This window comes from Mytilus trossulus, chromosome 5 (genome assembly GCF_036588685.1).
Source record: "Mytilus trossulus isolate FHL-02 chromosome 5, PNRI_Mtr1.1.1.hap1, whole genome shotgun sequence".
In the NCBI taxonomy this organism is placed as follows: domain Eukaryota; kingdom Metazoa; phylum Mollusca; class Bivalvia; order Mytilida; family Mytilidae; genus Mytilus; species Mytilus trossulus.
Window position 1 is genome coordinate 14,025,143 of NC_086377.1, and position 136,650 is coordinate 14,161,792.

The 136,650-nt window shown below is 32.3% G+C and overlaps 3 protein-coding genes across 3 annotated transcripts; 1 reads left to right on the forward strand and 2 right to left on the reverse strand.

Annotated features, from left to right (window-relative positions):
• Positions 1-12,505: 12,505 nt before the first annotated feature.
• On the forward strand, positions 12,506-28,083 carry LOC134718556 (uncharacterized). The gene is made up of 5 exons (XM_063581158.1): positions 12,506-12,639; positions 19,233-19,288; positions 20,495-20,691; positions 21,464-21,541; positions 25,369-28,083. Exons 2-5 carry the CDS (start codon positions 19,279-19,281, stop codon positions 26,215-26,217), a joined length of 1,134 nt encoding a protein of 377 aa, XP_063437228.1. The 5' UTR covers positions 12,506-12,639; positions 19,233-19,278; the 3' UTR covers positions 26,218-28,083.
• Positions 28,084-38,256: 10,173 nt separating this feature from the next.
• Positions 38,257-72,157, reverse strand: LOC134717633 (uncharacterized). The gene is made up of 5 exons (XM_063580127.1): positions 72,101-72,157; positions 68,051-68,560; positions 66,923-67,082; positions 51,650-51,723; positions 38,257-38,390 (listed from the first exon to the last, which is right to left on the reverse strand). Exons 1-5 carry the CDS (start codon positions 72,153-72,155, stop codon positions 38,257-38,259), a joined length of 933 nt encoding a protein of 310 aa, XP_063436197.1. The 5' UTR covers positions 72,156-72,157.
• Positions 72,158-88,616: 16,459 nt separating this feature from the next.
• Positions 88,617-127,358, reverse strand: LOC134717634 (ficolin-2-like). The gene is made up of 6 exons (XM_063580128.1): positions 127,186-127,358; positions 124,505-124,647; positions 94,898-95,022; positions 92,098-92,194; positions 90,886-91,050; positions 88,617-88,864 (listed from the first exon to the last, which is right to left on the reverse strand). The coding sequence occupies exons 1-6, from the start codon at positions 127,356-127,358 to the stop codon at positions 88,617-88,619; spliced, it is 951 nt and encodes a 316-aa protein (XP_063436198.1).
• Between the last annotated feature and the right edge of the window lie 9,292 nt (positions 127,359-136,650).

Genomic DNA, 136,650 nt, shown 5'->3' on the forward strand with positions numbered 1-136,650 from the left:
TTACCAAGGAGACAACTATCCACAAAAGACCAAAATGACACAAATATTAACAATTATAGGTCATCGTACGGCCTTCAACTATGAGCAAAGCCCATACCGCATAGTCAGATATAAAAGGCCCCGATAAGACAATGTAAAACAATTCAAACGAGAAAACTAACGGCCTTATTTATGTTCAAAAATGAACGAAAAACAAATATGTAACACATAAACAAACGACAACCACTGAATCACAGGCTCCTGACTTGGGACAGGCACATACATAAATAATGTGGTGGGGTTAAACATGTTAGCGGGATCCCAACACTCCCCTAACTTTGGACAATGGTATAACAGTACAACATAACAACGAACTATAAAAATCAGTTAAAAAAATCTTAACTCGTGGCCGGGTACTTATACATCCCGACACAAAAAGACACAATTAACAGATCTGAGAGTACTCGCAGTTATCTGACAGCTAGTTCAAAACCACTAACAACTAATAAAAAAATCATGCCTCTAAGACTAAACACTCAATCCGTATACTTCCAACATACAATGGATTTAGTATAAAGACGTCATAAACAGCCAGAGAAAAACATGACCTTGTGCAATGCCAAGTTACAGGTATCGACAGATTGTAGATCCGTGAAAATGTATATGTATAAAACATACTAGTAATATTAAGTAAGCTTTTAATCTTCTGATAACAAAATCAATATTCATACCAATTAAAACAATATTCAAAGATCTTATTACAGTGTTGAATAGGTAACCTTTTAGAATAAGTTTATCTAAAGGAGCAACAAGTTTACATGGATCATTTCTAAATTTCCAGGCAATGTTAACAACTTTTCCGTAAAAATGAGGATGTACTATCCCGATTGAAATAAGTTTTCTACAGGTAAAACCAAACTTCAAAACCAAATCTTTATATCTATGGAAAAATTTAGTAAAGGTTTTAGGTAGTTTATGGTAACGATATCCCTGGTTTAATAATTTACCAGTAATACATAGATTACGTTCGTTAAAATCAAAAACGTCACAACAGACACGGGCATAGCGAACAAGTTGTGAAATATAAACACCGTAAGATGGTGCCAAAGGAACATCACCATCTAAAAATAGAAAATTAACAATAGAGAACGAAAAATCGGCTCTTTTGTCGTAAATTTTAGTGTGTAGTTTCCCGTTTAAAACCGAAATATCTAAATCCAGGAAAGGACAGTTATAACCGAATACATTTGATTTATTACAAAAACAAGTCTGCTTTAAAAAGGGCACAATTAGTGCCCATGGGAATACCTACCTCCTGTCGACAAACTGTGTTGCCGAAACGTACATATCAAGGAGGAAATTAACAGCTTCAATAATCTCATCACACCTCCAGTAAGTATATCTAGCGTATTTACCTTTCTCATTAGAGAAGAAGGCTTTAAGTGAGTTGCAGCAAATATATCTACATTCAGCTTTACCAAACGACCATTTAATTAAATAAGAAAACTTTTGTTTAATAAGATAGTGTGGAAGTGTAGTGTAAAGAGTAGAAAAATCAAAACTATTAACAGAATTAAAAGGACCATCTAAAGCCCGCAACTTCTCTAAAACATCCAAAGAATTTTTAGCACTCCAAAAATGGTTTATACCACTTTGTACATATATTTTATTACAATGGTTTATGATAAGCTCTTTAATAGTAGTTAATGAACTAGTTAATAGCACTGACAGATTAGTTGTAGAACTCTTACTAGAGGCCGAGATGAAATAATATTTTAATGTTTTTATCTGTAGTTTAGTTAGCCAATACATAGTAGGGACCTTCAAATGTTCAGAAGAAGCCTTAAGCTTTAATGTGGTTGTGATAGCTTGTTTACTATATGACTCTCTGTGACACGGATGGACTTGAATGTAGATGAATTTAAAATTTCATTCTTAAGAACGTCCGTGTAGTATTTTCGTCATACTACAACCACATTGTTGGCTGCTTTGTCGGCCGGTACAAACACAAACCGCTTTGAAAGTATTTGAAGTTTATTTCTTATTCTGGAAAAACGTGTATAATGTACTCTATTTTTTCATTGTATTTACTTCTAAATTATTTTCAAAATGTGATATTCTTTGATCTACCACATTCAAACATTTATCTAAATAAGTATCAAAAGATTTTTTATCAGATTTTCCCGTTTACACCATTTTTTACAACATGAGGAAAGGGCATCTTTGGTGACTTGACGACACTCTTTCCAATCTATTTTAGATGGAGGACGATATTTTGGACCTTTTTCTCTTGTTGATGTTTAGCAGTTCTTTTATATTCCGAGAAGTCTTGTTACAAAAGCTAACAAATGGAATAAGTTGAGGGTAATATAAGCGGAGATGAGATTTGGAACTGTCTCAGAGACTTAAGAAAAAATAAACACCTCGTTCTATATTGTTCACGGTAGAGTGTGTGCACCTGGTTAACCAGTTTTATTTGCTAATTGAAAATTAAGCGGAATAAAATAATTTAAGACAGCAGAGAAGATAATTCTGTTTAATTGGTTATTACTAACCGACTTAAATAAAAGAGTGAGCTATCATTACTGTAAATGTATACCCACAAAACACAAAAACGTTGAGGAAATGTTCCAGGAACGTTTCTGTTTCGTTGTGAGAACGTTGCGATTTAACATTGTTGGAACGTAAAAGTGTGGACTACCAGTTACGTTGTAAGAACGTTATGATATAACGTTATGGAAAACCAACCTGGAACCTAAATGGAACCTTGTGTAACCAAACTGGAACCTTTATAGAACCTTATGTAACCAAACTAGAACCTTGATAGAACCTTGAATAACCAATCTGGAACCTTTATCATGAGAACCTTGTGTAACCAATCTGGAACCTAAATATAATCATGTGATACCAATCTGGATCTCAAATTAAGCCTAGTCCCAAATTTGTATGTTGGCACAACAATGGCCAAACGTATCTTCATTCTGACATTGGCCCAATGTTGATTTTCTCTCTATCTTCCTGAACATGCATGAACATTTTGCCAATGGACGTTTTAGCAAATAACAATCAATAAGGAATTGTACCCATATTTGAATGAATAAAATCAACACATCCATGTTACCTATTTTTCTTAAATAATTAATCCAAAAATATGAATACCAATACATAATTTATTTATTTTTACAAGGAGCAAATTCTTAAAACTTTGATTTTATGTAAATACACGTTGCAACATCAGATCTAGAATGAAAATTATAAAGTATATTCATGATGTTTCATTTCTGTCAATGTAATTCACTTCATCAGGTTCATACAGTTATTTCCTAGTTCTGTAATTCACTTCTGACATTAGGTTTATACAGTTATTTCCTAGTTCTATAGTTTCACTTCACCATGTTCATACAATTACTTCCTAGTTCTGTAATTCACTTCATCAGATTCATACAATTATTTCCTAGTTCTGTAATTTCACTTCATCAGGTTCATACAGTTATTTACTAGTTATATAATTCACTTCATCAGGTTCACACAGTAAATTCCTAGTTTGTAATTTCACTTCATCAGGTTCATACAGTTATTTCCTAATTCTGTAATTTCACTTCATCAGGTACATACATTTACATGTACTTCCTAGTTTTGTAATTTCACTTTATTAGATTTATACAGTTATTTCATAGTTTTGTAATCTAACATGGGTTGTATTCACAAGAGTGTTCCTTTTGTTTTTTGCTACCCTTTCTTTTGGCACTTTTTCTGAATCCGTCTTTTGTTTAATTCTAATCCAGTGTAGCATATCTTCATAAAAAATATTTCACTGCCCCTGTAATAAAGAAATGAACAAATGAGTACTCAATGTATACTTCTTTTGAAAATAATAAATCCTAAAAGACTCTTGTTTAAAACTAGACTATACAAGGCGATTCCATAGGGATAAGGCACTCATACCACATCTTTCAACATTTATTTAGATTGTTAGACTTCACTGTGCTAGCTAAGTTTAGCCGGGAAATTGAGGGTAGATATGGATACAGGGAACAGAACCATGTAAAATATGTTCTAACTAAATGAATAATTCTAGTGAAAAAAATATGAAGTCAAATCTAAATACAACAGCATTATCGGTATTATAATATTTAACATTTCAATTATGCATATATATTTGCAATCCTAGAATCCGATGTGGCATTAAGGATTGCTATATGTTACTTACTTAAAAGTATTTATTGTGCATTTTGTCCAATTCTTTTAAATTTGTATGAACTGAAAATAATCAAACAACATTCTGAAACAGTATGTAACAAGGAAAATTCGAAAATACATTTTTCCATTGATAAGGGTTATAAATGTATTATTTATCATTCATAATCATATACGTATATAAGAATTTTTAATGTAACAATCAACTTACATGTTTCTTTCTCTTCAGATGATGCGATTTTCTCTTTTGTTTTCTTTGTTATCACTGCGTTCTTACAAATACACGACAGGAAATAGTCTCAAAAGTGACTATCTCATTACACTTAGATTTCCTATAACCTTAATTACCATAGCAACTATCTTTGAAATTTGTCTAACATCTGGTCAACATCATTCTATAGGTCAATCTTATCAGAATATGCTTGATTAACATAATGGCTGTATCAAATATCATTTTGTATAATCATGTTTCACAAATTAATGTTGAATGAAAAAAGTTATAATAACTAATGAGAATAATGAATTTTAATTTTTAATCGAGCAATCTATATGTTGAAGGAATAAGAAATTATTTGATTCTTAATACAGTGTTGTTTTTTTAGTTTTAAAAACTCTCAGCATTGACTTTCTGAAGCAAAATAAAGGTTTGAATAACATGCAAGACGGCAAACATATTACTTGCATTTTTTTCTATCAATTTGATAATTTATTTTTTTCTTGGAAAGATCATTTTTTCAAAAAAATTTAGGAACATTATTCGAACGTTTTAAGAATGTTAGTAGGGTAACGTTAAAAAGTAACTAATATTAAACGTTTCTACAACGTATTACTTGTAACATACCCAAACTGAAACTTCCACACAACGTTAAAACAAAACGTTCTTAGAACGTTGATTTGTAACGTTTCATTTTAACGTTCTTACAACGTTCGTGTAACGTTTAGGTCCGAAATAACCTTACATGAACCAATCCACAACGTTCTTTAAACGTTATGTGTTTAGTGGGTAATGTCTCTAGTCTGGTCAAAGGGTCAGAGTGTCCTACTTAATTAAACGATAAATTGTTGAAATTAGATAACTTGTTTTCATGTGCATAGAAATTTCTTTTATGACCAATGCATGATTGGATATCATATTTCTTATTGGTCGATGGCCTTGCGGGTCAGCACGAGTTCACGTGTAAGTGCATTGGGGTCACTTCCTTTTATCATCAGCATTTGATGTGTTAACTTGTAATTCTTATCAAACAATTTGTTCAAAATTCCCACCCACATACTTTATATTATCTTTTGAAGTAGATATGTATAGATATGTATATATGTTTATTTATGGGGCAGGTTTTTCTCCCCAACTTTGCTATTCTTTGTCATTTATTCAATTGACATGATATTAGTTGATGTAATTTCGTAGTAATTATGTATTATTATTTCATATTAAATATGAACTTTCATGTCAAATGTTTTATTTGCATAATGTATTTTTTGCATTTTATGATTTTGAATAAATGACCTTTTTTCGTCAGTTTAGTTTTTATACCATATAGCAAATCAAGCTCAGACTCTGGCTTGTGTATACGTAGTATGTTAATGGTATTTAGCTGTCTGTCTTAAATATATATTATCAACTTAACTTATTTAACTAATCACCAGGCCAAGATTGAGCATGTACTTAAACGAGTAACACGACGGGTGTCACATCTAGAAAAGGATATGCGTACCCTTCGTAGCACCCGATAGGTTCGCGTTAGGTAGTCATTAGTTTTCTGTGTTTTTCGTATACTTTTGTTTGTCTGTACGTCTTTTTCGGTTTTATTCCCTTTACATGGCTTTGTGTGTCTATTTTTTAATTATTAGTGTGAATGTACTTTTGAAAGCTTTTTTACGATTCCTCAACTGTACCTTTTTCAGATCTCACGAATAACATTTTGAAATCTGGTGACTATCTTTATCATACTTATGGCAGCTTGTAACCGTCGTGCCTTATTCCAATGTTAAACAAAAAGCATGAGGATCCTATCAAATATCGACCAATTGTTGTTACCAGTTGTGTATGCGAGTTGGTTTACTGTTATAGAATATCCGTTTCACCAATAATAAAGGATATGTTCCTTATGTCGTAACTACAATCTCGTTCCCTTTTCACGAATGTTACCTACTAATTAAGATTTATTACCGGGTTTGTACCAACATAAGCAACACGGTGGGTGTCTCTTGTACTCTTGGTCATATTGGTCGATTCCAATCTATCATCCGCAATTGCTTTACGAAAAATAAATATGCAGTAGTTTCTATTTATACCCCCGCTTTAAAAAGGGGGGTATACTGTTTTACCTCTGTCTGTCCTTCCGTCAGTCCGTCAGTCCGTCCGTCCCATGAATATATTTCGTCGCATTTTTCTCAGGAACTACAATACAAGGATTTCTGAAATTTGGTTTCAGGATTTATATTAGTCAGCTTTACCGTGTGATGCGTTTTCAGATTCACCACTCGACAACTTCCTGTTTACCGAACACTTGCATATTTTTACACTATTAATATTATCCACTTGCGGCGGGGGCATCATCAGTGAGCAGTAGCTCGCAGTTTCACTTGTTTCTTCATTATGTCTTTGCTAGTGAGTTACTTTTTGACAATCATACTACTAAAAATTTGGTATATGGTTTCGGTATAGAAAAAGATCTTTTTGATACGGATTGAAAAATATTCTAATTGTATTCAATTTGTTCTTTCTACCAAGCATTTAAATAGTTACCTGTTCCTATGTTCCTATCTTGGTCTTTTAACCATAAGACTGGTGTCCCGCAATGGAGTATTTTATTTTAAAGCAATAACTGGAGAGAGTTTTAAGCGTCAAAAGCGCGTGTTCTGGATTAAACTTAAGAAGGAACGCTCAAACCGGATATTTGAATGCAAACGTGTTAAAAACAGAAAAGTTGAATAACTATTTGACCATAAAGGACTTAAAACAATACAACTATGTTTTAATCCCATTTATCAAGACATTAGTAAAGAAAACAAATATGAGGATACATTTCTCCATTGGGAATTTGATTAACCCAACAATGATATCTGATCTCCTTAAATTTAAAAAGGCTGAAACAAACTCTTTCTTAATTCGGCGAGTGGGGTACAAACAGTATTATAAATGAGTGATTAGAAGATTATTGTCATGGGATATACAGTGTTATCGTTTGGTGGTAAATGTATGTTAATTGAAAATGTACAAATAAACTCATCATAGATAGCAGGACTAATATCTTACGCCAGACGCGCGCAAAATTAGTTTCAGTAATTTACGCGATTCTGTGTATAATTTTTAAAAAGAATTTTAATATCAGGATTAAGAAATTATATAAACATAAGAATTGTGTTTTTACAGTTGCTTGAGTTATAAGGGGTAGAGTTATCAAAAACATGATTAACCCTGCCCATTTTTAGCGCATGTCCCAAGTCAGGAGCCTCTGACCTTTGTTAGTTTTGTATGATTTTTGATTTTTAGTTTCTTTTATATACTTCGGGGTTTAGTATGACGTCCTTTGTCACTTTGTAAATATTACACATGTTTGTTTGGAGGCCTTCTGAAGCACGCCGCCGGTTACGGGATTTTCTTGGAATATTGAAGACCCATTATTTGCCTGCAGCTGTGTGTTACTCTTTGTTTGGCGGGTTGTCTTTTTGACATCTTCCCATTTTCATTATTAATTTTATAAGAAGATTCACTTTGTGACACCTCTACCAGATACTAGATACCCGATAGGTTGTTTAAAATTTGTATTTAAAGTGGTACCTAACACTACAGGGAGATAACTCTGTAAAGTCAGCTAAACGTTTTAATAACGTTGTGTTGTAACAGGAATATTAAGCTTCTCAATGATCAAAATTGGTGTTTGTCAAACTGCTATATAACCAGTATAATTTTTCTGACAAAATGGTTGGTTCACAATTTTTGATTTTTTTTTATATTTTTGTTAAAGGGTCAAAGTAAGTACTTTGACAAAATTTTATGAAAAATTAACGAGCCAAATTAATTTTTAAGTGCAAGCGTTGGGTACCACCTTAAACATGTATTCAGAGCCGTATTATGAAATGCGTGTTAAAAATAGATGTTGATGACGTATTTTGTCTCTTTAAATATCTGATTCGTTACGGCCTTTTAACCTATATAGAGGCATTTGTTGGTTTATAATTGAATTGGTGAACTATTTGTCACCCAACAATACGCAAACAAACAAACCAAAATAATTCCCAAGGTTACTTGTGCTTGGCTTATTTAACAGAACCAATATTTTCAGCTATCAAAGAGTCATTTTATTTTTACATCTGCGATATAAAATCCCATCCTTTTTTCGGGAAGTTCGTTGTCATAAAAAAAAATAATAATAGATTGATAATGTTTGTGTTAAACTAGTATGATGACCTTTAAAGACATTTCAAAAAAATATCAAAATATATGATAGGCACGGTTTAGTTGGGTTTAAAGTGTTCAAAATGAAGATAAAATTGTTGAGTTTGAAATCTTTCAAATTGAAACTTACAGAAAAGAATATATAACATACTGTTCACGAACGTTTTTTTTTCTCAAAGTATAATTTACAATAGTGGCCATAATTGAATCTTTAAATACTATTGGATAATTATCCATTAGAAGTCAAATAAAATGTATGTGCATCCAAGCAACTGTACAATGTACATCTATGTAATCGCCTTTTTATGGCAAACGGGTCCCGTTTTAAATTAAACTCTTTAATATCATATTACATATATTAACTTAATTTTTTTTATTGGACGAATACATAATATTGGAGCGTTAATATGTGTGTGAATTTTCAAATCTATAGTGGTGTAACAGCACAGCATATAGTCCGAGTACACAGTTATCGTCCTTTAATTTTCGTTGTCATCATCGTCCTTTGATTTTCGTTGTCCCCGAATATAGTCCTAGTATGAACAGTGTGTCACTTGCCAATTTTGTGTATACCATACCTCTTCTAAATGTATTTCTTCATGCCTCAAATACCAAGTAGTAGGGGTTGGGGGTTAGGGATTAAACTGTAAAAAAATGCGGTTGTAAATTTAAAAGTAAAGTAGTGATTTGGTCCAGCTGAAAAAGGTAAGATTAGCACTTCGGAAGCTGTCAAAAAAATTTAAGACCCCCTCAGTACAAAATTGTCCATATTTTGAGTTAGAGCCAATGAAGTTTTCTATAATTTTGGTTTTAAATTGTCCCAACAGTGGTACTACACACTAAAAATATTTTTGAGAAATCGTAGGTGAGATTTTTTTTATTTTCATTTATTGTCTAAAAGAAATGCACTACGAAATAACTGTGTACTCGAACCATTATATTAAAAAATGTAATAACCAGGTAAAAATTGCGTGATGATGAATTGATATATAACTTGAATGTGACCTACCGAATTAAGACTATTTACCGGATTAGTTATCTCATAAGCAACACAACGGGTGTCTCATGTGGAGTAGGATCTGCTAACCTTTCCGGAGCACCTGAGATCACCCCTAGTTTTTGATGGGGTTCGTTTTGTGTATTCTTTAGTTTCTATGTTGTGTCATGTGTACTAATGTTTGTCCGTTTGTCCTTTTTATTTTTTGCCATGGCGTTGTCATTTTATTTTCGATTTGTGAGTTCGACTTTCCCTCTGGTATGTTTCGTCCCTCTTTCATTGGCAAACATGGCATCCGTATGAAGACGATAACTGGATCCGATCAAGTACCCAGAAAACAAGATTGTATATGGACATGCTTTTGCTCTTGCTCCTTAACAAAAACATACCGTATAGCGGGTTATTTTCGCGGCGTGTACATTTTCGCTTATTTTCGCGGGTAGACTAAAATCGCCAAAATAAATTCCGCCAATTTAAAAGTGCTCATGCAAAGGTATTGATGAACGTTTTGAATCCGCCAAAATAGTTCGTATACTTTCTTCAATAAAAATCGCGAAATTTTACACCCGCGAAAATAACACGCTACACGGTATATGCACCAACTACCTATTATTTTGTTTGTTTCTTCAATAAAAATCGCGTAATTTTACACCCGCGAAAATCCCCCGCTTCACGGTATATGCACCAACTATCGATTATTGTGTTTTTTATTTAACCTAGACAGAGACGACCTTACGATGTCTCACATTCAATGTGAGCAAAACAGAATTTGCATGGTAGACTTTTGATAAGGAACCCGGATGTAAGGGTGTTGCCCTTAAAAGATGCATTCAAACTTCAAAGACAAAACACAATTGATAAAAAAAAATTGATTGACTGTACTTTTTTAAAAGTAAAATAAACTAAGTAAGTATTGTCCTTTAAAAATGTTTACTATTTCAATCAATCAAACTGTTATTACTTCTAAAAATGAACTATTGAACCAAATATAAGAACCACTGGAGTTAACTAGTCATATCCCGTTTGAATGGTTTTACACTAGTTATTTTGGGGCCCTTAATAGCTTGTTGTTCGGTGTGAGCCAAGGCTCCGTGTTGAAGGCCGTACTTTAACCTATAATGGTTTAATTTTTGAATTGTTGTTTGGATGGAGAGTTGTCTCATTGGCACTCACACCACATCTTCCTATATCTATATAATATAAGACCCCGTTTACACTGGCAACGAAATTGAATTGATCTTTATTTGAATCGATCTTAAGTAAAGATAAGTTCGCGTTTACATTACACAAGCAAGATCTTATTTAATCCAGTGCGTTTGCACTACACCATAAAAAAACTGATATGACGTTTATTTTCATAACTACATTGTATAACATTCACCGGGAAAAAAAACCAATCGATCGCGATCGATCAAAGCGTTTACACCAACAAAAGATCGATACAAATAAGATCGATGTTTTTAAAACCAACTCGAGGTAGACTTTTTAAGTTCGATTGAAGATTGTTCTAACCCGTTTACACTGGACCTAAGATCGATCTCTTTTGTCAGTGTAAACGGGGTCTTTAATAATCCAAAGAAAACTACATTAACTGATCAAATGTTGCTAAACTAGCAACAGTCAGTGCGCGTATTCGAAATTAAAATGACATTGAATTAGATTTGGTTGTTACATGTGGTCTTTGAATAGTAAATATTTACACAAAACATGTCAAAAGCAATATTCTATTCAAATGATGTGTTCCAGTTTCTATATTTACCATTAGAATTCAATACTATAAAATCATATAAACAATTACTATAAATTCTTATACACATTATTAGTGCGGTGACAGAAGTGTAAAAAGTTGTCTCTATTGCGTACACATTTTTTAAGCCGTTTTAATGACTAGTGGGATATTGGAGAGTGTCAACCCCCTTTTTCAAAATGAAAATTTGTGTATGTTTGCTTACATTTAATTGAAATGTTTTTTTTCTATATATTATATTTGATAGGGCATTAATGTACCTTCATTGTAGGGTCTTTCGACTAATTTTAATTTTCTTCAAGGTTTCAGGATTGAAAACGCGGGTAATTAACATTTTATTCTTCAATCTCTAAACCAAATGCCTACTTTGTTCCGCAAGATGAATGATTGTGGTACATGTACCAGAGGAATTTTTATTTAAGATTTAATATGTATTAACACGCATACTGTGGTATTTCATCAATTCAATTATCACATGAATCTAATAAATTTGGAAAGAAGAAAACAAATTTAAGGTATGAGTTCAGAATTTAAATTTGTTTTTGGCATTAAAACATCTGTAGATAATATTTCCTGAATTTGTCCTGGTAAAATGATTGAGAATAAGTAAACATGAGTGCTTCTTGTTAACACTATTGATTTATAGATGTTATTTGTTGTTAACACATTATTAAAGTTTAATGAAGGCGTATCATTAAGATGATGCTATAAGAAAGGAATGTACACCCGTACGCAGATATACAAATAAACGTGTCTTTAATTTTCATTCTTTTTACCACAAATGCACATGAACTGCATCTCCGAAATTGTAATCTTATATAATACGTTTGACATACTATTTGTGTTTGATATAACATTCAATATCATAACACATTGGCGGATCCAGTGGTGGTTCAGGGGGATGGAACCCCACCCTTTTTTCTTGGCCGATCAATGCATTTTGAATAGGAGCAAATATATGGACCCCCCCTTTTTACTCTGCGTTGGGACCCCCTTTTTAAAATGGCTGGATCCGCGCCTGATAACATGAATGCCCATGTGTCTTATTTAAAACAGAGATAACAAATTTGGGTTTTGAACTATATATTTTATATTATATGTTATGTCAAATACACTATATCGATCTTATAGGTGTTTTCATTTGATCAGTGTTATTTAAATGCGCATAAAATATCTGTTTACGGGTGAATAAACTATAGGAAACGTATATATAAACAACTCAGTGTTTACCAATAATTTAGTGTATTTAAATAGTGTGGACTAATAAAATGATCATAACAACTTTTTGTCTATCATTCAGGACATAAACCATGAAAGGTAAGTTAAAAAGTAACAAATATAAATTATATGATATAACGGGGCTTTCTTGTGTGTTTTTGTGTGTTGGCACTACATGTTATTCTTTCGGGAATATGTACCAGGGATCTCCATCTTGCCCGTTATACTAGGGAACTAGCTATACATGTAGTATATATATATCACCAGAAAGGCACAGTGTTGTTCACATGTTTAATCGTATTTATAAAAGTACATGTATATATAATATATTATATTTGATGGTTCACAATGATAACTTCCAATATAAAACGTTACTAAATTCCACTCTAAAAACAACGTGCAACTTCAAGCTAATATAACTGACCACTCTCAAAGTTTCTCACAAGCTCGAGCTATAAACATGTTCTTAATTTATGTAAGGCATTGATTAATGTCTCAGATTATTTGGATAAACTATTGCAGTTCAACTGTGCAACTAATGTATCGTATAAAGTGTCACATTAAACAAGATGAAACTCATTAAACCGATAAAGAAATGACCATCAAATCTTAGATGGAATTGATTACGCCACATCACTCCCCGCTAAACAAAATTCGTTTTCACTCGAATTAAAAAAAATAATACCAAAAATATTACATAAATTAAAAAAAATAAAGGGAGGCAATGTGAACATTAAAAATTCAAATTTTTCTTTTACTAAAACTAATTAAAAAAATCTAAACTAATAATAAAAAAATAATGATCATTGCTATACCATGTAATTTATCAATTTACGTCGTGAACAGTTGTGGAAAACTTGCAAAAAAGATTACTCTTACATTTGTACAATCTAAATAAGCAATTAACCTTTCAACTTCAAACTCTTGATATTTATAACTACAAAAGAGGCACTAAACAAAAATCATAAAAAAATATAACACAAGTCTGACAATTATAAATCTATTCAAATACATTATGGTAAGGTCTTCCCGGAATTTTGACCGTTAATCCAAGCGTAAACGAAATGATAAAATAATTAAAAGCATCAATAAAATTCAACTTATTATTATCTCTGGGCCATCAAATAAATCATTTTACAAAGAAAAATCAGCATCTCATTAGCTGCAATTTCACTTCTATGTGACCGTATCACCATAGAACTCTGAATGCATGACCAAGCTGTCAATCTTCTTCATGGGCACTCCCATATACATTAAAATAGTATAAGCAACCCTTGTTACTTAACTATACACACAACACGCCCACTCTCGTAATGTAAAGATATTAAATCTAGCTTAATCAAACATGTGTAATACAATAATAAAAAAAAAACTAAGCATACTAGGATAGTAATATACATATAAAAAAAAAACTAACTAAATGAATAAAATTGAAAATTGAAAAGTCATTTACAAAAATAAAAATATTGAATTAAAAGCACTTTCAAAAATTTATTTAGGTGAAGGGATTTTGTTATGCATTTCTTCAACATATTCCTGGCATTCTTGTGTCAAGTCCTCAAATTCCACCCACGAATTTTCAGCGGAACCATACCCTAACCATTTAACTCTGTAAGTCCATTTCATTCCAACTTTCTTCTTTTTAATGATTTTTTTCTATTGAGAAGACTTGATTGTCTTTATTGTTATTAATATTGTCTTTATTGTTATTAATATTGTCTTTATTGTTATTAATATTGTCTTTATTGTTATTAATATTGTCTTTATTGTTATTAATATTGTCTTTATTGTTATTAATATTGTCTTTATTGTTATTAATATTGTCTTGAACATTTTCATTTATTGGAACTTGACTTGGTTGAACGTCCGTTTCTACTTGTTCGAAATTGTCACCAGGAATGTCATTTTCGTGTATTTCCAACGGTTCTAGTTCGTTGGGTGGTGGTTTTGGATCACGAGGTTCGCCGGTCCAAACGAAACCAGGTTTTATCCTGTCGACGTGTACTCTAGTCTTAAGTATTTTACCGTCACACTTTCTTCTCAGTCGGACGTGTATTTTGGACAATCTTTCCACAATATTAAAAGGCCCGTCCAAGGGCGTCGTAGTTTCCTACTCAAATTTGGTGTCGTGGCTAGCGTTTACAAATAAACAATGTCACCGACACTAACGTTCGAATTTTCACGGTTTCTATTCACTTTGTTTAACATCTCAGTTTTGTGCTCTGGAAGATTTTCACGTGCTACAGCTCTGGCTTTTTCAATGTTTTCTAAAGTTTGCACTATATATATATGTATTCTCTCGCAGTAACGTTTACCTCCATGTTTGGAAAATGCGTATCTAAAAACGATTTCGGATGACGACCATTTACTAAGAAAGACGGAGAATAGTCTGTTGAATCTATTGACGGCGAAGTATTATATGCAAATTGTATGAAAGGTATATATTTGTCCCAGTCGGAATTGTCTTCAATATACTTTGACAACATATCTTTTATTGTCGACATCATTCGTTCACTTTGTCCATTACACTGCGGTCTATAACTTGTGGTTTTAGTCCATTTAATGTCCAGTAGTTTACATGTCTCTTTAACAATATTAGACAAATAGTTCACACCTCTATCTGAGTGTAAAAATAATGGTGTTCCATGTCTACACACTACGTTGTGTAAAAACGCTGTAGCAATAGTTGCTGCTTTGATGCCACTTAACGGTTTTAGTTCTACATATTTTGTAAGATAACAAATGAACACCAATACATACTGGTTCTTTGATTTTCCAGAGTTTGATACCGGTCCTAATATATCTGTACTGACACGTTCAAACGGCTGTGAAGCTATTGGCATAGATGAAATTGGCGATTTTGTTGGCTTTTGAGGTCTCTTGCTCTGACTACACAATTCACAAGATTTAACCCATTCCGCAACATCAGATCCAATTGAAGGCCAGAAAAAACGATCGTTGAGTTCTTTGTATTGTTCTGTTTATTCCTAAATGACCTGATAAAAGTCCATCATGTGTCTCTTTCAATACAACAGGTACTAATTTAGGCGGTATCGCGATTTGAATTGTTACTTCAGTGTCTTTACACTGTCTCTTATATTTCTTGTTGATATGGTAAAGTATTCCGTCATTGATGAAGTAGAATGGTTGCAAAGTTAATATATTTCTTCTCCACTTAGCATTTTCGGGAAGTTCACCGGATTCAAGAAATGTAATTATGTTTTTAAAGTACGTGTCCTTTCTCTGTTCAACTTTCAGTTGCGCCATAGGGAACATATTCACACTTTCCTTAGTATTATTGTCAATTTCGATATTGTCATTATCCGTAATATTACGTACAAACGGGGAATGTTTCTTTACTATTTTAACGTTATTACCAGTTTTGTCAATTACAGCCCCATACGGCAAAATATCTATTAACGATTCCATGTCCTGATCGGTGACATTCTCGTATTCACGGCGACTCACTCCGTCCGCATTTCCATGAGTAGTCCCGGGGCGATATAGTATTTCCATGCTATAAGACTGTAACAAAGCTATCCATCTAGCAAATTTTCCAGTTGGTTCTTTCAAAGTTAATAGCCACTTTAGTGCTGAATGATCTACATACGCAGTAAATTTTGTAAAACGCAAATAACAGTCAAATTTCTTCACGGCATACACCAATGCTAAACATTCTGTTGTTGCTCTTATAGGTCAAAATACGGCCTTCAGCACGGTGCAATGATTCATACCGAGCAGTAAGCTATAAAGAGCCCCAAATATGACTGATTTAAAACAATTTAAACAGGAAAACCAACAGTCTAATATATATAAAAATCGACAATTGAGAAACAATTATGAACCACACCAACAAACGACAACCACTGGACAACAGGTTCCTGACTTAGAACAGGTGCAAACAAATGTAGCGGTTTATATTGTTTAGGTGCCAACCTTCACCCTAACCTGAAGCAGTGGTATAACATTACGACATATACCACATCTAGTGTACATTTTCATGTACAACATAATAACTCAATGTATTGTTGAACCAGGTAGTTATATTAATTTGAGAAAACAAAATATAGTTCTAAAAATGATTTACACTAACAAAACGGTTGCTTTACCTCCTCAAAATGTTTTTTATTTTTTTATTTGGGGCAAATAACATCCGTTTCTAAATAACCAGTTACCAAACTGATAAAAAAATGATTAGTTGAATATTAGTCTAGGCTACGCTTATAACTTCCAAAATAAAAGTAAAAAGTGCGCACTCAAAAAATCATTTCAAACAATTTTTTATTCTTTCTTTAAGAAAGAGTGTTTACATAAACAAACTGGGTTTTCGTTGACCGAGCGGTATAAGAAATCCAATGACTATATACTAGCCTGTGAACATTATACCGATGGTTAAGAGTTCGAGTTCTGTACGTGACAGGTGCGTCCAATCTTAATAGACTAGTATTCCTACCGAAATATAAAAAAAGAAGATGTGGTATGATTGCCAATGAGACAACTATCCACAAAAGACCAAAACGACACAGACATTAACAAATATAGATCACCGTACGGCCTTCAACAATGAGCAAAGCACAAACCGCATATTCAGCTGTAAAAGGCCCCGATAAGACAATGTAAAACAATTCAAACGAGAAAACTAACGGCCTTATTCATGTAAAAAAAAAGTGAACGAAAACAAATATGTAGTATTCTTACCGAAAGTCGATGCTTCTCTCTGGGCACTCCGGCTTCCTCAACAACACAAAACGGCAGCCGAAACTAGGTCAGTAGTGATACATGTGACAATAAGCATCATGTAATACATCAATCAATCTAGGTAACGACATGTTTAAACAGAATAATCCGTGATGAAATAGCTTGATGTTTTATATGGACTTTCATCTCGATTTCTAATCATATAAGTTAGAGAACATTTATAATTCAGTTTAATATGTCATTAATATTACAAATTTGGTCAATGTTTTAGAAAAAAAGGGAAACTTAATGAATGGCTATTATTTATTTTGAATTTATTGAACCATAAAACGAATTTTTGACTCTTCACATTGAATAATCCGCGAAGCGGATTATGTAAAATTTGAAGAGTCAAAAATTCGTTTTATGGTTCAATAAAATCAAAATAAATTATTGCCATTCATTATAAATAAATTTCCATAAAAAATAAGGCTCAAAGAACTTTTTATATTATTTATCTTGACAATAACAACGTACACACATGTTGGCGTATGGATACACAACGTCAGAGTGGGCGTGTCGCCATCAAAATTGACAACATTGAAAATAAAACTAATAATTTTAACCAATCAGAAGACAGTAAATACACTTGATTTATTTATAATCGTTTGTATTTAATTTTCAACCAGATATCATTGCGTAAGCTCACTAAAAGGTGTGATGCACACTTCAAAGATCAAGATGAATAGGTTGTTGTATTAAGTGTCAACAAGAGTTACTTTTGTCACTGTTACTTGTTCGATGGCTGTGTATTGTCTAATGACAGGTCTGGCATACATATACAGGACTAGGGCATGAAATATGACATGAATATAAACACAGCTGAAAATGAAACCTAAAATAATCTTTACGTAATCTCATTGTTGGCAGATTTGAATTGTTAAAATCTTTGTTAATCTGTGCGCTTTGAAAGAAACCATTTGTCTCATAAATTCGTTTCTCCAGGCATTCTGTTCTCAAAAGTATGGAATAGAAATATGGTCACGACAGGTCTTGCCAAAGTGGGGCATCCGTTTGGCTGTGCAAAATGTATAAAGTACGCAGCCACTTCAAGTAAGAATGGGGACATTAAATTCGGTACCTCGTAGAGAGAGAGAGAGTTTAACGCTCCCTGCACGCCTGAAACTTGCAACAACCTTCCTAGGGTCATAAGTGGCCTGTTACAATGTATAAGGCTACATGTACATGTATGTCCTTTTCCAATTCTCATTTCCCGGTGGCTGTCCAAATTTTCCCGACCCAAAATACAGTTGAACTCTATTACCGGACCTACTTATTGTAGTTAATGTCAGTAATTTGTTCTCCTCCTGGATATGCCTGCATATTTGCCACTGTACTTTAAGCAACTAACAATCAACAAATATATGCTTCCTGTAATTTGTGACCTCGTTTCTGAATTGTGTTTGTTTTTATGCCGCCGCGATTTATTAGAAATGCGTGTTTTATCACCTGTACAGAATAGATTCTACCACTGCATCGAGTGTAATACGATATTTATCCACTCGAGACAGTGGAATTTTCAAATTTAAAACACGAGGCTTGCCCGAGAGTTTGAGTTATTCAAAATTTAACTGTCGAGAGTGGATAAATATCGTATTACACGAGATTTGGTGGTGGAATCTGTTTCTCTACTGATTTTATAATGAATATGCAGGCAAAATTATTCCTCCTTTTCGAATGATGATCAATGATCTGCAAAAAGATTTGTTCTTTCTATGTGACGTCATCAGGCATGGTCGCCTTTTTCCATTCCGTCACAATAGGAATTTCAAAGGAAAGCAAGGAAATTCGACGTCATAATCGGATTTTAACCAATGAAGTACTGAGATGAAACGAACCCCACGTTGATTGAATTTTTTTTATACAATGGGTGCAGAAAGGGATAAATTGACGACGAATTAGAGAAATATATGTATACTTTACACTGCATTAATATAATTTTATTATTATTTTAGAACAATAAAAAAGTAAAAGACAATATTTCGAAGACCAATTAACAACATGGCCATAGGTAAGGCTTAACAAGTCCATAAGATATATATATATATAATAAGAAGATATAGTATGATTGTCAATGAGACAACTCTCCACAAGAGACCAAAGTATCACAAAAATTAACAACTACGGTCTTCAACAATGAGCAAAGCCCATACCGCATAGTCAGCTATACAAGGCATCGAAATAACAATGTAAAACAATTCAAACGAGAAAACTAAGGCTCTAATTTATGTAATATGTTGTTTGTACCATAAAAGAGGGACTAAAGATACCAAAGGGACAGTCACACTCATAAATCTAAAACAAACTGACAACGCCATGGCTAAAAATGAAAAAGACAAACAGAAAAAGCAATAGCACACATGACACAACATAGAAAACTAAAAAATAAACAACACGAACCCCACCAAAAACTAGGGGTGATCTCAGGTGCTCCGGAAGGGTAAGCAGATCCTGCTCCACATGCGGCATCCGTCGTGTTGCTTATGTGATTACAAATCCGGTAAATAGTCAATTCGGTAGGTCAAATTCATGAAAGGGAAGGGGATTGTAGTTACGACGTAAGGAACATATCCGATATCGTTTGTGAAACGGTTATTCCATTGTGGTCAACCAACTCGTGATGGCGTCCGTAAAATTTACGAAGGGATGATTTCAACTTCACCATTTGGAACTCTTGGTTTAATAGCTTCCTTGTGAGAAGTAACCCTCTATCAAGAAAATCGTGATAGGAAATGCAAGCACGGGAATATCGTATCAATTGGGAGATATATACCCCGTATGCAGGTGCTGCTGGAATGTTGCTTCTTAGAAATGGAAAGTTCGCAATTGGAAAGCTGAAATCATCTCTTTGGTCGTAAAGTTTTGTCTTCAACCGACCCTCATTGTCAATTTCTAGATAATTTACATATGATGTGTTTTCAAGTTGTTTCTTTGAGTACGAACTCATTTGTGTTCAATATGTTTAATAATTCCTTTTTGATGCTTTCTATTTTTAAGTAATGTATGATGTCGCATCGGATCAACTTCAGTATACGGAAAAAATAGTTCTCATCAGCGGACTGGACTATTATGAGTGTATCGGCATTACATGTACATTTACGTCACATTTGTATGTTTGGGATTTGCTTTTGTTGAAGAATCTGCGAATTATTTTAATAATATTTGAATTATCCTCATCAATATGGTATATGTTTAATGGTTTGATTATTAATTTTAGAAACAGAAAGACAGAAACAAATAAATAAAATGTATTTGAGCGGTATAGTTTTTCTTGGATTCATGTGTGTTTGTCTAACCTATGGATATCTAACAGCTAAAGAGATAGGAAATTATGACAAACAGGAATTTGACGAAGACATCTTTCAGAGTCCCTGGAATAGAATATACATCGGAGCTTTTATCATAGCTGGTGTTGTAAGTATTTACAAAGTTTTGTTTTTTCAAGTATTTCTTTAGGTAAAAGATTTAAATAGTCAGAAGTCCAACATCCGTAGATTTATTTGTTTTTCAATACAGATTTTTTTTTCGATTACGAATTTCATACAATTCAAACTTCTACAATACAAATCAAACGTTAAATTAAATTATTTCCTTTACGGTCAATGGCTATATAAAATATTTTATATATATCTATAAAATATGTAATAGATATTCGTAACAATAGTGTAAATGAAGAGCACAATTCAAATCTTAAAAAAACATTATGTATATCATTTTTTGTAAACCTTAGAATTAAATTGATTTAATAATGAAGAAAAGTATAAATATTCCCGAATGCGTTTATTGAGATTTTTTAGTCACAAGATAAATCTATTATTAGGGTGGTACCCAACACTTTCACTAAAAATAATATGGCTCGTTTAATGTTCATGAAATTTTGACAGAGTATTTACTTTGACACTTTGACAAATATATAAAAAAAAAAATAGAAATTTAAACCAAGCGTGTCAGAAAAGTTACACTGGTTATATAGCAATTTGACAACACTAATTTTGATCATTAAGAAGCTTAATATTTCGTTTAAAACCCAACGTAATTAACACGTTTAGCTGACTTTACAGAGTTATCTCCGTGTAGTGTTAGGTACCACCTTAATCAAGGTACATGTATTTACCTCTGTCAATTTATGCTTAAATAAACATTTGGACGATTATTTGTGTTAATGTATCTTATATATCTGTTACAGTGTTTACTCCATGTGCTAGTTATTTGCTGTATAGCTGATCACGAAAAGAAAAACAGACGTAAAGAAGTCGGAGACTGTGTATGTATCACGTGATCATCACGTGACTTTTATAAATCATTACATATCATTAATGCCGATTGATTATTAATAATAATGAAACGGCTACATACATTGTGGATCAAACGATGATAGAAAAAAAAAGTAACTTCAGAATCTTTTGAATAGTTCTGAAACCGTGTTCGTACACATTTTAATGAAAAGATAGTTCACATTGGTGTACCTACTTACAAACAATACTAGAACTCAGTATCTGTAGTGGCCGATTGAAAATATTAATATAAAAAGGAGATGTTGGTTGATAAAAACGGCAATCAAACGACACAAACATTTTAAATTACATTAAGAAAGAAGAGTTAATTTTTACACATTTGAAATTAGGCGGTTGTCTATTAAATGTTATATCTCTGGGTCATTCTGATTCTAAATATCATTCGAAAAGGAGAAACGAGGCGTTTCAATAATCTATCATTAACAAAACACTATAAGCAAGGGCACTACATGTACAACACAGTTCTTGACTTTGGACTGACACATTCACGTATGGTAGGGATACAATAGAATAGAGAATTTAAGTGACATCCGGGGTATTCTTGTTGATTCAAAAAATGAAACAATAGAAAAGGTATTGGTAAGAGAAAAAATAATGATACAACTCCTAAGGTAAAAAAAAATAAACAAATTAATCTGCATACAGTCTATGTACAAACAAAATGTATGGCAACCAGGTATGACGGCATAGACAATAATACCTTGGAATGGATTGGTTACTTTTTACACCATCGTACACAAACAGTCATGCTAGATGGAGAACAATCAGAAAAAATAGGGTAACATCTGGGGTGCCACAGGGCACTGTCCTTGGCTCAATTCTATTCATCATGTACATAAACGATTTCCAAAAATGTTTACAACACAGCACCTTAAGATTGTTTGCCTATGACAGCATCATCTATAGACACATCAAAAACACAGAATGAGATGATGCTGCCAAACTACAACAGGATTTAAATTCACAATGGGGAAAAAGACTGGTTAATGTCATTCCACCCAGACAAATGCTCTAACTAAGAATTACACTAAAAAAGAAACCAGTCAACCATGACTACATCCTTCATGGTCACATCCTCTAAACTGAAACAGCTTCAAAATATTTAGGCATAACCATCCAATCTGATCTAAAATGGAATAAACACATAAATAATGTAACAGCTAATGCAAACAGACAACTTAATTTCCTAAAACATAACCTTAAAGTTTCATCCCAAATTATCAAAGAAAGGGCATACATGTCATTAGTCAGACCTAAGCTTGAGTACAGCTCTTGCGTCTGGGACCCTCACACCAAAAATCAAATCAACCAAATTGAGATGGTCCAACGAAGAGCTGCTCGCTATACATGTCATAGATATCACAATACCAGCTCTGTCTCAAACATGCTTGATCACCTACAGTGGCCTACATTAGAATAGAGACGTATACAAACAAGACTAGTAGTATTCTATAAGATCATACACCAACACATAGCAATTTACCCTAAAAATCTTCTTGTTAAATCAGACAGTAGAACAAGACATAAACACACCCACCACTTTTAACAAATTCAAACAAATAAAGATTCTTACATGTACAAGTTTTCATTTTATCCACACACAATAATACTACTTCTTACATCAACAATCCTTTGTACAACAGTCGACGGCTTCAAAGAGCAGATTTCTATATCTGCTCTTTCACAAATATTCTAAAAACTGCATAACATGTACATAGTTTTTAACAAGAAATATACATAGGATAAAAATCCACAAAAAAAATAGATTGAATCACTGATATATTTTTACTTTAATTATTTTTTCTTAGCACAAATGCAATGTAATGTAATATTACTGCAAATAAAATTTATTTCTTTTTTAAAAATATGAAATAAGACACGCATGCAACGGCACGTAATAGTCAAAGTTGTGACTGAGTGCGGAAATATGAAGATAGATAGATTGATAGAGAATGAATATTAAGTAAATCAAAGTTTGGTTACAGCCATGTACAATGTACAAATGTGAAAGAACATCTGGCCGTCTTTGTTTAATATGATCACAAGATTTCTCCTCAAGTGCTCCTAGAGTTCAACTTGTATGACTTGACCCGGAACTGAGAGGAACAATAACAAATGTTGGGTCTTTTGTCGAGACTTCTGTCGGCTTTCCGTGCACATTTTATTCAAGTCCCACTGTCTTCTGTATTCAATATAATAGCCGTTAAATGTTAACTAAATTTCTACGCGGATATATGTGTGCCGACCAGTGAAATTAATAGACCTTTTCAACATCTCTCGACACCGACTAATGGCATCTACAGTTTACAGGTAAAATGGACAAAAAACATCATGATTTTCATTACGTAACATATTGGATTGGCGGTTTTATACTGGTTTGACTATATAGCTTACGAATATATATCAACCAAGTAATTAAATAAATATATGTACGGTGGCCGGATGCGGCCATTTAATTCGTGTTTTCGTGACTTCTCCTTTCACTTTGCAAACGCGAAATTGTAATTTCGAGAAATCGGGAAAGGAAAATGGAGAAATCGAGAAATCGAGAAATTGGGAAATAGATAAGATCGGGAAATCGAGAAATCGAGAAAGCAAGAAAGCAAAAACGCCAAAACACGAAAGAGAAAACACGATAACGCGAAATTTATTCTCGATTTCGCGTTTTTGTTTTCTCTTTTTCTCGATTTCCCAATTTCTTGATTTCTCGATTTCCCGATTTTTCGATTTCTGGATTTTCCCGAAAACACGAAAAGAGGAAACGGTCCACCATACATATGTCCCCGTCATATAATATTCTTATTTCGAATGTGTTTGCACGACATTTCATGTTGAATTGATTAAACAAATATTTCAATCATTCTGAATCCTTTCCCATTTTCTCTTCACTTTTGTGATTATGTGAGTCTTTCGCCGCATGCCAATAACGAGTTAATTTGTTGGGGTAAATGCTTTTATGACTTTTTTCTAAATTTATGAAAAGAAATACTGGACCGTCCGTCCATATCACATATGTGAACATGACCAACTTGGTGTTTTTCCACCGATCTTCACCTTAGGTGATATTCATATTCAATTTCTTGAGGGATACTTACATATTGATTTTTTAAGTCGAAGGAAAATATCACATTTTTTTTAATTTTTTTTTTAACAACGACGGTCATCTCCGCTTCAAGATATCTTGTTCGAGTTAAAGTTTTTCCTTGATGAATTTTGAAAAAAATTATAATTGACCACTCGTTTCAATGTTACAACATTTAAGCAGTGATTGGTGAATACAGAATTTAAGTGGAACACCAAATAAGTGAATTGAAATGATACAAAGCATTGAGTACATTATGGAGGCATCTAAAGGCCAAAACTAACAGACATGTGCCGCCCTTGTCAACCGATATAATCATTGTTAAATTAAATATCAACTACAATAAAACATGATTTGTTCTTTTCATTTTCCAAATTCAACCAGTACAGTTAGAAATGTGACTTAAAGTTCATCATTTTCTTTATAATAAATTTAAAAAAAAACATGTCATTTGGACTCTGTACGAAACTTTTATCATTGTCAATGAAAGCAATAAAGTCAATAATGATCTCATTTTTTTTTAGACGACCCTTAACATTTTACCTGAAGTAGTCGTTCTCAACTGTAGGTGTCGGGAGATGTTGAAAAGGTTTAATAGTCAAATGTAGAATAGTAATTGCCATACAGGTAATTTACAAAAGAGTACTTACATGTACTAGTACATTAACAAAGATTTTCGTTTTTTTTCCTTCATATCTCTTCCTTATATTTTAGGTGGGACTAAGTGTTATTCTACTATGGGTTGGTGTGATTGTTTGCGGTCTAGCGGCAGCTTTTTATGGTAATTTTGCCGTAAACACGCGGGTGTTTAATGCATGTAATGGAACAGCTCTTGAAGAAGACAGCACAAAACCGTGTTTCGAGCACCTCAAGACGCATACTACTGTTTTAATTATAATTCTCATTCTATTTTTTATCACAACATTATGTGGATGCGCCCAAAGAGATGAAAAACATGATAAATTAAGGAATGGACATCCTATAAAGAATTCTAAAGTAACACAACAGCAACATACAACGCAGCCTGCAAGACCGACCCCAGGACCGACTACAATACAGCAACAAACGCAACAACCTGCGCAGACCTCATCAGTTGATTGCATACAAACTTTTAAATCTACGAATGAGAAAAATAAAGACACTAAACCAAGGAAGAATCAGGTGTCTACGATTTCATCACCAATAAATAGTCATCGTGATGTAAACACTGATTCATCCTCCATGGAGGGAGATTATACAAGTGAGGAAGTTAGTGATGATACAATGAGCGATCTGAGTATTCCAATTGACCATATAGAAAATCACAATGACAGCGAAACTAATCAGAACATTACGCTTTCACATAATTACTATATGCCTCCGTCCCCGTCCTCGACCAATATCGATGTTGATCAAAATTTTCCTAACAGTAGAGAAGCCACATTAGAAAGTCCTCTGCCAAATTCGTCTGTTTTTAGAATGGCTAATCATTCTCAACAAACACGACCTCCATTGCCTAGGATTAAATCGGTGACGACAATACCGATGGATCCACCGCCTGCATATGAAGATCTTTTTAAATAGTATTACCCAAAATAAAATTAAGGAGTCAAAAAAAAAAAATGATAGAATTTGTTCATACTTTGCCAAAACGTAGTATCTATTGATATACATGTATGTTGAAAAATATAATAACAAAGATAGGTCACCGCGCATTTTCTCAAGCTACAGGACGTGACAAAATGGCACATTGTATATGGATTAAGATGGCTCGGGACTATTCGACTGCGCATAATTACATGTATTCGCATGAATTACAAAAGTATTTGTCGTAAATTCGATATAATTTTTTGGAATATTTTGATTGATTAGTAATGTTAACTCATTGTAGTTATGTGACCAGTAGAATATTTTCGTTATTTTCCGTATTTATTAAGGGCCGGTTTAAAATGACAATTCACCCATTTTCACCATTTTCCCGCCAAAATTTGGGTTTTAAGTCAAAATATATTTTTTTTGCTTATGGGTGACCTTTTTTTTTATTGGCTCATTCTTTGAAGCTATATTCAAGCTTTTTATAAAACAGTTTTGGACCAATTGTCATAGAACGTTTTTTTTTTTTTTTTTTGCTAATCTGATAAAAGTATGTCAACACCTCTATTTTCCTTATCATTTCTTTGAAAAATTATCCATTTACATACCTGTTTACAGGTTCAATTTTGAGCTTAAATGGTCCGGGACCCCGTAATTTTGTTCGACCAATTTGATTCATTTTCTTTAAAGAATAAAATAACCAAAAATATGACACTTCTGATAGAAACTTCGAATAGGCCCGAGCAACCTTTAATCAAGTTGAAGTTAATTAAATTAAGTAATAACCGTTTGACGGCTGACAGTTAAAACATTTATGCCTTTGCGTGATAATGAATTATTTTTCATTAGCTAAATTGGACTTCTTTTATAAATAAATTATTGAGATCAGTGGGAGTTGTGACATGTTTCGGCGTCCATCACAAATTATACTTGTTTGGACGGAAATTGACATCATATTAGGGACATGCAAGTGTTTGAGGGTTAGAACACCTTTAAAATTGATTTAAATATATATTTATTTTACTACATGTTGTATATTTTTAGGACGAATATGTCACGGCTTACATGTATATATTCAAGTATAATATTATGTCTTGCCACGTGCTATTGGTGCTACTACATTTTTCCAACTTGCCTTTTGCAAATTTTTACGCAACGATTTAGCTATAATATAGTTTGCTTTTTTATGATCAAGGGGATACTTCAATTTTGTTTTCTTTGATTTTTAAGTATGTTTGCTCTATTCTTTACACTTTTTTCTATTACATCTCTATTGCAATTCATAAGTTTTATGCCAACTAAATCCTAATACAAAATTTGCTTACAAAATTTAAAGATTAATCCTTAAAAGAGCACCGAAAAAAATTAATTATATTCTTTTTCTTTCTCATTAAGCAACAGATTATTTACAAATTGTGTTATTTTATTATAAATTATTAGAATGTTGAGTAAGTCAACGAAACACCTTTTGTCAAACGTTACACGCGTTGTAACACCAGGGAGAATCGAAACTGGGCGATGTTACAGTATGTTACAGTATGTGTCGTATGAAGTGGTTGAAGCGGTTGCTGAAATAATATTTTAATAATGTAGAAGATTACTTAAACCATCTTTTGTTACTCTTATTAGTTTATATGATATATGTGTGTGCCGAAAATCTGTTATTTAATCTTTTTTTAAATATATTTCATTTACTGTAAATAGCACTTTTTATAATGTTGATATAATGTTATACATGTATGTATCTCATGTGGTCTGTATAATAAGACTGTCGTTAAATATGGTAACGTAGTATTGTTTTACAATTTACAAGTGTATTTATTGAGAGAGGAGACATTAATAAACCATTGTATTGAGTGTGTAGATTACAACCACAACAATTTTTATTTGTCAATCAAGACGCCCCGAGGAGCAGCACAATTACAGTTTAGATTAAAGTGTACAAATAATTGTGGGTGATTTTTTCATTGGAATTACATTACATGACAAGAAAACTAAAACTATATTATGTAAGAGAAGGGAGAAAACAACACGGTACTATGTTTGGTTAGCTTGCTTGCTTTCTGAACCGTGAATTCATAATAATGTTAGTTAACTACCCTCCTTTAAGAGTAGACTAGTCCGATTGACAAATATTTCTGTCTGTAGGACTAGCCTACTTGAAAAGAGGGTAGTTTACCTTACCTAATAATGACTTCAAGGTTCAGAGAGCAAGCAAGCTAACCAAAGATAAGCCCATTACCTACAAACTCAGTGCAATCGGCTGTAATCATTCCAAAATTTTAGTTTTGTTAATACGGAACTTGACCGATGGCGATGAACTTGCATCCGATAAGAATGTTAATATGTTTCTATAACATATTTTGTTAATATATTTCATTAACTTTTACATTAAAAATCTATACGACACAATTATAATTTGTTGTGGCACTTTTACCGTCTGCCGTCATTCAGTCGAAATGATTTGAATATATCAACTTTCGTTTACTTTTACAATATGTCATTTCTCGAATCATGTTTTTCACCGGACACTATCGTCATTTATTAGACAGAAGGCACGACTGTGTCCCTGCTTTATTTAAGTTTCAAACCTTTTCAAGATCGTCATTCTATTAGGAAGTTCAGAAATAATTTATGTTACGTAATCTTTATTCAAAGGAGGCTAACCAACTTATTAATTTAACCCCGCCACATTATTTAAGTATGTGCCTGTCCCAAGTCAGGAGCCTGTAATTCAGTGGTTGTCGTTTGTTTATGTGTTACATATTTGTTTTTCGTTCAATTTTTAAGGCCGTTAGTTTTCTCTTTTGAATTTATGTACATTGTCTTATCGGGGCCTTTTATAGCTGACTATGCGGTATTGGCTTTGCTCACTGTTGAAGGCCGTACGGTTACCTATAGATGTTAATGTTCCTGTCATTTTGATCTTTTGTGGATAGTTGTCTCATTGGCAATCATACCACATCTTTTTTATATTATTAATTTTTATAATTTCCAAATATTTTGTGCATTATAAGATCAAACGTTTTACCTGTTCGCTCAATATGTGTTGGAAGTGATGATGCCTACATTGTAGTCACACATAGATGGAAGACACATAACAGATTCAACTAACAACGGTATCCCAGAACTTGCCTTTCCGAGCACCTATGAAAACCGAACAAAACACAAAGACCTTTGATTTTTCTGTTTGGACATGCTTCACTGTATACTGTAACCATTCATGACATCGAATCTTTAAAGTAAACACAGCTTATATTTCAGAAATCTTAATATTGGTGAATCTTATTTAATCAATTTCGTATGTAATATACGATATCAATCTCTTTATGAGATAGATCTGCAAACGCTAATAAATGTTCTTGTTTCTATATCCGAAATATGTATTGTGTCAATGGTATTTCTGTGAAAGTACTTTTATTCGTGGGTTCCAATTTTCTTGATTTTAGCATAAACTACAATGTACAGTTTTATAAAATAAAATTGAGAATGGAAATGGGGAATGTATCAAAGAGACGCATTTTTGCGCCTGTCCCCAGTCAGGAGCCTCTGACCTTTGTTAGTCTTGTATTATTTTAATTTTAGTTTCTTGTGTACAATTTGGAAATTAGTATGGCGTTCATTATCACTGAACTAGTATATATTTGTTTAGGGGCCAGCTGAAGGACAACTCCGGGTGCGGGAATTTCTCGCTACATTGAAGACCTGTTGGTGACCTTCTGTTGTTGTTTTTTTCTACGGTCGGGTTGTTGTCTCTTGACACATTCTCCATTTCCATTCTCAATTTTATTTGAATTGTAGAATTTAATTCTTTGTGATTAAAAGTAGGAGCACAACTTGATTATTGTTCGTATAAGTGAGAATTGTAAACCCTTCAATATAATTCGGCATATCATTCAATTGTTTGTTAAAATTTAATGGTCCGAAGCGTACTCAGTCTCCAGAAGAACATAGAATCATATTCAAAACAGTGTGGTCCTGGCCATTGATTGACGACCTAAATTATCATATTGACTGGGACAGATTAGGTGAACGTTTGTCGGTAACAATCACTGCTCACTATGTACTTGTTAAAGACACTGAATCTGTGGGGTCACCAAAGGTTCACAACACCTAAATAAAGCAATTCGAAAAACGAATCCGGAATAATACGATGTTTTGATTTATATCAATAATATAAATCAAAACATAAAGGTTATTCCTGAATAATTTTTCGAATTATTTTTTATTAAAGGCGTTAAGAACCTTTGGTGACCCCACAGTTTAAATTCTATAAAAAGTAAGAAGTGAGCAATGGTCGTTACAGACAAACGTTCACCTAATCTGTCCCAGTCAATGTGATAATTTAGGTCGTCAATCAATGGCCAGGACCACACTGTTTTGAATATGATTCTATAGTACATGCACTATTAGAGGTAACATTCACCAACAAGAAGAAAAACTATATCGGCTGACAAGCAATCTCCAGAAGTACATGTGATACATGTAATAGGCCGTAAGAGGTGGCATTCAGCAAAAAGAGGTTAACCCATATCATCTCTAAGTTTTGAGATGTTTCTAGAGGTAGTACCAGCCAGTCGCAAGTAATATTCATCTTTCAGAAGTGACAACAAGACGACTGAAGTAATACATAATTGAATAAAGTAACATCCGACGTGACGACGAATACCATCAGAAGTAACATCAAAGACATACACCATTGTATCTGTAACATCTATAATAGTAAAATTACGAGGTCAAATTTGTCAGCCGTCATCACGTAAAAACGACGAATCAAAGAATTCAACTTTATATATAACTAATATAGTACAAAAGTGTAGATTAAAAATTACACCACTCCAGGCCCTTTTGTTTTCCACGTAATTAATATTGCCAATAATTAAGAAGTTCCGGGTAGAGTGCGATACCGACACCATGAATACATGTAGTATATTCACCTTTTACCTATTACCTTATCTGTACGTTCCGCATTTGACAGGCGCACCACCAAACGGTGTATTCAGGATTAATATGCTATATACACGGGTCATAATCACTAAACTAAATTGTCAAATTGTTACCTATTGTAGTATTTTAATCATGATACTATCATAATTAAGATTGCTCAAATAGACTAGGGTTCGGTTATGTATTGGGGTGAAGTAGATATAAAACCCAAAGTCATTTAAGCAAATTTTACCCGATAAAATTCATTCACTTGTCACGTTTTTTGTTTTTGTTTGTTTTTTTGTTGTTGTTTTTTTGTTGTTTTTGTTTTTTGTTTTTGTTCTTCCCGTCTATCCAGTTTTTATTTCGTCCAATTGCACACAATATGACAATGCCTTACTCACAGCACTACAGTTCAGCAAAGAATGATAGGATAACTCACTTCGTATATTCTCGCGAGATCTCATTTAAGATATGATACTATCACAATTAAGATTGCTCAAATAGACTAGGGTTCGGTTAAGTATTGGGGTGAAGTAGATATAAAACACAGTCATACTTCACCTGAACAATGGACGTTTTCATACAAAGACAAAACATCTATAAGACTTCCCAAAACTTATCCCAAAACTCAAACCTTAAAATTAACCAATATATGCCATCAGCCTTTTGAAAACATACATAAATTGGTTACGGGAGACATTCTTAACTTGCAGCAAGGTGAAAGTATTCAATTTTTCTGTCCTAAAGTCTCAGTGACCTGCAGATGAAGAAATGACGATCATAATATATGGGTTTTTTTTTTGTTTTTTTTTTTTGTTTTTTGTTTTTTTTATAAAATCTGTTGTTTGAGATGATTTTTACTTCCAACATTTTCAGCCATACACTAGCTCCCGTTATATTAACGATACCAATGAGGAGAACTATCAAACTTCTTACACTACAATAACGATGCTAGAGGAAAACCAATGGGATGGAGATGAAACTGTTGCAGTGCACTTCAAGTCCAACGCTGTCAGAAATCTCACCAAAAGAACCTTATTTAAAAGAACAGCATACATGTAGTGTCAAAAAGCTAAGCTACGGGTTACCTTGTACACACATTAGATGAGAGATAATGAATTAAACATTATATTCCCCGAAAACGGTTTGCAACCGTTACTTATATCATGTACTCAAAAGGCCTCTTTTTTCTTCTTTTGCTTCAGTGTTGATCAGACTATAAAGCCCTAACCCAATCTGCTTTAAAGACTAAAAATGTATATGTAACCAATATTTTTATTATATACTAGTATACTTGAATTGAGAGTTGTCTCATTGGCACTCATACCATATATTTTTATATTCAGTGATATGTATGCTTCTATTTTATTATGTATGCCAACAATCTAGTAATTTAATCTCGATCTCCAAAAGCATTGGCCATTATCAGTACAAGAATAAGACTAATGTATACAGGTAAGTAAAAATATAAGTTCTGAATCACTTAACTACCTGTTCTTGCAGAAGAATAAAACAGCGCATGTGTCTGTCGTCTGAACATTGGACACCATAACAGGAAGCAATACTAAAGTCTCATATATTAATGACATGCTACTGCTCAATTTCATTACATCTAAACATATACAGAATAATGTCAGGATATCAGTCATGAAAAGAAACCTTTTTTTCACCATTTTATTATATATATTTTCCCAAAACAAAATAAACCGGTCATAAATACGATACAAAATAAAAAGATTATCACAATTTTACAAATGAAAACATATATCATGTATCTCTGAAAAAATTGAATAATACATTTACTATACAGACATAATATACCAAATGAAACCCACTTGAAAAACATGTCTTTAAACTACAAAATTGAACCATAGTATATACATTAAAGCAAGTCTACAATAAATTACAGTATTACTGTAATATGTAAGTGAAAAACAATTGATATCCTTTTAAAATTGTTATACGATGATGACTGATGTACCCATATTTTGACTATTTTATTAATTGTGACTGTTTATTTAACGCATCATGTAAATGTAGCGGAATTTGATGAGACTGTTATTAAAGTGAGAGGGTTAGCGCTATAGAACCAGGTTTAATCCACCATTTTCTACATTTGAAAATGCCTGTACCAAGTCAGGAATATGACAGTTCTTGTCCATTCGTTTTTGATGCGTTTTGTTTTTTGATTTTGCCATGTAACTATGGACTTACCAAATTGATTTTCCTCTGAGTTCAGTATTTTTGTGATTTTACTTTTTGAATACCTGCAAGTTTACTTAAACCAAGGCATTGTTAATCCTTCTTTGTTTTACATTGTTTTATCTCCACTTCTTTTATTAGAAAGCTTGATCCAAAGATGTCACATTACCAAGTTTATCGAAAATTTGATGAGTTTTTACAAAATCTGCATCGGCCACTTTGGCAAACAGAGAGCTTACAGATGTAGAATCCACTAACTGATTAACTCTTGAATATTTATTACAAGTATCTTTTTGAAACCATCCAACATGATCCATTATACCTTGACAAGAAGCCACCCCTGTTGACATTAATGAACACGAATTCCATGTGGTGTTTCACCCTAAAAAAATTTCAACTCTTTTAAATAATTTTGAAGTCGTGCGCTCATACCAGATGATGAAACTTGTGATTCTAACACTTTCGTACGAGACGCATCTAGTGCTCTAAATAAAAACCCTGTTGTAACATCTATATCCATAACCCCAACATTGTTAACATATCTATATAAACCCTCAACTGGACAAAGGACCTCTTCATTTAATTTTTGGACAACAAATTCATTCACTTTACCATTTTTCAAAGTTTTCCCAACAGTGTGACAAAATAATAACCCTTTTCCATCAGGGAGTTTTTTCACTTCTTGTGCTACACACAAACTCAAATCATGTGCTCGATCGCCGGCAAAAAATTGTAGCTTAAAGAAAGCCTGATCTCTTAAATATAAAAATCGTTTTGAAAGTTTTAAATTTGGAGTATTTAACTCTTTATTGATATGAACACAAATCTTCCTTAATTTGTCCAAAAATACTGGTTTTGCTTGCTTGATCGGTACATGTGCAAAGATTGTTCCATTTGCATAGCCCGCAAATATCTACTTATAACTGTACTTGAAACAGGATTGCCTTGTTTTAACAGGCTAAATTCTGTCCATTCCCCTTGTTTTCCAAAATCGTCAAATAACGACTTTAATTGTCCAAACAAAGAAGAAACGGTACCTGAAGCCAGTCTTGTTGGACAAACACAGTTTTGTTTATTACTTTTGCCTTAAAAAGGACAATTAAGCTCATGAACTTGAGTTTTTCCCTTTTTGTCCTTAAACATTAAAAATAAACGCACATCTTCAGGAGTAGCCGAAATCAATGTCTTTGATCGACTTTCAAGAAATGTGTCACACTCTTTTTTTAAGCTAACTTTTTTCTTGTTATAGGCTGTAGAACTTATCATACTTTCTAAATGGAGAATCCTTTTCTGGTCGTTATACTCATCTAAAGAAAAATTATCAACCCTCATTCGGTAGCCATCTTTTTTCTACACAGACTTGACAGAATCGATAATTTTGGTAATTATAACCACCACAACTTAAACAGGTCCCATTAACTCTGGGTATGGCCAAATAGCTCCTCATACTCTACAATGAAAATCTCAAAATGCCCAAAGGTCAAATGATAACCCAAACTTACTCGTTACATATCCTTTTTTGGAGGGGAACAATACAACACCCATATCTCACTTTTTAGCAAGGACAAACTAGTCCACTAGGAAACGGTAAAACACTGGCCACCATAATGGTTTATTAACCATGCAAGGAACTATCATTGTGCAATGTTTAACATTCTGTTCCTTAAGATAGTATAACAAAAGCATAGTAAGGTTAAAAGGGGGGTATACATATAACCTGCCCTCATTCCGCAAATTCTGTGAAAAAACATTTACTCCTGACGAGTGGGGCGATGGAAATGGTGTAAAATGTTTCAAATGATTCCCTTTACTGTCCTGCATTGCATTAGAGTCCAGTGACATCATATCTACTGTGTGTGATTCCCTTTACTGTCCTGCATTGCATTAGAGTCCAGTGACATCATATCTACTGTGTGTGCTGTCCAGCATTGCATTAGAGTCCAGTGACATCATATCTACTGTGTGTGCTGTCCAGCATTGCATTAGAGTCCAGTGACATCATATCTACTGTGTGTGATTCCCTTTACTGTCCTGCATTGCATTAGAGTCCAGTGACATCATATCTACTGTGTGTGCTGTCCTGCATTGCATTGGAGTCCAGTGACATCATATCTACTGTGTGTGCTGTCCAGCATTGCATTAGAGTCCAGTGACATCATATCTACTGTGTGTGTGGCCCAAAAGTGATATCCAACAAACAAAATCTTTCCCTAGATAACATACAGTCTTGAGCAGATATATTTCTTGAAACACTATCTGCAGGATTACTTTTAGAAGGAACATAAATCAACTTAAGATCCATATTGAAATTGACTGTGAAGTTATACAACTCTTTCATTATGTTATTCAATTGGGGATCTTTTTCTTTCTTGTTTTCCCAAGCAAATACACAAGCAAGGTTGTCAACATATGCATCTACCCTATGATCCCTTACTCTATCTGGCACAGATCTTAGCGTATTAAGCAGAGCATGATCTCCCTTCAAATGAATAGCTCTATTATCATTTTGGGGCCAAAAATCCGAAACTTGCATCTCACTTGTATCAGAAAAAATCAAGGCACCTGATTTAAAGGATGATGCTTCAGTTGCCAATGAAATTTGTAAGTGGTTTTCACTTCTCCAAGAAAAACATTGTTTCCAACCATCCAAAAACGCTCAATGCTCAATTTCCTGTCTCAAATCCTTAGAAATAATCACATAACCACTAGTCTTATAAGCTAGACTAATAGCCCTACTCACCTCCTTTGTAAACAATTTTGCACTAGGAATAGCTAGTAAAAAAACAATACATTTCCCTGCAAACTTTTGCAATGCATTTAGATCTACCACCTTACATGACAAAATTTTATTGCGGAGCAAAGCAAATCTTTCTGACTTCATTTCTGGAATAACAAATGCCAACCGATTAGAATCAATAAGCATACCCAAAAACTTCAACAAAGTTGTTGGAATAAATACTGACTTCTGTAAATTTACAAAATATCCTAATCTGCACAACACTTCACATACAATATATAAAGCTTTAACAGCTAGTAAAGGCTTTTCATTGTCTTTAGAATCACAGTAAGATAACTCTTTATTCTTAAAGCCACTACCTATCCACCCATCATCAATGTACTGCAAACAAGGTACTCCTAAAGACCTACAGAAGCTTATTACTACCATGCCTGTAGTTTGGTAGACAAAAGCACTAGCCTTGAATCCAAACGGAATTGTATTAAATACCATGAAATATCCCCCAAACTGCACCCCAAAATATTTTCTAGATTTTTCACACAGAAAAATATGGTCGTACCCTGATTTATCATCAACTGACGTCATCAAATCATCTTTTTCCAACAACCGGGGTACATCCCTTAGCGTATCAAGGTTAAATGGGGAATCTTTTATCCATAAATTTAGAAACCTTTCATCATGGCAAAGTCTGGGTGTTGTTGGTTTAACTGTTAATGGCAAAATTAAATGCGGAGGTTCACATTCACCAACCTTTCCAAGTAATGTTAAAGACCCATTACATATTCTTTCTGAAAGAGTATGTACTATAAATTCCTTGTGCTCTTCACATATTTTAGCATTAGGAAAGTGTCTTTTAGGAGTAGTGTTCGAATTGAACGACTCCCCTCTAAAATTTCCTTTAAAATGTTTGAAAAAATCTTCTATATTAACACAATTTTTAATCCAGTTCAAAACATTATCAGATGCGCCTAAATTTTCCCATTCATTTACATTTAAATGGATATTTCCAGCTATAAAATTATTTTGGTTTCTAAACCGCAAATCACCAAGGTTGACACTATCATCTGTAACCCAATTATTTCACCGAAACTTTGGGCAAGGGTTGAGCTTTTTCACCTCTGTAATTGACCCAGCTTACATGCGTTCGCTTTTCTAATAACTCAGGAAAAAAAACAGAAGAAAATTCCCATTCAGGAATTTATGTAGATAACTTTCACTTCCTATCCTCTATTCCAATTTCATCAAAAATCAAATCCTAAAATAAAACAATTAGCTTTTGATTTTTATATTTCTTTGTTAAATTTATTTTTCTATCCAACAGGAAAATTACAGAGGTGGATACTCAACCCGTAACCCGCGTGACAATAAAATCACTAGGGCTTCAGTGTCCCTTGAGTTAAAGGTTGTATATCCAAAAAAATAATTAATGTTATTTATGCTTAATATAATTATTTCCCTAAAACATTTACACAAATATGACAAACTTGCTTTACATTTATATTCCTCCACTACATTTTTTTGTATCTTTAGACACCCTGCTATATAATATATAATAGCTTCTTCAAATATTACTCAAACATTATATTCCTACATTATTATAACTTTTTAATTTTAGGGCACTCCGCTATATAATGCTCCTCTCCCTTACAAAAATGAAACCTTCCTCTTCTAGCATAACTAGGCTTGCTACCTCTACCAAAAGGACAAGGACTTGTACCCTGAAATGGTCCACTCTGAACTGGGCCACTAGGAAAATTTCCAAAACCCGGTGGAAACATGTAAGGCGGCGGAAACACACCATTATACCCATATGGTTGAGGATATGTAAATTGTGGTTGTTTGTTACTTGTACCCAAAGTTCCAGAAATATCCCAATCATTAGGTTTAACATCTGCTTCATATGAAATATTTTCTTTTGATTGACGTTTTTTAGGTGACGACTCATATTTTTTGCCTTTCATCCAATCAGCTACAACGTTAGCAATTCTCTTATCCTCTGCCGAACCGAAAAGTTTCATGGTTAAATTACATAAGTCTTTCCAGTCTTCAAACTTTTTACAGTATGTAAAAGCTTTAGAAAAATACTCTGATTCTTTATAATTCACTTTCACCGCTACCCCTACAAGTGTTTCTATAGCAGCCAATAATACGTGAGATTGATTTTAATTAGGCCTAGATGCTAAGATCCTTACATGTTTCAAACATTCGTCCACTTGTCCTTCTGCAGACTGACCAGAAATAGTTTTTACTTGATCCTCCATTTGCTTCAGTCTAGCCTCCATTGTCAAATGTGAGCCTGAAATTCAGTTAAATAACAAATCAAACTCAAACTCTTATGTTTTAACACATCCTATACTACTACTTTAGGAATAGTAAAATATTATTGATAATAATATTTAATTTTTCAATTCGCACAAATGTCTCTGTTCTTGAATCAATTATAACATGTCAAATATTACCATATATACAAAGTATATATACTTGTAACCGGTAAGCTATATATATTTTATTTTTACAGCGGATAATGTGAGGGCATTTCGGTCTATTGCTATCACCTAGATTCCATTATGTAATATTTGTATGGGTTTAAACCAATCTAGGAATGTGACGAATATGTAGACATCACCAAGTGCAAACACATATTCCTTATTGCTTGTAATACATTCATTGCTTCAAAGAACACTCATCAAATACTTTATAACGAAGATAAATTAATATTAAAATATTTTGTTTCATGTTTATATACATACAAGCTAAAAATCACCAACATACATAAACATGCATGCCGAAGAATATCTCAAGAAGGCTGCAATCTCAAGGAACGATAACTCTGCATGGATGATTAAACATTTTTTTTTGGGAGGGGGGGATATAAATGCCTTCTCATATCCATTCTATTTGAAAAATTGAAATTTTAACAGAAAAGTGAAGTATTCAACCATGCACTTAATTGCACTGCGCTATTATTAATATAGTAGAATACAATAATATGCAAATGCACGAAAAATTATAATACATGTACATTTAACTGCAATAAACAAGTATTAAAATAATATATAACAATAAACCGAGTGTACTGATTTGTATATCTACAATATAGCAGCCATTACGATGAGAATAAACTCCTTATAATAAATTTATCATACACACATGAACCCGTCCCAGAAAAATATATTCATACATTAACCGCACTTTCAGAAATAGAGATGTGTTTTTTTTCTTTTTTTCTGAGACTTGTGGTCATCAGATGTCCAGTACTTCAGTACTATGATTATTATACATTTTTTTTAAATTTTTTTCTTTCTTTTTAAACCAGAGCAGCAATATATAAATGTTAATAGGCATACATGTATATTATACTTAATCCTAATTCTAATGTATGTATATTACTATATATACAACTCGTCTAAACATCAACCCAACATTGTTAGATCTGTAAATTTGCTTTCGCAAATTTTTGGTTCTTCCCTCGCCGGGATTCGAACCCATGCTACTGTGATATCGTGACACCAAATCGCCTGCACTGCAGCCGTTCCTTTACTATATATATATATATATATATAAATATATTTTTTTTCTTTTTTCTTTTTTCTATAACTTTGTTCATTTATCTTGCTTTACATATTAACTCTTTTCCACCACAGAAAATATAAGAATATCCCGACATGGAAATCTAGAAAACATAAAATGCATTCATAATCCCGACAAATACAACATCAATAAATGACGTAAAACTAAAGAACATTTTTTTTTCTTTCTTTTGCTCTATGTTATATTTATAGATTATTACATGGCATTTTCCATATGGCCCTGGTCTCAGCCCTAGACTCCCATATCAAGCCAGAGGGCTTGATATTGGTCGTGGGCTGATACCATGGACCATATGGAAAATGACATGTTATAATCTATTTATCACATATTTTCACGCAGAAGAAAAAACATAGCTTACACCAAATAATGTTTGATATTCCATCAAAAATCAAAAAGATATTTAACGAAAAAAATAAATAAATGTATCACTGTGAGTTAAAAAAAAAAAGTTAGTATCATAGAAGGTTAACAACGTTATGTGAAAAGTTTCAGAAATAATTAACAATAAATATATTAACTCTAAGAATTGAAAATATTAAACGACTTTAAAGTGTTACATTACAAATGTTTAAAAATGCTTAGGAAGAATCCTATATCGCTACTCATTCCAGTGTGGCGTAATATATTTTCTAAATTCTTCATGACGTCAAAATTTTACGGGAACTTTTGTGATTTTCACTGTTGTTTCTACTTTTTAAAATCTACAGCACATTTGTAACGTTCTAAATTTCTTTTCATTGTGTTCAACTTGTTTACAAGTAGCCTTTGATTGACCGGTTACCGGAAGTTACACTCGGGGGCTTGATATGGATTTCGAGGGCTGATATCGATATCGGCCACGAGGGCTGATAACCAACCTTGACTTCCGGCTATTATTGGCCATGCAAAATGTCTATGGTATCAGCCAACGACCCATATCAAGCCCTCGGGCTAAAGCCCTCTTGCTTGATATGGGAGTCTTGGGCTGATACCAGGGCCATATGGAAAATGTCATGTAAAAATCTATAATTATACCATAACAACATACTAATAACAATTCAACATTACAATCGATTCAATAACTTCTTGGTAAAAAATAACACACGTGCCCACAATTTTTACGAGAAAAAATGGCGTCTCTTATCATTCTTAACAAAATTTAAACTAGACAATCATAGCTATCCTAGGCCTTTCTTTGACTAAAATTCCATTCCAATCATACATTATTTCTCTTCCTGTGTGTAATTACTTTAAAATTAAACTTTAAAAGTCCCTTCCTCGTTAAACTTAATCGAATACACCTGAAGCTACATACAACATGTACAACAGCGTGTAAATTAAAACACTAAATATCACTCAAACATATTGAAATTCTTAGGCTACACCTATCTATTGCCAATATCTAAAATAAAAAAAACAAAAACTTACTCGGAGCATTCAATTCAATGTCCAAAGTGAACACGAGACAGGCCAACCGTTCAGGCCGACAGTTCAGCAAAGAATGATAGGATAACTCACCTTATCTATTCTCGCGAGATCTCATTTAAGATAGTAAGACTTTCTAAGATAACAATACGACTACTAAAAATCTGGACTAAAAATAAGGCGTATAGGTACAGTTTTCAATTTGATAGACGGCATGACGTAAAACAGCAAACCAAAGAATTCAACTTTATTTATAACTAATATAGGACAATGCTGTTGATTAAAAAAAATCCATTCCAGGACCTTTTGTTTTCCAAATAATTAATATTACCAATAATTGATAAGTTCCAGTTCGACGGGTTCAAACAGAGAGATTTGAAAGCAGAGTAAGTGATAAGTTCGCGTTCGACGGGTTTAAACAGAAAGATTTGAAAGCAGAGAAAACTGTGTATCTTATAATCGGCATGACTTTATCAGATGACAATACTTATACTAAAATAAGGCTTGCGCATAGTTATATACTTTAATTCAGTCACGGACCCGCGATATCACGGGTGTGTTCTAGTTTTGTATGAAATTCCCAACCGTCTTCTTGCTTCTTTGGAATCTGTGTAACAACACCAGGATTTAATGCCAATAACTCTTAGCTGAAACCAATAATTTAAATCAATAATATTTTTGAGGTACTATTTTGTTTATAGAATTTAGCTTTAAAAAAGGATAGAATAATTTAATCCTCAAAAAGGATGAAAGTCCAATATGCGGAATTTAGGGTGTTTTTAAATGGGAAAAACAAGGAATCCCTCCAGAAGTACATTTCAAACAAAAAAAGAGTAATGATGTTCGTGTTCATTTTGTACTACCTATTCCCTCAAAAATGAAATTTGTTTAGTGTGTCCTTATTATATAAAAAACAACTTTTTAATGAAAAAATTGTATCATCGCTAAATTGTACCGACATAGCTCCTTATTTAGAATATTATGGTCAAGCATCGCCGTGGCTCTATCAGTAGAGCATGGAACTTCAAGTTAACGATTGTTTTCGAATCTTGCCCAGTCTTTTTGCTTTTTTGTTGTTGTGTTGTTATATTAAATTTTAATGTTTATATATCATATTTTTTCGGATGTTTGCTTAATTCATAGAGTCATTCTGGTTCATTTTGACTATATAGTATAAATCATTTTATTTAAGAAAAAAATACAGTATCGCTTATTGTGTGCATTCCTATGACTGTCCATACTCCTGACTTTCTTTATATTCGTGTGCTTATATTTATAACATATATGCAAGGAACAACTACCGTCAAATTGATGTATTGTGCCTGTATATAACCAAAAACACGAGAATTGATTATATAGCAATGAAGCCCAAATGTTGCGTGTGTAATATACACATAGCATAAAATAAGGCCATTGTATACAAGTTTGAAAACAACACAAACGATTTTTCGAAACCTTTTTGAAACATGGTATAATATGTAATAATATGCAGCAACATCAATCAGTGTTGTCGCCAATTCACTTACTGTGTAGATACTAGCACTGAAATGTATACCATTGTCCCTGCACCGGTACCCAAGTCATCAGAAAATAAGAAAACACCACAGAACAAATCAATTACACTACAAATCATGATTATAGGTTAAACATCAGCTGGAAGCTGTTGCATCTGTATCACAACGAAAGACCGATTTGTTAAAATGCCAGAAAAGGCCATATACATGTAACATGTGCTAGTAACACAAGGTGTTCTATGACCAACTGATTTAGGATGTTCACCGGTTAAAATATATATTATCTCATCTGATAGACGATAAAACCTTAAAAGACCAGGACAAATACAGATTTACATGTATTCAGGAAGATAAAAACAACATCCCATTTCAATGTGTTCGATATTATTTGGCTTCTTGACAAGTTATATTGTACGTGGTATGGTGCCTCATCCGCATAAAGGGTGTAGAAAATTAAACAAAATCAATATAAAACAATCAATAGTCTTGGCCTTGTTTTTTTTTTTTGTAGGAATACCTGTTCAATGTATGAAAAAAGATGACGTGACGTATTTTTATGTACTATAATTAACATATATCGGGCTATTTAAAACGTGATTTGCCTACCTTATCGAATGCAAAGAATCCAAGGGAAAATGACTATCATGATGGCTCTTTTGTTAATTACTGCTAAATCTTAACAATCTACGCCTGATGATTTGATACATGTATATGGTCCGATTCCCACTGAATATTTCTATTAAATTGCGTACTATCATTTATTGGGAAAAGCTAAGTAAGTTATTTGAAAATATATGCCGTTTACTTCTACAATATGTCATTTCTCGAATCATGTATTTCGTCTGAGAATATCGTCATTACCAGATTGAAGGCTAACCTGTAATCCTGCTCTATTTAAATTTCAAGCACTTTCAGAATCGTTATTCTGTAGGGTTGTTTAGAAATAATTTATGTTCTATCTGTAAGTACGTAATCTTTATGTCGGTACCACTTAAAGGAGGTATACGATCAAACTTTCACACGTTAGCTCAACATGTGTTGGAATTGACGATGCCTACATTTTAGTCACGCGGTGAAGGAAGGCACGTGACAGATTCAACTAACTATGATATCCCGGAATTGGCCTATCCAAACACCCTTGAAAACTGAACAAAACACAAAGTCCCTTGATTGTTCGGTTTGAACAGGTTTCACTGTAAATCTGTATAACCATTGTTTTCATGACATCGAATTAAATAAAACACAGCTTGTATTTCAGAAAACGTAACATTCGTGAATCTTATTTAATCATTTTCTAATGTAAACGATATCAATCAGTAGCTCTTTATGAGATAGATTTGTAAAAGCAAATTTTCTTGTTTCTGGTTCCAAAATACTTTTGCGTCAATGGTGTTACTGTCAAAGTACTTTTATTCGTGGGTTCCAATTTTCCTGGTTTCAGCAAAAGCGACAATGTTCATATTCTTGGGTTCTTAAATTCGCATAATTAATTTTTCTAAAGAAAAAGCAAATAATTTGAAGTTTTTAGAAATGATGTTCTTGAACATAACTAACTATATTAATAATTATTTAAGGAATAAGTGTATTTTATGTTATTTTGAATAGACAGAAAAAATATTACAGTCATTTCTTATAATTTAGATCTTAATTCCATTTTAAACTGGGGTAAATCACGACAGAATTATATCTGAAATGACAAACAAAACACTGTCAGCCAATCAGAAGACACGTTACATCCACAATTAAGAAAATGGTTTTACATGTATATTGGTTGTGTGACATTGCAAAATAATTATCATGGTTTCTTTGGCACTTAATTGTTTGTCTTTTTATAAAATATTTATTAAAATAATTGTTTTCGGATATAAGCATAGCTGACAAATTGTCTCGATTGAAAGACATATTTGAAGATCGATCTTTATGATCCAACACTATGATGTTATTCTAAAAAAAACATACTTAATTTCACTGAGAATTATCCAAAAACTTGAAAAACTGTTTAAATAATTTAAAGGAATAGATCATATGGAACATAAGACATGTTTTTGATAATTAAAAATTAAATCACAAAAATACTGCACTTAATTGTAGTAGAAGAAAATCAATTCAGAAAGTCAATAATCACATGGCAAAATCAAATAACAAAACGTATCAAAAAAGGATGGACAAGAACTGTCATATTCCTGACTTGATACATGGATTTTCAAATGTAGAAAATGGTGGATTAAACATGCTCTTTATAGCACCACTCCGTTTTTGCATGACAGAAAAAAACGAATACAACATCTCGAAAATTCCTGTATGGCCTATAGAGAATTTTCATACAACCGACTTTTGACTCTGGGTTCTACAATCATTCGACAGGTTATCTACTCAGTGATAGGACATCCTGGCCTTGAAGGCATAAAACTTTGCTCAGTGCTCGGAGCACAAAAATCATGCTCGAAACATGAAATCCAGCAATTTGATTAGTTGATTTTCGAGTCTGAGTACAAAAATCATGCTCGAAAGTTTTATGACCGTGAGGCCTGGTACTCGGTCAATTACGAGAAATTAAAAAAATTAAATCAGACATATGATCGGTTTAAATTAACGGTATATTTACTATTTTTCGATGATCTAGTGATATTTAGAAAGCTTTTAAACAGTTAACTTTTAGTCAAAATTGTACAGAATAATATATTGAATATACATATTTATTTAGCTCTTGGTTGACCGAGTACCATAGCCAGGATCGCTTGCCACAGAGAAGGACACCTGTCTAACAAATATTAATTCCGTAGTCAAAAGTCGGAAATATGAAAATGGACTATTGCAGGTAATACAATTTGTCTGCCCCTATCTTAACATTGTCATCCTAGTCGATCTACTGGACATGTCCTATAAATAATTTATTGCTAATAACCTTCTAGTCTTTTGTAAGATAAATAATTGATCACTAGACGTTTGAAAAAAAATATACATCAATCATATCAATCGGATGATTAGAAGCGGGGTAAAAATCGAAAGATATTTGTTGGAGATGACGTTTAATCTGTTAACATCAAATTTATCAGTAAGGCCTTAATCAAAACAGTTGCAAAACCAACAAAACAAAACCAACAAAAAACGAACACGGCTGGTAATCAACACACGCAGAATAACCGATGGAGGATTTTCAATTTGTGCTTGAGTGGATTATTTGTCATCGTTTCAAAATGTATGACTTTTTGTACGTTTCGTATGAAGTTCATTTATATGATTGATGAATGGTTCACGCCAATTTCGATTTTAATAGACTTTTACATGGGGAAATCGAACTTACAACCTCAGGGTTGAAAGGCTTGTGATACAATGTATACAAGTACGACTCCTTTTTCTTCTCTCCTTGATATTGTATGATACAATGGATAGTAATATTGCAATATCATAAGAACAAATTCTTGTTCGCATAAATTTAGTGTGCCAGCATGTTCTCTTTTTACTCAAAATACTGATACGTAACACACTTTCAGTAGTTTTGATACCTCAAGCTTACTTGTACAACAAAATTTTTTGACCGCATTGACCAAATGTGCACTTTAATTTGTAAATCTATATACCCGCATAGTAAATCAGCCATATTTTTTATGTCAGGATTCAATGTATATTACAATGAACAGCAATATTCCAATATAATAGGAACAAATTTTTGTTCACATAAATTGAGAGTGCCAGCATGTCCTCTTTTTACTCAAAATACTGATACGTAACGTTTCAGTAGTTTTCATACCTCAAGCTTACTTGTACAACAAAATTATTTGACTGCATTGACCAAAACTGACCATATGTGCACTTTAATTTGTAAATCTATATACCCGCATAGTAAATCAGCCATATTTTTTATGTCAGGATTCAATGTGTAATACAATGGACAGCAATATTCCAATATAATAAGAATACATTTTTGTTCGCATAAATTTAGGGTGCCGGCATGTCCTCTTTTTACTCAAAATACTGATACGTAACAAAATTTCAGTAGTTTTGATACCTCATGCTGACTTGTACAACAAATTTTTTTGACCGCATTGACCAAATGTGCACTTTAATTTGCAAATCCATATAATTGCATAGTAAATCAGCCATATTTTTTATGTCAGGATTCAATGTATAATATAATGACCAGCAATATTCCAATATAATATGAACAAATTTTTGTTCGCATAAATTTAGTTTGCCAGCATGTCCTCTTTTTACTCAAAATACTGATACGTAACAATTTTTTAGTAGTTTTGATATCTCAAGCTTACTTGTACAACAAAATTATTTGACCGCATTGACCAAATGTGTACTTTAATTTGTAAATCTCTATACCCGCATAGTAAATCAGCCATATTTTTTTATATCAGGATTCAATGTATAATACAATAAACAGCAATATTCAAATATAATAAGACAAAATTTTTGTTCACATAAATTTAGGGTGCCAGCATGTTTCTTTTTACTCAAAATACTGATACGTATCAAATATTCAGTAGTTTTCATACCTCAAGCTTACTTGTACAACAAAATTATTTGACCGCATTGACCAAAACTGACCATATGTGCACTTTAATTTGTAAATCTATATACCCACATAGTAAATCAGCCATATTTTTTATGTCAGGATTCAATGTGTAATACAATGGACAGCAATATTCCAATATAATAAGAATAAATTTTTGTTCGCAAAAATTTAGGGTGCCAGCAGGTCCTCTTTTTACTCAAAATACTGATACGTAACAAAATTTCAGTAGGTTTGATACCTCATGCTGACTTGTACAACAAATGTTTTTGACCGCATTGACCAAAACTGACCATATGTGCACTTAAATTTGTAAATCTATATACCCGCATAGTTAATCAGTCATATTTTTTATGTCCGGATTCAATGTATAATACAATGAACAGCAATATTCCAATATAATAAGAACAAATTTTTATTCGCAATAATTTAGGGTGCCATCATGTCCTCGTTTTACTCAAAACACTGATACGTAACAAATTTTCAGTAGTTTTCATACCTCAAGCTTACTTGTACAACAAAATTATTTGACCGCATTGACCAAAACTGACCATATGACTTTATGTGAACTTTAAATTGTAAATTTATATACCAGCATAGTTAATCAGCCATACTTTTAATGTTTGGATTCAATGTATATTTATAATCTACAGCAATATTGCAATATAATAACAACAAAGTTTTGTTCGCATACATTTAAGATACCAGCATGTCCTCCATGTCCTCCTTATACTCAAAATATTGATATATGTTACAAAATTTCAGTAGTTTTGATACCTCCATGTCGACTTTACAACAAAAGTATTTGACTGCATCGACCAAAACTGACCATATGTGAACTTTAAATTGTAAATCTATATACCTGCATAGTTGATCAGCAATGTTTTTGATATCAGGAGTTTTTAGTAGGACCATAAATGTACATGTAATCAATAATATTGGTAAACTATAGAAATGCAACAAAAATTCTGCATAACATGAGAGTGTCAGCATTTTATCTCTTTATTCAAAATAACAGTCACTACATATATAGTAGTTCATGATGGTGTGTAAAACAAAACTATTATGCCGCATCATCAAAGTACCAACACTGACATGTCTGATTATAGTCCAAAAAATTATGACGTCTGGCAAGGCTATTTTTATTTTTTTCTGGGACGCCTTCCTATGTTGAAGCATACAACAATCACTTTTCAATTGCGGCGTCAGATATTTTGTTTGATGACATCCAAATTTTACGGGAACCTGTGTGATATCCAGCAATGGCGGACAAATAGCAATATTAAGGTGTATTCATTTGTAAATACTACCCTACATGTAGTTCAGTTGTAGTTACAATGATTTAATAAAAAAGGTTCTCTTCTGGGAATAGTATACTGTTTATCTATTATGTCGGTTGATTGATTTTGCTTATATTTAAACCTCAAGTGGCAACTATTTCATTAACGTGTGTATTGAGTATAATTCTGGGACGTCCCATATCTTCATAACTTAACTGGATTTTTCCGTACACTTTTTTTCGTCTCTGCAGAAGATGATAAAATTAACAAACAGTTCAGTTTACCTTGATATGGTCCACTCAGATACACAGTTTGAATAACCAATTATTGTCAGGTATCTATTGTCCATCTAATGTCCATGTCAATTAAAAACGCTCACTTTAATTTTTACCTGTGGGGAAGTTCTCAAACCTGTTTCCCAACTTAGTTTATTTTGGCACCTTCTGGAGGAATGAAAAAAAGTGCACGGCAAAATCCTGGTAAGTTTTTATTTTTCTAAAACATAAAACATATATAAAATTCATTTATTTAGGATATGCTATGCCTGAAATTTTTTACAGATGCGCAGGTTTGTCTGTACTCAGAGTAAATTTTGGGGTGAAAATACGGCCATTTTAGCATAGGGTCCACATGTACCTTAAAGTGTGTATTGAGTATAATTCTGGGACGTCCCATATCTCAATTAATCGGCAAAGACAAATCTCTTGATCAATCTGACGAATTTGACGAGATTGTTGATAGTTTTACCACACCTTATGCTTACGGACACTGTACAATTTCTTAGAATATTCTGCGGAAAATAGAATAGTTAATCCAATGCAAACAAGTTGAATAACAATGAAATATCCATGCATGAACAAAGGACCCGGTAAGGACCGATTTTGGCCTCAAATTTCAGTTTCATCTGACGAAAGATTTTGACCACTTTTTAAATACTTAAGTGTCTATTTCATATGATTCATTTAATTTATGTGCAAGATTTTAACTTTTTATGTATTATCATCAAATACAATTTCCATTTCAATATCTTGGATGAACACGAATGCGGCCACTTTCGTTTTACCCAGAAACCGTCTAAAATTTAACTAAAATGCTGGAATAGTGAAGATTTTAGTAACTTAGCATGACTTAATGGTGCTAGTACCCAATGTAAGTGCATTGTATTGTAAAAAAACAGCCCATATTTATGTAGCAGAACCATTCTGCTAACCAATAAATAAGTAAAAGTTTACATTTTAGCATTTTTTTAAAACTGCTATATTTTGGGGCCAAAGAGAGGTCTTATTGAACCTACTCCTTTATGCATAAAGTAAAATTAAGGAAGGGACAGGTAAATAACGGGGATCGAAGCAACGTCGACAATGTTGTTGATATCCCGTGAATATTGCTCCGAAGCGTAGGACAACCTTTCTATCCGCCTTCTAATAAAAAAAACCCAATCTATGTGATTGTATAGGCATATTTTCTATTCATTTAAGAATACATGTATATCAAATAAAAAAAACGAGAATTTGTATAATATCTAGTAAAGTCTAGCGAGTAAATAATAAATGTTATCTGTGGAAAAACGATGCCAATGTTGTTTACGTATTTTAGTTAAAGTTCAAGTCTGATATGAAAACTCTTATAACGATAAACTGTCATAAGCAGACCTGTCCTCAGGTCTGGTCAATAGCAGACTTGTCCACAGGTCTGGTCAAAAGCAGACCTGTCCCCAGGTCTGGTCAGGAGCAGACCTGTCCACAAGTCTGGTCTGAGGCAGACCTGTCATCAGGACTGATCAAAAGCAGACTTGTCCACAGGTCTGGTCTGGAGCAGACTTGTCGATAGGTCTGCAGCAGTCCTAAAAAAGCAGACCGTAGGTCTGGTCCACCACTGACGAAGTTAACTTGCTTGACTGCTTAAAAATTCTCAAGTTAACTTAGAAAGCAGTCAACAAGTTAACTCTAAGTTAACTTTTGTCAAGGTTAGGACCGCTCCCATCTGTAAGTTATTTGAAAATATTTGCCGTTTACTTCTACAATATGTCATTTCTCGAATCATGTATTTCGTCTGAAAATATCGTCATTACCAGATTGAAGGCTAACCTGTAATCCTGCTCTATTTAAGTTTCAAGCACTTTCAGAATCGTTATTCTGTAGGGTTGTTTAGAAATAATTTATGTTCTATCTGTAAGTATGTAATCTTTATGTCGGTACCACTTAAAGGAGGTATACGATCAAACTTTCACACGTTAGCTCAACATGTGTTGGAATTGACGATGCCTACATTTTAGTCACGCGGTGAAGGAAGGCACGTGACAGATTCAACTAACTACGATATCCCGGAATTGGCCTATCCAAACACCCTTGAAAACTGAACAAAACACAAAGTCCCTTGATTGTTCGGTTTGAACAGGTTTCACTGTAAATCTGTATAACCATTGTTTTCATGACATCGAATTAAAGGGAAATTACACTATTAAACAACTAATAATAATTCATTGAAATTTTGCATGTAGACAGATCATACTTTTTACAATATTTTAGGCGAAAAAAAAATTGGGGTCACCGATGTTATTTTCGAGATATGACGTCATCAAAAAGTAAAGAATCGCGTTATACCGAAATATAGAAATAGCGCTCTAAATTGCTAATTGAAGGCAAAATTATTGAAAAACGATGTTTTATTGGTAAAACTATAACAGTCAATTGTAACTTTTACCTTATACACATTTATTTTTCGCAGTTTCCTTATTTTTCAAGGCCTTTGGACATTTCCCGCCGTTTTTAATTTCGATTTATTATAGATTTTTCTTGAAATAAAAAAAATCTACTAATGATTTTTCCTTCAAACTTCTGCATAAGTTGCAGCTTCAGGGAAGATTTTAAAACCATAAATAAAAATAGGGGGTCACCGATGTTTTTAATCCGCTAAAACGGAAACAATCTTATTATCGATTTTTGGCGGGAATTATTTATATCTAACGTTATAGAACGACGTTGCTAGCATAGGAGCATTTCTGGCAAAGCTTGGAACTATCGGGTTGGACTTAAACTTGTCACTACAAAATATAATAACATTTTCAGGGTATTTTGATTATTTATTGATATTTTTATCAATCTATCGAAACGTTAAACATTAAATACAGTAACAGTTATTATAAAGTAATTGTCAAAGTTGAAATTATCTGCATTTTTTAATTGCATTCATTGTATAGGGTAAACGATTGTCTGCCTCATGCCGTATTAAAGAAATAATTTACAGCTTGCAGATAAAGAATCTTCTACTTTAGAAGACTGGTGGTATCCGGACTGAAAAGTAACACGTTCCAGTAGACTACAAACAGAATAAATTCACTAACTTGTAAATATTCGCACCGGGAAGATATGCCGTGTTTAAAAATCCACAAACTGGGCATTTTCAAAAAAAGTCCTTAATGACACCATTTTCGGAAGAAATTTGAAATTGGTTAACATTTCCGTAATTACGCCACGCTCTAAAATATACATGTATATATAATCGAACCAAATTAAGTTCGACTTCCAGGTAAATTTTGAGTTCGAGTTTTATTTTGATTTCGAACATTTATTCGAGTAAGATTTGCCACTGGACGTTAAGCAACCAACAATCAATCAATCAATAGAGTAAGATTTTTAGTCAAAGCTAGAGTTACACTTAGAAACTTTCGAGTTATACTGTTAGATAGAGTAAAAATTTTGGAAAGAGTACATACATATTTTGAGATCCGATGAAATTAAGAGTAAGAAATATTGCTGTTTCTATTTTCTGTTGGTGCAACTCTCTTTCTTTGAATGTATATTCTTTTATCACATCTTTTATGATGGTATATGTACTTTTTATTTGCCAATACTGATTAATGATAGTTAATTTGAAAATAACTGATCGAATCGGTGTGTCAATTTAAGCACTCTCTGCTATATCATACTGGCCTTCTTTTTTTAAAAGAGCCAAAGAATGAGAGGTTAATTTGCTACCTTTGTATTAAAAAAACTAGTTGTCCTTTTCAATCATGATACGACAATCTGACTGTACCGGCACTGTCGACAGGCAAGTGATTTGAACTAGCATTACTAGTTTTCTTTTATTGTTTTCATGAATTTTGCAAAATTTTCAGTGACGAATATTTCATGATCATCAGAACAAAACTTTTGTCTATATGAGTGGAATATTCCTTCTCCAGACGGACCATTAATGTGTTGGTTATGATAAGCAGTACTCTGTAAGACATGTAACTCTACATAAATACATGCATGTGTGTGTGTGTTGAATGTTTCTCTTGATGGAGACTTTTAAAGCCAAATGTATAGTACGTGTTAAGAAATTTTTAAACGCCCATTTACGGGACATACATGTATTATGGTATACCGTCAACATGTCGGACGCTTCAACCAATTGGCAAAAAACTTTGGTGAAATTTTTGTATCTTTTGGCGTGAGCTTCCTTTCGTCTTTTATAAATTTTAGATTTTACGTGTCAGAAGTATACGGTTTTACTTTTAAAAAAGTTCTTTTTAAGTTTTCGGACATAACTCAATAAGTGCAAAGTTTCAGCAGTTCTCATGAAACTTTAGTGCATTGTTCATATCGATTGGTGTAGGCTCAATTTTATAGATTTTCGATTGTACGATTCTGAGATATGGGGTTTTATTCATTAACAAGGGGGACTTTTCTTATTTTCGTACGCCTAACTCTAAGATTCTTTTTCCAATTTTCATACAACTTTGATCAATTGTTTAAATTTGTTGATGTAAATTCCGTTTTGATTTTCATTAATGTCTTATATGACATTGAGAAGTATTGAATCTCTCTGAAATTGTACCACAAGGTTTCATATCACAAATTTAGGTTGGGGTACAGGTAATTGCTCTAAACGTTCAGGAATTAGGTTTCAAAAACAAGCATTTTACTAGTTTTACTATTTTACACCAACTTGTGGTTGAGTGTATGGATCTATCTAAAATTGTACTACAAGGTTCCACACCAAAAAGGGAAGGCTGGGATTGAATTTTGAGGGTTACTACAATAGGAATGGGGGGGGGGGGTCATAATTTTTTCTGCAAATTTTTGATTTTTTTTTTTTTTTTAAATATATCAAGAAGAAATCTCCAATTGCACAATAGTTTTTTAAGACCTCCGACTATATCTATTTTGTGTCAGAAACCTATATTATGTCAAAAATTTGATCACAGTCCAAATTCAGTATATATATCAAGCTTGGATATTGTGGCCAAACGTGCCAAAACTGTTCAACCTCTGTGGGCGTATCAGGCTGCGCTCAGCGTAGCATTTTATTGTTGTTGGTGTAGGTCATCAATAGTACCAAAATATATAACTATGCATAGTGTTTGATATTCCCAGATTATTTGACGTCTAGTGGCCTATTTCTAACTTGCTGGTCCTACAGTTCGCTAACGACAGTTTGAAGAAATACAACAAAATATGAATGCTTGCTCATGATGTCACGAGCAAGAGTCATTTATACACTCAAGAAGAGTCCGACTCTGTAATGAAAGAAGAAGAAGATGATTTTTGTGTGCCCAAATGTTAGCATGAACAAAGCATTTAAGAGAGATTGAGTATCATGTACCATACAATACGGTGCTAAATTTTCTTTGATTTCGACAGCCAGCAACCGATGTAAAATTTTGGATGATTTTCGTTATTTTGTTAAAGTTTTTAATTGAATATTTCAATAAATATGATTACCCTACAAATCACTCGTTTGCATGCCCCCCCCCCCCCCCTAAAAAAATAAATAAAAAAGTGAGAGGCATTAGATGCCAAAGAAACATTCGGGAAAGATGGACAACACTTGAATAACACACGTTAAAAAACGAGATCAAATAGCACTTCAAACACTATTTACGTCCAGTGGCAAGTTTAGTTCATACAAGTATTCAGAACTACAACATATTAATTTTGACCCTGCTTTGTATTGACCCGACAGGCTGCGCCGGCTAAATATAAATATGAAATGAGATTTTTTATGAATTATTTATACATGTAGTATGAAAAACTGTAGTTATGACGTTTCATGCATGTGCTATGAGAAAACTGTAGAAACTCATTGTTCCTATTTACAACTCTCTGTTCGACTGAAAACTACAGATTCCGGAAGGTGTACGCTTACATGCTGCTACTATTGGTCTATTTGTACCCCCTCCCCCTCCTCCCGAAAATATACCATGAACTCGACATACCGCATCGCAACGATACGCTGCCAAAGAAAAGTATTTGTCACCAACTTCGTTTTCGAGAAAATTGTCCGAGAGGGTACTAAATTATATTGAATATGCTATGAATTTCCATCGTTCTTAGTGTTGATTAATCATGATGATTAGATGTTTTTTTTTATATGTTCTTTTTATCATAAGGGTCTGGCTAGAGGGTCATTCGTTTATTAATATTTATTTTGTGTTACCAATATTTTTTATTCTTTATATTTTAGCTCCATTCTCTATTCATCTGGGTTTGTTTTTTTGCCTTTTATTCTGCAGTATTTGCCCATTATTCTGTATTCCGTAAACATACCCCAATACAATCAGACCCTTTTTTGTGGACACGTATTTTTTATTTAATTATAACAGTTCTAAAAAAATATGATTGTTGATTGTCAATTCTCCTGCTTTAGTCACGAAAACGGCGACGTCATAATACAGTTACGACACTATAGCGGCGCCGAGAGCGATGCGTATAAACAATAGTGTGATTTCCCTTTAAATAAAACACAGCTTGTATTTCAGAAAACGTAACATTCGTGAATCTTATTTAATCATTTTCTAATGTAAACGATATCAATCAGTAGCTCTTTATGAGATAGATTTGTAAAAGCTAATTTTCTTGTTTCTGGTTCCAAAATACTTTTGCGTCAATGGTGTTACTGTCAAAGTACTTTTATTCGTGGGTTCCAATTTTCCTGGTTTCAGCAAAAGCGACAATGTTCATATTCTTGGGTTCTTAAATTCGCATAATTAATTTTTCTAAAGAAAAAGCTAATAATTTGAAGTTTTTAGAAATGATGTTCTTGAACATAACTAACTATAATAATAATTATTTAAGGAATAATTGTATTTTATGTTATTTTGAATAGACAGAAAAAATATTACAGTCATTTCTTATAATTTAGTTCTTAATTCCATTTTAAACTGGGGTAAATCATGACAGAATTATATCTGAAATGACAAACAAAACACTGTCAGCCAATCAGAAGACACGTTACATCCACAATTAAGAAAATGGTTTTACATGTATATTGGTTGTGTGACATTGCAAAATAATTATCATGGTTTCTTTGGCACTTAATTGTTTGTCTTTTTATAAAATATTTATTAAAATAATTGTTTTCGGATATAAGCATAGCTGACAAATTGTCTCGATTGAAAGACATATTTGAAGATCCAATAATTATGATCCAACACTATGATGTTATTCTAAAAAAAACATACTTAATTTCACTGAGAATTATCCAAAAACTTGAAAAACTGTTTAAATAATTTAAAGGAATAGATCATATGGAACATAAGACATGTTTTTGATAATTAAAAGTAAAATCACAAAAATACTGCACTTAATTTTAATAGAAGAAAATCAATTCAGAAAGTCAATAATCACATGGCAAAATCAAATAACAAAACGTATCAAAAAAGAATGGACAAGAACTGTCATATTCCTGACTTGATACATGGATTTTCAAATGTAGAAAATGGTGGATTAAACATGCTCTTTATATCACCACTCCGTTTTTGCATGACAGAAAAAAACGAATACAACATCTCGAAAATTCCTGTATGGCCTATAGAGAATTTTCATACAACCGACTTCTGACTCTGGGTTCTACAATCATTCGACAGGTTATCTACTCAGTGATAGGACATCCTGGTACTCGGTCAATTACGAGAAATTAAAAAAATTAAATCAGATATATGATCGGTTTAAATTAACGGTATATTTACTATTTTTCGATGATCTAGTGATATTTAGAAAGCTTTTAAACAGTTAACTTTTAGTCAAAATTGTACAGAATAATATATTGAATATACATATTTATTTAGCTCTTGCTTGACAGAGTACCATAGCCAGGATCTCCTGCCACAGAGAAGGACACCTGTCTAACAAATATTAATTCCGTAGTCAAAAGTCGGAAATATGAAAATGGACTATTGCAGGTAATACAATTTGTCTGCACCTATCTTAACATTGTCATCCTAGTCGATCTACTGGACATGTCATATGAATAATTTATTGCTAATAACCTTCTAGTCTTTTGTAAGATAAATAATTGATCATTAGACGTTTGAAAAAAAATATACATCAATCATATCAATCGGATGATTAGAAGCGGGGTAAAAATCGAAAGATATTTGTTGGAGATGACGTTTAATCTGTTAACATCAAATTTATCAGTAAGGCTTTAATCAAAACAGTTGCAAAACAAACAAAACAAAACCAACAAAAAACGAACACGGCTGGTAATCAACACACGCAGAATAACCGATGGAGGATTTTCAATTTGTGCTTGAGTGGATTAATTGTCATCGTTTTAAAATGTATGACTTTTTGTACGTTTCGTATGAAGTTCATTTATATGATTGATGAGTGGTTCACGCCAATTTCGATATTAATAGACTTTTACATGCGGAAATCGAACTTACAACCTAAGGGTTGAAAGGCTTGTGATACAATGTATACAAGTACGACTCCTTTTTCTTCTCTCCTTGATATTGTATGATACAATGGATAGCAATATTGCAATATCATAAGAACAAATTCTTGTTCGCATAAATTTAGGGTGCCAGCATGTTCTCTTTTTACTCAAAATACTGATACGTAACAAAATTTCAGTAGTTTTGATACCTCAAGCTTACTTGTACAACAAAATGTTTTGACCGCATTGACCAAATGTGCACTTTAATTTGTAAATCTATATACCCGCATAGTAAATCAGCCATATTTTTTATGTCAGGATTCAATGTATATTACAATGAACAGCAATATTCCAATATAATAGGAACAAATTTTTGTTCAAATAAATTAAGAGTGCCAGCATGTCCTCTTTTTACTCAAAATACTGATATGTAACAAATTTTTAGTAGTGTTCATACCTCAAGCTTACTTGTACAACAAAATTATTTGACCTCATTGACCAAAACTGACCATATGTGCACTTTAATTTGTAAATCTATATACCCGCATAGTAAATCAGCCATATTTTTTATGTCAGGATTCAATGAGTGATACAGTAGACAGCAATATTCCAATATAATAAGAACAAATTTTTGTTCGCATAAATTTAGGGTGCCAGCATGTTCTCTTTTTACTCAAAATACTGATACGTAACAAAATTTCAGTAGTTTTGATACCTCATGCTGACTTGTACAACAAAATGTTTTGACCGCATTGACCAAATGTGCACTTTAATTTGTAAATCCATATACTCGCATAGTAAATCAGCCATATTTTTTATGTCAGGATTCAATGTATAATACAATGAACAGCAATATTCCAATATAATAAGAACAACTTTTTGTTCGCATAAATTTAGGGTGCCAGCATGTCCTTTTTTTACTGAAAATACTGATACGTAACAAATTTTCAGTAGTTTTCATACCTCATGCTGACTTTGTACAACAAAATTTTATGACTGCATTGACCAAATGTGCACTTTAATTTCTAAATCTATATACCCGCATAGTAAATCAGCCATATTTTTTATGTCAGGATTCAATGTATATTACAATGAACAGCAATATTCAATATAATAAGAACAAATTTTTGTTCACATAAATTTAGAGTGCCAGCATGTCCTCTTTTTACTGAAAATACTGATACGTTACAAATTTTCAGTAGTTTTCATACCTCAATCTTACTTGTACAACAAAGTTATTTGACCGCATTGACCAAAACTGACCATTTGTGCACTTTAATTTGTAAATATATATAACCGCATAGTAAATTAGCCATATTTTTTATGTCAGGATTCAATGTGTAATACAGTAGACAGCAATATTCCAATATAATAAGAACAAATTTTTTTTCCCATAAATTTAGGGTGCCGGCATGTCCTCTTTTTACTCAAAATACTGATACGTAACAAAATTTCAGTAGTTTTGATACCTCATGCTGACTTGTACAACAAAATTTTTGGACCGCATTGACCAAATGTGCACTTTAATTTGTAAATCCATATAATTGCATAGTAAATCAGCCATATTTTTTATGTCAGGAATTTAATGTATAATACAATGAACAGCAATATTCCAATATAATATGAACAAATTTTTGTTCGCATAAATTTAGGGTGCCAGCATGTCCTCTTTTTACTCAAAATACTGATACGTAACAAATTTTCAGTAGTTTTCATACCTCAAGCTTGCTTGTACAACAAAATTATTTTACCGCATTGACCAAATGTGCACTTTAATTTGTAAATCTATATACCCGCATAGTAAATCAGCCATATTTTTTATGTCAGGATTCAATATGTAATACAATGGACAGAAATATTCCAATATAATAAGAATAAATTTTTGTTCGCAAAAATTTAGGGTGCCAGCAGGTCCTCTTTTTACTCAAAATACTGATACGTAACACAATTTCAGTAGGTTTGATACCTCATGCTGACTTGTACAACAATTTTTTTTGACCGCATTGACCAAAACTGACCATATGTGCACTTTAATTTGTAAATCTATATACCCGCATAGCAAATCAGTCATATTTTTTATGTCCGGATTCAATGTATAATACAATGAACAGCAATATTCCAATATAATAAGAACAAATTTTTATTCGCATGAATTTAGGGTGCCATCATGTCCTCTTTTTACTCAAAACACTGATACGTAACAAATTTTCAGTAGTTTTCATACCTCAAGCTTACTTGTACAACAAAATTATTTGACCGCATTGACGAAAACTGACCATATGACTTTATGTGAACTTTAAATTGTTAATTTATATACCAGCATAGTTAATCAGCCATATGTTTAATGTTTGGATTCAATGTATATTTATAATCTACAGCAATATTGCAATATAATAACAACAAAGTTTTGTTCGCATAAATTTAAGATACCAGCATGTCCTCCATGTCCTCCTTTTACTCAAAATATTGATATATGTTACAAAATTTCAGTAGTTTTTATACCTCCATGTCGACTTTACAACAAAAGTAGTTGACTGCATAAACCAAAACTGACCATATGTGAACTTTAAATTGTAAATCTATATACCTGCATAGTTGATCAGCAATGTTTTTGATATCAGGAGTTTTTAGTAGGACCATAAATGTACATGTAATCAATAATATTGGTAAACTATAGAAATGCAACAAAAATTCTGCATAACATGAGAGTGTCAGCATTTCATCTCTTTATTCAAAATAACAGGCACTACATACATAGTAGTTCATGATGGTGTGTAAAACAAAACTATTATGCCGCATCATCAAAGTACCAACACTGACATGTCTGATTATAGTCCAAATAATTATGACGTCTGGCAAGGCTATTTTTATTTTTTTCTGCGACGCCTTCCTATGTTGAAGCATACAACAATCACTTTTCAATTGCGGCGTCAGATATTTTGTTTGATGACATCCAAATTTTACGGGAACCTGTGTGATATCCAGCAATGGCGGACAAATAGCAATATTAAGGTGTATTCATTTGTAAATACTACCCTACATGTAGTTCAGTTGTAGTTACAATGATTTAATAAAAAAGGTTCTCTTCTGGGAATAGTATACTGTTTATCTATTATGTCGGTTGATTGATTTTGCTTATAGTTAAACCTCAAGTGACAACTATGTCCTTAAAGTGTGTATTGAGTATAATTCTGGGACGTCCCATATCTTCATAACTTAACTGGATTTGTCCGTACACTTTTTTTCGTCTCTGCAGAAGATGATAAAATTAACAAACAGTTCAGTTTACCTTGATATGGTCCACTCAGATACACAGTTTAAATAACCAATTATTGTCAGGTATCTATTGTCCATCTAATGTCCATGTCAATTAAAAATGCTCACTTTAATTTTTACCTGTGGGGAAGTTCTCAAACCTGTTTCCAAACTTAGTTTATTTTGGCACCTTCTGGAGGAATGAAAAAAAGTGCACGGCAAAATCCTGGTAAGTTTTTCTTTTTCGAAAACATAAAACATATATAAAATTCATTTATCTAGGACATGCTATGCCTGAATTTGTTTACAGATGCGCAGGTTTGTCTGTACTCAGAGTAAATTTTGGGGTGAAAATACGGCCATTTTAGCCATAGGGTCCACATGTACCTTAAAGTGTGTATTGAGTATAATTCTGGGACGTCCCATATCTCAATTAATCGACAAAGACAAATCTCTTGATCAATCTGACGAATTTGACGAGATTGTTGATAGTTTTACCACACCTTATGCTTACGGTCACTGTACAATTTCTTAGAATACTCTGCGGAAAATAGAATAGTTAATCCAATGCAAACAAGTTGAATAACAATGAATTGTAACATAAATTGGATTTTTTTGTTTGATGTTTTTATGAAATAATTTGCTTAAAAAGTGTGTTGATGGAAAACCATGGTATATTATATGCAAATTAATGTTGTACCATACTTTGCTAATTAAATATGCAACTCAACTAGAATTCAAAGGAAAAAAGGCGGAGCTTCAGCCATGGTATAACATATTCATGTTCATGTTATTCCATGGCTGAAGCTCCACCCTTTTTAAAATGTATCCGCCTCTTAAATATTTAGGAAACTGTTAAACGGACTAAAGTTCTTCATTTGTTTTCATTTCATAACAAAAAACAATAAAATTATGTGTACCAAATCTTAAGAAACCTTTTTCAAACCATATAGGATTGTTACGAATTCCCCTGATTTTGGAAACAATTACTAAATGTTTCTTCTTTAAGTTGTGAAAAAAATGAAATATGAAACTATCATTTCCTTTGCGAAGATCCAATTAAATTTCGATTAAAAAAAGGGGGTACCTATAGAAAAAGGAATAAATATCGGCTACAAATATCTGTGAAAAAACATGATTTTTTGCGATTAATTAGGAGAACGTACACTATCTACACTCCCTGGATCCGCTACTGTTTAAAACAGTGTTTTATCATTAAAATTGTGTTTTAATAATTAATCTAATAATCGAATTAATAAAATGACGGAAGAAAGCAGTTTGTACGAAAACTAGAAATGTATAAATATGCATTTTTCAATGAGATGAAAATTCTGTAAAATATGATTAATTTGTATGATACTTGAAAGCAAAACAAAAGACAATTCTTACCGTCATTAGAATAATTATGTAATCCTTGTCCGACACTGGAATTCGATATTTTTGTTTACCTCAGTCTAATGACATTATGAAATTACTTGCGCCAACAACCATACACGGGGCGCAAAACTAAATAAAAATCGGGAAAATCTGACATGTTCTTTCCTTTTTGGAAATTCAGGGGTTCTATTACACGAAATACACAGAAGATTAGACACGATGCACAAAAGTGACTTGCGCGAGCTTCCATTTCATTGGATAAAACTGTAACGTGATCAATTTCCAATATTGGTTGAAGGTCTTGAAGCTGTCAATCATTTTATTTATATTACAAAGTTTATATACCATGTGTCTTACTCACTAACATATTTAAACAAACTCATCCTTCGGATTCGTTTGGTTTAAATATGTTAACTCGTAAAAACCATGGTATATATAGTACATATCCATGCATGAACAAATTTATGCATAAAGTAAAATTAAGGAAGGGACAGGTAAATAACAGGGATCGAAGCAACGTCGACAATGTTGTTGATATCCCGTGAATATTGCTCCGAAGCGTAGGAAAACCTTTATATCCGCCTTCTAATAAATAAAAAAAAACACTCTATGTGATTGTATAGGCATATTTTCTTTTCATTTAAGAATACATGTCTATCCAATAAAAAAAACGAGAATTTGTATAATATCTAGTAAAGTCTAGCGAGTAAATAATAAATGATATCTGTGGAAAAACAATGCCAATGTTGTTTACGTATTTTAATTAAAGTTCAAGTCTGATATGAAAACTCTTATAACGATAAACTGTCATAAGCAGACCTGTCCTCAGGTCTGGTCAATAGCAGACTTGTCCACAGGTCTGGTCAAAAGCAGACCTGTCCCCAGGTCTGGTCAGGAGCAGACCTGTCCACAAGTCTGGTCTGAGGCAGACCTGTCCTCTAGACTGATCAAAAGCAGACTTGTCCACAGGTCTGGTCTGGAGCAGACTTGTCGATAGGTCTGCAGCAGTCCTAAAAAAGCAGACCGTAGGTCTGGTCCACCACTGACGAAGTTAACTTGCTTGACTGCTTAAAAATTCTCAAGTTAACTTAGAAAGCAGTCAAAAAGTTAACTCTAAGTTAACTTTTGTCAAGGTTAGGACCGCACCCATCTGTAAGTTATTTGAAAATATATGCCGTTTACTTCTACAATATGTCATTTCTCGAATCATGTATTTCGTCTGCAAATATCGTCATTACCAGATTGAAGGCTAACCTGTAATCCTGCTCTATTTAAGTTTCAAGCACTTTCAGAATCGTTATTCTGTAGAGTTGTTTAGAAATAATTTATGTTCTATCTGTAAGTACGTAATCTTTATGTCGGTACCACTTAAAGGAGGTATACGATCAAACTTTCACACGTTAGCTCAACATGTGTTGGAATTGACGATGCCTACATTTTAGTCACGCGGTGAAGGAAGGCACGTGACAGATTCAACTAACTTCGATATCCCGGAATTGGCCTATCCAAACACCCTTGAAAACTGAACAAAACACAAAGTCCCTTGATTGTTCGGTTTGAACAGGTTTCACTGTAAATCTGTATAACCATTGTTTTCATGAAATCGAATTAAATAAAACACAGCTTGTATTTCAGAAAACGTAACATTCGTGAATCTTATTTAATCATTTTCTAATGTAAACGATATCAATCAGTATCTCTTTATGAGATAGATTTGTAAAAGCTAATTTCTTGTTTCTGGTTCCAAAATACTTTTGCGTCAATGGTGTTACTGTCAAAGTACTTTTATTCGTGGGTTCCAATTTTCCTGGTTTCAGCAAAAGCGACAATGTTCATATTCTTGGGTTCTTAATTTCGCATAATTTGAAGTTTTTAGAAATGATGTTCTTGAACATAACTAACTATAATAATAATTATTTAAGGAATAAGTGTATTTTATGTTATTTTGAATAGACAGAAAAAATATTACAGTCATTTCTTATAATTTAGTTCTTATTTCCATTTTAAACTGGGGTAAATCATGACAGAATTATATCTGAAATGACAAACAAAACACTGTCAGCCAATCAGAAGACACGTTACATCCACAATTAAGAAAATGGTTTTACATGTATATTGGTTGTGTGACATTGCAAAATAATTATCATGGTTTCTTTGGCACTTAATTGTTTGTCTTTTTATAAAATATTTATTAAAATAATTGTTTTCGGATATAAGCATAGCTGACAAATTGTCTCGATTGAAGGACATATTTGAAGATCGATCTTTATGATCCAACACTATGATGTTATTCTAAAAAAACATACTTAATTTCACTGAGAATAATCCAAAAACTTGAAAATCTGTTTAAATAATTTAAAGGAATAGATCATATGGAACATAAGACATGTTTTTGATAATTAAAAGTAAAATCACAAAAATACTGCACTTAATTTTAATAGATCTAGAAGAAAATCAATTCAGAAAGTCAATAATCACATGGCAAAATCAAATAACAAAACGTATCAAAAAAGAATGGACAAGAACTGTCATATTCCTGACTTGATACATGGATTTTCAAATGTAGAAAATGGTGGATTAAACATGCTCTTTATAGCACCACTCCGTTTTTGCATGACAGAAAAAAACGAATTCAACATCTCGAAAATTCCTGTATGGCCTATAGAGAATTTTCATACAACCGACTTTTGACTCTGGGTTCTACAATCATTCGACAGGTTATCTACTCAGTGATAGGACATCCTGGTACTCGGTCAATTACGAGAAATTAAAAAAATTAAAACAGATATATGATCGGTTTGAATTAACGGTATATTTACTATTTTTCGATGATCTAGTGATATTTAGAAAGCTTTTAAACAGTTAACTTTCAGTCAAAATTGTACAGAAAAATATATTGAATATACATATTTATTTAGCTCTTGCTTGACCGAGTACCATAGCCAGGATCTCCTGCCACAGAGAAGGACACCTGTCTAACAAATATTAATTCCGTAGTCAAAAGTCGGAAATATGGAAATGGACTATTGCAGGTAATACAATTTGTCTGCCCCTATCTTAACATTGTCATCCTAGTCGATCTACTGGACATGTCCTATAAATAATTTATTGCTAATAACCTTCTAGTCTTTTGTAAGATAAATAATTGATCACTAGACGTTTGAAAAAAAATATACATCAATCATATCAATCGGATGATTAGAAGCGGGGTAAAAATCGAAAGATATTTGTTGGAGATGACGTTTAATCTGTTAACATCAAATTTATCAGTAAGGCTTTAATCAAAACAGTTGCAAAACAAACAAAAATAAACCAACAAAAAACGAACACGGCTGGTAATCAACACACACAGAATAACCGATGGAGGATTTTCAATTTGTGCTTGAGTGGATTAATTGTCATCGTTTCAAAATGTATGACTTTTTGTACGTTTCGTATGAAGTTCATTTATATGATTGATGAGTGGTTCACGCCAATTTCGATATTAATAGACTTTTACATGCGGAAATCGAACTTACAACCTCAGGGTTGAAAGGCTTGTGATACAATGTATACAAGTACGACTCCTTTTTCTTCTCTCCTTGATATTTTGATCCACTCGGACAAAGAGGCCTCCTTTAGAAGGGGAGCTATGATGTGAATATTTTAGAATTTAAATGTTTCACGTTTCTTGTTATGTTATATATATATTATATATTAGCCCGTCAGTTCTCCTGTTTGAATGTAAGCACAGATCTTTTGAGGGCCATTTATAGCTTGCTGTTAAGTGTGAGCATAGGCAACGTGTGGAGGACCGTACTTTGACCTATAATGGTTTACTCTCATAAATTGTGACTTGGATGGAGAGTTGTCTCATTGGCACTCATACCATATCTTCTTATATCTATATACGTCATCAAACTGCCATCACATTTTAGTTTTACGTCAATGGTCCAAAAATAGTTCGATCAACAAAAGTAACATAACGATACCAGAGGTGACTTTTAATCATTAAATGAAGTAAGATATACACTCAGTCTCCAGATGAAAATAGAATACATATAATTGCCTGTAAGAGGTAACATAAATAATTTTAAGATAGTATTTTTTGTTAACAGAATTTATCTCTCAGTTTCAAAACTTTCGTTACGATATCTTATCGGATAATCGTAACTTCACTATTGCAATAACATACATGTAAAGTATTTTCCACCAAATGACAAAGACGTGTCTTCTTCTTTTATTTGAAAAATTCACACTTTTAGGAGGTATTTTTTATAAGGGTGTTTTCATCAAAACATTATAATTTGAGTTTAAAAAATTAATAAATTTTTGCTATGTTTAATATAGAAATCATTTGGTATGCGCTACAACCATGGTTTTCCCACAAGGATATTATTACCGTCGAAGTAATGTTTCTGATTTTGATATCTGTCGAACTCCGAGGAAAAACAGAAAGTCTCTTATCAAATGATAAAATCAAAAACATCGAACGGAATGGATAACAACTGTCATATTCCTGACTTGATACAGTGATTTTCTTTTGTAGAAAATGGTGGATTTACTCTGGTTTTAAAGCTATACAAAAATATTCGCACACAATTTCATGGTATTAACAACGTTGTGCTAGAACTAACTTCGGTTTTCCTTGTAAATGTTCAAATAATTTGAAAGAATAACAACGAAGAAAATCAAAACCTTCCTTCGATTATAATAGTTGAGTCCAATGCATGAGGGCATCTTATCATACAGCACAAAACCTACTTTTGGTTATGATAGTTGAGTCCAATGCATGAGGGTAGATTATCATACAACACAAGACATACCTTTGATCATAATAGTTGAGTCCAATGCATGAGGGTAGATTATCATACAACACAAGACATACCTTTGATCATAATAGTTGAGTCCAATGCATGAGGGTAGATTATCATACAACACAAGACATACCTTTGATCATAATAGTTGAGTCCAATGCATGAGAGTAGTTTATCTTACAGCACAAGACACACCTTTGATTATAATAGTTGAGTCCAATGCATGAGGGCATCTTATCATACAGCACAAAACCTACTTTTGGTTATGATAGTTGAGTCCAATGCATGAGAGTAGATTATCATACAACACAAAACCTACCTTTGATCATAATAGTTGAGTCCAATGCATGAGAGTAGATTATCATACAGCACAAGACATACCTTTGATCCTAATAGTTGAGTCCAATGGATGAGAGTAGCTTATCATACAACACAACACCTACCTTTGATTATAATAGTTGAGTCCAATGCATGAGGGTAGTTTATCACATAGGGCAGCACATTGAAGTAGTGACGTGTTATTCGTTGAGAATAAAATGTTCAGGGCTGCTTTATAGTTTGTTGTACATCGGGAGAAACTACCATCAAAATGATTGTTCACAACTGCAAAACATACACAAATTTAAGTTTGGATATTTTAATGATAATAATTAAACATAAAATTACGAAAAAAAGAAATATTTGATAAAGTTTATCAATCATCATTGCAGGACACGGGGGCCAAAAAATATCTTTATTATCTCTAAAATTAATCTAAAAATGCTGTTTTCGGGAGCATTTTGTTTATTGAAACAAGGTAACTTTTTTTTTATTAATTGCATTTAAAAATTGATTTTGAAAAAAAACAACATATCTTGATAATGTAGCAATTTAATAAAAAAAAATGTAGAGTGTATTTAAATTCAATTTGTGTATGATATAATAAAGATAAGGGCATTGAATAAATGTACTTTATCAACGTAAACAGATTTAAAAACGTCTTTTATCGAAATGAGGATTCATTCTTATTTGCAAAAAAAGCCGCTCTCTATATTCAAATTACGTATAGTTTCAGTTGGATTAGATATTTGCAGAACAATGGTAAGGTTTGGTACCATTTAAACGTTCAAACCTGTTGTAAGTATTTGTACATGTCCTAAGTCAGAAATCGGATGTCTATTAGTTGTCGTTTGTTGATTTTGTTCCTAAGTATTTCTCATTTCTCTTTTTTTATATATATTATATATGAATAAGACTGTTGTGTTTTTCTTTTGCAAGGTTTTGCACTTGTCATTCATAGGATCATTTATAGCTTGCTTTTTGGTGTGAAGACCGTACTTTGACCTATAATGGTTTACTTATATAATAAAGTGTGACTTGGATGGAGACTTGTCTAATTGAAACTCATACCACATTTTCTTATATCTTCTTCTTCTTCTCATGTTCATGTTTCTAGCGATCCTCCAGTAATTGAGGATTATTCGCCGGACGTTGACTATAATTTTTTTTATTAATACTGTAGCAATAAAAAATCAAATATAACAAATTGAAGTATTGAAGCGACTAAGAACTTAATAAAAGGATTGTTTTACCTTCCAACTGTACCCTCCATTCTCCTAGAATTTGTTGATTTGTGAATAATCCAATACTTCTTATTCTAAAAGGATAAGGGTCGGTACACTCAGCTATGACATTAGTACCAACGACCAATCCTGTTCCTGTTTTAAGATCTCCATTAATGGCACTGACCCAAAATGGACGATATTCATTACATGAACAAAGGTCGAGTGTGTCGAATGAGACGTTTATCTGGCTATCCGGTGAAAGTGGATCGTCATTCCGTCTTTGAAACCCTGACCTTTGATTTTGAGCGCCACAAATGAAGACATTATACATGGGCTTTGATGAATCTCCATCGTCTGAATTTGACAAAACAATTTTAACAGCATGACATGCCTTGACCTCAAATGTTATTGTCGTAAATCCACTTAAATCAAGGCCATATTTGTTGATATAAACAACATACTGCAAATAATCAGGGTTTGGATAAAAATTCTGGAAAGCAGTCTTCTGTGTTGTAAATGTATTTTCAATTACCACTCCTATAAAATAATATATAGTAACAAATTCAGTTCACTTTCAGTAAGAAATGAAGATATATGATAACTAGAGGCTCTAAAGAGCCTATGTCGCTCACCTTGGTCTACATGTATGTGGAAAGGACACAGATGGATTCATGGCAACATTGTGTTTTGGTGATGGTGATGTGTTTGTAGATTTTACTTTACGGAACGTTCTTGCTGCGTACAATTATCTCTATCTATAAATAACTTGGCCCAGAAGTTACAGTTGAAAATATTTTGAAAAATGTTTACAAAAATTTACAAAATGTTAAAAGTTGACTTAAAACTGAATACTCCTTTAAGAGTCATTTGACCATTTTGATCTTGTGAACTTATTTTGTAGGTCTTACTTTGCTTTACATTATTGTTGTTTACAGTTTATCTCTATCTGTAATAATATTCAAGATAATAACTAAAAGCTGCATAATTTTCTAAAAATTGTAATTATCAATTCAGGGACAGTAACCCGACAACGGGTTGCCTGATTGGTCTGAAAATTTTTGGGCAGATAGATGATGACCTTATAACTAATTTGTATGCGTCAGATGTGCTCTTCGTGCTTTGGATTAAAAGAATTAGGCCAAAAACTGCATTGTGTTCTATGTACTATTTTAGCCATGCCCGCCATCTTGGTTCATGTTCGGGGTCATCGGACTCTTTTTAAAACTAGATACCCTAATGATGATTGTGAACAACTTGTAAATTTTGTCTCAGTGGTTTCAGAGGAAAAGATTTTTGAAAAGATTACAAAAAATTACTAAAAAAAATGTTAATAATTTCTATAAAGGGCAATACATGTAACTACTGACGGAGTCAACGGACCATTTTGGTTATCTGATGTAGTTGTAGATATTACTTTTCTGAATATTATTGGTGATATTCAAGATAAAAACCAAAAACGGCAAATTCTTCTGAAAATTAAGGTGCAGATAAATTTTGATTTCAGGAACAAAGTTACCCCCATGCCAGATTTGCTCTAAATGCTTTGGTTTCAGAGATTTGAGCCAACATCTACATTTTACCCCTTTTCTATTTTTAGTCATGGTGGCCATCTTTGTTGGTTGGCCGGGTCAGCGGACATATTTTTAAACTTTATACCCCAATGATTATTGTGACCTAGAGTGGTTAAATTTGGCCCAGTTGTTTTAGAGGAGATTTGCTTTGTTAAAGTTGACGACAGACGATTGACGACAAACGACGGACTAGAAGAGACGAATAGCCAAACAGTACACAAAACATTAAAACAACTATGGAAACACCATTCACTAGACTGTTCAACTAGAGCCAAACAGAGAAAGGACAGGGAACCAGTCTATTCCATTAACCTTATACTTGAATTTGCATCAAAATACGTCTTACGATTTTGTTTAAAAAGATGCCCATTTTTCAGGTAAATTTCGAATTTTTTATTAAATAGTCATCGTTTCGATTTTTGGTCGGAACCATCAACGATGCATACAATTCAAAGCGAAACGCCTTTTGTTGAGCACTTAGAACTTGTGATTTTCTTCTTATTGTTCCTGAACTTATGATGTTATTATTTTTTAAAGAAAGACATAAAACAAACTAAGAAGATGAAGAAAAAATGACATTGACAAGACAAAAAAACGTAAAGACGAACAAACTAACTTAATACTACGATATAAACGACTTCATATAGATTTTATACTACCATAAATTATATCAAAATGACGTCACTACTGGCCCAAGACCACAAAAATAAAGTTCCTTGTATATAGATTGTAATTTCCCTTATACTTTTTTTCCCTTCCTCAATCATTTCTTAGATTTTTGGTTGGAAATGAAAGAAAAGGGGGGAAATAAATTTTTGGATGTTTTATTTAAACTGATTTTGATATGGAAAAGATTATTAGGCGAAGTGCAAAAAGGTAATATTTTCAGTTTTCGGAACACTGAAAAGGGGTATGAATGTGCATTGGATTATATTGTAAAAGTGATTGATTCAATCTTTCTGAATTTCGGATATATTTTCGGACAAGTAATATACATTACACACACACACATATATATTGACATCAGTGCATGGTGCAGTTCTTTAAATGAGACAAATTAATGACTGATAGAGGAATTAATTGTGGCCTGTGGCCAACTGCATTTAAATTGCAGTGAGAACAAATTATTATTAAATGCGGTTCCTTCAACCAACATACGTAATGAATCTCAAGACTTTACACCGTTTTTTTTAAATTTCATTTAATGAAAGTTTGTTGCCTATAATTAAAATAATAACTAACAGTGTTTCGGGATTTTTTGCTTATACTATTAAAGCATGGGTCCCTTTTCAAAAGTCTCCCAACTATTTCCTTGATTTAGCAAGGTATTCTTTGATATTTTTGTTACGTTTATACGCTATGATAGGCACATGGGTGAAGATTTCACTACATTGTTTGTCTTTTTGCAGTTTGCTCCAATGTTTTCTTATAACCTTATTAAGGTTTTTTACCATTGGATTATATTTAGTAATGAGAGTGAGTGGGACATTCCTTGTCCTATCGGCCTTTAATAAGGTTGATTTTCTGCTTGTGGTATTTTTAACGTTTCTAATAACATTCTCTGTTTTATTTTTACAGTATCCTCTTTCAACTAACTTATCTTGTAAGTTAGTTAAATGTCTATCTAACTCATTGATGTCACTATTATTTCTAATATGACGTATAGATTTACACACTGTAATACTTGTGAATGTGTGTTTCGGATGTGCACTAGTGATTGGTAAATATTGATACGTTTCAGTTTTTTTAATATGTGATTTAACATCAAGGATGTTATTATTATGGAATCTTTCACCTTTGTACACTTCGGTATCTAAATAGGTCATACTAGAACTAGACACCTCAAATGTGAATTTAAGTAGAGGGTCAATTTTGTTCGCTATGTTAAAGAAATCTTCAACCTGTTTTAATGTGCCTGTGAAGACCATAAAACCGTCATCCCTGTATTGGCCAACTGCATTTAAATTGCAGTGAGAACAACAAATTGATGTGAATGAAAGTAATATTGTTCTCAATTAAACCGTCAAATGTTGTAATAGAACACATGCAAAATATGCTGACCCCTGAAAGACAAGAGTAAAAAATAGGGGCGAAAATATACCAACTCTTATTTTGTTAACAAATTTGAAATTACATATAAACAAAAGGATGACATTTTGTATACTTTAAAAGCTTGTAATATCATTGTACGTCTGAATATCAAAAACATGTACATATTAATAATATATTTTAATTTTAGTTTCTTGTGTACAATTTGGAAATTAGTATGGCGTTCATTATCACTGACCTAGTATATATTTGTTTAGGGGCCAGCTGAAGGAAGCCTCCGGGTGCGGGAATTTCTCGCTACATTAAAGACCTGTTGGTGACCTTCTGCTGTTGTTTTTTTATTTGGTCGGGTTGTTGTCTCTTTGACACATTCCCCATTTCCATTCTCAATTTTACATATGTATATGTATGATTTCTACTTCAATCAACACAAGGAATTATATTAAGTTAGTCTTACCTAATGTCTTCATAGTAACAATACTCAATAGGAGCAGTATTTGACTAAAATCCATCTTCTACCCTTTAAGCAAAATAATTTTAGAATAATGAAAGTTATTTTTTCTTTATTGATATATACATATTAACACGGTACATAAAATATTTAGCGAAAGTCTATATCAGGATGCATGACCGTGTACAATTTCATAATTGATTTAAATATTTAACTCGTGTGTTGTTGTTATTCTCATGAAATGTTCGAGATTGATTGAATTGGAATAGTTTTTTTTATATATGTTCAAGGTAGCTCCATTTTGAATCTGGAAGTAGCAGATAGTAGAATAGTATTTATTTCATGTGCAATATTTGTAATGTTAATATAGATAATTATGCGCTTTATCATATGTAATTAAAAAAAGAAAACTTCAAAAATCTTCATTTAAATTAGCAAAATCAGTTTTGCATGAGTGTTCATTTAGTACGGTGACCAAGTAAGAAATAGTCGCTTATTTAAGGAGTTTAGTTGTCATTCGGACTATACGGCTATAAATCACAGTATTGGTTGTTCAAAGGTTAAACTTAACATTCTGACTTGTCGTCAAAAAATCGTACGGTGCATTTTTTTGTAAAATGGGCTTTGAAGTACGTTAGTTAACTTGAACGAAAAATCGACCAAGAAAAGTTTTGTGGTCAACATTGTAAAATAACATCCGTGATATGATTTCTGTTATTATATACATTGTTGTTACACCTTATTCATGTTATTTTAACGATTTCAAAGAAACTTTAGCAAAATTAATTCGTTATTAAAGAGTTTTTGTAAAAGTTTAACACTACGAATACTTTGCATTTAATAGAGTACGTTCCAATTTAATTTCATATTTTTTTTTACACAAAATGTAAAATAACTGACATTTATATGTTATTTCATACATTTGTACCCTTATTTATCAATACTATCAAACTCGTTTATCTCAGAAGCACTGTTTCAGGAATTCAAGCCAAACAAAATTCATAACTCTCATATGACAGAATAGTCGATGCTAAAAAAACAGCCTCTTACAGATACATATACGCAATTGGGATTTGATGTATTACTTACATTTACATACTGGGATATGTTCCTTGAAGCAGTAGATATTTAGCTGTCAAATGTTAGAGCAGAACGAGAGGGAAATTGGTCTCTTCCTTGAGATCGTCATCTCAAATGTAAAATTATATTTTTGTAACCAACCGTACTACACGAAGTTTGAAGCCCTTTTACATACTCGATATGCTTCAATTTTTTGTGAACAATTGTGATCACCTTTTATAAATGACTACTTTGCTTTTTAGACAGATTCCTGGACATTTTAACAGTACTATGACATGGCAACGGAAAAGACCGTTATAAAAGCATCAAGGGGATTAGGTGGCACTGTAAGCATAACAAATCAAAGGTCTGCGCTTGTAAGATGGACCCTTACTAGACATTTCATAGAATCCATTAGTCGTGTACTACTGAAAAGGGAAGGAATTGCTGCAAATTATGCAAATTCACAGTTAGAAACAATGCCAAGACCAATGAAAAGAGACGGAGAACATGTTATTGCCATTGTGAACCATCTAAATGATCCATGACTGATCCCTTTGATGTGGAATCTCACCCTCAATGTCTTATCAATATCTCTTCTTAAATGCATGCCTAAAGACATATTCGAGGTTCTTTGCTCACAGTTGTCTAGGAAGGCTTGAAAATGCCTAAACATCTTATCATTAGTGTTCATTCTTAAGATCACAAGTAGTTTTTATAGTCATATATCAAAGTCAAACACAAACCTGAATAATAAATCGGGGGAAATACTTTCAGGTCGCATAAATCCATAATAGTCGGATTTTGTGAAGCAATTCGAATCTTTAGTCTCTTTTGCACCTTCCTTCATACCATCACTCACAACTTACATAAGAGATGGTATGGCATTCGTGCAATGTATCAATGCTAAGAAAGGTAAAACATACGGCGACCTTGCAGCTTACTATTAAAAACTATTTTTCCAGTGAATTTCTAAGGCGCACATAGTAGCACATGTTTGGACCGCTACGACACGAACAACTCTATAAAGTCTGCCGAAAGGGAACGCCGCACAGAGATTACAGCTTCCATTAAAGTGTATCAGATTATAGAGTGGAGAAGTATTCCTGACAGGAAAACTTTGACAAACCCCATAAGATTTCTGCTGATGTGAGCTCTTTAAAGTCAGAAAGTTTGAAACTTATTTAATTATACCAACACTGTTCATGGCTGTCGTCACTTGTTCAGCAATCAAGATAATGCCGATACCCAATGCCGTAAACTTTGAAACGGAGTTTAAGGAAATGTGAATGAGTGGAAGAACAAGCATACGGACCTCTTTTACAATTGTAATTGTTGTGTGTGTTCGCTATTATATAAATAGGACACATACAAGCGAGTTGTGGTTGCAGATGTGGACCATTAGCAGTGTAAATGATGGGCGCAGATTTCCAACCATTCAATAACTAAGTGTCTGTCTTTCCCCAATAATTTGTAAACTATTGCCTGCTGCATATGTACTAACCGGATGCGACTCTACTTAATCTCTGTTTGGAGTAGGTATATATGCAAACTATCTTTAAGACTTCGAAGGACACACACGACTATTTCAGTTGTTTTCAGAGTTTCGGTAATATTGACAATGATAAAGCCCTTCTTTTGGCATGAACGATAATTTCAAAGCTTTGAACAAGATGGAATCCACAATTTTATTATACAAATTTGATATTCCTGGTTGTTAAATATTTGGGTGTGAGGTTTATTGGTGACAGCAAAAATAGAACCGCGCATGCAATATATTATGTGTTTTTTCATTTGGAGAATATTCTAAAAAATGTTCATGCGTTGACATTCATGAGCGACGTCAAGGTGTAAAGCAAATTACGTATTTCAAGAGATTGGAAGATTATGAAGGTTTATGAAAATTAAGCTTCAAGTCTATCATTCCCAATAATACTCATTGTGCTCATTTAACGTCATTTATTCATGTTATTTTTTTTACGATTTACAAACATGTCACAAACTGGTTTATTTAAATTCATTCTAACACAAGTCCAACTGTTCAGATTATATTTAATATAAAATTAATGGTTGCCATGACTAATTATATTTTTACTATAGAACTAGGTAATCATATTAAAAAGATTGATATAAGATAAAAAAAAAATTAAAACGTTGACCCTCATGAGCAACATCGGGGTTTACATTAATATACGAATTTCAAGAGATTGCAAAAGACATATAAATTATCCATTTTTAGGTGGTGAGGTTCCCTTGTCACTTTCTTAAGGTGTTTATGTATCCCAACTTGTACAATTCGCTAGTGAATGTAACATGTGTAACAACGTTCTAGATTTTAACTAGAGAAATTTATGTTATACGTTCAGGTATTTCACATCCAATCTGTTATGGTAATATTCTTTATAAAGCACAAAAATGTTAGTATTTTACCTCAGAAGCTAACAAAACCTTTAAATAGACTTATTAAGAAGGAATATAGTTACAGAACTGTTGTCAGGTCATTAAAGATTGCATAGTTTCGCTTTAATATTGCATCGGAACTAAACGCATTTATTTAAAACCAGTTGTTGGCATGACACAGGTTGTGTTCTTCTCATATATGTTATGATGGTATGATACACTTACGAGAGGGATTGTGCATGTTTTTAATATGATGATCAGATAATCTGTCAATCAGTGTAACAGAAGTCTGGAGCTGGCATGTCAGTTAACTGCAAGTAGTCTGTTGTTGTTTATGTATTATTGTCATTTTGTTCAGATTCTTTTCTTACATTTTCTGATATCAGACTCGGTCTTTTTGACACGTTCCCCATTTCCATTCTCAATCTGATATACATACAATTGGTTTATGAAAATTAAGCTTCGATGATATCATGCTCAATAATGCCCAGTTTGCTCATTTAATCTTAAATATTATTATTATTGAAGTACTATGTGATTCTTTTCGAAAGAACAGGCATGTCAAAAATTGGTATTACAACACTTTTTCTAACATAAGTCATGTTATTTAGATTATATTTAATATAAAATTAATGGTGCCATTACAATTTATATTTTTACTATCAGACTGGGTACACCATTCTGTGTATTGCTGAATTAAAAAAATGATATTTGATATCTTAATCTGTTAATAACAAAAGAATGACACCATTAATTCGACATGATAATAGCTGACAACATATAAATGATGTGCAATCACAAGAATTATTTTACTTTCAGAGTTGTCATTAGAGCGAACTATTTGGAACTCACTAGGAGAAACTCGTGCAGAAAAGCAAAATGAGTATGTTTAATTTGATGTATGCCTTTTTGTGATTCATCGTTACATTTGTTGTTTTTATAGTGATATTAAGATGATAACACAATATTGACTCTTTGAGTATGTTTGTTTTGTTCATACATCGTTGACAATGTGATGGAATTTGATGCGACTGTCATACAAGTGAGAGGTTTAGCTAGCTATAAAACCAGGTTCAATCCACCATTTTCTACATTAGAAAATGCCTGTACCAAGTCAGGAATATGACAGTTGTTATCCATTCGTTTGATGTGTTTGGACTTTTGATTTTGCCTTTTGATTATTGATTTTCCTTTTTGAATTTTCCTCGGAGTTCGGTATTTTTGTGTTTTTACTTTTTACTGTCTGGTAAACACAATAACACTTATAAAAATTTGATCGTTCAAACATTGAAACCTTGATAATAAACTGGATATAAGTGTTTGTCTCCTACTAGGTAGCTAGATGTAATATACATTTATCCAATCTGCCAATAATTCAGCAAACATGTCTATGATTTAATATATACTGTTAAAGTATATATGCTAAAAATAAATAACTTTATAGTCAGTTATTTACGTTCATTTCATGCATTTTAGTGTAGAATGCTTGTTTTAATTATTCAACCCGAAACGAATGTCGGATAATTCTTATGTTTAGTTTATTTGAAAGCGAAATCTTGTTGTTTGCGATAAACATGTAAAAGGAAATGAAGAGGAATAAAATTTATATTCTGTAATCAACTATTTCTCCGATTCATCAAATTTCCCCCCAAAGATACAAACACTATTTTTAACTTGCATTATCGCATTAGATTTCGGTATTGTCGTATAATTCTGCATTGTTTATCAATTTTTTATGTGTGTCTATGTATCTGTGATCTTCACTAATATTTTTTATGCCAGATATTGAACAATTTTTAATGCAATATGCCATATATAAATCCTTTTAAAAATGATTCATTGGTTATTGTGTATGATATTGGGTGATACAATACCTGTTATTTGAAACACATGCATAGTTGAGTGTGTGTGTAGGCGATAAAATTGTACCCGGGGCTCATAAAGGGTAATCTTGAACTGACACACCGCGTCATCATGGACCAACTATCATGAAATCATGGAATTGTACAGCTGTGAGAAATGAGTTCACTTTCCCTCATATTTAGAAATATGACAATATAAATGACGATTTGTTAATGGTTAATATACGATATAAGTTATGAAGGGTGTTAATCGCGAAATTTAATTGACGCCCTAAAAGACAGGAATTTAACCCGAGAAATTAAGTGGGTTTGCAATTGTCGGTTGAATTACCACTTTCCTCATTTGAAATTGTCTATACCAAGTCAGAAATATGACAGTTGTTGTCTATTCGTTTGATGTATTTTATCATTTGATTAGGGACTTTCATTTTTTAATTTTCTTTGGAGTTTTATAATTTTACTTTTTGATACGTTATTTGACTTACTTTGTCTTATTCTTTTTTTTTTTTTTTTTTTACTGAGTGTCGATTTGCATGGCGATTGATGTTTAGATATCTGGAAACGCTTATCGATCTCATTTGATTTCGGAGTTCATTAGATTACTTCAGGCTTTGATTTTTACCTTGATTTTTAACTTCTTAATTAATTGATGAGATCTAAATATCGGTTTACTGATAGTAATATAAAACAACTCTCCACAAGAAACCAAAATGACACAGAAATTAACAACTATAGGTCATCGTATGGCCTTTAACAATGAGCAAATCCAATACCGCATAGTCACCTATAAAAAGCCCTGACATGACGATGTGAAACAATTCAAAAAAGAAAACCAACGGCCAAATTAATTTAAAAAAATGAACGAAAAACAAATAAACAAATATGTAACGACAACCACTGAATTACAGGCTCCTGACTTTGTCAGGCACATGCATACATAATGTGACGGGGTTAAACATGTGACCGTGATCCCAACCTTCAAAATAACCTGGGACAGTGGTTTAAGAGTACAACATAAGAACAAACTATAAAATCAGTTGAAAAAGGCATAACTCATCAGATGGACAATAATACATGTGGACGTGACCGGATGGTTGTACATCTCAACAACAAAAAGACACTGGGAACAGATCTGAATAACTTGAATATAAAACTGTGAGTTTGGAAACCTGAGAAAGGTGTATTCAAAATTGTTACACACAATAAAAATCAAACTTTGTCAATATGTGTTAATGGTAAGCAAGAATAGCGTTTGAGTATCCACGTTGTAGGGGTTATTATTAACAAAAATACTACGCCCTCATTACTTCTTTATCTGTTTTATATCCAATTTCGGTAGATCGGGTGTTAAAATTTTCGCGCCGTCTGCGCATAAAGTTGCGCATTGATATCGTAAGTCATTTACATTGTCGTAATTTGCCATAACAATAAAATTTAATCATTATTTTTTTTTTCAATTTAAATACATTAAGAATGAGTTAAATAACTATTACCTGCAATTTCAAAACATATTAGAGATTATAGCAACAATTGTCATTGTCGAAATAGTACTTCCGTTCTAAAAATATGGAGCATGTTCTAGAGAAGACCGAAGAGAGAATAACTCGTAATAATCGAACATGTGAACTGCTTTTCAAGAATACTGTAATGCAGATCGAAATTGTACACAACGATTTTCTCTTTGGTATTTTTTGAAGCAGTTTCACCCTTGTCTTACGTTAGAAAATGTCCGGCAAATATGCGAAAGATGGATGTAAACTGATACATTGTAAGTAAGTACTAATGAATTGAATATAAATGCCCTTAGAGCGATCCTGAAAATAAGCCTATAATAAGCGGAAGTAATTTCGAAACAATTTCCGTGGCGAACAACAAAACAATGCCCCCCCCACCACTCTTTTTTAGGCTGAAATATACATGTAACTATAGGCAATGAATAGGCATAGCTAATGGTACTTCTATCATTCATGTAATTAATTTGAAAATTTGTGGACCTAAGAGTTCAGGTGTGTATAGGTCATCTGCATAGGAGTCGGGCCATTTAGGTTTCTGTGAGGACAAAGTCAGGAAAGTAGGAGATTTGTATAATATTAGTAGTCCGATATTACTCTGAGATGTGGGACTGCCCCAGCTTGTCTGAAAAAACAGTCATTCGACGTCAGAGTTATCTCGGATTAATATAATATATGCAAACACAATTTTCTTGTCGTAAACCTAGAACATTTGAATGCGAATTCTGGTGATTTTGTTAAGCATGCACACTTAAAATTTAGAACATTTCCCGTCTAGACTTCGAATTATTTTTTAAAAATAAATCATTTCACTTTCTTACTGATGCATGATGGTCTGGATGGAGTGTCTTTCATTTCTTTAATATCAAATTCTTTATACTACATGTATTGAACTTGTTTTTCTTCATTTTCTTTTATTTCTTTTATTTAACACCCCTTTGTTCTTCATTGTTATGTCTATTTTCTTTATTTACAAATGTATTGTGCATATAACATGCATTTATAATTATTATCTATTCTTTAAAACTTTTCCTGGTCCTCCTATAATGTAATTCATACTACAGAAAAGAGGGACGAAAGATACCAAAGGGACAGTCAAACCTTCAAGAGAGAAAAACAAAACTTTTACTACCTACATGTAACAGCAATAGACTTGTCATAAAATGATTATTTTAATTTAAAAGCTTATTAGGCCTCTGTTCATCGTATTGCTGTTAACTGATAAGCACAGTTATTTCGTACCGAGTGCATTTTTTTAACATGTTAAAGACAATAAATGAAAACTGTTTTAAATTGCACCTACATGTACATTGCATGTATAGTGGGTGTTAAATGCTCTTGACAGCTTGTACAAATGTATGAAAATTGAATACGTTCGTGAAGTGCTTTTGTAAAATACATAATCCTCCCACTTTAACAAAATGTACTTTGAATAGAAAGGACATTATATATAGCAGAGTAATATTAAAAAGTCTCATGCCAAAATACGCTTGAAATAATTCAGGGTCAATTAAGTCCCTGGCTCATACATTGAGTTTACATTTTGAAAATGCATACTGCATCTGTAGTTATTAAAATTTGTTTTTGTTTTTGTTTTGCTCATTTCTATTGTATGTTATTTAAGTCTCAATAGAAAATTTTACGTTTCAAACGAAACTTACGTACGTTAACGCAAGAAACTTAGGCTAACAATTATACGGACTTATAAGACATAATATAAATTGGGGTTGTCTCCCTTCGCCGGTTCTGTTTTTCCGATTTTGAACAGTCGGATAGGTATAATTTTGTTTTAGTTATTAAATAACATTCATGTAACATGCACGGACACTTCAAATATTTTTGGGTGGGGCCGGTGGGGGAGGGGGTCGGGGTTGATGGGAATTTAAAATGAAGATACTTGTGCCCATTAGATAATATTCAAAACAAAATCTCCACGTCAGACAGGGTCTCCCCCTCCCCCATATTTTTTTTTATCTAAATGATCGATGACTTAATAATTACAAATTAGATACAGAATAACTATACATTGTCTTGAAATATCAATGTTATTGGTACAGGCTTAGAAACAGGAAGAAAGCGAGGCTGTTTCTAAGCATTGATATTTTGAGACAATGTATTGTTCTATATTTTTGAGTTAAACATAAGGTTCTTTTTATACCATCATATCTATTTGGTAGGGGTATAGATCAAATTTAAAATAAATAGGCAGGACCCTCATTTACGACATATGATGAAACCAAGTTTGGAAAAGTATTTACAAAAAGGGCAGAACCAAAAAATGGCCGCAAAACAAGATGATTGGAATATAGAAAAATAGCATAGGTTGGCAAGCTTGGACAAAATAGGCTCAATAAAAATTTCGTCTTAAAGTTTATCCATGCACCCCTCCCCTAAAAATAAAGGGGTTGCATCCTTATCAAAAACAATGGACGAAAGTAAAAGGTGTACAAAAAATAAAAAATAACACATTTACAAAAAGATAATTTACCACAAACGTTTTTGGTATTTGAATGTCAATATTTTCTTTTTGTCCGTCTCCCTTCTTCTCACGACTGAGCGAATTATCGACTTCATTATACCAGAATACAAATACGTCTGCATTGTCGGCATTCTATCGAACTGACGGAAAGGAGTTCAATTATTTTACTATACCTCATCATTGAAGGTCGAGTCAATTAAGATAATCGGTACTGTAGTTCCATCGGTTTAATAAAAGAAGTAAATAGGTGTAGTTATGTTTGTACATAAGTTGACAGAGTAAAAGGTCGACATGTTTAAACTAGAAAGGTTGACAAGTTGACCCTAGGAAGTTCCTCAAGGTTGACAAGTGTTAAGGTCGACAGTTTGACAGGTCGACCTGTTGAAAAGACGATAAATGCATAATAGGTTGACAGGTTGACAAGTGTAAAGGTTAAAATATTGTTATTGTATAGTGTATTGATGACTGATATGTTGGACTTGCAAAGAGAAGGGCTGAATTTATAAATGATCTTGGTGAAGAACAATCTGCTCCTAAGGTTACAGAATAAGGCCATGAAAGATTTGTTTTTATTTCGTTCTTACAAAATAAAATTGTCAATATTTAAAAACCTTGTCAGTCAATTATTCAAATCACAGTCCTTGCGGTAAATTAAGAAAGTACGATTCCTTTTCATTTTTTGTATACCAACTCGTGTAGGTGAGTGAGATTTAAACAGACTCAACTGATATACATTACAACACGGGCTTTGATCTGAAAATTGGATTGTAAAAACAGAAATTTCTAAACATATTTTTGTTTCTCAGTCAGTTAACATGTTAAAGACTTTTCAGTCTGATTATTGGTATCTAGTGGCAAGTTTTACGTCGTCACTCCGAAAACATTTGTGTGCATCAAGTTTAATTAAAAATAAACATGTTATACTGAACAATAATGATATATTGGTAATAAAATAAATAAGATAATGACTCAGAAAAGAAAATCAACCTAAAAACCAACTAAAAAAGGGAAAGCTCAGGGTCATCGTTTCACGAATGTTAAATACCGAATTAAACTATTTACCGGATTTTTTTTATAACATAAGCAACACGATGGTTGCCACATGTGGAACATTTATCTTACCCTTCCAGAGCACCTGATAATACCCCAGTTTTGGTGGGGTTCGTGTTGTTTAGTCTTTAGTTTCTATGTTATGTATTCTATACTATTATTTGTCCTTTTGTCCTTTTGTTTTAAGCCAGATATGGTCTGAAAATTACCCAAATTGAAACGACAGAAATTTTAAACGAATCAAATATGCTGCTCCATTCAGCTTACGTTGTCGCTTAGGTAATGCAACAGGAAAAAAATATAAAGATAACTTTTTCCGAAAACCCTACTCGGCATGGTTCACCTATTTTGGTAATGTATTGTTTTGATTGACAGCTAAGACGGTAAAACATTGCCTGTAACATTCTTATGTTTATACGCTGATTGTCGTAAAAAGGTCTAATAATCTTAGCATCAAGTCACACTTCGTTGACATAAATCGTTGAGATATTATAACCAATTCTGCACCATTTGATACCGTATCTCGCGTTTGGATTTTTTATTCGAAACGCCGACCTTTTCTTTTCCCGCGACAGCTTTCTTTTTTCTAGAGTAATTACCTTTCACCAGAGATGCTTCTAAGGGTAATAGTCACACAATGCTACCTTCAATCGTGCTGTCGGTCCGTAGGTCTGTCCGTTCGTAACAAACCTGTTGACACTCTCGAATCTTCAACCTTCAAAGGATTCTAAACATGGCAATTTATCACACCGCGATATGTTTTTTTTTTACTTGCCATAATGAATTTTCCAGGTAATAATTTTCTTGATAGATTGTGGCACACACGACACAGATCATTCATTAAAAAATAGATAAAAACTGAATCATAAGACAAAAAAAATATGTTTGGTATTCTTACAAATATTAACAAAAGCCTTTACTCATGTTAATGGCAATCAAATAAAATAACACCCAAAACGATATAAATTAATGATAAAATAATCTGGGTATTTCAATATGCCTAAATATTAGAAAAAAAACTACATCCTATATGTATTTATTTTAATTACCTAAATTACTTAACTTGTAAAATGTCCTTCATCTTTGATCAACTTTATCCTTTTTGGAATAAATATGTTTAAAAACTATTTTTTTCCGTATACTCTCTGAACGCGGCACGCGATATTCACTAATTAGTTGAAAAGAAACTCTTTTTGTACGAAAATAGGAAACATTGTTAACTGCATATCATTCAAAATATACCTGTGTCCTGTTGGCATTTTCTTACGTGCAGATATAATACTAGTGTAAACGTTTAGTCGTAGAGTACGTTATTTTAAATAGATTTGAACTAAATGGAAAAAGGGAGACAAACACAATTTTACAACGACCAAGTTAAGGTGTATTACGTACGTCAAAGTATATGATTTTTGTTTAATTTACAAGTTAAATGGCCAACGGGAGATAACAATGAGTATTTTTTGAAAGTTAAGGTATGTTACGTATAACATACGTCAAAAACCTAAAATTCTCTAGTAGGCATGTATTTAAACGACTAACTATCCTACAGTCATTAGCAGTAGAAAAGAAAGATAAATTATGAAAAACAGCAGTTACAAAAGATATTCATGTAATCGTACATGTTGTAAAATGCAAGTTTACTGAAATCTTTTAATTTAATGACGGACTTGAATTTTATGTACATAGAAATCTCATCAAATTTTTCTTGCTTCATGATGATTCTTAGACAAGGATCCTGACTTATGTTTCAAATCATATTGCACTTTTTTCTGTGACAATCTACTTTTTGCTAGATTAAGAATAATACAAAGTGATAACAGCCTTCCAATATGTCATTGTATTTTGTACCATTACACCACTGTCTCAGGTTATGGGGAAGGGTTGGCACCTTCAAATATTAACCCCACCACATTCTGTATGTTCCTGTTCCAAGTCACGAACCTGTTATTCAGTTGTTGTCTTTTGTTGCTGTGTAACATTAGCAATAAATTATCATAACACATCTTCTTTTGTATATTGAATCACAAATATTGACACATAAATATCTGTCAGATAGAAAGTCAGAATGTGACTTATGGATAAAAACTGAGCAGACTCTCAGCTCACACTTATCATGTGTCATCAAACTCATGGTTCACATTCAAGCACAATACTAAAGTGTTCGTCATCATGATTGTTTTCACTTTGCAGCAGAACAAATAAAAAATAACAAAGATATACATTTAACTGTACCTGTTTTACTACAGTATACATGTAGTTCACTTTTCATGGATAGAATTAATAAAGTCAACAAGGTATATATATATATATTAACTTAAAGGCTATGCTAAAAAGTAAATTAAAACTGACAAATAGTCAAGATAGTTCTTGTATCAGCTGTCAGGTACAATATTTTACCCGAATTAGTTAAATGTTATTTGGTACAACAATTTTTTCTTTAGACAATGCATGTACTTATAACTTGAAAAAAGAAAGCCAATTTGAGCAGGTACATGTACATGTAGCATTAAACAGAGAACTTATGTAGCACACCAGTTGAAAAGGGCATTTGGATGGAGAGTTGTCTCATTGGCACTCATACCACATCTCCTTATATCTATTATACAGGATTCATTAGAATTAAAAAAATATATACAAACATACCTGGGAAGTGAAAGTCAGTGCTTCCTGGGGTTAGAATCCCTACTTTTTTGACAATCAGTGCTTTTAAATGGAGACATATGGTTAAAACACCCCTTTAAAAATTGTTTGATCAGCTTTACGGTAAGAAATTAACAATATCATCTGTAACATTTTACCCGCCTGATGATATTTCATCCGGATATAATTTTGCTTATCACAACCATCTATCCATGTCAGACAAGGTATGTTTGTTGAAGTGTAAAAAAGAGAATGAGATTTATTGAGACTACTAATTATCATGGTTATCAATGGTGGAATCACTGAAATTAAAAACTAGAACAAAAGAAGTGAAGTTGCATATATACATTAAACATGTATGATATATGTGAATTATAACAAATGGCCATTGTAGAAATTGTTTTGTCCATGCTTTAATAAGGCCGTTAGTTTTCTTGTTTGAATTGTTATACATTTTTATTTTAATAAAGACCTTTTATAGCTGACTATGCAGTATGGGCTTTGCTCATTGTTGAAAACATTACGTTGACCTACAGGTGTTAATTTCTGTGTCATTTTGGTCTCTTGTGGAGAATTGTCCAATTAGCAATCATACCACATCTTCTTTTTTATATGCATGCTTACGGGACGTATTATGGTATACCGTTGTCTGTCCGTCAATCGCCCACTTGTCGTACAATAACTCAAAAACGATTCATCCAGTTTGTATGCAACTTTGGTGGATCGAATAAATATCTAAATATTAGATTTTAGGTTTCAAAGATATGGGGTTTTATTCATTAAATAGTTGTGATTTTCCAGTTTTTGTACAATAATTAAAAAATGCTATGAGCTGTTTTTATGCAAATTTGTAGAATTGTTTATATTTATTACCTTACGCTCCCTTTTTGCGTTTCCGAGTTATAAGATTTTATTCATAAACAGGGGGAATTTTCCAGTTTTCAGATAATAACTCAAAAGTGCTGACTGAAGGATACATATCCAAACATATCCAGTGTACTAAAGTCTGTTGCTGTTACTCAAGAAATGAACTTGTCACAGAAGATTATCATTTTTTCCATTTCGAAACTTTCTATTCAATATGGATCTTAAGTCCCCCTTTTTGATGTTGTTGACGGAGTGATAAAGAATGTTTGGAATTCGTCTACTAATTGTAAAAGAAACCGGATAAGTGCACTGTAAAACCTGGAATTACCAACACATTGCACATGTAAATGTGATTACACAATCTGGAGTAATATGGTTGTCTCCGATTTTGACAATGCGTCCACTTTTCCCTGTAAAAGGACAACTACCAAAAAAATGATTTTGTATAAAAATACAATACAAGTTCTAGCTTCACATGTACAAAATATCAATGATGGACCTTGGGTTCAGAGTTCAAATCACATTGTAGTCCTTATACATGTAGCACATGACCTACCCTCCTACAATTTTACACGTCTTAACAAACTTCATATTAATCTGTATAACAATTAAACAAAATTTTTGACATCCAACCAATCATGTATACTTGAAATGTCAATTATTTAACCTTGCAGCCAAAGGTCAAGGCTAAATTGCTTGCTTTCCTGATGGTATACAATAAGCCGTCCCGTGGTTTTACAAAAACAAACAATACATCATCTATTTTTCTCAAAAGACAAATATTAGGGCTCAACAAGATGGTCCCATGGTTTAAAAAAAACATACAATACATCATCGGTTTATCTCCAAAAAAAAAGTATTACGGCTTGGACAATTACCTACAAGTTCATAATATAACACTTCGATAGGTTTCAATAGTTTGACCTTGAGGTCAAAGGTCAAGTAAAAAATGCGGGCTTGGTGGTACACAACTCACCCTCTTAATATTAAACACTAACATGCCAAATACCATTGATGTACATGTATCTATAGAAACAAATAAAAATATTGATGTATTTAAAGAAACAAATTTAAATTTGAACAAGAAACAAATAAAATTTAAAAATTTATTCAATTCATGAATTTCAAGTTAACTCCCTTTTTTATCTATTTTCTTGTCAAAATTAGCTTGTATCTCTCTTATATGGACGGTGACCTACCATTTTTGTTTATCTTAACTTTTAAATTAATGTTTGGAGAATTCAAAAACACAACATAAGAAAATTCTATGGATTAGAAATGCAACTTTTGATTCAAATAATGTATCACATAACGTTTCTTCCTTCATAGTCGATACAAAATTTGTGTCAAAATGTCCATTTTGCCTTAAATTTTCAAATTAAAATTTTGAGCTTGGAACACTGGTGACCCCACTTTTTTATTTGATAATTTCAAAGTACATATTACTAATAAGTTTTACTGAAAAAATATATAAAAAATCTATGGATAAAAAATTAGACTTTTTTATTTGATAATTTCAAAGTACATATTACTAATAAGTTTTACTGAAAAAATATATAAAAAATCTATGGATAAAAAATTCTCATTTTTATCCTATTCATAATCGAGTCTCTAATTATTAACAGAACTTTACAAAACATCTTTAAAAAATAAAACGTTTGCATTTTGGCGGTTTGTTACTTTAGTTATGAAGGTAAAAATGGACAAAAGTACGACAATGAATTAAATATAGCTCACGGGTTTTTATCTTCCTAGTCAGCATGGTCAGTAGTTGTTGTTGTTTTCTAACAATCTACCTTAAATGTCTTTAAAATTAACAAATTGACACTTAATCAATTATATATTCATACCATGCTTAAAAATATGATAAAACAAACAGTTTGTTCTCATTTTTATCCTATTCATAATCGAGTCTCTAATGATTAACAGAACTTTACAAAACATCTTTAAAAAATAAAACGTTTGCATTTTGGCGTTTGTTACTTTAGTTATGAAGATAAAAATGGACAAAAGTACGACAATGAATTAAATATAGCTCACGGGTTTTTATCTTCCTAGTCAGCATGGTCAGTAGTTGTTGTTGTTTTCTAACAAATTAACAGCATACGGATCTTCCGGAGAATTGGACTTATAACAGGGAAAATATCTGATAACCACTGAATTTACAGAAAAAAACAAAAATAACTTAAAACTCTTAACAAGACTGACCTTTTTTTATGATCAGAATTTTTAGTTGATTTGAAATACGCAATGTTTAAAAACTTAGATTTAATTTTTACAGAATTCTCTGGCAGTGTTGTAATTTGTGATGTTTTATGTTGATTTTTCATTTTACTGTGTCATTTTAATTTATTTAGTTCCTTCAGTGCTTTTTGACATTTAGGAGAAGCACGAGTACACCCACATAGTTTTTAGTTTGTGTTCTTCTCATAGTTTTCAAAATGACTTTTCTCTAAACAGATGGTTGATAGGTAGTAAATGAATAAAATAAATACAATACCAGTATCAAACTTTATTTCTCTACGCTACGCCAATATTTTTATCTTTCTGCTTCTTTTTAAATTGTTTATAAGTTACTTCATGAAACCACTTTCATAAAATGTCATTGACTGTTGTTTTTTTAAAGAAGCTGTAGGTCGTTCATAAAAAGGTTATTAGTGCCGTTTAATCATCATTCTAGTAGATTTCAATGTGTCAGATTGTCCTGGTCGTCCATTCCATTGAGTTCCTCTGGGATAAGTAGAGTGAAGTTCTCTTATATATTGCCCATTCAAATTAGATTGATAACATTTATTGTACCACCATGCTCCTTTAAACGATTCTGCGCAGTTGTGTCGACTTATGTCATTATCCTTATCGTTAGTAGAAAACATCATGCCGTTGTGGAAAAAAAGGCCATCTCCTGAGAAAATAAATAAAGAAAACAAAGAAACTTAATAATTATACGAACCAAAAACAGGGTGATAAATCTAATTTGTTTGAAAGTGTATTTTTTATAAATATTGAAAAATCAAATTCATGTTTCGTACCTGACCCATTCAAAAAAACTGAAGTGTAATTTATTTTTACCGAAAAAACAGTTGTGAAGGTATATTGTTTTCTTGCATATTCCGATAACTATATGTGTCTACAAATTAGGAAAAACGATATAACGTAATATCTTCTATCGTGTACGAGAGAGAATGTATGATTACACTTCTATCATCAATCAGTATAGACAAAATATCCAACTTTTGAATGCTTCAAGAATAAAAAGGTAAAAAACAATCAACAAAGACTATCTAGAAGATGTCGTTTATACAAAATTATCCATATAAAAAATAGAAAAATTCCCCACCCAGTAACAACAAGAGTGCACACGCTGAAATGTATCGCTCTCTTAACTTATCATTGATATTATGTTGATAGTCCGAAATATAGAGCTTTATTACAACTGTCACATAAACTTAACATTAATCAAGAAAACTAAACATTGTCAAATGAAACATGAAAATGAGGTCAATGTCAGATAAACCATTTCTGACATGTATGGACAGCTAACAATGCTATATACATCAACAAATATAGATGTCCTATTGCTTATTGTTTAAGAAAAACAGACCAACACACAAAAACTTATCACTGAGCAATGAATCGTGAAAATGAGGTCAAGGTAAAAAAAACCTGCGCGACTGACATATAAATCATAAAATGTTTCCATACACCGAATATAGGTAACATATTACATATAGTATTATAAATAAAGACCAAAACTTAAAAACTTTTAACTTTGACCACTGAACCATTAAAATGAGGTCATGGTCAGATAACACCTGCCAGCTAGACATGTTCACCTTACAATCATTCCATACATCAAATATAGTATACCTATTGCATACAGTATAAGAAAAACAGACAATACACAAAAACTTAACAAGAATTACTGAACAATGAAAATGAGGTCAAGGTCAGATGACACCTACCTGTTGGACATGTACACACTAAGTCCTTTCATACACCAAATATACTAGACCTATTGATTATAGCATCTGAGATATGGGCTTGATCACGAAACTAAACCTTGTTCATAACTCTATGAAATGAGGTCACCGAAAAGTGAAAAAGACATCTTACGGGCATGAAGACCTTGCAAGGTAAGCACATGCCATATATATTTATCCTTTTTTTCAAGTAGTCACTGAACCATAAAAATGTGGTTAAGGACATTAGACATATGAATGACGGAAACTTCGTAACATGAGGCATCCATAAACAAAGTTTACACAGGTCTTTCATCTTCTAAAATAGAAAGATGTAATCTAACGCAGCCGCAGTTGTAGCCACAGCCGCCGGAACTATATCCATATGTCGAGCTTTCTGCGACAAAAGTCGCAGGCGCGACTAAAACCATAAAAAAACATTTTAGAAATCACAAATTCTAGTGATTGAGTGAGAATATCGGCATGGGATAAAAACAAGAATAATCCGTTACATGTCGATCTACCTGGTCAAAGTGTCTGTGTTTAATATTGTCTGTCGTTTTCGAAGTTAAAGGAATTAATATTAGTGGTAATACATTAATTCGGAAAATTATCTATTTTATAATCCTGGTACCTTTGATAATTAGCCAGTATCTTAAATCACACACGGTGTTTGATTGGCAAAACTTACCAGAATTAGCTGACACTTAATATATGATTTTTGTATACATTACAAAATAAAGTACAGTATTTGTAGATATGAATTTTCTGAATATTTTGTTAAAATTAATCAGTTTCAGCTTTAATTTCTTTTCAATGATAATGCAGTAAAAGTTTAAACTAGCACAATCCCCATTTTTATGCCGATTTTAGATTGTTTACGATATTTGATTGAAACCTCACTTGACAATTTTACACAAGTCCCTTTTATTCAAAATATTCAGGTAAAATGGTTTATATATACCTGCATCACCACTATATCCACCTATATTCAGAGTATAGTTTGTTGTGGAATCTCCGACAACGAATTTGCAATACTCTGCATATCTTGAATTCCCTTCGAAATCTTCAAGGTGTATGTAAAGCTTATAGTTTCCAGAAGAGGTAAGAACATTTATGAAATTATTTCCTGTGGAAAAAATTAAATAAGAAGTAAATCTGCGAACAAATCGATAGCCTTGTCGTTTCTTGTTAAATCCTACAAGTCTTACTTATGCTTTAAACGATGTTATGGGTTTATATAATTTTGTTGTTTGTTAAAGTTGTTACTCGGATATTAATGAATTGTATTAGTAAGAAATTGTTTCAGATCTACGCAACTGTCATGAAAATGAAAGATTTAGCTAGATATAAAACCAGTTTTTATCCACAAATTTCGAAATGCCTGTACGAATCCTAAAAATATGCTCATATACTGACATTTTAGTTAAAATATGTTTGTTCAAGTTGCCTTATTAAGAAATAAAAAGCTTCTAACTTCAAACAACTCCATGGAAAAAAATAAAAAGACCAAAATACAAAAAATAGTGCACAAAGCACAAAATATCAACCAAAGGACTGAGCAACACGAAAAAATGTTTTACCTTTGAACATGTTGAAGAACCAAACAATGATGTGCTTTATTTTCATGTGTTTGTTCTTATTTGTTTTTCTGATTTTATGAATAGCATTGATAAAAAAACACTCTTTTATTGAGGAAAGTTTAAATAACACTTAAAACCCGTCAACACCATTTGTTTAAGAGACTATTAGTATTTATCGGTAATACGTATATTTTCCCTTTGATCTAACTGCGGAATATATACTGGCTGTATCACTGAAAATATTAGGCAATACATAGTGAGACGTCATAATTACCGATAAACAGAATAATAGGTAGTTTCATTTTTGATACGGGCTCGTCTAGATATTCCACATGATATAGTCAGTATCAAAAAACAAACTACCTATTATTCTATATTTATGTTACAGCATTAATGTGGAGATCCTGACATTTGTCTTGAGTTAAAAAGTATTTACCTAAAACTATGTATTATAGTATTATATTATTTGAAGAATAAACGTATAATTATCCAAAACTTGTACACTTAGGGAAAATGTGTACTGTAGTAAATAGGTAATACTAACTCTATTAAAGGTGAAAAAAACAGTATTAAATGAATTGACAAGACATTACCCAACCAAAACTCAGATGTCAAACTTCCAAATCCATTCTCGTAATCAATCCAATCTCGAAAAAAATCTGTAGCTCCATCAATTCTTCTCTGGAAAACCTTTAAAAATAACATAATCTAAGCGTATGGCGACTATTAAATTTAGTCCTGAAATCTTAAATCAATAAAACATTGAGTAAATGAAATTAATACAAAGCAAATTATTTCTTCCTGCAAACTGAATACACACACAACAGTACAAAAATAAAAAAGTGAATTATGTTTGATATTTAATGCCTATTATTATTAAAGATATTTAATATGCAAGTTTGTTATTTTGTGGAGTATGTCTTTCTTTTATATACATATTGTATACAATTTCGTTATTATGTCCTAACAGATAGTGTACAAAAAACCGTCTGCTTTTTAGATTAGTTTAACATATTTGTTTAGAGTGGATTGGGAAAAAAGTTTTGCAACTTATATTAATCCCTTACCACTTTGCGGGTTAAGATATCATGACAATAGGATGATTGAAATTGATCATTATTATTAGTTTTTACTAAATTTCAAAACAAAGCAATATAGCAACACAATAAACCTATTGTCTAAAAGAATCAATCCAAATATAACCAAATAAGTATAAAATGTGTATTAAGCATTACAATCGCGTACATTTGAAATACGTTTATATTTTGTTAATTTATTTACGAACCTTTAGAAAAGACATTGATTGCAAATATTTAAAATAAAAATCAAATAACTATGGACTTTACACACCTTTAAGATTTTTCTTCTATAACAATTCCATGAGCGCTCTACTGCTTATAAATATATTTTCCAAAATCAGAAAAGTTAACACAATTTGTTTAATAAAATCGGTTTAAGTTTTTGTTCTCGGTCACCTTTTTGTTGTTAATTATTATAGATTGATAATGATGTCTTCAAATGTACGAAGGTAAACGTGGGATCTTAATTTATATTCAGAGATTTTTTTAAAATCACTATGTAGTTTATATCATGCTTTTTCCAGATATATAATAAAACATATGGGTCACTGGGCTTTCTTTCTTGCTACTGGTTTGGCCAAATTGTCATAATTTGTATACATTATGTATTGAGAAATAATGGGAACAAAATTGTATGTGATAGTTAATAAATTACACATGTAGTTTTAAATGTGATACCTGTAAATATAAATGTAATTTTAAACCTGGATAAAAACGTGAAATGATACGACTTTAGATACGAAAGAGAAAAGAAAAAAAAGCTACTGGTCATTGTTTTGCTGAATAATAAAATAGGTTAATTTACTTCTTACTTTATTTAACCTTTTAAACATTTTTTTTTCATTCGAGCGACACTGATGAGTCTTTTGTAGACAAAATGCGCGTCTGGTGTAAAATGTAAAATTTTAATCCTGGTATCTATGTTGAGTTTATTTTCAACACATTGTACTTAAAACGTTATCTCCCCTTATGTTGCAAAGTTATACATAATAAAATGAAACACTAACAATATTTGTTTTTGTTCGAATTAAACAGCCGAAATTATGAAAAATCACATTTTTTTCTATATAAATATTGAACGTCTTACACACAACTCTCGAAATTTCCCATTTCATGACTGCATTTAAAAGTGAATAAACGATGTTTACCTGAATATAATCAAAACAACGGAGCAAAAATTCAGATAAATGGCAAGCAGAACATAATAACATAAATAAAGTTTCACTGCTTTTTTACGAATTTACAAATCTCGGTGGATAAAATCAAAATAAAAACATATAAAATCATTGACACCCATACCACATTTTCCTATAACAATTATAACTATATCTAGGCAAAACTCTTCATCTTTATTACACTTACCGTCCATCCAAACCCTTCTGTATCCATATCACAGTAAACATCTACACTACACTTACTGTCCATTCAAACCCTGCTGTATCCATATCACAGTAAACATCTACACTACACTTACTGTCCATCCAAATCCTGCTGTATCCATATCACAGTAAACATCTACACTACACTTACCGTCCATCCAAACCCTGCTGTATCCATATCACAGTAAACATCTACACTACACTTACCGTCCATCCAAACCCTGCTGTATCCATATCACAGTAAACATCTACACTATACTTACCGTCCATCCAAACCCTGCTGTATCCATATCACAGTAAACATCTACACTACACTTACCGTCCATCCAAACCCTGCTGTATCCATATCACAGTAAACATCTACACTACACTTACCGTCCATCCAAACCCTGCTGTATCCATATCACAGTAAACATCTACACTATACTTACCGTCCATCCAAACCCTGCTGTATTCATATCACAGTAAACATCTACACTACACTTACCGTCCATCCAAACCCTGCTGTATCCATATCACAGTAAACATCTACACTACACTTACCGTCCATCCAAACCCTGCTGTATCCATATCACAGTAAACATCTACACTATACTTACTGTCCATCCAAACCCTGCTGTATCCATATCACAGTAAACATCTACACTACACTTACCGTCCATCCAAACCCTGCTGTATCCATATCACAGTAAGCATCTACACTACTCTTACTGTCCATCCAAACCCTGCTGTATCCATATCACAGTAAACATCTACACTACACTTACCGTCCATCCAAACCCTGCTGTATCCATATCACAGTAAACATCTACACTACACTTACCGTCCATCCAAACCCTGCTGTATCCATATCACAGTAAACATCTACACTACACTTACCGTCCATCCAAACCCTGCTGTATCCATATCACAGTAAACATCTACACTACACTTACCGTCCATCCAAACCCTGCTGTATCCATATCACAGTAAACATCAAATATCACATTTGTTGGATATATTGTATATACTCCTGAGTCACTTCCTACAGGGAGATCACTGCAGTCACGTGGGCGCAGTTCTAAAAAGGAATTTAAAAGAGGATTTGTTTTCGTTCATGACTAGCTTAATATTTCTCACGAATATCAGATATATCAATATAGTATACAGAGAACAGATGGACAATGACACTTTGTTAATAATATTTATGTAGGTTTAACATTATCAATTTTTGACTTCTTTACAAACTGGTCCTTATGTAACATGTGTAAAGTACCTTTCCTTCTTGATATACTGTTCTTGTAGTATATACTGTGTTTTTGTTTCCCTTCTCTGATATAATATAGTTTTAGATTTATTGTCATGTATTGTAATTTCAATGAAAAAAAAATCACCACAATTATTTGTACACTTTAATTTAAACTGAAACTGTACTGCTCCTCGGGGCGTCTTGACAAATAAAAAATGTTGTTGTTGTTGTTGTTGTTGTAAGTGTGATGCAGCTAATGATGATTGCAATTTGTCAATTTCATACTTATTAATTGAAGCACATAATAAATAATAATTAAGTGTTATATATGACAATCCACGATCAAAAGTACTCTCTTAACAATTCTTCCAATTATTTGTTATTTCACGTTTTAAATAATTAAAAGAGATGACAATTGTAATGGTCTAGTTAGAGCATTATGCATTACTGTTCACATCATATAAAACGACAAAAAGAAAATTGTTTTACTTTTACCATTGACGAACATTGTTTACATAATAATGTTTGAATATAACAAAATTGTTTTTAATAACGAAACTACATCCTTAAAAAGCAGCCGATTAGCTGCTGGAAAGACAGTGACAATTATGGTTTCACTGTATCATTTAAAGGTCCCGACAAAAAAACACTTTGTTGATCAGAATTTTTTTGTAAATGTTATGAAATAATATTGAAACTTACATATGCTACATTCAGGTAAAGTAATCGGTAATGGAGCACAATAGTAGTCCGGTCCACTTGGCATACAAGCTTCATTGGGCTTACAATTGTTTCCTTGGCATTGACCAGCTAATTGCTGAAATTTGATTGGCCAAACAATTACATGAATAAAGACATTTCAATCATTTGTCTGAATTTCTGCCGATGTTACAACATTTCAGTCTAGATGAAGATTTTTTATAACAAAGGCATTGTAGGTTGTTATAAATGAAATTAAAAATTATGATTGTTGACTGTGCTTGTTTAATAAATGTATATAGGTACCGGTGTTTATAAAGTGAGAACCAATTAAGTTTATTTTCAATGTCGTATTCGAGTATGTCCATTGAAGAATAAAGGACAATGGGAAAACTGTGGTTGATCACTTTTTGAAAATATAAAACAAGGGATTTGAAAGTATGTTTAAACAAAATTTCATAAGAATACAACTTTTCAATGTTTACTTACCGGATTAAGTTAAACAACATGTGTTTATATATATATCTGTAAACAATAACATCTTCATGCCTTATATATCATGTACTGTAGTACGCCGCTAGATTAAAACTGACGTGGAAAGGTAACACATGCCCACCGAAAGCTCTTTTTTGAGAGCCCAGGTGGTCGTGTGGTCTAGCGGGACGGCTGCAGTGCAGGCGATTTGGTGTCACGATATCACAGTAGCATGGGTTCGAATCCCGGCGAGGGAAGAACCAAAAATTTGCGAAAGCAAATTTACAGATCTAACATTGTTGGGTTGATGTTTAGACGAGTTGTATATATATATATATATATATATATACTAAATGATTGCGTTTTATAGATAAGGATACATGTTATCGTATGTATAGATCTGGATCTAGAGAAATTATAAGAAGACAAGAATTGACTTTGTTAGCAATTAATGCTACTTTTACGAAATATATTGATATATTACCTCATACTTCTAGTTACAAAGTATGTTTATATAATTTATCCATCTGACTTCATAAATTTTGTTATTAAGTTTGCTTAGTTAAGACATAATATGATGGACATTAATTATTGTCAACTGTGAAAACAGTACCCATCATGTTTTATTTCTTATTTAATTCAAAAATCATTATATGTCGTCTGTTTCTGAATTATTCTACATAAGACATTCATAACAGTTACAATGAAGATAGTATTTCAGGATTTGCACATTATATATACTGGGAACATCATTTTCCAAACACTGTTTTTGTAACTTGGATATACGTCAGACATCTAAATTCGTCTTTTAATCCAATGTATAACGTTTATACAATGTACAATGTAATTTTAACGGTGTTGCATAAATAATTGCTAAAATACTACAGTATTATTGGAACACAGATCTACTGTACAGTGAAACCTGACTAAACCGAAACCTGTATAAAATGAAAACCTGTATAAACCGAAAACCAGTATAAACCAAACATGTTCGTAATCACCTTCATATCAATAATGTGTGTTGTGAACCTGATGAAATCGAAAGAAGTATTATTTTAATAAAGATTTACTGTATTTGAAAAAACTATTGATGCATGAGATTTTAATGTCAACATAAATATATAGACATTACAGCATTGAATATAAAGAAATTCATTAAAGATATTGCTTTGTAGATTTTTTTTACTCGAACAGTTGTTTTAAAATCAGCCCTTTACACATACAAATTTAAAACATCTATCTAGATTTCCGTTACAGTTGTTACTAATTTTTCTCTTTGCAATGAGATGTTATTCAAATTCTACGCCAAGGATTAACGTATTCGTTAACGTGGGACAAATACTAATATGTCGTATAGGCATTTAATGTCTTATAGCTTTAATGAGTGTGTCATTTATTTCAAATTGAAAATAAGATAATCAGATATATTTTCAAAGGAAACTTTAATTAGATATTTGTCATTTCAAATACAAATTTCGACTTTCGAAAAGAAAGATTTCAATTATTGATTACATACTATGTGCTATAATATCAGATAATAATGCGTGCCATTATATTGCTGCAAGCTTATATCTAACTACTGATCTGAATAATGCTATTAAATTATTTTTTTTAAGAAAATCGGAAAAAATTTAAATGCGAGTTTTTTTTAATGCAAACCTGATACTGTCGCTCTATCAGATTTATGAACATATTGCAACAATTTGAAAATTTGCAGAGTACATGTATATTAAATTATTTAAAAATAGGCTTTTCTATAAACTAATATGTTAACATTGAATACTAGGTATTCTAAGACAAAAAAAATTTAAACTAAAAAAGGGTAATCAAATATGACTATTCTCCATAAAGCATAACACTATAAAGATCTAAATATTCAAAATTTTCTGGATTATTTTGTTATAACTTTTTTCATATCGAAATTACCTTTGGAAGGGTAGATGCAGCAACAAAGCTATTTCCTGTACTTTCTATAAGTCCACATCTACTGTCCCCGGGATCAGCATCATTTATTTGGCAAGTTTTATTCCAAGCTATAAAGTTTATTGATTTGCATACCTGCACTCTCGAGCAAAATTGGGCGCACAATGACCACATCGGCATAGGTACAGAAAACAGCACGTGATCGCTATATATTGTATCTTTTTCTTTTGTGATAAGAACTATTTCACATAATGTCCATGTAAATAAGAAAGATAACAAAAAAGCCAGGCAGTACATATTGAGGTTATTGAATTTCCAAAAAAAAGCAGTTATGTTTTTCTCATTCTTTCCAAATTACTTTGTGTGTGTTTAACATGTTTAATTAAGTGTCATAAAACTAATAATATCGACAAGTAAGGGGGTCTCTATTTACTCTGTTGGCATGGTACTGATAAATATCAGTTCGGAAAATAATGAAACTTTATGTCCATGTCTGGCTTAAAAAAAAACTAATGATGAAAGTTATAAAAATGATCAAGATAAGTATTAATGTTACGTAGTATAAAAGAATCAAACTTTCCAAATATCATTAACACTGAAAAATTAATGAAGAAGAGACGTTTGGTCAATTGGTTTACGTCCAAAATATTTCAATTCAACATTTTTAACGAGAAACTAGGGAATGTTCGGATGTTTCATTTGACTCTTAAACATGTTAAATACTAACTTGCAAACAATTTATACAATTTTCGTTGAATAGTCTTTTATCTGTTATCTGGAGTCTATCTGTTCAATTCCGTTAGAAAAAAAAACGATAGTCAATTAAAATCTAGTATGGCTTTATAAATATATGAGTGTTACTAATGAGTCTCATGTAGACGATTATAATCCTGGTACCTTTGATAACTATTTACATCACTGGATCGATGCCACTGCTGGTGAACGTTTCGTCCTCGAGGGTACCATCAGCTCAGTAGTCAACGTTTCGGTGTTGACATGAATATTAATAATGTGGTAAATTTTTATAAATTTCCTGTTTACAAAACATTGAATTTTTCGAAAACTATGGATTTTCCTATCCCAGGCAAAGATTGTCTTAGCCGTATTTGGCACACATTTTGGATTTTGTTTTATCCTCAATGCTCTTCAATTTTCTATTTGTTTGGCTTTATAAATATTTTGTAATGAGCGTCACTGATGAGTCTTATGTAGGCGAAACGCTCGTCTGGCGTACTTAATTATAATCCTGGTAGATGTGATAACTTTATTTCGTGAAATATGATTAAATAAAAATTTCAGAAAGAGAAAACATATTTTTAAATTACTCCCAGTAAGAAATGATGAACTCAAGAATGAGGAGAAAAACATTTGTTATTATGAGGTATAGGCGGATCCAGGAGGGGGGCTTGGGGCCCTGTCCTCCTTTTCGTGAAAAAAAAATTGGTTGATTATATTAGAAACACTGAATTGTGACTGGAGCGGGAAGTCAGCCCCCCCTTTTACAAAATGTGTTTAACCGCCACAAGGCGGTGTTTCGCTCTGACCCAAAATCCAGTTTACTGAGCACATATATATCGTATTAGGTCACTACCACACTATATGAAATATCCATTTTACTAGGTTCTTTTATTTTATATTACGGATTACAATAGTGTTGGGGTTTTTGATTGGATAACAAGACAGAGATGTCAGTATATATTCAGGAAACTGCCGGTGTATATACGATGTGTTTATATCCCCAATTGGAACCCCAAAAATGTCATCATAACACCGGTTACTATGTGACGTAGTCAAAAGCTATCAGACTGGCAGAGGCTAACAGAGGGAAAATAATGACGTGCTTCAGTCAATAAAACATTTGTGATACAAAATTACACAATTTACACTTTGAATACTTAAATTTAATGTTAAAAGTGTTATTATAAATTAATACATACACGATAAAAATTATGTTCACAGCAAATTATAAAATCCTTCACGTATGCGGTGGCCGAACATATCAGATTGGGTTTTTCAACTTATATATGTGTTGTCAACAAATACCTGCACTGGAAAATAACATTAAGTCAGGGGTAATCCGTATTATATGTGTAATTCAGGTCTCAGAAAAGGTATATACTGTGAGTTTCCCGGCTTAGGGCTGATATCCCCTTCGCCTTTGGCTCAGGGGATATAAACTCTAAGCCGAGAATGTCACAGTATATACCCTTTCTGAGACCAGAATAACATATAATGTCCATGTTTTGAATCAAGTTGGCTTGTATTGTTCTTTATTAAAAGACACATATGTAATAATAAGCTAAAGAAAGTGATCATCAATTTTCACCTTCATCGGATTTGTTTTCCTAATAAGGACTTCATAAAGGTAAAAAAAATAAATTTACTGAACTCCGAGGAAAAATCAATGTGAAAGTACCTAATCACATGGCAAAGTCAAATGACAAAACACATCAAACGAATGGACAATAACTGCCATATTCCTGACTTGGTACAGGCATTTTCAAATGTAGAAAATGGTGGATTGAACTTAGGTTAATAGCGCTAAACCTCTCATTTTTACAACAGTCTCGTCAATTTCCGTTATGTTTATAACGATGTGTGATCAAAACAGACATAACAAATAAAATAGTCAAAATATAGATACATGGCTACAATCTATGGGAATCAACACTGAAAGGGAAAAACAACAACAGGCTCTGTTACCTTTTAATCTAAACATTTTTTTCAAGTCAAACAAAGGTTCAAAAGACATGTGTAATATATTAAATCTAGGTGCAATACCAGTTGTAATAGCAGTTGAGCAAAAATGGGAGGGTATATTAAATAAAGTTATAGGGGATTGGAAAAAAATCCATAACTGTGTCACTAAAATTTCAAGAAATACCAAGCTCTGTTGGTTTCAATACCGAATTATTCACCGTATTTTATGTTCTTATACTTTACTTTTAAAGATGAACCGTGTACAGTGTGATTTATGTACATTTTGCAAGGAAGAACCATAAACCATAGAACACTTATTGTGGGGCTGTCATATTGTAGCAGACATTTGGCACCATCTGAATGCCTGGATTTTTGAAACAACATATATTGAAATTCCACTTAATATAGATATAGTCATGTTTGGTCTTTATGATAACTATAAACTAAATTTTATAAAAAATAAAGTAATTTTACTAGTTAAGTATTTCATATACAGATCAAAGATGCTAGAGGAAAAACCTAATTTAGAGGGACTTAAAAACTATATCAAAGAAAATTTGATTTTAGAAAAACATATTTCCTAAAAAAAATATGAGTGTGAAAGATTCTAACATGTACTGGAACCCCTGGGATAAAATCATTAATTAATTTAATAGTGAATTATTTTATATAGATGTGCCTGAAATGTAATTTCCATAATCACTATATATTTTTTTATGAAAATGTTATACTTCATCCATATCTATATCATATCTATCGTATTATCAGTTATTTTTGTTTAATCTTTTTTGCTTGATTATGTTTATTTTTCTTGCTTGCTTTATAATGTGCCACTATAGATAATTTATGTAAATGCCTGTTAATCCATGAATAAAAAAAAAAAATTATAAAAAAAAAATATAGGTACATTAGTCATGTCTGTGCTACCATATTTAAACACACAATTTTACAAAAAAGCACACAAGCATCCATCAAATTATAAACACATAAATTGCTTCGCGTGACTGATTTCTATAATTTCACATGGGAAATGTAGCACACACAGTTAAAAAATCAAAAGTATGTTCTTTATGTTAACAACAATCTCTTCTGAAATTGTATCGGCCCCTTTAAGTCGCGTCTGTTAGCTATTTGAAAGCGATGCCAAGATGTTTGCGATACACATTTTAAACAAAATGAAGAAAAATCAATTATGAATTTAATTATTTTACCGATTCATCAAATTTCCCTTTCAAGATGCCATTTCCATTTTTAACTTGAATTGTCTCTTTCAATTTCTTTATTGTTGTTTTATTATGCTGTTTTCATTATTTTAGTATGCGTGTCTTATTTCTGTAATTTAGTTTTTTCAAGTGGGAATAAAATGTTATTTTTATACCAGATATTGAACAATTTCTAATGCAATATGACACTTTTAAAAATGATTTGTTAAATATTGAATTTGATATTGAGTGACACAATACCTGTTCTTTGAAACACATTCATTATTGAGCAGGTGTTTTGTCGATACAATTGTCTCTATGACTCATAAAGGGTTATCTTGCACCGACAAACCGCGTCATTAATTGTACCCAGGACTCATAAAGTGAAATCTTCCACTGACAAATCGCGTCAGAATCAAATAAATTCACAAATTCTTGGAGATGTACAGCTGCATGAATAAAGTTAACTTTCCATTGTTTTTTTTAAGTTTGGCTAGAGGAGTGTCGATTGTTTTAAAAGACAGGAATATTAACCCTGAGAAATTGAGTGGGTTTGCATTTATCGGTTGAATTACCATTTTCATATTTGAAAATGTCTATAACAAGTCAGGAATATGACAGTTGATGTCAATTCGTTTGATGTGGGTTTTTTTATCCGGGACTTTCCATTTTGAATTTTCCTTGGAGTTTTTTAATTTTACTTTTTGATACGTTATTTAACTGACTTTTTTCCTATTTTTTTTTGAAATGTTTACTAAGTGTCGATTTGCATGACGAGTAATGTATAGATATCTGAAAACGCTTATCGATCTCACTTCTTTCAAAGTTCGTTAATTTCTTCAGGCTTTGCTTTTTACCTTGATTTGTAACTTCTTAAAAAATTGATGAGATCTGAGTATCGATTTACTGATGTTAATATAAAAAAAGAAAATAAGGTATGACTGCGAATAGGACAACTCTCCAAAAGAGACCAAAATAACAACTATAGCATGTACAGGTCACCGTACGGCCTTCAATAATGAGCAAATCCAATACCGCATAGTCAGCTATAAAAGGCCCCGAAATGACAATGTAAAACAATTCAAAAAAGAAAACTAACGGCCATATTAGTTTTAAAAAAAATGAACAAACGCAAATATGTAACGACAACTACTGAATAACAGGCTTCTGACTTTGGGCAGACACCTGCAAACATAATTTGGCGTTAAACATGTGTGCAGGAGCCCAACCCTCACCATAACCTGGGACAGTGATATGACCGTATAACATAAGAACGAACTATATTATCATTTTAAAAAAAAGTACGACAAAAGAGACGATTTTTCGTATCCTATTGTTAATTTTTCATTTTTAGATGGCGATGTTCCTTTGGCACCCTCTTACGGTGTTTATATTTCACAACTTGTTCAATATGTCCGTGTTTTGACGTTTTTGGTTTTAAATGGGATAGCACATCCTCATTTTTACGGAAATGTTGTTAACCGTGCGCGGAAATTTCGGAATGTAAACTCGTCGCTCCTTTAAATAAAATTATTCTAAAAGGTTACCTATTCAACACTGTAATACGATCATTGAATATTGTTTTTATTGGTATAATTATTGATTTTAAAATCAGTAGATTAAAAGATAACTAAATATACATATACATAACCATGGATCTACAATCTGTCGTTACCTGTAACTTGGCATTGCACAAGGTCTTGTTTTTCTCTGGCTGTTTATGACATATTTACACTAAATCCATAGGGTGTTGGATGTGTATGGATCGATAGTTTAGTCTTAAATGCATGATTTTTTTATTAGTTGTTAGTGGCTTTGAAATAGTAAGAAGATTAACGGTACCAATTTTCTTGCACCAGATGCGCATTTTGACAATACATGTCTCTTCAGTGATGCTCGTTGCCAAAATATTTGAAATCCAAAGCTTATATAAAAGATATAAAAGCTTATATGTCAGATAACTGCGAGTTCTCCCAGATCTGTTCCTTATGTCTTTTTGTGTAGGTATCTATAAGTAACCGGCCACGTCAACTTGTATTTTTGTCCATCTGATGAGTTAAGCCTTTTTCAACTGATTTTTATAGTTCGTTCTTATGTTGTACTGTTTTACCACTGTTCCAGGTTAAGGGGGGCTGGGATAGCGCTAATATGTTTAACCCCGCCACACTATTTATGTATGTGCCTGTCCAAGTCAGGAGCATGCAATTCAGTGGTTGTCGTTTGTTTATGTGTTACACATTTGTTTTTCGTTAATTTTTTTTATATAAATAAGGCCGTTAGTTTTCTCGTTTGAATTGTTTTTCATTGTATTATAGGGACCTTTTAAAGCAGACTATGCGGTATCGGCTTAGCTCATTGTTGAAGGCCGTACGGTTAACTATAGTTAATGTCTGTGTCATTTTGATCTTTTGTGGATAGTTGGCTGATTGGACTTATACCAGGGAAAATATCTGATAATCACTGAATTTACAGAAAAAAATAAATGAAAAATAACTTAAAACTTTTAACAAGATTAAACTTTTTTTTATAATCAGAATTTTTAGTTGATATGAAATAAGCGATGTTTCAACCTTAGATTTTTTTACTACAGAATTCTCAGGCAGTATTGTATTTTGAGGTGTTTTATTTATTGATTTGTTATTTTACTGTGTCAATTTAATTAGTTTCCGTAGTGCTTTTGGGCATTTAAGAGTAGCACGAGGACACCCACGTTAGTTTTTAGTTTGTGTTTCTCTGTTCGTGTAGATGTTAAAATCCTAACAATGTCGTAGTCACTTATAATAAGTATCGCATACTACTGATCCATTACAATAATTAATCAGGGGTTGCACTGACATTCCTTTGTTATTACTTTCATGCTATAAAACATACACACAGTACAAAAATGTAGCTATAAGCGTTCCATAAACGGAAGAAATTGTCCCCCAAAGATAGAAACAAAATAACTTTAATCGTATCATTGGTGCACCTGAATGAATTAAGTGAAGGCAGGTTGTTGTAATAAATTGAAATGTTACATCGGCGAAGATTATTTCTTATGCATGTGTGAAACGAAATAATGAATAAATACTAGTTAGAAATCGTAGTTTATAAGGAACAATTCTCTTGTTTGAATTCGGGGCCTTTTATAGCTGACTATGCGGTGTGGACTTTGCTCATTATTAAAAGCCGTACGGTGACCTAAAGTTTTTAATTTCTGTGTCATTTTGGTCTCTTGTGGAGAGTTGTCTCATTGGCAATCATACCACATCTTCTTTTTTTTTAAATATAAATGTAAGGTTTTCGATTTTAAATGGATGAACATTTATCTTTCAATTTTATACTGTAAGGATAGAGCTGCATAACATTGTTGAACTATCCGCTAAAGTATATGAAGTATGTATTCGTTTTTAAAATGAAATACTAAACGAAACGTGCATGATAAATTGATAAACAAAATATCAAGAAGTCAAAATGCATGTACAAGAAGAAACTCACCTTTTTATCGGTACATTTAAATGATTTAATGAATAAACACTGTTTTAAAAACTGTTTGTTTCTATTTACATAGATATAGAAAGATGTGGTGTGAGTGCCAATGAGACAACTCCCCATCCAAATAACAATTTATAAAAGTAAACCAGCATAGGTCAATGCACAGCCTTAACAAAGCATGGTTGGTTACATGTTATGAATTTACTTACAATTTCGGGATTTTTGTTCTTCAAGTAAACGGAATCAGAAAAAAAATCGCTATCCTATGTCGAATACATAAAACTTGGAAAAGAATATGAAGTGCTTGTTGTAAAGTACGGTTTCATTTTTCAAGTACAAAAATTCATCGAGTTCATTGAGTAAAAGAAAATGCAGAATAAGCAACTGGGGGGGGGGGGGGGGGGGGGGGGGGGGTGAAGTAAATGATAAAAAATATGTGACTTGAGTTTTTTTATCCTACATTGAACTTTTGATGTCGTCCCTTGATCTGGAGGAGACATTTAAATTGATGATATTTAGATGTGAAAACTGTTAAGATTTTAAAGTTTAAACTTTACTACCAATTGCAGAAAACTATAAAACCAAAGAATTTCACATGCACATTTATCAAAGCTAGAATTATGATTGGAATCATGTATGAGAATACGTCGATGGAGGCTTTAAACGACCTTGACCTGATACGTGAATATTAATCAGTCCAATAGACGTAAAAGTATGTGTATTCTATTTTCTGAGGTGTGAGGTCGAAGGTTTAAATTGACCAATGGAAACGATCGTTCCTTAGAGAGTTAATCTAATAAGGTTTGTTTGACTGATTACGTCGCACTACCTTTCGCTTAGCTAAGCCGCATATGAGTGTAACCGCAGCAAGATGACAGTTTATCAGCATGAGAGAAGCAGGAATGTCGCTATGATAACCGCACGTATTTTTGGTCATCACCATTCCACCATAAGTCGTTTTGAGAACAAAATCAGGCAATAAACGAAGTTAAAGACTATCCGAGATCAAAGAGACCCCCTGTGCCATCTGCAAGGGAAAATCAAGCATAATAAAGCTTGGTCAGAAAGAAACCCATTGTTTACCATACAATCCAAGCAAAAGCCTTATTAACAAAAAATGTTTGAGATCGATTCATCGCTACTGGTTATCGTGCGATAAGACCATTCCGGGGACCTTTGCTGACGAACAGACACACAGTTGCCCTTATCTATGTAATGCAGAGCTCGCCAAAGTTTGAAATTAGCATCGTGAAGGAAGATCCACTGTTCTAATGGAATTCGGTTTATCTTCCTTTGCCCGATCGTAGCCTGTTTTTGAACCATATCGAGCATATATGGGACACTATTGGGCGTAAAGTGCGAGAAAGGACACCCCAATCTAAACATGTAATGAAATAAACAATTCCCTTCATCATAAATGGTTGCTCATACCTTAGCAACAAATTAGTCGATTTACGGCAGGGATCAGAAGTCGTTAAGTGGAGGTTTACCGTTTGAATTGAGGCTGCGCACAAAGTACAAATTATTTGGCGTATAACGATCAACCATGATGTGAACTATCATCTTAAGATCAATTTTGAAATGTCTGACATTGTAACGTTTGACTACAGTAAAAGTTGTAAAATGCAGATTTTTGTACAAAAAACACTTTATTTTGTAATTAAAAAGTGTGGTTAGATAAATCATTTTTTTTCAAACATTTTTTTTGTTTGTTAAGGTGGTACTTAACACTTTAACTAAAATTAATTTGGCTTGTTTAATTTTCAAGAATTTTTTACAAAGTATTTACTTTGACCCTTCGACAAAAATATAAAAAAATAAAAAAATTGACCAACCGTTTTATCAGAAAAATTACACTGGTTATATAGCAGTTTTACAAACACTTATGTTGATCATCGAAAAGCTTAATATTCCCTTAACAACACAACGTAATTGAAACATTAAGCTGATTTTACAGAGTTATCTCCCTGTAGTGTTAGGAACCACCTTAAAAGGGCAATGTAACAATAAACTATAATATTCCATCCAAAATAAAAGGCTGACTTTTCAAGTTTAAAAAATCAAGGTGTTGCAATACTTTTTTCTTTGTGTATATATGGTATTTGCGAATAAGTTGTTAAAATCTGAACCATTGTCTCTGATTTTTACAATTATTGAAACGCGGACTCGAAGAAAAACCCCAAAATGAACTTTTACTAGAAAGAAATCCATATTACCGATTGATCAACATGGAAGCGGGTAGCAGGACAATTTATTTGAAAAAAAAATGTTTTTTTTACAGAAAATGCAGCGTTTTGTAACACCCGTCTACGTGTCAGATCCAAAATCGGAGCATATTTTTCAACCATCCCTGTGAGTTTTAGAAAAAAATGTCAGATAAGAGGGGCGGGTCACCTGATCACTTCTTTTCGGGACACCCACCTTTTCAACACGCCTTGTCAGGGACGGAGGAAATAATAAGTCTAAGGAAGATTATTTAGAAAAATATTCACAAAGGAAATGAACGAAAATAAAATCTTAAACATTTTGTAGGATTCCTTAGCTGCGACATGAATCGTGGAGACGTCATTATATTTGTAGCATTAATCTAGTACAGATGAAAACCATACTGGTAGGGTAATGAATATTCATCCTGGTCTGTTGTGAAGAGTTGTCACATTGTCATTCGTACCACATTTTCTTTTTTATATCGTTTTGATCCTTTCAGTTGCTCCTCTTGGAAACTAAAGTCGTGTCTGTATATTTGTTAACAATTTCAACAAGTAAATTGAACACATTTTCAAGTAAGGTTGAGCATGAAAATGGGAATGTGTCAAAGAGACAACAACCCGACCATAAAAAAAAACAACAGCATGGATGCAAAACGCACTTTTAAAGTGCTGCAAAGTAATTTCCCATAAAACTAGATACATGGTATGCATATAGCATTTTTACACCAATCAATATAATTATAAAAATCCACAGTTTGTTCGAAATGTCAAAATTTAAATATTCTTCATTTTCAAAATGCATACCATTGATGCGTTTTGTTTAAATCTGTACCAAAAAAACCTTTACCAGAACGTAATATGTGTTTGCAAATAACGTAAAAGGTGTTTGGACATAACGTAATAGGTGTTTGCACATAACGTAATAGATGTTTGGACATAATGTAGTAGGCATTTGCACATAACTTACATGGTGTTTGCACATAATGTAAGCGGTATTTGCACGTAACCTAATAGTGTTTGCACATGATGATGTAGTTTTTATACATAACTTGCACTGAAGGTAAACGATGTTTGCACATAGGGAAACGATGTTTACACATAAAGTAAACAAGGTTTGCACAAAACGTATTAGTTGTTTGCACATAATGTAAAGGGCATTTGCACATGACGTAATGAATGCTCACAGAGAGTATCAACTGTACGGCAAAACGCATTTGAATTCTACCATGATGTATTATGTTTTTCACAGGTGATACATATGTATAAACACAACATAACGCCAAAAGACTATAATATCATGAGATTTACATAGAATAAATGTGTATCAAAACAAAAGGTTTAGAACATTTGACATTACCAAAACACTTGAGACAGAACGCAAGTATTAACTGACTTACGTGAAAGACGAATATACACAACATAGATAAAACATTAGAGAATGAAAAGGTGGTTGATCATAAAGTTCCGAAGTATTCACAGAATATATAGTAGTAATGTAACGCATATTTTACTCAACCAAGTTTAGCAATGACATATCATACAATTGTTTGACCAAACATATTACTAATTTGACATAACACAGAGATGCATTGTTAGGATATAAAGGCATCTGCGTATAACATAAAGAAGAAATGACAGGACGTAATGGCAAAGCGACACAACACATTAAATATTTACACTATAAGACAAGACATTTTCGGCGTTCTATACTATGCATTGGTTAACCTTTCTATCCGCCTACTTATCATAAAAAAACACTCTTATTTCCTTTATGATAGCTCTCTGTGATTGTATAGCCATTGTTTTATGTGTATAAGTGTATATAATATAAAAAAAATGGAATGTTGTTGATATGTTTAATATTTAGTTAAGTCTATATAGCGAATAAAGAAATTTGCTATCTAGGTAAAACAATGTGAATGTTGTTTACATATTTTAATAAAAGCTCAAGTCTGATATGAAAACGATAATCTGTCATAAGCAGACCTGTCCTCATGTTTGGTCAATAGCAGACTTGTCCGCAGGTCTGGTCTAAAGCACACCTGTCGACATGTCTGGTGAGGGGCAAACCTGTCCACATGTCTTGTGAGGGGCAGACCTGTCCTCATGACTGGTCAAAAGCAGACTTGTCCACAGGTCTGGTCTGGGTCAGACCTGGCATTAGGAATGGTCAAAAACAGACAGGTCCAACGAAGTAAACTTGCTTTTCTGATTAATAATTCTCAAGTTAACTCAGAAAACAGTCAAAAAGTCTGCTCTAAGTTAAGTTTTGTCTATGTTAGGACCCCACCCATCTGTATATTACAAAGACAATTGAGTAATTTGAGGTAAATGTACCCTTTATACATAATATAATCAACCCTGCTAATATAGTTATAAACGAATATAAATAAATATATATCTTTTGAGAACTGTGTAAAGATAGTCAGATGCAAACAAGCTACCTTTTGGCAATGAATGTATTGAATGAAGATGCTTTATTAATACAATTATGTTCTCTCCTTTCCAATTGCCACCCAAGCAATTTGATAAGACTTCATTATATTGAAATGAAAATTCAATGGCTTTCTATCAAAGAATCTTTATTATATTCTGAGATTTATTTCTTGCATCAAAATTAAAAAAAAAATGTTTCCTTATTAATAATTCATTCTCAAGCAGAAATATCATTTGTCTATTTGACCTGGAAGTTTCACAATTGTATGGCATTATTTTTTATGTCCGTTACCAAAGTGACGTTAAACCCTCCAAGATATAATCTTGTGCTAAACAATTAGTCTTTGGCACAATCAATCATAAGTAATAGCTCAATCACTTCATTTTTCAACTAAGTCTTGCTAGTAAATAATAAGTTAATCAACCATTAAATGAACTAAATTTTTTAATTACAAATCTAGCATTTGTTGTTTTAACCGAACAATACTTCAGTTCTCGTCAAAAACAAATCTTCAAAATAGAAAAAAAAGCTTAATACGCATTTAACACTTTGCTGGCTTTTACCTAATTGAATAAAAACCCTCCACAATATAACCTTGGACTAGACAATTAGTCTTTGACACAATCAAACAAAAGTTATCTCTCAATTACTTAAAATTCGCACTTAATAAACAATAATTCAATCAACCATTAAATGAACATCCTTTGATAATAAGCAATGATTAAACAGTCTAACCAGATAAAACATCTGTTTCATTTCATAACCATAAAAAATAATATGTCCCCAGTTCACAGATGCCCCACCCGGGCTTTGATTTTCAATGTTCAGTCGACAGTTAAAATGGGGAGAAATCTCTAATTTGGCATTAAAAAGGGAGATCATATCATAGGTAGCATGTTTACTAAGTTTCAAGTTGAGTGGACTTCAACTTCAACCTAAATCAAAAACTGTAACGAAAAACTTTAACGGGGAAACCGATGAACGGACGGACGGACGCACAGAACAGAAAGCATTATGCCGACTAATGGAGAATACACACTCATTCACCAAGCTGTTATATACTTATTCAAAAATCTTTTTTTCTTTGTTCTACTTCAACCATAATTTGCTATTAAATAGTGCAGCATGTTATCAAAGTTATTAAAAAAAACGGGATTGTAGTAACGACATAAGGAACATATCGAATACTATATATACAACGGATATTCCATAAGGACAACCAAATCGTGATGGCGCAAGAATTACGCAGTGATTATTTCAACTTGAACTTTTGAAACTCTTGGTTAAAAAAATGATAAGATCAAACTGGGGAGCCCAAAATCAACTCTTCTGTCGTAAAGTTTTGTAATCAACTGACCCTTATAGTCAATTCTATAGATATAAGTCCTAAATAAATGAAAACGGAAAAACTAAAATACTTAACACGATGAATAAACAAGTGCCATATTCCTGACTTGGTACAGGCATGTAGAAAATGGTTGATTGAACCTGGTTTTGTAGCGCTAGACCTTTCACTTGTTTGACAGTCGCATCACATTCCATTATAATGACAACGATGTGTGAACAAACAGACATAATAGGTAAAATAATCAAAATATGGATACAACAGTCATCTCTGTGTCACAATCTCAAAACCAACAAATATTTAACATAAAAGCACAAAAAGCATCTATCAAATTTTAAAACCACATTCATTGTATCAGGTCTATGACGTTAACAAAAGTTATCGTCACAATGGAAGAAATATAAAAAAAAATTGTCGTTCAAAATATTAAAAAAAATACCTAATTCCACATTGGGAACGGTGGTATACAGGGTTAAAATCACAGATAAATTCTTGTCAATTAAGATTGGAGTGGAGCGCACAAACATCAAAACTAGTGTCTTTTACTATTAAGGTTCTTCATAACCTTTCGGCTAATATGGTCGTATTAACACCACAAATTTTACTCTGAGTACAGACAAACTCATGCACAAGTTTTATGGGATGGCAGGAACTAATTTTAAAAGCATTTTATGATTTAAAAAATCATAAACGTTACTAGATGTTGCTTTCCATATTTTGTCGTTCCTGTAGAAGGTGCCAAAATAAACTAAATCGGGAAAGAGGTTTGAGAATCTCCTTTCATATAATACATGATGTGAGTAGTATTGATTGATATGGACAATATATGGACAATAGAAATCTGCAGACAAAAGGTGATTTAAACTGTGTAACTGAGTGGACCGTGTCAATTGAAAATCGGGTATTTATCTATTTGCCATCCTCTGCAGACATGAAAAAACTAGACATCAAAATCAAGGTAAGTTTTTGATTTTTTGAAATTTTTATATATCTAATTTCTTTCGGGCCATTTCTCAATAGAAATTAAATATATCTTGATGTCATCACATTTCTGAGTACAAATGTTAAGATTTTTCATTTGAAAAAAAAAATGTCTGGAGCTGGCATGTCAGTTAACTGCTAGTAGTCTGTTGTTATTTATGTATTATTGTCATTTTGTTTATTTTCTTTGGTTACATCTTCTGACATCAGACTCGGACTTCTCTTGAACTGAATTTTAATGTGCGTATTGTTATGCGTTTACTTTTCTACATTGGTTAGAGGTATAGGGGGAGGGTTGAGATCTCACAAAAATGTTTAACCCCGCCGCATTTTGCGCCTGTCCCAAGTCAGGAGCCTCTGGCCGTTGTTAGTCTTGTATTATTTTAATTTTAGTTTCTTGTGTACAATTTGGAAATTAGTATGGCGTTCATTATCACTGATTGTTTAGGGGCCAGCTGAAGGACGCCTCCGGGTGCGGGAATTTCTTGCTACATTGAAGACCTGTTGGTGACCTTCTGCGGTTGTTTTTTTATTTGGTCAACTTGTTGTCTCTTTGACACATTCCCCATTTCCATTCTCAATTTTATATTGGTTGTTAAAACATTTTATTTCCGACTGATTGATCGTAAAACATTTAGAGTTGCCCAATTCTTATTATATATTATACGATTTTCAGAAAAACAAGGTCGTGTGAAGAACAATTATAAATATACTTCATTCAAAAACTAGCACAATCAAACAATAGAAACACACAAATTGACTTGATCATAATGGACCTCGCTAAAGCTTCAAACAAAGTCTCACATCGTCACCCATTTAAGGTAGCTCAAACTCTATGGTATTGAAAATAAGACACTTAAGGTCAATTAACAGTAAATGAACGCCATCTATCGGATTCCGCGAAATGTTGCGACGTTTTGTACGAGTTATGTCCCTTTGGCCAGAGTTTGCAATGTTGAAACCAGCGACTTTCCGACAGAACAACGGCAAATTTGATGGGAAGTACAAATGTATGTAACGTCTAGAAAATTGAATTTGTTTCCTAAAATACAAGATGAAGAAATGCCACAGGATGCAATAAGAATATTTTCAAATTCAAGAATTTATATATTTCTTTTTTTAGTAATTATCAATACACGAAGAACTCATTGTTGAAGGCCGTACGGTGACCTTTAGTTGTTAATGTTTGTGTCATTTTCGTCGTTGGTGGATAGTTGTCCCATTGGCAATCATACCACATCTTCTTTTTATATATTATTGTACGGAGCGTCAAATTGCAGATAAAACCAAATAAAATATTCCCGGTCGATACGCTTTTCAAGAGCTTTATTAATAGATCGTAATTATTTAGTTAAAAAAAAGGCCGTTAGGTATCTTCCTGCATTTTTTCACATTTCTATATGCCCGTCATAACTGTGACGGGACGTATTATGATATACAAATATCTGGTGTCTGTCCGTCTGTTTTTTTTGTTTTGTTTAAGTCCGTACTTTAGTCTGTAATTGCTTATATCCATCGCATGTGAACTCTAGTGGATAGTTGGTTCCTTGACAACTACATGTACACCGCATCGTGTTGTTTTATTTTTAATGGTGTCAACTACACTTGCTCTCTGCATTGACATCTATTGTCACATTTAAAAACTCTGAAAGACGTTTGCAGAATAAATACAATACTCATTTCAAATATAACCTTATATAGATGTTGGATTATCCGAGTGTGGTCAGATATATATATAATAAAAATAATGTTTAATTCAAATTTTGTATTTGATGCACTGTGAATTCTTATATTTCTGTCCCTCTAATGTTACTTCAATCTTATTGAATTTTACAATGACTAAGGGCTTAGGTTTCCTGTTTATATTACAACTCTCCTTTTTTGTCGCATGTTGTGTATCATGTACTGGTTCTATGTATACTTCGAACATGCACATGTACACCTTGGGAACAATAACTATAAACATAGCTTGTTGTTCGGTGTGAGCCAAGGCTCCGTGTTGAAAGTCGTACATTGACGAAATATTGATTTACTTTTTTAAATTGTTTTTTGGATGGAGAATTATCTCACTGGCACTTACACCGCATCTTCCTATATCCATGTAGTAATACTTAACGTTTCTATTCATACATGTACAATAAATTTTATACAGAACAAAACAGATATTTACTAAGATGTCATTTTGTATGCATGTTCAGTTTCTTGTTAACTTGCAGATGCATTAATAATTAGACGAAACTCTTTCAAGAATTTGTAGAATGATTTATATAATGTTTGTTGATATATGCGATGTCAACTTCTATCAATGTAAAATATTTGTAGAAACAGACAATATATTGGTATCCTTTATCGTTACAGGAATCTTCTCTGATATAATACAAATTGCAGCAGCATATGGACAGAACACATTATGTCGTTATATAGTTCCGAAACAAGCCATCACATGTTCCGCTGCTAAAGTTACTGGTTTTTCAAAAAGTGGCCAAATATTATACCGGAACGGTGAAATCATGTCAACAGATGACATACTAGACAGTCTTAAATAATTTATTAATTGGTTACCTGACAACTCTATATTTAAAAGGGGGTCTAATCTGGGTTTACGGAACAAAGAATAAAGAGCAAAACTTGCAGAATAAAGTGCAAAAAAATAAATAACAGAGAATAATTGGGTGCTAAAATATAAAGAATAAAGAATATTGGTAATACAAAATTAAAATGTATAAATGACGGACCCGTAGGATATAAAGAACCTATCGATACAAAATATATAATAGTTATGCATAATCAACATCAAGACGTTGGAATTTCATAGTAAGATAACTTGACGTTATGTAATAAAACTGACGACGTCACGATTTTTGATGGGTTTTTTTTGGCAAAATGTTGAAGTTGCGTCGCCTCTAATGGGAAAACGAAGTCGATGACCATATATTTTTTTTTACATCATCTAATTGATAAGACAAAGAAGAAAAAAAATTATTATTTTTTTTTTAATTCTATGGAGTGATTTGTGTCATTTATACAGGAAACCGAAAAATGTAGAAGAAAAACAAGGATTTTCCCTATATATTCAATGTAATTTAGTAATTTCCCGGACCATTCTAAAAGTAGATTTTTCTCGGAAACGAAGTCGGTGACATATACTTTTTTTAACATTTTTGGATGTATATTTTCAATATCTAATAAAGTTTTAAAACAATGTGATTATGGGCTTTCCGATTTGATGTTCCTCTAAGATCAGTATGTTTGTAATTTTACTTTTCCATAACAAGAAATTAAGTAATTATTGGCGGGATTTTTTTCACTTTTCTACATTATTACAAGAACCAAAGAAAATTATATATAGTTCCTAGCATAACCTACAGTTTGCTATAATATATAAAATGTATAACCAGTTATATTATAACGATACAATTCTGAACAAAAAAGAAAACTACATCATACATGTACATGTAGTGCAGTACCAGTAATCAAATAAAACTAAAACATTGGATTATTTTTAATCCAACATTGCATCACAAAAACAATTTGATGATTTGAAGACCCTTATTGTGGGAAGGGATATGAATGTTTCTGTCTTTTCTACAAAGCTAAATAAAGTTGAACGCAACTTGACAAGTATGATAAACGAGGTTAGAAAAGTCTGATGTGAATATTAAGTATGAAACAAACTCACACAAAAAGCTAAACACTCCACGTAATGAATACATAAAGCTCGAAGGAGGTGTTCAATGTTCGTTTGCTAAAAATACATCTGTTTCATTTGGTGACAATTTTAATGAAATAGGTATCCGTTAATTTGTTTCTTTCACTTAATAAATTTGACAGCGATAGACACTAACATACTTGGTACTGACAAAAAAAGCGGTGCCCTAGCTCGTTCATCGCGGGTTTTGACCGGTACATGTCCCGCTTGTTAATATTAGGTCGCATCGTCTTTTAAACCAGCTGCATAGTGTTGTCGAGATATATATTTCTATCTGTAATCGTGTTCAAAGCTGCGCAATTGTTTGTGGCTGCTAGGGTCTTTGCACCGGAACTAAACACATTTATTAAAAACCAGTTGTTAGCATGACACCGGTTGTATTCTTCCCATATATGTTATGATGGTATGATAAAAAAAAACCTAACGGGAGGGATTGTGTCTGATATTAATATGATGAACAGATAATCTGTCGATCAGTGTAATTGAAGTCTGAGGCTGGCATGTCAGTTAACTGCAAGTAATCTATTGTTATTTATTTATTATTGTCATTTTGTTAAGATTATTTTCTTACATCTTCTAATATCAGACTATGTCTTTTTTACACGTTCCCCATTTCCATTCTCAATTTGATATAAGTACAGTTGGTCTATGAAAATTAAGTTTCGATGCTCAATAATGCTCAGTTTGCTCATTTTATTTTAACTATTATTATTATTGAAGTACTATGTGATTCTTTTTCAATGAACAGGCATGTCAAAAATTGGTATTACAACATTTTTTCTAACATAAGTCATGTTATTTAGATTATATTTAATATAAAATTAATGGTTGCCATTACAATTTATATTTTTACTATCAGACTGGGTACACCATTCTGTGTATTGCTGTATTACAAATATTGATATTTGATATCTTAATAACAGAAGAATGACACCATTAATTCGACATGATAATAGCTGACAACATATAACTGGTGTTAATCCTAAGAATAATTTTACTTTCAAAATTTTCTGTAGAGTGAACCATTCGGAACTCACACTAGGAATAACTCGTGCAGATAATTACTGTCTGGTAGACACACTAACACATATAAAAAAATGATCGTCCAAACATCGAAACCTTGATAATAAACTGAATATTTTGTTTGTCCCCTACTAGCAAGCCAGATGAAATAAATAATTTAGCCAATCTGCCAATAATTCAGCAAACATGTCTATGATTTAATATATACTGTTAAAGTAAACATGCTAATAACAAATTATTTTTAGTCAGTTATTTACGTCAATTTTATGCATTTAAGTGTATCATGCTTGTTTTTATTATTCAACCCGAAACGAATGTCGGGTAATATGTTTCGATTCTTTCATTACTTTTCCCTTTTTAATATTACTTTAGATATAAACCTTTGTGTTTTCCAGCAGTTACCAATCTTGATAAATGTTTATCATAATTATCATGTAGGATCTGTAGAGGTGCAGTTAAACATTGGAATTACTCCATCACCAATTTAAGTGTGTCTGAATTAAAAACCAGGAAATTTGTGTACAATGTTGGTTTTTACAGTTTATAGGTTTTGGCCGATTTTATTGCTTCGGAAAAAAATTGAACTTTGTAAAACATTTTATTTATAATGTCATCTATTTGTAAATGTTCAATCAATTCTTTGAAATTCAAAACTCGCTGTCATTGCCACAATAACTTAAATTATTCAACATTGGTGCCTATGATAAAACAAATTAAAGTAGCATTTTCAAATTCAGAGATATCTTCATCTACAATTGTTTGCCTGAAAGAAAAATCGGTTCCTTTATTGTATTTAATAGCATTCTTCTCAGTTCTTCATACTGATATGATCTACGATATGAAGGTACGTAGTTCCTTGTCATAGCCTAATGCGAAACAGATTTGGGTAATAAAAGCGCTTTCTCGAGAAAAAAAAGTGTTCGACCAATTACCTATAACAGGTAAAAATTGCAAAACGAAGAGATCTTCAGGGCAAATGAAAATGGAAAGTCCTTTATCAAATAGCCAAATAAATTTACGCTTTTTGATTGAGTTCAGCAGTCCAATTGATATTTTATCGTGTGTTTTTCTATGTTGTGAAGTTATACTATTGTTTCAGAAAAAGTAAGAAGGTTTGGTACCATTAAAATGTGTAATCCCGCTTACAGGAATCTGATGTACAGAAGTTGTTGTTTGTTAATGTAATTTATGTGTGTTTCTCGTTTCTCCTTTTTTATATAAATTAGACCGTTTGAATGGTTTTACACTAGAAATGTCTTGGCCTTTATAGCTTGTTGTTGAGTGTGATTTAAGACTCCGTGTTGAAGGCCGTACATTGACCTATAATGGTTTACTTTTATAAAATTATTATTTGGATGGAGGGTTGTCTCATTGGCACTGGCACCTCATCTTCCTATATCCAGTTTAAACATATCTAAAGAATAGAAAAGAACTCTCAAACTCTTTAATATAGTTTAAGAAACACAATGATTAATGGCACCGAGATAATTTATTTTCTGTTAATTCAAACATATTGACTGATTTTGTGTTTTTAATGTCCAGTTTCTTAATTCAAAACAACGTATATCTCACATAAAAAGATCCTTACGTGTGTAATGATACACGCAATAACTTTGCTTTGGATGAACGTGTGGTAAATTTCGAGTAAAATGTAATCTAACTAAACGTTTTTTTTATGTAGACTAATGTGGTTTTTTTTAAAGACAATTTACTAAAATTGTTTTAACGATATCTCATTCGAATTCAAAAAGATTTCTATTTGCGATTACAAAAAAAACAACATCAAACAACATACATTGATTTTATTTTGAAACAAATAGGAAATACTATTAAATATTATATATGCATAAAAACAGCAAATCCATTTTTTATAATGGATTATCCTTGAACAGGGATCTAAATCTAGATTACCAATCACTGTCAAAGCCAAACAGTCATCTATGCTCATTTTTGGAGTAAATCAATCTAACTGGAACATATTTTACATCAAAACATATACAGTCAAAATGTTGTCAACTAAGAGCAACTAAACCAAAAAACATTTTGAAAAAGTGCAAGAATATTGGTATTCGTGAACTTTAAATCAGGAAGTTTTCAATGGTAACTTCAAACTGCTTGTAACAAGTACAAAATCAAATTCAGTTTGAGTTTTGAAACGTGTGACATGTAATTCCAAGCTGCAGAACTAACAACATCGTCAGTAGTAGTACATGTATTTGATTCTTTTGTTCTGTTTTGTCTTTCTGGGATCTGTGTTGGTATTTCTGTATACATATAAAGCCATTTCATCTTAGTCGAATTAGATTCAAAACACTCTTCTGGCAAATGGACGTAGGAAGAATGTAGCAAAAAATCATAAAACTCATCGGAACATCCGAACTCTCGTGCTTTATTGACAGAACATTGGATTCCATTATTTACACGACTAGAGAAAAATAAATCATTGATAACATCGGGTTTTTGCGTGATGTGAAAATATACATAAAGTTACGATACTGTTGTCAGGTAATGAAAGATTGCATATTTTGGCTTTAATATTGATTCACTTATAGGATGTTTGCATCGGAACTGAACATACTCGTTTAATAAAAAAAACATTTGTTGGCATGACAGGGTTATGTTCTTCTTATTTATTTTATGATAGCATGATACTAAATCCCGAACGGGAGGGATTGAGTCTGATATACGTATGATGAAAACATACCTTCAATTAGTTTTATTGAGGTCTGAAACTAGCTGGTATGTCAGTTAAAGCTAGTAGTCTGTTGTTATCTATGAAATGCTGTCATTTTATTTATTTTCTTTTGTTCATCGGACTTCGGACTTCTCTTGAACTTAACTCAAATGTGCGTATTGTTATGCGTTTACTTTTCTACATTGGATAGATAAATAGGGGGATGTTTGATATCTCATAAACGTGTTTAACCCCGCCGCAATTTTTGCGCCTGTCCCAAGTCAGAAGCCTGTGGCCTTTGTTAAACTTGTATGCTTTTTTATTATAGTTTTTAGTGTATAATTCGGAGTTCAGTTTGACGTCCATTATCATTGTACTAGTATGCATATTTTTTTAAGGGGCCAGATGAAGGACACCTACGGGTGCGGGATTTTCTCGCAACATTGATGGCCGACGGTTGTTGTCTGCTCTATGGTCGGTTTTTTGTCGCATTGACACATTCCCGGTTTCCTTTGTCAACGTTATATAACGTAATATATATTTAAGCTGTATGAATGCCATGATGCGTTTAGAAATTCTGCATGTTGTGGTAAAAGCAAAAATAATTAAGCTTTATTTTTCATTTTCTTTTTTCTTTTGTAATTTGTGTTTTAATTGGCTTTCAAACATTTACTTTGATTATAGATCGCAGTAAAAAGTACATATATACATTACTGTTGCATTGTCATTCTAGGCCTTGTAATGTTTGTGTTAATTACTTACATACAATACTGTTGCTTTGTCATTCTAGACATTGTAGTGTTGGTTTCAATTACTTGCATACATATACTGTTGCTTTGTCATTCTAGGCCTTGTAGCGTTTGTGTTATTTTCTTACATGCAATACTGTTGCTTTGTCATTCTAACCTTGTAGTGTTTGTGTTAATTACTTACATATAATACTGTTGCTTTGTCATTATAGGCCTTGTAGCGTTTGTGTAATTTTCTTACATACAATACTGTTCCATTGTCATTTTAGACATTGTAGTGTTTGTGTTAGTTACTTACATACAATACTGTTGCTTTGTCATTATAGGCCATGTAGTGTTTGTGTAAATTACTTACATACAATATTGTTCCATTGTCATTCTAGACATTGTAGTGTTTGTGTTAGTTACTTACATACAATACTGTTTCATTGTCATTCTAGGCCTTGTAGTGTTTGTGTTAATTTCTTGCATACAATACTGTTGGTTTGTCATTCTAGGCCTTGTAGCGTTTGTGTTATTTTCTTACATACAATACTGTTGCTTTGTCATTCTAACCTTGTAGTGTTTGTGTCAATTACTTACATACAATACTGTTGCTTTGTCATTCTAGACATTGTAGTGTTTGTGTTAATGACTTGCATACAATACTGTTGCTTTGTCATTCTAGGCCTTGTAGTGTTTGTGTTAATTACTTGCATACAATACTGTTGCCTTGTCATTCTAGACATTGTAGTGTTTGTGTTAATTACTTACATACAATACTGTTGCTTTGTCATTCTAGGCCTTGTAGTTTTTGTGTTAATTACTTACATACAATACTGTTGCTTTGTCATTCTAGACATTGTAGTGTTTGTGTTAGTTACTTACATACAATACTGTTTCATTGTCATTCTAGGCCTTGTAGTGTTTGTGTTAATTACTTGCATACAATACTGTTCCATTGTCATTCTAGTCCTTGTAGTGTTTGTGTTAATTACTTACATACAATACTGTTTCATTGTCATTCTAGGCCTCGTAGTGTTGGTGTTAGTTACTTACATACAATACTGTTTCATTGTCATTCTAGGACTTGTAGTGTTTGTGTTAGTTACTTACATACAATACTGTTTCATTGTCATTCTAGGACTTGTAGTGTTTGTGTTAGTTACTTACATACAATACTGTTTCATTGTCATTCTAGGCCTTGTAATGTTTGTGTTAATTACTTACATACAATACTGTTTCATTGTCATTCTAGGCCTTGTAGCGTTTGTGTTATTTTCTTACATACAATACTGTTGCTTTGTCATTCTAACCTTGTAGTGTTTGTGTTAATTACTTACATACAATACTGTTGCTTTGTCATTCTAGGCCATGTAGTGTTTGTGTAAATTACTTACATACAATATTGTTCCATTGTCATTCTAGACATTGTAGTGTTTGTGTTAGTTACCTACATACAATACTGTTTCATTGTCATTCTAGGCCTTGTAGTGTTTGTGTTAATTACTTACATACAATACTGTTTCATTGTCATTCTAGGCCTTGTAGTGTTTGTGTTAATTACTTACATACAATACTGTTTCATTGTCATTCTATGCCTTGTAGTGTTTGTGTTAATTACTTACATACAATACTGTTTCATTGTCATTCTAGGACTTGGTAGTGTTTGTGTTAATTACTTACATACAATACTGTTTCATTGTCATTCTAGTCCTTGTAGTGTTTGTGTTAATTACTTACATACAATACTGTTGCTTTGTCATTCTAGGCCTTGTAGTGTTTGTGTTAATTACTTACATACAATACTGTTTCATTGTCATTCTAGGCCTTGTAGTGTTTGTGTTAATTACTTACATGCAATACTGTTTCATTGTCATTCTAGGACTTGTAGTGTTTGTGTTAATTACTTACATACAATACTGTTTCATTGTCATTCTAGGCCTTGTAGCGTTTGTGTTATTTTCTTACATACAATACTGTTGCTTTGTCATTCTAACCTTGTAGTGTTTGTGTTAATTACTTACATACAATACTGTTGCTTTGTCATTCTAGGCCATGTAGTGTTTGTGTAAATTACTTACATACAATATTGTTCCATTGTCATTCTAGACATTGTAGTGTTTGTGTTAGTTACTTACATACAATACTGTTTCATTGTCATTCTAGGCCTTGTAGTGTTTGTGTTAATTTTTTGCATACAATACTGTTGGTTTGTCATTCTAGGCCTTGTAGTTTTGGTGTTAATTACTTACATACAATACTGTTTTATTGTCATTCTAGGCCTTGTAGTTTTGGTGTTAATTACTTACATACAATACTGTTTCATTGTCATTCTAGGCCTTGTATAGTTTGTGTTAATTACTTACATACAATACTGTTTCATTGTCACTCTAGGCCTTGTAGTGTTTGTGTTAATTACTTACATACAATACTGTTTCATTGTCATTCTAGGCCTTGTAGTGTTTGTGTTAATTACTTACATACAATACTGTTTCATTGTAATTCTAGGCCTTGTAGTGTTTGTGTTAATTACTTACATACAATACTGTTTCATTGTCATTCTAGTCCTTGTAGTGTTTGTGTTAATTACTTACATACAATACTGTTTCATTGTCATTCTAGGACTTGTAGTGTTTGTGTTAATTACTTACATACAATACTGTTTTATTGTCATTCTAGGACTTGGTAGTGTTTGTGTTAATTACTTACATACAATACTGTTTCATTGTCATTCTAGTCCTTGTAGTGTTTGTGTTAATTACTTACATACAATACTGTTGCTTTGTCATTCTAGGCATTGTAGTGTTTGTGTTAAATACTTACATACAATACTGTTTCATTGTCATTCTAGGACTTGTAGTGTATGTGTTAATTACTTGCATACAATACTGTTGCTTTGTCATTCTAGGCCTTGTAGTGTTTGTGTTAATTACTTACATACAATACTGTTTCATTGTCATTCTAGGACTTGTTTGGTTTCCCCATTCTACATTAGTAAGGCAGTTCCTATTAACAAAGTCAAGCACACACTTTCTTTTTGAACCAAGACACCTTAATCCATCATCAAACACTGAAAAATAAAATTTTGGATTGATGTTCGTCTCAAATAGTCACAAGGATGACTTTGATTAGAGCGATCTGTTTTTTTGTGGACCAAACATACGTCTGGCGCAAAAACAAAATTTAATCCTGGTATCTATGGTTAATTAAACTCTTTCTTCTTGATACAAGATCTCAGTAGTAACTTTATTTGACAATACTTTTTGGTAATTTTGATTCTCAATGCTCTTCAACTTCGTACTTTATTTGACCTTTTTAACGTTTTTGGATTCGAGCGTCACTGATGAGTCTTTGGAGACGAAACGCGCGTCTGGCGTATATACTAAATTTAGTCCTGGTATCTATGATGAGTTAATGTTCATTATTTTAGAGGATTTTTTTTATATCGATATTGTAACATTGAAGAAAACAGATGTTAAGTAATAAAAATCAATCATTAAGAGCAAGTAAATCTGACAAAAAAATCAGCAATATTTCTGCAATACACTAAATGAATTCTGAAATACCTTACCAAAAACGTATAAATGTTGAAAATAATTCTGATGGGTTCCCTAAAAGTTTAGATGATAGTAGGTGACTAATAATTTCTTCAAGCAAACAACCTACTGACACCAATTTGGTGCTAATGTACCAAGATTCAAAATAGTAAGTAAGATCAGGTCTTCAGCTTACCATTTATGTTTAAACAGGCGCCAATAATGAAAGTGTTGAAATGTCTAATGTGCCATGCGTGCCATTCATAATCTATGTTATACTGCCAATCTGGACAATGGTTTGTAACATTGCTGTAACATTCTAAAACCTCAGTCAATGTTCTGAGAAAAAGAAATATTGTAAAAAATTAATTAACTATAACCATATTGAATACTCGATTTCCTTATAATTATTTTTGATGGGTATTGGGCAAAGGATGAATTTCTAATACCGAAAATATCAATATTTAAGGTATTTCTATTTGAGGTGAGTCCCTACAGAAATAGCTACATGTATTTTGTTTTTATCTTCCTTTTCTTAGTAATAGCCTCTATAAGAATTGAGTTGAGAATAGTATGTCACTAGTAATGAGTCGATTGTAATGTCAACAAAGCTGTTACAACACATGTATGAATAAAAACATTCCTGGTGTAGAAAGTCTTGATTTTTTAAGCCGATAAATTATCTCAGAAGTGGTTTTTTTTTATCACACACATAGCGTTAAAGATGTAAATATAATACAAATTAAAGTAGTTGTATACAGATTTCGTCAAGTTTGCTTCACAAATAAATCAAAGAAATTTGTAATAAAAAGGAATGTTTAGATTTGATGTGAATGCTTAAATAAAACGCCTTTTTCTTTATATTTCCGTTAATTATGATTTTCTTGGAATAAATGACGGTCAAAATTAAATGATGTAGCAAACACTCTATCGCAACTGCAATATACACTAAAGGTAGACATATTGCTATTTTCTGAGTTAGGTTGTTTCTCCTTTAAGCACGGTTGCTGATCATAAGCATCTTTATTTCAACATTCTGCAAATATGTAAACTATGCCACTGAAGTGTTGGTCTTATGGGAAAGTATACAGAGCATACAATTATTAAAAACATTATTATTCTAACTATTTATGACGGAATATGTTTTCCAAGCTGTGCATTTATTTCTATGATTTTATTGAGTAAAAAACTCATTTAACATACGTAAGAAGGAAATATACTAGTTTTTCAATTTAACGACCACAAAATGTCTTTAAATAACATTTGAATCATTTGATTGACTTATATTGAAAATTATATTTGGACAAGTAAGTTTTATTTAAACTCTGAGAAATTCAGAGCATATTAACGTTGAAAATGTATGCCGCACAGCCCTATATTTTGACCTTTGAAAAACATTGTGGTGCAAATGAACTTTCAATTATAGGATGATATTTTTTCTCAAAGCTTCATAGTAAAAGTTTTAGCCGTATAAGGAGTCCCTATAGGAAATTGCATTGTCAATATTCACAGAAATGCAACCTATAGCTAATTACGCAAAGACAAAGCTTACTGAATCAACTTTGTAAGAAAAAAATAGTCATTTGGAACTTGCAAATTTTATAGAGAATAATACATGAAAAAATCCGTATCATATGCCGTATCATCCCGAGATACCAATATCAGCCAGGGGGCCTTTAGGCATGTATTATTCTGTTTATCATATATTTTTTAAAACAAAATTAAAAACATTATTTGTGCAGAAAAAAAACTTCACGAAAGTTATGACCAAATAAACAATAAAACTTCAGATATTTCTACATTTAATTGTACTATTTTATATTACAATCACTCGTCAAGTTACTGGGTAATAATTATTTGGAAAAACAATCGATTTTAGTTGAAATTATAGGACGTTTTTTTAAATAGAAATCATTTTTTTTCCATAAGCCTGAAAATGCAGCAAAATTTAATTATGACGTCACGCCATGTTAGGTGATACGGATTTTGCTATGCAATACGGGGTATGCGATACGGGTTTAGCCATGCGATACAGGGTAGGTGATACAGACTGGAAAAAAGAACCTTTATCAGATATACAAAATTGCTGCATTTTGTACTAAACATATGATAAAGACCAACATCATTATTAAATAGTGATTACAAAATACTTAAAAAATCTTAAATTCAATCATGAATGCTGATAAATCAGGATCCATAAAAAACAGATTTATAGGTTTTAATTTATGCCAAATACAAGATATAATGGATTACACTGATAAGTTTTATAAAGAAGGAGCTATTTTATTCATAGATTTTTCAAAAGCTTTCGACATATTAAAATTGAATTTTACACAAAAGAATTCCTCAGTTAAGAATTGTAAATACTACCTTCCAACCACTAAAAGATGTCCATGCAGTTAGGACATCTTTAAGGGTCTACAAGAAGAAAAGTATCAATACGAGTAAAGTTTTTTGGAACTTTATATAGCCAGTTTACATGTTTGATTTTACTACGATTAAATATCATTACATTTATCAAGATACAAAATTTGAAGATTGAACGTTTTTCTACTTTCAGTTTTGATTGGTGTATGCATCACATTGAAAAATAATATTAAGAATCAAGAACGGTAATGTTATGGTGTGCAAACTTGGAAATATTTTAACATGGTAGATGTAAAATTAACAGGGGCAATTCAAATGTTTAAAACATTTAGGTATTTTACAAACACTCATAGGAATAATATTATTGCTATTGTTTAAAGTAAAACGTATAGTCAAATACTTATCTTAAACCGGTAGTACTGTCAGAAAAGGGTTATCTTAGTTGATAGTCAAGCTGAATAAATAACCAAACGACCTTCATCGTTTCAAAGAATAAGAAAATATTCTTACCTTATTTCACACAATGGGATATAAGAACTACTTAATAAAATGTAAGATTCAAAACCAAAACCACCATTCGGTGCAGCATCTACTCTACAGCGTTTAAGGGTGGAATACGGGTTGTCACATATATCCTTCTGATACAGAAATGCACCATATAGATCTACAAAGTATTCATTCATGAAGATTGTTAACTATTCACTAGCACACATGTTTGAAAATTGCTGAACTATTTAAGCAATACTGGCATATTCATGGTATTGGAGATAATTTTTTTCAGTAATGAATTTACAATAATGTTAACAAATTCACTTGATGAATAGTTAAATAAAAATTAAAAAGAAATAAAAAAAACATTGCTTTTTTTAAAAGTTATATTCAATTGTTTTGGTCATTTGTAAAAAAAACACATAATTATATCAACAATAATATAAGTTTTGAAATAAAACAGTTACAATAGAAATAATTATATAATACATAAAAAATGTAGATACATATAAATCTATGTCAATGTTTCATTGAAAATGTCAAATTTTTGTCAACGTCTCTGTGAAAATGCCTAACACTAAAAATACCAACCGTAAAACATAAAAGAAATTATTAAGCTTCCAAGTAAATGCATGTTCTATTATACTTTTTTAAAGAAAGTACTCATTCATATACATCATATGCCTTTTATACCAGTTTATCGCAATATTGAAAACCAGAAATATTTTACTAATGAATTGAAGTGGTTTGCCTGATTAACTAATAATTACAACCATTTTGATATCAAAGTAATCTGTTGTTGGATTGTTAAAACGTTTCAATAGTTCAAAATCATTTTTCATTGAAAAGACATTTAGAAGTATTTGCAATCAATCAAAAACAAAAAAGACAAATAATCTAAACCCAATATATCTGTTAATGTCTAAATGTATAAAGGAATAAACAAATAGTTCTAATAGGTTCCGTAGAATATAATTTTAAAGGAACGATGTAATATGGACACTTAATCTGAATACAATATACAAAGGAAGATGCTGTATGATTGCCAATGAGACAACTATCAGCAAAAGACCAAAATGACACAACATTAACAACTATAGGTCACCGTACGGCCTTTGGCAATGGACAAAGCCCATACCGCATAGTCAGCTATAAAAGGTTCCGATAAGACAATGTAAAACAATTCAAACGTGAAAACTAACGGTATATTTATGTAAAAAATGAACGAAAAACAAATATGTAACACATAAACAACCACTGTATTACAGGCTCCTGATTTGGGACAGGCACACAATGTCTGGTATGGTGTTACTTCGATACCCTGATTATGTTTGAATTGACATATATGACATCAATAGGACGTTTTACTTGAACATGTTGAACTAAATGGTCATGTGAAATATGAGTCACAATAAGTCTGTCCGGGTAAGTATCAGACTGTTTCAAAAAGTATAATATTTTTCTAAAAATAAAACAACAAGCAAATGATGGAAGAATTCATATTACAAACATGCCAAAGCAATACACCTGCATATTTACTCTATAACAATGTGAAATCTATTTTATATTCAAATTTGCCATAGTATCATCACGTGGAAAGGTTAATGTATGTTTAAATTTGCCATAGTATCATCACGGACAAAGGTCAAAGGTAAGGGAGTAAACATGTAATCACATATGTCACACCTATGACCCTCATTTATACCAGAAGCTATTATTCCTAAAAAAAAACTTGTTGTTTTAAAAATCGCATACACAAAAGAGACCCGAACTTATCCCAATTATTTGTATGTCATATTGGATGACTAACACAGCTTCCCCAGAGTTTAGTTCTGTCTGCGTAGTTTTACATAGGTAAGGAGACTAATTGTCTACTTGATGTAATTAAGCATCATGCACAAACCAAACATCAACAAAAATCCAGTTAAGTAAATTTAAAATAGTTGCAGACCTTTGGATATCCAAAAGTATAGTAAAAGAGATTCTAACACATTCACAACAACATAAGAAAAAAAACCGGCTGATATGAGTTCCTACTTTTGATCTACACGATCAGGTCTTAACTGCTTTGTGCGAAGGATATAAAATGCAGGTCCTCCAAGCTACATTGCATATGTAATGGGCAATATTCTTACAAACCAAACGTATGTAGGACAAAGACCTCAAAAGCTTTTTGGATGAACATTAGTAAAAACCTCATCATCTTCATTAGCAGAACTGGGTGCTTCGATCAAGTAAGCGTCTCTTGCTACAACATTTACGGAACCAATGGCATCTAAATACTAAACAATACATGTTGTTCCGCATTTGTGATTGACAAAAATTTATACAAATTCATAAAAATATTTTATATCAATTGAAGAGCTAGTATATACAGATTGTAATTAAAAAAAATATGTATATGTTTTTGTCTTAATTTGTTTTTTGAAACTAGAGAGAACAACTGGTGTTAGCCGATTTTTAAAGCTGTCGACAGTGGTTGTTTAAATTACAGTTTGAGGTAGTAAATTCCACTGAATAATTGTACGCGGGAAGTATGACCATTTGTATGTGTCCTTGAATGATTGAATGTGTCTGTATGTCTAAGTATGATTTTGTCTGTTTGTTAAAGAATATACGATGGATTGGATACAAGACAATGTATAACTTCATAAAAAAGAATTAAGTCTCGTGTTAAGCGTCTTTCAGTGGTGGACATTTCAACTGATTCAGAAGTCGTTGTTGTGTACATAACAAGCAGCTTGTCTCTTTACATTTCTAATTGTATCTGTTTTTCTTTCATATGAGGGTCCCAGACACTACAACTATATTCCAGTTTGGATCTTACTAGTGCCTACTATGCTTTTGATTTTGTTTGTGTGTATGTAGCTTTAAAAGTTCTTTTTAAAAAACCCAAGTGATATGTTCCCATTTGATACTATGCTGTCTATATGTTTGTTCCACTTTAGATTCGATTGTTAGGTTATGCTTAGATTTTTTTACGATGTAATTGATTCAGGGATATCATTGTGAAGGATGTAATTATGCCATTAGTTATTTTTCTTTGGTTATATGGTTATATTGGTACATTTATCAGGGTGAAATACCATGTCAATCTGACTACCATCGAGCTGATGAGTCTAGGTCAAGATGTGTTTTATAACTATCATCTTGTGTTTTTATTTCTCTGAAAATTATGCTGTCATCAGCAAAATGGGTATAAGTTTGTGGTGTTGTATGTATTCCGGTTAGTCATTTATATAGATGAGAAACAGTATTGGGTCCAATACTATTCCTTGTGGTACCCCAGATGTTACAGGTACTGAGGTGGAGGAAATGCCTTCAAGGACGACTGTGTGTGGTCTGTCCTGTAAAAATGCCTGAATCCGATTAAGTGTCTTATTTTCAATACCATAGAGTTTGAGCTTTTAAGGGGGTGACGATCTGAGACGTTGTTGGAAGCTTTAGGCGAAGTCCATTATGATCAAGTCAATGTTTGTGTTTCTGTTGTTTGATTGTGCTAGTTCTTGAATGAAGTATATTTATAATTGTGCATTATACGACCTTGTTTTTCTGAAGCCGTGCTACAAATCGTATAATATATGATGTTTTTTCAATATGAGACATGGTGCTACTTGTAATGATGTGCTCCATGGGCTTGCAACAAATGCAGATAAACGATATTGTCCTGTAGTTTACGGGTTTGTATTGTTTGTATTTCCCCCCTTTGTGAAGGCTGGGGCTATATTAAAATGTGTCCAGTCCTTCTTTAGAGTGTTTCCAGTCCTTCTTTGTTTCTCCAAATTCAGGTGACTTTTTAAATATCAATTTAAGAATTAGTGAGATTTTTTCCTTTTGTCCTTAATGATTCTGCCTTTGATATTGTCCGGGCCCCAAGCTTTATGAGGATTATCATGTATTTTTGTAATATCTGCTACAGTGATTATTATGTTTGGCATTTTCGGATGTTTCAAGTTGTCTTCTAGAAAAAAAAAACCTCAAACAGAATTAAGCGTGACGTCAGCTTTACGTCATCGTTTTGTAAGATATAAAATTGCAAACTTAATAGAAGATTGATTAATTTGCCAAAAAATACATTTGTACTCAGAAATATGATGAGATCAAGCTATTTATAATTTCTATTGAGAAATGGCATGACAGAAGTTATATATATAAACGTTATATGTAGTATACGTTTCAGAAAATTAAAAAAATAACCTGGATTTTGATGTCCAGTTATTTCCAGTCTGCAGATGATGGTAAATAAACAAATACCCGAGTTTCATTTTGATACGGTCAACGCAGTTTCACAGTTTAAATCACCAATTGTCTGCAAATGTCTATTGTCCTTCTATTATCTATATAAATCAATACTACTCACATTATGTATTATATGAGGTGAGATTCTCAAACCTCTTTCCTAATTGAGTTTATTTTTGGCATCTTCTGCAGGAACGGAAGAAATGGAAAGCAAAATCTGGTAAAGTTTATGATTTTTTTAATCATAACATGCTTTTGAAATTTATATATCTAGTTCCTGCCTTCCCTTAAAACGTTTGAGTAAAACTTGTGGTGTAAAAACGGCCATAAAAGCCGAAAGGTTATGATGAACCTTTAAAGTAACATACACTTGTTTTGATGTTGGTGCGTTCGACTCCAATCTTAATTGACAATAATTTACCTGTGATTTTAACCCTGTATACTACCGTTCCTCGTGTGAAATTATATCTTTTTGTTTTAAATATTTTGACCGACAATCTTATGTTGTATTTCTTCCATTGCGACGATTACCTTTTTTAACGTCATACACCTGAAGCAATGAATGTGGGTTATTTTAATTTGATAGATGCTTTTTGTGCTTTTATGTTAAATATTTGTTGGTTTTGAGATTGTGACACAGTGATGACTGCTGTGTCCATATTTTGATTGTTTTACCTATTATGTCTGTTTTGTTCACGCATCGTTGTCAATATAATGGAATGTGATGCGACTGTCAAACAAGTGAGAGGTTTAGCGCTACAAAACCAATCATGCCTGTACCAAGTAAGGAATATGACACTTGTTATCCATTCGTGTTAAGTATTTTAGCTTTTGATTTTGCCATTTATTTAGGACTTATATCTATAAAATTGACTATAAGGGTCAGTTGAAAAGAAAACTTTTCGACAGAAGAGATGATTATGGCCTCCCCATTTTGATCTTATCATTTTTTTAACCAAGAGTTTCAAGAGTTCAAGCTGAAATAATCACTGCGTAATTCTTACGGACGCTATTGCGAGATGGTTATCCGTATGGAATATCCGTTGTATATATAGTATTCGATATGTTCATTATGTCGTTACTACAGTCCCTTTTTTTAAATAACTATGATAACATGCTGCACTATTTATTAGCAAATTATGGTTGAAGTAGAACTAAGATAAAAATATTTTTGTGTAAGTATATAACAGCTTGTTGAATGAGTGTGTGTTCCCCACGAATCGGCATAATGCTATCTGTTCTGTGCGTCCGTCCGTCGTTCGTCGGTTTTCCTCGTTAAAGTTTAAGGTTAAAGTTTTTGGTTTTGGTTGAAGTTGAAATCTACTCAACTTGAAACTTAGTCCCTATAATATGATCTTCCTTATTTTAATGCCAAATTAGAGATTTCTCCCCATTTTAACTGTCGACTGAACATTGAAAATGAAAGCCCGGGGACACATTCTTATTTTTTATAGTTATAAAATGAAACAGATGTAGACTTTTTAATCATTGCTAATTATCAAAGAATGTTCATTAAATGGTTGATTGAATTATTGTTTACTAAGTTTGAATTTTAAGTAATAGAGAGGAAACTTTTGTTTGATTATGTTAAAGACTAATTGTCTAGTACATGGTTATAATGTGGAGGGTTTATAGTCAATTAGGTAAAAGCCAGCAAAGTGTTAAATGCGTACAATTCTTTTTTTCTATTTTAAAGATTTGTTTTCGAGCGAGAACTGAAGTTTTGTTCGGTTAAAACAACAAATGCTAGATTAGTAATTTAAAATTGAGTTCATTTAATGGTTGATTAAATTATTATTTACTGGCAAGTCTAAGTTGATGAAGTGATTGAGCCATTACTTATGAAATACCGTTTGCGTCTTTTTATTGTCGCCATTTTGTAATGTTGTTGTTTTGCTCGCATATAGATATCTCTGAGATTCACGTATTATTTTATATTTATTACTATTTCTTTACAGTTGTATTTTCCTTTGTCTATTTCTATCTTTCGTACAAGTTGAAATTGTAGAACTAACTTGCTGACCTTATTGTGAAATAAGATATCTCAAATCTTTTGAATTTTCAACCCTGTATACCAATATTCCCTATGTGAAATTGAATTATCGTCTAAAGACAATAAACCACGAAGCTTTTCTACACAAACATGCTAGCATACGCTATACATTTATTACTTTGGGATATGTAAAGGCATATTTGGTAAATAGTGAGCAAAACGATCAGACAGGCTACTCAGAGAAATGAGTGATTAGAAGGCTGCAGTTTCTGATTGAAACCTTATTTGTTAAAATTTGATATGAACACTTTCTACAAATCGTCAAATTGATACATGTTCATAAAAAAAGCCAAAAATAATGATTTACAGTAACACACTATAGACAATAACAATTAAAACCACGGAGTAAACCAAGACTCACAAAACCAAAGGACATTTACATCAACAGTTATAAATAATAATTAAGAAACAACACGAACTCCACTAAAAAGCGGGAGTGAAATCAGGTGCTCCGGAAGGGTAAGCATTTCCTGCATCGTATACAGCACCCATCGTGTTATTTCTTTGTTCCGTTCGGTAATAATGGTAGGTAATAATGACTGAGGAAGAATATCATATATGATTTCTGACACACTTTTGTCATAACGGCCAATCAGCTCGTGATGGGACGGTATAATTTCTTGAGTAATGACCTTAATTTGATTGGTTCGTATATGTCTGTCTTAGCAAATTTTGAGAAAGCAGTATTCCGCGTTCAACAAAATCAACAAACTTTGAGCTGGCTCTTGAGTAACGTATTAATTGAGACACATATACTCCATATGCTGGTGCCGCTGGAATGTTGCTACACAAAAATGGAAAGTTGACTATAGGAAAATTTAAATCATCGCGTTTGTCATAAATTTTGGTATTCAACCTACCATCAGTAGTCATTTCGAGAAAAAAAGTATAAATATGAAACAGATTTATCTGTGTCGGTAGAATCTTGAATTTTAAGTTCATTTTGATATATTAAATATAAATGATCATTGATTATATTATAATTAAGAGACAGTGAGTGCATCATCAATATACCGAGAGGTGAAATTAAAATACTGGACTTATTTCTTTTCCCCTTTCTGTACAAGCCCTCGGATAAATTCTGCTTCATATGAATATAATAATCAGTTAATACGAAGAGCGCAATTGTTACCCAGTGGGATTCCAATAGTCTGTTGGAAGACCAAACCTCCAAATTCAATAAATATGTTGTCAATTAAAAGGTCTAGCATGGCACTGATATCCTCTTTTGTATATTTTTTCCTTGACTCTAAGTGATTTTTCACAGAGTCAGCTGAATTGCGGCCCCAAATTAGATATTGAAAAAGTCTAGTTTAAGATTTGTTTTGTTAAGGAAACATAAGCTGACGAGTTATTTCAGGCGAGCTTTAAATTTAGAATGTAGAATAGTGGTATAAAGAGTTGAAAAATCAAAGGTTTTAATGTTGGTACAATGTTTAAATGATTAAGATTATAATTCACCAATAGCTTTTTTGAATTTGTCAGTATCCTCATCTGATTAACACCACTTCTTGAATATGCCGTTTCGGAATATGCCTGACGTCCTTCTTTGACTGCAGTGAGTATGGCAGTAAGAACTTTAGAAAAAAAGCCACTGCATAATATACTCTGGACTTAGGACAGGCATATACACAATATGGCGGTCGCTAAAATTGTTAACCCGCTCCTTACTTTCACTTAGGCGGCAGTTCACCAGCAAAAGGAACAAAATATAAAAATCAGTTAAAAAAAACTTGACTCATCAGATGTATACAATACAAAATATTCAGCTCTTATAAACAACACACAAAATAGATCTGTTAGTTTTGCATTTACTGGAATTTCCATAGTAAAAGAACATTCTAATGAGATTCTACTGCCAATAGTCATCTAAATTTGTGACAACCATCCAGTACAAAAACTTACCGATCTACGTAATAACGTATTTTATCAAAGTACAAAAGTAGCATGAGAAGTAATCGAAACATTTTTTCTTATATTTCTGAATCTAACTGTTTCGAGGAGAACAAACATAAAAATAAAACACCTTATTTTAATCCTTATGACAAAACCTAAATAGAAATACTATGCAATTGTAGAAATCTCATTAAAAGTAATGAATTCCATCATGCATAGATCTGATTACTAGTTTAGGTTTAGCAATATGTCCTTTAGACATATACTTATCAATTTGATGTGTAGTGTATGTTTATGATTTCAAAATCATTGGGCTACAAACAAAAACGTAATGTGAAAAATTATAAATAAAACGGCAATAATACACGAAAAAATCCTTTCACTCTAGGTACTTTTAGTATTGTATTTTCAAATCGTTGAAAAGCTGACCATTGTGTTTCATTTAAAACATATTTTAAAAGTTCTTGTGTTCTTTCGTGGAAAGGAGTATACATCCGCCATTGCTAATTGTTGATTATGACGCTATAGTATTCGTAGGGTTAGTTTAAGGTCATCAGATAGACCACCTAGAGATGTCCGAAAAAAGACCAAGAAATCAAATCTTTCGGTAACTACAACTAGCTAACACAGACGAAACATTCTACTGAAGAGCAATCGCCCGTTTCAGAAACGACCATGAACGGTATATATTGGTCTTTAGACATACTCGGCATTACAACAACGCTTACATTTTCGCCAAAGGTTAGCCTCCTGACGTTTTAGTAAAAAGGTCATTAAATACGTGCAAACATATTAACTACTACATAAATGCAAAAACCTCTGTAATTAAACAAATCACTTTGATAAGATAAAAACCTGCATAGAAAAAATGCATAATTTCATTTGGCGAGTTAATGAAATATAACATGAAGAGGACAATTAATTTATAGGGAACCGATGGTAGTGTTAATGATCATTGATGGCGCAATATATATAATTAGAATTATTCCAGCATTTGTAACTAATGCTAGCACTAATGACCATTGATGGCGTAATGTATATTATTTAAGCCGTCGTTAATCAAAACTACCTTGAGTTTCTCCTATATTTCTTCATGAACAGAAGCGATTTGAATAAATCGAGGAGAAAACATATAATTATTCCTAATGGAATTGTGGTTGAATTTGATCACATCTGAAAAGTGTATATTAACTGTACATCTATTAAGGTGGCTAGGCTGTCTTAATTAAAACTGACAGAATGTTTTGATAGCTTGTCAAAATAAAGCTTTTATCGTGCTTTTTTCAAAACTGTATTGA

Bases quoted from the DNA above. Each gene is read 5' to 3' on its own strand.
- LOC134717634 (XM_063580128.1), bottom strand. From the start codon at position 127,358: ATGAATGAATACTTTGTAGATCTATATGGTGCATTTCTGTATCAGAAG. The intron at 124,648-127,185 runs GTAAGAATATTT...TCTTTTTCTCAG, and splicing joins ATCCCATTGTGTGAAATAAG to AACATTGACTGAGGTTTTAG. The intron at 92,195-94,897 runs GTAAGTGTAGTG...TTATTTTTAAAG, and splicing joins CAGCAGGGTTTGGATGGACG to GTTTTCCAGAGAAGAATTGA.
- LOC134718556 (XM_063581158.1), top strand. The intron at 20,692-21,463 runs GTAAGTATTTAC...TATCTGTTACAG, and splicing joins CTTTTATCATAGCTGGTGTT to TGTTTACTCCATGTGCTAGT. The intron at 21,542-25,368 runs GTATGTATCACG...CTTATATTTTAG, and splicing joins GTAAAGAAGTCGGAGACTGT to GTGGGACTAAGTGTTATTCT.
- LOC134717633 (XM_063580127.1), bottom strand. From the start codon at position 72,155: ATGGATTTTAGTCAAATACTGCTCCTATTGAGTATTGTTACTATGAAG. The intron at 67,083-68,050 runs GTAAAACAATCC...TATGTTTTGCAG, and splicing joins ATGGAGGGTACAGTTGGAAG to TTGTGAACAATCATTTTGAT. The intron at 38,391-51,649 runs GTAAATTATTTC...ACTGAATTTCAG, and splicing joins AGATTCTTTATCTGCAAGCT to GCTCACATTTGACAATGGAG.